The sequence below is a fragment of the Rhynchophorus ferrugineus genome, unplaced genomic scaffold (assembly GCF_030347505.1).
Source record: "Rhynchophorus ferrugineus isolate W39M unplaced genomic scaffold, kcgeb_rfMv2 rfM1, whole genome shotgun sequence".
NCBI lineage: Eukaryota > Metazoa > Arthropoda > Insecta > Coleoptera > Curculionidae > Rhynchophorus > Rhynchophorus ferrugineus.
In genome coordinates this window covers 67816139-67960317 of record NW_027472580.1, presented here as the reverse complement: position 1 = coordinate 67960317, position 144179 = coordinate 67816139, and the positions used below count along the sequence as shown (strand labels likewise).

Genomic DNA, 144179 nt, shown 5'->3' with positions numbered 1-144179 from the left:
AATTATATATTTACAAACACACATAGTTATGATACAGTTTGTTAATCAATTTATAGCTTTCTGATAGACTATATTTTTTGTTTTGTTTTGTGGTGCGTAAATAAACAAAGATGACGTTTTTCCGACTCGCGAACAAGCGACGTATGATTGTCCATGCGCGAAACGGAAACTTCAAGTTGATTCCGCAAACATCTAACGACTGGCCTTGAGATTTATTTATGGTCATCGCAAAGGCCAGAGGTACTGGAAATTGTGAACGTTTAAAATAGAATGATACATCCGTTGGAATCATCGGTATACGCGGGATCAAAACATCTTCTCCTTTGTATTTTCCCCGTTATGATTGTTGCCTCAATGACGTTATTCATCATCTTTTTCACAGCCAGTCTTGTTCCATTGCACAGTCGAGGTTGATTAATGTAACGCTGCATGATGACAACTGATCATACTTTTAACTTCAAATTGTGAGGTGGTAATCCAGGCAATTCCAGTGAATTTAAAAACTCCGTGGGATAATTGACTACGTCGTCCTGGTTCATAACGGTGTCGGCAGATTTGAAGGAAACCAACCGTCCCGGAAGAAAATTCTGAATGGTCGCATTGAGATCTTCCACAATCTCGAATCCTCGACTTTTTTCCTCTTGACCATTTTGTAAAAGGACTACTGTATGGGTTTTATGGGTCGCAAATGAAAAGATACGCCAAATTGCTTCGTTGCTACTTACATAGCGACCCATCTGGTACTGTGATATTTCGTCATTTGCATTGGTTACAGAGGAGATGACCATATCGCTACCTTTGTTAACATATTTACATATGTACTTTATCGACTTCCCAGAGTTACAATATTCCACATTGATGTGAGCCTCAAAAGCTTGAGTGTGGCACGATCCAACGATTGTCTACATCAACATTTTGTCCTCTTACCTTCACAACTACCGATCGTCCAATGTCCGCAACTGATCGCCTACGATACAATGGATATCCATCATTTCCCGTTATGGTTTCAGCAATCAGGTCTCTTGGGTATCGCTTGGAATACTGGCCGTCAACTATGCAGGATGAATTGTAGTTGAAAACTCCGCAAGGTCCATGTATCATGTGTTTGGTAACAATTGCATGCAATTTTGGGTCAACTGTAGGAAAGTAGACATGAAATTGTCCTGTGTAATATGTGTAGCGCCAAATGATGTCATCTGGAAAACAGCCGTTATATTTCTGAATATTGGCCAAGAAGTTCTTAGGATCATTTCCAATCCCAGAAACTAAAGAGCGTAAAAGATCTGGTGGTGGGAACCATTGTGGTAATTTTACTTTGCCTCCAGCACAACATAATTCAGTAGATTAACCACTGTATTTTAACGCCTTGCAATATTTACAAATTATTGTCATTTTCCCAATTGTTACCGATTTGTCGGCACAATAATCTATTACGGCATCATAGTGAAATGCAGCTCGTTCCAGGACCACAGGAGAACTGTGTCTGCGGAATCGCTCAATTTCATTATGTCGTGCTCGCTGTTGTTGTGTTTGATGTGCACGAACTGATTGCATTCTAAGCATATCTAGCAATAGGACTATCTTGATCTGTCTCTCCCTGGTCATCAGTGCGGTTAGCACGTGAGGTAGCTCTTCCCACATTTTATTAACTTCGACGACCTAAGTCAGGTCATCTTCTCCTCGGCATCGTAAATTGTAATTAATTAAAGTAAGAAACGTTCTCGCACACTCGCAGTAAAGTGTCACTATCACAAAAAATCAACAAAAAAAATAGTACATAATTTGAAATGCCACTATCACAAAGGATCACCGAAGTTAAGAAAGCTCTCGTGCACGTAGATTGTCGAATTCGATCTTCGACATCAAAGAAAAAACAACAATTTTGTTTTTATTTAATTTCGAGCATTTTCATACTTATTCACATTTTAAACCTTCCCTGGGCTTCCACAAATAATTCAAGACCAAAATTATCCAAATCGGTCCAGCCGTTCTCGAGTTTTAGCGAGACTAACGAATCAATTTTATACGTATATAGATGTAATTAAAAATCATTTCACACATTCAAATGCCAAACAATCATTTCAATTTAATTGCATATTTAATTAATAAATCTTACATCATTACAGGGTAAGGGTGAAATGTACACTTATTGGTTGTTAGATGAAGATCCGAGTAGACGACTAACCCGACTAAAGGAAGAACTGGTCGGTTCTACCCTGTTTAATAGTATAAGTTCAGAACGTAAGTTTTTGCACCATATTCATATATTTTCCAAAGTTTGGTTTAACGCGACAGGTATATGTGAAACTCCAGATCTCCTACAACGACCAGACAAGTATTCTAACAAGGAATCAATGGTATTTAATAATTCAAGACACAGATATTCCCCGGCGTCCATATCAAGACTGCATCAAAGAGCTAAAAGAGCTTATTGTAGTGATGTAAGTAAAGTTGTTTGTAATTAACAATGTAAATTAGTCGAAAAGAAAATTATTTGGCATGTGCTTTCAAAACTTTTTTGTAATTATTGATTCTTAAGAGTTTTTGTAACTATTGATTATATTCACACTTCCATCAAAAGTACACTGGCGGGACGCGGCACTTCTTTTATCTGTTCCATAATCGGTATATCTTTAAGTTTCCTCAAAATTGTATTGCTAAGCTAGACTGTGGTACCAATATAAACGATAGATAGGGTAGAACTTTTCTGTTAAGTGGAATTTGTGGCAATAGTAGAGGCCTCTTATCAGATTATTTTTTTAAATAACTTTTTTGAGTTTGCCGGCTTGATTGGCGCAATGATCAAGACTACAGGACGGTGCTGTTTCGAAAGTCGTGTGTTCTAAATCCTCCAGGCTATAGTTGTAAATTGATGTTTGTAATTGTCTATAAATGTGATTGCCCATAAGGCAAGAGCGCAAAATCCGAGAAGGAAAATAATCCTAGTCACATCAGCAACCAGGTGAATAAGACGAGATGTCTTCTAGATGATCTCAAAATTATTTACTAATGAGTCGATAGGCTTAATGCCGAGTATCGTGGTTTTTTTTTTTCACTCGCTATACAGTAGATCCTGTCCTAGTAATCCCCAGCTGGTTAAGAAGAGGCTCAAGAAGGCTCAAACGAAACTTGTAGTTTTAAGTATGCTTTACATGTATTATACAATATTTGACTGAAGCATATCTGCATATCGATAGATCTGCTCCTAATTTTCCATCTTTATCATATCAGTATAACTATCTGTTCAGAACAGTCGTATATTATCATTGTATGGTAATTGTACCACAAATGTCACATATTTATATTTCATTTATTTTATTTTAATTATCATTTTAACTCATTCAAAATTACTTTCCTACAATAGGAAACGTACACAATAACTTCTATACTAACTAAAAGTAATAATGTGACGTATGTGATATCTATATATGATACTGAACATTAAATAATAATTAAGTATAGAATATTAAAATTTAATTAAAATGCCTGTTTTAATATCTTCAAAATACAAGCGCATTCGCCATTCCATAATTTTAATTTATTTCTCTTTTAAGGAGACTGTACAGCACGGTTGCCGACGCTACGGGTCCGCAATCAATCAAAGAAGAGTGAGGCCTTCAATTCATAATGCATTGCAAGATAATCCCCGGTCAGCCCCCACCATTACATTTACCTCAAATAATGAGTTTTCTTATAAATTCTAAACAATATAAACTTATATCAGTATTATGTCAATTGTTTTATGTCAAGAGTTGTAAACATTAACAATACACGCCTGCGAAAAAGTAATAACATGGACATAACGCACTTAATCACCTAAATTTCGAATTAAAACGTTAATTACTTTATTTTGGAATGAATGAATTTTAGCCGAATGGTTGAAAAAATGTTAGCTCTATTACAATCTTATTACATCCCAAAACCCTTGAAACTTCAGTATTAGTTATGCTATTTTTTTAATTTTAGATTATTAGTTACATTTGAATATTTTTCTGTTTTATTTCAAATAATATTTATACTATATTTATATTAATTGAAGTAAAATGGGAAATGATATTTTAAAATATTGGATATAGGAATAAACTTCGTCTATTTTAGACTTGGGACTCACCCGATCGCTCATATTTGAATTATTGAATCTCGCATTAGACTGTATTTATCTTCAAGCATATCATCAATCAAGTTTTTCTTGTCAGATTTTAAAGATACTCGTGATAGAAAATGCATTTTGATTCAACAAAATAAGAAATCAAGCGAAGAAAAATATTTTTTAGAATATGAAGTTCCATCATTTAATATAATCAATCTATATTATTTGCATTTAACAACAATTCAATTGATTTTACAAAAAGTACTGACTCAATACAAGTAATTCCTCCCTGTTCGGCTTTTGAACAATGATATTGGTAACCATTTAATACAATGATAATATAATAATAATTAATTTTCAAGGTTTGTGCGCTTAGATTAATACCTCATTGTGAATGACAATAGTTGATTAAATTGAATTTAAGCAACATTCAAATATGGGATTTCTTCAAAACAAATGGCGATATTAAAGCTTGAAAACATGGTTCTACATTATCATTATCAGGACGGTATATGGTTTCTTTTGCCAACGCACTATTTCTATATCTGATTTACTTGACAATCGTTCAACTTGGCATAGCTGATCATATACGGAACGACTAATATCTAATACTTGTCCATTTTGCCACTGTTATCTATAATCAGTTAACTATATACTTTACATAGGAGAACACAATAGGATAAATTGGAAAACAAACAAATCATATCTAATAAATTTGTTAAAATCTAGAATTTTGTCACATAACAGAACAAGGATTATTTGATTTGGATTATGACTTCAATTGTTTCAAAATCTTCGCCAGATAATTGCCTTTTCAACAAAGTCAATTAATGCAGTAATCATTTTTATATTATTTTTATATATAATTAATAACACGTTTATTATAGTTATATGCTAAGAAATATTTAACTGTCTCCTTTTAAGATTTTGATGGCTTTTTAATTTCTCTATCATCAATATCAGAAGGAATCGCCATATTAAAATTGGTGAAAATATTTATGTCATACGAAAAATATGAATACAACTTTATACAAGAAATCTGTAACAATACTAATGTGAAGGGGAGTTTGGTTATATTTAAAATGATTAAACTAGGAAATGAAAAACGATTACGTATAGTTTGCCAAAAATCTTCAAATAAAGTATTATTACGTTGGTGAGATCTTAGGTACTAAGATATATGGCAACTTATTTCGATATCCAATAATTTAATAACTTATAAAAAGTCTTAATATTATCTGCAAGCTACCTGAATTTTATTATAATTTTTTTTTCATTTTTTAATTCATGTTTTTTAGATTAGTTTAAACTAATTAATTTAAACCAATGAAAATAGATTATATAAATTAGATAAATTAAACAATATGTTACAATGAGAATGAATAATTTTATATATTTTTATTAAAATAACCCTTAATATCCCGTTAAAATGCTGGATCAAGAATAGGAAGTTATATAGTTGGCAAAACAAAAGTATCAATTTACATAAATTAGTATCCGTAAATAACTTACTTTCAATTCCGATATAACAAAGCCGAAAACAGAATTTCTCTTTTGTTAAATTTACGACGATAAGGTCAAGATATAAAACGTTGGCAACTGTGTTATAAACGAATTGAATTAGTGATGCATGAAGTCAAATGAGAAATATTTTTGATCTCACAGAATAACGTTTGCATACTTTGTATTGTATGCAATTTAAACATAAATATATCTCTTGTATAAATGTTTTCTAGCTGTAAAGAATAAATATTTCGTATATGTTATCTTTTTAATCTTTTTATTCCTTTATCTTATCCTCGTCTTATCCTATAAGTTTTCATTCGATTTTAACGTTACTCTAACATTCATTTAATTTAGAAGAGTATAAATAGAATTATATATTTGGCTAATATATATTTGACAAAATAAAGTTATATATTACTTAGAACTAATTCGTAGCCTTTGAATTACATCATGCTGATGGCAAAAAATATTCTTGTTCATAAATGGTTGTTCTTTTCAACAAACTATTCCCCGTAAACGAGCTGTTTCAGTACATTTCATTTAATTATTAATCAAATAAACAGTGCTTCCATATGAACTGAAGTTAAAGACATTGAGGTCAAGGTATTTTTAGTTTGTGATTTACTTCACTACTGCTTCGACGACCAAAAATAAGGGATATTTTCAGCACTGATGAAAAATGGATCTAAGCAACAGTTTTAAGTATCGAAGAAAAAACACGAAATTAATGGATCTATGATCATACTGTATATTTCTAAAATAAGAAATATGTCTAGTTTGCACTCTAAATCAAAATAAAACCAATTTAAAAAGTAATAGTAGTAGTTAAAAATAGAATAATTTTTTAAGTAATAGCACATATTATGATTACGAACATTTTACAAATACTATATTTATTGAAACTAACGCCATATTTCTTGATGTGGGCATGTCTGTGCTCGAGTTTCGAATATTCCGATTAAAAATAAATTAACACAAAATATATAAAGTAAAAATATGTTTACAAAAAAAACAATTGAATCGACTTCAAAAAATAAATAAAGATCTCACTAAAGAGTAAAAAATTAGAAAATTTAGACTTTTAACACAAAAAAAAACGGTCCAAAATAAAATATGTACGTAATAATCGCTGTTATAACTAAACAAAAACTGAATAAAAATAAGTTTTAAGTCGATACCGTGCCCAAACGGTTATATTAAATTAGATTTGTTTTGTTCCTAATTTAATTTTGTGTTTATGACATAAAATTATATCATTATTTTTGTATCTTTTGAGGGCTCCTCGGAAATGCACTCTTTCGAATAAAAAATGAATACTGAAAATCGGCAAACAATTGGCGAACATACTTTTAAAAAAATATACAGCCGAATATAGAACCTCAACTATGAAAATTTATCAAAAATGGTCTTCAAAAAAAACCACAATTTTATTATATAAGCAATATAATAACCAAGAAATAAGATCGGTATAATAAACACTAAGACAATTAATCACTTAAATAATTATTCGCCAATTATAAAGGTGGTTTATATTATTTATGAGCGGTTGAATTGCTATTGGAATATTGGTACGAGATGACTTAGCTGACTATTCAAACTTACTGAATATTAAAACTGATAATGGTTTGGCTCGCAGGCCTTTTATATGTGGGTTTGTTTACCTTTACAATATCTATTTGGAATTACATCAGGGCAATGCAATATCTATTTGAGGCTGCATTGATGTTTACTGACTGGACTCCTCCTCCTTTTTTTGATGTCGGTTAAATGAAGTCAGTTAGAAAATGAACAGACTACACATTACGTCTTGATGGAAATTTGCTTTGACAATACATACAAGGATAATCTTAATACATATAAAACTGCAGAAATTAGGATTATTTCATTAATTCATGTTATTATGCGAGGCTTGGTTATGAAAATTAAACTGCTTACACATGACCGATTCGTACTTAAACTCCTTTGAACTTGAGTGTCCACAGTGAGCAAATAAATATATAATGTTAATAATAAAAATTATTAACATTCAAGCCCGACGACGTTGATAACTGCACTGCCATAAGGTGGGTAACGTTATTCTACGTTATGTACCCCCGTAACGTTATGGTACCACCATTATTAGCCGGAAGATTCCACCAAATTGACCTCAAAGAAATTGGTCATATCAGTTGATTATATAGTCAGTCTATTATAAACCCTATTTGCACTTATGGGATTACATTAAAAAACCAAACCAACTACTAATCCAGCCATGATAAAACAAGGTTTTTTGATTAATTGCCAATGGTAATCACTAGGTAATTAACGAAGAACAATCATAAAATTAGAAGATTGAAGCGAACCAGACTACTTGTACAGTGTTTAATTGTTTAATTTTAACTATAGTAGTTTAGTTTTATGTAGTCTAATTTAAATTTGATTTTGTTCTGCTTGTATATTAATGCAAGTACAATAGGACAATAGTAATAAATTAATTTTGTAAATTAAGATTGTTCTAAGAATATCTAAAATATAGTCTGGCCTAAATGACTACAACTTTACGTCTTGATGGAAACTTGCTTTGATAATACATACAAGGATAATCTTAATACATATAAAACTGCAGAAATTAGGATTATTTCATTAATTCATTTTGTTATGCGAGGCTTGTTATGAAAATTAAACTACTTGAACATAACCGATTCGTACTTAAATTCCTTTCAACTTGACATGTCCACTGTGGGCAAATAAATAGCGACCTTGACTTTGTACATTTTTTTGACAGTTTATTATATTCATATACTTCTATTGTGAATGCTAATTTATCTATAAGTCATACGAACAAGAAATAAATAAATAAAACACTAAAACTAGTGGCTTTTCGATTGGAACCACGTTTATTCACTAAAATCATCCAATGTTTTACAACCATTACAAATTGGATTTTCAGGACGCGAGCTGTCATACTTCAGATGTCCTAATCAATGGATTAAGTCCCTACTTTTTCATACATTCTTCACTACATAGTATAAAACAAAGTCGCCTTTTCTGTCCCTATATCCCTATGTGCGCTTAAATCTTTAAAACTACGCAACGGATTTTGATGCGGTTTTTTTCAGTAGATAGAGTGATTCAAGAGGAAGGTTTATATGTATAATACATGCATAATATACTAAGGCAACATTGCTAATTTTAGAGGTTTCTAACGTGATGTCGTAAATTAACCTATTTTTTTAGGCTTATTTAGCAATTAGCAAAAACGCTGCCTAACCCTACGAGTTAGATCAAATTAATGTACTACAGTATTGTACACCATAAAAAGGTCTACAAAAAAAGTCCGCGATGGTATATGTTTATCTTTTAGGGATAACCCTAAAAATAGTGTGAGAAAATGGCTTATTTACGAAGCTATTTTAAGCAATACGGCATTAATCCTTATCGAATTAAGTACCTTAAATACAGTGTGCAATTAATATAGATCAATATAATTCCTTACAGCATGTAAATTAAACAAATATTTTCGGAGATATTACAAATTTAAAATTTGGGTTTAAAAATGTGTAATGTAGTAAAAATTGTATGAATTTAGATATTCCAAAGATAGCAGGAAATCTTCATAGTAAGTATAGGGGAAGAGGAATTGTTTTACTCCAAATTTAATGCGTGCAGGCCAAGGGCAGTAATGAATGAACCAAAAATACTGGATCGATTTTAATCATGTTTTCATTGAGTGACATAGGCATATATATTTTATGCCCGTGCAAAGTCGGAGCGGGCCGCTATGTTTTTATATTCAACGTTCATATTTTTTCTGTAGTGTATTTAATTTAGTATCAGCATTGCACCCGTGCGAAGCCGGGGCGGGTCGCTAGTGAATAATAAAAGGACCAGGGGGATGATGTGCCAGATAGGATAGTTCTTATAGCATTTGTATTTGTTATGATTGTTTTGGTGTTTATGTGTTAAACCCCAAAACCTTCTAAATGATTTTTCCCAAAGTACATTTATGAAGTATCTACTCCACTTTATTCAACTGAACATTGTAGATACTATTTTCGCACCTTTCCAATTTATGGAGCAACGTACTAGATATGGAAAACGTGTGAACGTCGTTTTTATTGATTTTGAAACTCTTTTAGACTTTTTGCACTGGATTTCATTTTGGGCAGCTTTGGAAGCTGAACATGTTTCCTTAAAAATTGTTAAACTTCTTCAGATTTAAGTGGTTGGATTAGCTGTCCGCGCTTATGTTTCTCTCGAAGATCGTATTAGAAATTCGATTTATTTGTTTAAGATGCAAAATTCACACACATTGCTGCGAGTTCACAAATTCATAGGCATATCTATTGAATGAAAGGTAAACAAATTCCTCACATACTTCTGTTTTGAGATTGACACTTGGGTGGAAGACGAAAAAGTAATGGGAAAAATAAGAAACTGACACTGATCGATCACCAGCTGTGGCGAGATTTAGTGAAGAATATTTGTCCAACTTGCGCCGGTCCGTCTCAGTATTAAGATCGGAAACAAATTCGTTAGTTTGAAGCTTGAAATCTGTTGATGCAACTCAAGAACTGTTGGAAACTCAAATACTAAATGCCACAAAGACTTTGTAATTATCAATCCATGATGAGCGACAACATGTGACATGCCTCGAAAGTGTGGATTATTTAATTCATTAATATTAAATAGACGAATAATATTACAGTGGTTAATAATTAACAAAATTTAACCAAATCGACTTAAGGATGCTTGTATACGGTTTACACGTTGGAGGAGTTATTTCAGAAATGTAAATATTGAAATATCAGTAGACCGATCATTAGTCTTCAAATGTATTATTCACGACATCATTCATCCTAGAAACGCTTTTATTCAGAAGAACAATATATTTCTCAAGGCCTCTAAGAATCGCTTCATTTACGATTGTTTTTATAACGAACGTATGAATAAAATTTCAACATGATGAATATATGTATGTAAGAGCGGACTTCCCATTAAATATTTTCATGTAGGCTTTCATTTTTTCTACTACTTAAATCAAGTGCATCAATTGTTATAAATAATGATTTGCCATGCCAATTTCGTTCAATTTCAATTACCAGTTCCAGATCTTTAATATTTATTTTTATGAAAATATAAGTAAATAAACAATCTGTAAAATTATTCTATTAATAACAATTTATTTGCAAGGCAGCTTGGTCATTCAGCATAGATGAAATTCTTCTGTAATATCAATATTTTTTTTCTTATATTCTAATTGGACTTGAAGAAGAACATTATCGAAATACCATTTATAGATGTTTCTCAAAAGAAAATTGTTAAGTTTATCGTATAGGCGCAACGAATCCGAATTGTGCTATGGGTAAGTTAACGGGTATCTTAGCTCTTAGAAGTAAGTATCTGCTAAAATCGCTACAAGAACGTCGCATTAAGTTATTTAATAATGATTCGAAAATGCTTAAAAATTTTAGGACAAAAGATTATGATCAAAGCATTATATCTAACATAATTATTTCGATGCAGATAAATTACATTTGAAAAAACGACAATTTTGTGTTTTATTTAAACATAACCATTAAGTTAAAATACAGTAACTATAATATAATTAATCTTTTAATTTTATCACGCAGGTTTATTTGCTTTGCTTATTAACAAGTCCGCTTTAAATTTAAGATTGATCGTTTAAATGAGTGTATTCATCTAATTTATTACAATGTGTGTAATCACAAAAAAACTCCTAGCATATGGTTACTCATATCATTTGAAATTTTAAATAATTTTTTAGAAAGGAGATCACAGGTTCGGTGACTTACGGAAAATATAATATTTTGAAAGTGCGTCTCATTAGATGAATGTAGGACAACACACACATATTCATGCCTATAAACTTAAGAATACATTTATGCCGAAATTTTTTTTTAAATTTATGTTATTATAGTATATCAATTAATATATTAATTACTAATATGTTTCTGGTATGTTAATATATTTTATAGAGACTGGTCTTTAGGGTACATTTGTACTGAACCTATTTAACGTGGGATCCTAACCACGGTTATTGGCATTAAGTCTACCTGATAGCAAATTAGCAACCTAGGAGTTATCATCTTCTCCATTTCCGCATGGAAATTATTTAACAAGAACAAATTATTAACATTCCAGCCCGACGACGTTGATAACTGCACTGCCATAAGGGTGATAACGTTATTATACGTTATTTACCCCCGTAACGTTATCTTACTAGCCTTATTAGCCGGAAGATACCACCAACTTGACCTCAAAGAAATTGGTCATATCAGTTGATTATATAGTCAATCTATTATAAACCCTATTTACACTTACCGGGTTGCATTAAAAAACCAAACCAACTAGTAATCCAACCATGCCAAAACAAACTTTTTCGATTAATTGACAATGGTCATCACCAGGTAACTAACAAAGAACAATCATAAAATCAGAAGATTGAAGCGAACCAGACCTCTTGTACAGAACTAGTTTTATGTAGTCTAATTTAAACTTGATTTCGTTCTGCTTGTATGTTGATGCAAGTACAATAGGACAACAGTAATAAATTAATTTTCTAAATTAAGATTGTTCTAAGAATGTATAATGTATATTCTAGCCTAAATCTAGGTGGTGGAATGCATGATGTATACCCCGTCGCGGAAACTTGCCATGGAGCGACAAGTTCGACCGACTTATGTAGGACTGCCCCTGGGCTTACTAATACAATAAATCGAAACCGCCTCACAGCTGATTCCTGTAGATCGCTACTACTACTGCATTAGATTTGGCAACGGGCAAACGGACAGCCGTTATTAGGCACCATGACCCGACGAAAAACAGATAGTGACACTAACTATTGAAACACAAACAAAGTCGAGCTAACACACGACTGGGTGCTGTCGTATGGAGGCAAAAAGTTAGGACAGAAAAAAGGGGAGATTAGCAGTGACGCGGTACTAAGCAACCAGCTAGCTAACAAGCGCGTTTTCAGAAGAACTCGAGCTGACTTGTTGTTTGTAGAATGAAAAAGATACGAAGTGCTTGATTTCTGGAATTTTCATTTCCCTATGAATTCAATTATTTCTACCAAACTATGGAGCCTTTAACATTCTCCTAAGGAGTTTATTTTGAAAAACTTGAAACCGTTTTACCTAGTTGGGTGTAACAAACTTGAAGTAGACATTGGATCTGTAGGATCTGTAAACAGGATTAACATATTGTAAAATAAACATTTGACGGAGATGGGAAGGCGGCTAGAAGGGCGGACCAGAGGATATAGCAGGTTTACTATCGCTGAACCTTTCTGGATTTGGAAATGCCAACGAAACCATCGGTCGAAATGCAGACTAGGTACGTGACGTTGTCCAGCCATCGAATTGTTGCAATGTCGATCTTGAGTTGCGAGACGCGCAGTGCGTAAATTTTCTGGTGGAAAATGATGGACTGAGTTTTCAGGGGGTTGTTTTAAAACCTCCAAAATTTGAACCAATTGGCCGCATGATTGAGATGCTTCTCTAAACGTCCTTGAATGGTATCCTTGTGTCTGGAGGCCGTGAAGAAAGCAGCGTCGTAAGCGTAAAATGCGACGTAAATGTGCTCTGTCTCGGCAGATATGAAATAAAGAGGTTAAATAAGGCTGGGGCCAGCGGGAAATCTTGACGTACGCCAGCTATAATTATTTTTCGACTGGAAATATCTGTCCGATAGATAAGAATTGCTGGTTAGGTATTCTGGGAGACCTAACCGTACGCATTTTGTGATCAAACTGTCGTGCCAGACCTTGTCGAAAGCTTTAGTTAGGTCCAGGAGGACTGCTACGAGATTTTTACGTTAGTCAAGAGCGTGATGGATCTGTGCAACCAAACGGATGGCCTGATGGACGGATGAATGGTGAGCGCTAAACCAGAACTGTTCGTCAGAGATTATGTTAATAAAAGAGTTGAGAGGAGGTAACATGATGGTCAAGATTTTTTCAATCTATATAAAATTTGGTTGTAGCAATAATACTGCTATAGACTGTTATAGGTGATATAGATATTGAGAATAAGTATCTCACTCAGTATATATTGAGAATAAGGTGACATAGAGAATAAGTATCTCACTTTCAATTCAAAAAAGCTTTAATCCGATGTAATCCATTTTAAACTAGTTTAGGCTATCCTAGAACTAGTCTGGCGTATACGTTTTTCTTACTAAATAGTTTGTATAACAACTATATACGTAAAAGTTAAATTAGCTAATGCGGTTAGCAATAAATAAAAATAATGATGGTTTTCGCTCATGTAACTGTGCTTTGAAAGGCTTTGTCTAGATCTGGTCCACAGTGTCGACTGTTGTCGAGAATGATGGATGATTTCCCGAAAGGGTACTAATGATACTGCCTCTAAAACCATCTATACCATTACATATGTTAACTTCTGAAAATACGGAAAACCTTACGGATACATTTTCAGTACAATTAATTGCAGGACTTGCTTTGAAAATTGAACCACTACGGAAAAAAATTGCGTTCTTGCCCCAATATAAATATGTGCCAGGCGTTTATGCATATACAGTATTTTTGTAACAAAGGAGATATTTGTGTTAAAAGGTGTAGGATCCATATAATCAGACTAGACCCCTCACATTTCACAAACTAATTGCGTAAATTGCGGGGAACTTCATCCATAAAGACTTTTCCTAGGTTTAATATCCTACCTAATTTAAAAAACAATATCGAGACAACACTAAATTAATTACAAACAGCTGTCAATAGCAGTGTAGGAATGTTCGTCTGGTTGGTCGGTCGGTCGGAATGTGTGGCTGTCGATGCAATTGTTCGTCCGAACACTCACTATTTTGTGGAAAGAATTCGCACGAGAACTGAAAACACTGGTTGAATAAATACTTGTTTATTTCGATTTAATTTGATACATGTGGTTGACGGGAGAATTAACAGGATATTAGATTAGGTAGCGCTGTGGAAGTGTACAGTTACAAGGGGGTAGAAAAAAGAAAAGGGAGCGGGACGTGGTCGTGGTGGTCTTTTATAGCCGAGAACCGCATGGTACCAATCCACCAGCCTTGTTAACCTTTGACTTTGATGTAGGTGAATGCGTGGTGGCCTAAAGGGTTGTAGCGGTCGCTACAGCAGTGTGAGTGGACTAAAAAAGGCCGAATTAAATTGAATACCACGGAGTCTACAATGTATTTCACATGCAAAATATGGACTACCAACTTGTTGTAATTGGTTCTAGAACAATTCTGTATGCAAACAGCTAATTAATTGGACATGACACTGGATGACAATCTCAAATGGAGAAACCATGCTAAAAAGACGAGCAGAACTTAGCAAAAGGCTGAAAAAATATGGTGGTTATTTATACGATAATCCTGATTAGCACTCCCCAACAAATTATTATTATGCAAGGAAATATTGATGCCAGTATGGACCTATGATGTGCATTTATAGTGTAGCACAAATATATCGAATATTCAAATGATTCAAACTTAACAAAACAAAATATACCCAGCATTGCTAAAGCCCTATGGGACGTTATAACTCAGAATATCTACAAAGATCTGTGACTAGGACGAAGTACAAATATACATATATATGTGATAAATATTGATTAAGATTAACAAAGAAAATTGAAAAAGAAAGGATTAAAATTTTGAAAATAACACCTACAGAGCGACCAAAGTGAAACTTTCTTAATATTACATTATTTATTTAAATTAAAATAATTCAGGCATTATATCCGGGAATATATCTGACATTATACAAATTAAAAAAAAACCATTTGGAAAATTTCAGAATAAATATATTGGAACATTTAAGAAAAGCACTTCTTTTTGCTAACAGCTAAACAGCTGACCGACTATTTAAAAGCTAGGTAAAAATTACTTAATAAACTCATCCCAATTAATACTGTATATCAATCAACGAAAATGAAACGAAATTATTTGAAATTAAATTGGCTTTTTACATATGTTTAGTGGCGATGATCATGTGAAGAGGCGGCAGGTTAAATTGCAAATTCCGACTCTAAAAATTGGTTTCAAAGGATGACATATGCTATACGTTTAATGCGTTTACGGGGAAAAGTATTAAGCGAGATTGAACTCGACTGATAGAACGATACACTGTAAATAAAATCGTAAGGATACTACATGTTGACTAGTAAAAAATCTAGTTATATATGTTAACATTTCAAAACAGGTCATCCGAATAAACAATGAGTTAACTCAGATTTAATGAGATTTATCTTCAAAACTAGTAAAGGCGAATTCCTGAAACTTCGATAAATATGCGCAATTTGCCAATAAAGCTTTATTATTTACCACTGTAATGTACTGTGTGCTATAATAACAATTTTAAATGTTTCTACCAATTGCTCTCTGGCGAATTTAATAAGTTATGGAAAAGGTGGTAATTGTACCGAAATTGAAGTTGAATAGAGACGAGAATTGGACAGTTGAGTAGGAACATAATTTACTCCATTGCACTAGATATAACTCGAAAAAATCTCAAAAGGAAATGCTTAGGAAAAGCAATGTAGACACCTCATTTTTTGTAACAATTATAAAATTGTAAATTGTGATATAAGACAGTCGTAAATTACTAAAAATAATTAAGATTTTCGCATTATAATCTCGTAGATTCCAATTTGTTTAAGCTAATATTAACGTATACACTAGCACTATGCTCTTCTTTTACACCACACTACGTTAGAAAGCTTAATATTTCTTCAAAATATATTACCAATTTATTCTTCTAAATTTAGTTACCAGTTTTTCTTTTTTCTTCTTTACATGAGCCTTACAGGAGACAACATTCAAAAACAAGATTAGTGTTCTAAACTGAATGTATTACACTTGAAGGAACGTATTTTCAGGAATTTTTCTGAATACTTGTTTTAGTGGTTAGGTCCAAGTTTTAGTAAGTGATATGGTTCCACTTTCATATCATGCTCGCTATCTAACAACTTCGTTGTTGTTACAGTTGCTACATATAGTATGTATACTATGCTAATTCTCTAAAAGGGACTATATTACTTTAGTTGTTCTGTTTTTTATCCTAAAATGCTCCATTTCCATATTTCCAAATACATTGACAATTTGTGAGAATATACTATATAGAAGAGTATTTTTAAAACAAGAAAAATAATTCTTTAAGACAACTTAGTATCTCAAGTAAGTATATTCAGAATGTATAAAATACTTTTCAAATAATTTTTTATAATATATTATTATAATTATAATATACTACGTTTTAGTACTACTTGTAGTCTATAAAAAACAATAGTTATTAATTTTTTGATGATGAGGTAAACACAAGTCGTTTTTAAGAGCATTAACATTCAATAACTAAAATCCAAAAATAAAATATAAAAATTATTGAGTCAACAGGGAGTACTATACCAATGTATACTATTTATTTTATAAATATGTTTTAATATATACAATTATTTTCTAATATAGGTTGAAAAATTATGGCTTTTGTTATACAGTTTAAATATAAATTGCTTTTAAAACAAACTTCATTAATTTTTAATTTACCTTAAACATACAATCATATATAATTAGCAGCAGTTCCTTAGCTTAATGGAACGAATAAAATATACAAGCAATGTTTTGTTTCACCGGGCAAGTATTACATGTTCAAACAGCCTGAATGAAGAGTGGTATAGGAAGATGGCATATCTTTCCATCCTCTCGCATCTGAAATAAAATAATAGGTAGTCGGTCGGAAGAAACAGTCTTAATAGGAAGAAACACAGTTCTACAGGTGAAATGAAGAAAATTTACGCTGTTTTGGTACGTACATTTTTATATAATTTTCGGATCATTACTTTAAAGATATTAACGTGCTATTACAAAGCTGTATATAAATTATGTTATACAAAATCAACTTATGAAATGTTAATTTACTGGTAATGACCTATGTTTGTAATCTGATGTTTTTATGGTAATTGAAAAGTGGTTATTTCAAAATAGTCTTATTGTTGTGGGCTTGTATGTAATAGATATACATTATATACACATCCATAATTTTTAACCTCAAATAATAGCCACTAGTCAAATTGAAATTATTAACACTAAGCTAATTAAGTTTATCATATTTTAACTGTTATACCTTAACATTACAAATTTGACATAGATTAATATTAATTACAAATTATTAGTTAATCTCAAAATTTTACAATAAAAATATATTGGGATTTATTATGGGACTATTAAGAATAACATTTACAACAAATTTTAATCCAAAAATTGTTAATCTTTATTTATATATTGATCTAATTATTTCGAAAACAATAAAAATATATGAATCTGATTCTAAAAATCTGATGTAATGTTTTAATGGTGCGGTAACAAAGCAAAGCAATCTATTAAGCAAGTGATTGTAATGAATGATATTCATTATTTTCACATCGAATAAATATTTAAATATTCTATTGAAGTTCTCTTGCGAAGCATATCTCGATAGTGACCAAATGTTAAGTAATCAAAGTAAGTAATAAATGTAAGTAGTCAAATATATTTAAGGAAATTTAAATTCAAAGTATTATTTTTTAAACAAAATCAATGTCATCCATATCACTATTGTCATTACTTACTGCCCATTTTTTATTTAATCATTGTTCAATAGAGTTGTCTTTAGTTACCGTAATTATATATACACTTTGGTTTTTACAACCTAACCTATTGCCAAAAGATTTGAATAGTATAAGGGCTTAGGTGACAACGCTTTTGAAAACAAATGATCATATTCTTTATAAAAACACTTTAAACAATATTTAAAACAATTGCGAAACTATTTAAAGAAAAACAACTTTAAACAACCTTTGAATTCAAAAAGTTAGGAAATAGTTTTTATCAAAATATTTTCTTCTAAACAAGTTCTCAATCGATATATTAGTAATAGCTTTTACAAAATCATATTACACAACCTAATCCATTTCTGATAACTGAAAAGAACCATATTTCGCCATTAAAATTATAAGCAATCAAACTGGTTCAAGGTTTAAGACAGTTTGGGAAAATGTAGAACTATTTAACTCATAAATTACATTTGCCTGTGAATATGAGGCAATATAATTTATTAATATATTGAATATATTCAGCCTAATTTTAGATAATTAATTATTATAATTAGATGGAACCAAGTGAAAATTATATGACCGCATCACTAAATATTGCTAGTAATTTATATATTATATAACTATAGAGGTTTTAAAATTTGATAAATGGAAACAGTTTTTTTTAACTTAAAAGCTGCTAAATCAGATGTTTATTTTTATTATATTACCTTCGTGAAAACTGAGAATATTTACTTAACTTACTCAACAATTTTATGATTTTATGTAACAATTTAAAATTTTTATGAAGCTATTCGTTTTATGCTCTTAATCTTCTACATAAGAAAGTGTCTATCACAACTGCCAATCTGTTATTTTTCAATGACGTAACGAAACAGTATGGTGTTATTAACATTTTAGACAACGACGAGTTTTTATAAAATTTTCCAAAAAAATTGCTATCAATATGTAAATATATATTATTCTAATTTACATTATAGTTTTTATATACAAATTCTTCTACTAATTTATGTTGCTAATAAATTAATTATCAGTTCATTATAATAAAAATAAGGATTATTGACTTGTAGATAATTTTATTCAATTGAATATTCAAATAAAACACTCAAATTACCACACAAACTTTCCATTTCTTTTGATGAAAACTCTTTATCATATTCAGTTCACAACAAAAATAAACAATAAAACATATTACTAATAAAACTATGTTGTTCTTAGTTATTATATTGATATTTATATTATGAATGTTACTTTAAATGTTACAAACAATTTAAATATAGATCTTTAGATTAATCTAATTAAATTTTCATTCAAGCTTCTGACGAAAGAGGAAATATTTAGTTCGCTTTGTGGAATAAAACATAGTTGGCTAACGTGTTTTATGAGAACATTTAAGACCATGGGAATACAACTGAATGAAAATCACTGATCCGATAACAATATACCTTCTCTTTCGCAACGTTAGAACACATTAAAGGTTTTTTTATTCGTATACTGTAATTTTGAGTTTGACGAACTAGTGGTGAATCAAACTACGTTTATTAAAAATAGAATTAAATAAACAAAACGCAACGCCGGTTCCCCAATAAGTGCCCATGTGTACGTGCACTCCCAAATTTAATGCCTATACTTTTTTTTTGATAATTCTTTTTATTAATGAACTTCAAAAAGGGAGGAGGTTCAATTATGAACCGATTTTCAAAATTCTTTTCTCATTCTAAAGAGTGCACTTCCGAGGTGGTCCCGTTGGAACCAAGTCAGGATCTATGGGGGGGAAGAGGAGAAATCGAGGGAAAACTTCAAATTTCAAAGGCACGTAAAATATTTTCATATATTTTTATCTAAAACAATCAGATTGATGTATAATGTTATTGCTGAACTGATTTGACAAATAATCGGAAGTAGTTCAGTGTAAAAGTCAGTCAGTTTGCTTTTTAAGCACTAACCATATCATATGAGACGTCGTAGAAACACTATAGGCAACTGTTTCTATGGTGTAACGGTTAGAGAATTGAACTCACGCGCAGAGGTCGTAGATTCGATGCCCAACAGGGCGGTTGCGGCTTTTTTGTTCTAATTTGATTCGAACATTTGTCAAATTATCTAGACTAGGTAACCGACCCCAGGACCTGGAACATACCTTTTTTTCAATCAATGTTTCTTTATTCCTATTTTTCCTATTACGAGTTGTACTTTTACTTGGTCTATCCATTGTAATACTTAATAATTTAATGTATTTATCTATTTACAATATTATTTTAACTACCACCAAGTGATCAGTTTGAAGTCGGTCCTGAGCCTAAATAATGCAAAAATAGTAATATATTTTTGTGACATATAAACAAAATTAAATTACGAATAAAACAAATCTAATTTGTTGCTCGGCATTGACTTCGAAGTGATCAGTTGGTAGTACTTAAAATAATATTGTAAATACATAAATAGGTTTAGGTAGGTAACAGGTCAATTGGAAAGTCCCCGGTTTACCATCGTATACACATTTTTTGGCAAAATTAGTTTCACCTTTAAGGGTGATACACTGATTATAGCCACCCTCCAACTTCTCGATACCATTTTTGTAGTGCGTGTGTGTGTGATCTGGAAAACACGATGGATAGATGGATTTTTGCCATCGTTTTCACTGACTTACGACACGGTGCATTGTCTTGGTGAAGCAGAACTTACTTTTTCTTCAAATCCGGCTGTTTTACGGCGATTTCGTCCTTCAAACGATCCAATAATATACGCTATGTAATAGTTGCTGTTGATCGTCCTTCTATTTTCAAGGTAGTCAATGAAAATTATTCCATGCGCATCCTAAAATACAGACGCCATAACCTTGCCAGCCCACTGTTGAGTTTTCCCACGTTTTGGATCGGGTTCATCGTGTGCAATGCACTCGGATGACTGTCGATCGGATTTCGGAGTTAAATGATGGAGCCATGTTTCATCTATTGTCATATATCGACGCAAAAACTCGGGTTTATTACGCTTGATCATCTTCAAACACTGCTCCGAATCATCAACTCGTCGTTGTTTTGGTCAAAAGTGAGCTCGCGCGGCACCCACTTTGTACAGAGCTTTCTCATACCCAAATATTCATGAATGATATGATGTACACGTTCAGTTGATATCTTGAGAGTGTCTGCTATTTCATTTAATTGCAATTGACGGTCATTCAAAAGCATTTTGTGGATTTTTTTTGTTTTCGTCGGTAACAACCTCTTTTGGGCATCCACTGCGTTCACCGTCTTCGGTGCTCATTTCACCACGTCTAAACTTAGCATACCAACCCTTGATTGTTAATTTTCCTGGGGCAGTATCCGGAAAGTTGGCATCAAGACAAGTTTTTGCTTCAACTGTATTTTTTTCCTTCAACAAGCAATATTTTATTAACACACGAAATTCCTTTTTATCCATTTTTTTCGCAATAACAAAAGCTGCATCAATCAAAATGCTTAATGCTTATGCTATAATTCACAAACTAATGGTCCAACAGCTGCCAAATTTATAGACGCCTCACCTTAGGGTTAACTAAAAAACATATGGATTTAATTCTAGTAGCGCGATCTATGTTTCAGGCCGGGGACTTTTCAATTGACAAAATTTGATTGATTGACCTAATTAAGTTAAATTTATTATTATGTGCATATTTTATTTTAAAACTTTTTTTTTGTGTTAAATATCTAAATTTGAAGATTTTTTTCCTTTTACGTGAGTTCCCTATTTATTTTATGAAATGGGTTCAGTTTTTTTGTTAAGAATATTTTATTTAAAAAAGATTCATCATAGATTAATGCACAAAAACTTTGAGGAAATGCTTATCTGATGGAATGCTCAAAGCTATCAATTATTTTGTAAACAAAACTCCATATCCTCAAATCGCAAGACCCTGATTATGCGTAACGTGTGAAACCCAGCCGTTCGCTTTGCTCTGCGCTTGTCGCGTGAATCTTTCACTACACATCCGAAAATTAGATCTGGTTGGTCAATCCTCCGACGCCGGCACACCGTGTTTACCGAGGCAGTCATATGTTAATGCTGGCCCGAGGGCACATTAAATATGTAGCTTGCGGATGTAATAATCTGTGTCGAAACGGGAATTTTGATAAAATGACGGACAATTTTTTTACCTAACGTTGTGCACCACCAAAGTATTGAACCACGCACCGCCGTTGGCGAAACGACAACTATATAAAATAGAATGAGAAGAATTAAAATTTAATTCCGTTAATAACCATATACTAAAAATTCTTCTCCTTTCCATTATATTAAATTTATTATCTGCTTTCATGTATTTTAATCAGGAAAATCTATTAGTGAAAATGCGGAGTATCAATGCAAACCTCACCCAATCGTTAATTTTGATAGTTTTGATATTTATCTACATAAAATGACAATCTCCTATTTAGCGTTATCGTGTTATTCATGTGTACAAACACTAATCACTAAACTCCAATTTATATTTTCGTCATTTACTACTTTTGTTGTTTAATTTGAATAAATCTGCTGCTAAAGCCCAAATCATCGGAGGATTAAATAAATCCAAAGACAATGAATTTCAAGACTTATTCGACGAAAACCCAGCTGAAACTATCACATAACTTTCAAGCATTATTTCCAGACATTTAAATGCGATGGCATAGTTTAACGTACTACTACTAATGATCGTCAGTAACTATGTTATCAAAAAGGTAGGAAATATTTATATAAAATAAGGGAAAACATTTTGATTGATATATATTTCTCCCAGTAAATTCCTTTTTAATGTGAAAAATGATGAGGAATACCTGATGAGCAAGTACCTGAACGATATTAGCTTTTAAAAAAATTACTGAAGATTATGTATATATGAATGTTGGGTGTACATATAAATTACTATCATCTGGCAAAGAGGCTTGACTAATAATATATATTGAAATAGTCTGCTGTAGAACACCATATCGTAAAATTGGACACTTATTACCTTTGAAATATCTCTGATTTTAAGTCAACATTTTTTTTAATGCTTTTAATTTTTATTTTTAATCATTTTGTTGTAAAAATGATAAAATATGATGCCTACAGTTAATAAGCATCTTTAGGTTGTATTTTTATATTAAGTAATATTGGGTGTTATCAAAAACTAAGTGAATTAGTTGCTTGCTTGAAAGTTGAAAACTAATAAAACTATAATAAGGATATAGCTATTATCATCTAAGGAGCCTTTCATATCATATAAAGATGCCAAAAAATGAAATGGGTTAATATCAGGTGTATCGTTAATTATTTTTTGGTTTTTGCCATAGATTTCATTAACTATAAGTATGAAATGTCATGATTCGATACATATGCCATTATATTATACTGACTTTAACCTCACAACTGCAAAAGTTACGTTCCGTTAAAATAACGACGTTATAGATTTTTTTTTATTTTATAGATAGATTTTTTTAATATAGAGTTTAGTGCCTGAAAACATGTACTTGCGGCACTCCGTATTTTTCTTGTTTTATTAAAAGGAAAAAACCCTCGAAGTCATTGTTTATTGGCAGAAACAGCAATTATAAGAACATGTGAAACCTTGTTCAAATCAAACGTGGCAATTTCATTACATTATACTGTTTATATTATAAATTAATTATATTATTAGGTTACAAATTAATTATTTGGTACTTGCATGTACTTGCATCACATGCAAAGATCTACTAAAACTTAATTCAACTGGTAAGCGGTTAGAAAGATTTTTGAGAGTTTGAGCTTGATTGATATTTAATATTGACTGCTGACCTAAAAACTGAGCAGCAACGTTTTATATTTTTGTTTTTTGTTTAACAGAAATAGTGAATGTCGTAAATAGTTATTTAGATCAATACTTTACATTTTCATAAATATATAGCGCTGATTAAAGTACAATTAAAGCCTAAGATTTGAAAAGCTCTAGAAATAGTCCTATATTCTCCAGCCTTCCTCTGATTTTTTATAAATCAATGTATCTTTGTCCTCCAAATAAACTTAAGCTTCTTCATTGTCAACAATTTATTCACGGTTCGTGTTGTCTTGCGGTTAGTGAAAGTGTTTTTTTTTATTTCAGTATTATCCGTAAACAGTAATTGTTTATATACTACATATATTAATTGCAGATATAACATTTATTTTCACTAAACCATTTTTGTTTGGAAAACGAAATAATTGTTTTATGATTATAAAAGTTTGCCTTATTTTAATATTGTTTTTTTGTTTAATGCAAACGTTTCAATAAATTCACATAAAATTATTTCTTAATAATTTTGTCTATTTAAAGTCAAGTGACTAAAATCTAAAAACTATGGTGAAACCATGAATTTGTTTGTTAATAAAGCTATCTTTTGCGCAATTTTGTACATTTTTATTCCCTGATTACCATTTAGCGTGATCAAATATCCTAAACTTTAAATATGAGTATTTTTTCTATCAAGAAACGAGGTTACAATTTGGTAAACTATCTTATGGTTCATAGTTTCAATGAATTAATGTGAACGTTTCCTACGATCGACCACATTATGAAATTATTGGTATTTTTTTTATCCAAAGTACATGTACAACAAAGTACAACTATTTAATATTTAATGACGCATAATATAATAATGATATGATATTGGGTATAGAGTTTGAATTTTGACCAGTTCCATTAAAATTTTTATTTTGTTTACTTTTTCAAAAGTATTTTTTGAAGGAGTCATATTTACTAAACACTACCATCTTTATATTCTGAAAGTTAGGTTTTAATTTATGCGCTCTTTAAATACATACATTTGGTACAAAAATAATATCTACTAATGTAAGAAAGTATTACTATTTTTTGTACTGCTATTGTAAGAAAGATAAACAACACCCTATAGGCTTTCCAGGATAAAAAGCTTACAAAATTTTCATCGAGTTGTTCAGTCTCCTAAATCCCTTTAAACTTTTGTCTGGCCATTTTTTCTCACATGCCTGATTTCATCTGAAATGGTGACTAAACTAATAACTGAGTAGTTAACTGAGTTTCAGTTAACTGGGTTTCTGTGTCAGAACATGTAACCGAATCAGTCTATAAAATTCGATTCGAGGTTTGCTAAATGCGTGCATAATACTTTAAAGCATTAGTGATAATAATTAAAGGTTATAAATCGCCAAATTTTGTAAACTTAATAGATCAAAAATTTAAAATAACTAATTATGCAACTTATTATGCACGTCATCATTATTTAATACTATATAGATAACTGTTTATACTACAAAAATATTATTGGCTGTTTAACGAGTATTTGTCTAAGAAAAATATTTAAATATAGACATAAATCATCATCTGTCGACCAGCCTATTACCAAAGAAGAAATTTATTATTGACTTAACAAGTTGCGAAATAAACCAGTCACATAAGTTAAATAAATCTTAAACTCATTGCTTAATCGATTTCAAGTAAGTTAATCATTTATTTAAATAATTACATACAGTGCAACATGTGCACATAATAAGATAACTATGTTTCATTTATAGTGAATTAAGATTACTAATTAATTGTTAAAGAACTAATAAAGTGTTAAATCAAAGAAAGTAGTGCCTTTTTAGCAAAAATGGAATTTATAAAATTATATTAGTTATTATAATGCATAATAGGCGTCCTGAACGTTTTTGTGCTCAAAAAATATATTGCCAAATATAGTTGCATGATTAAGATGGAAGCTCCATAAATATATTTAGTTTTTCATCTAAAGGGAAAAGCACAAAAGAAGAATTATATGATTATCAAAAGGTAAAGTTATTTCCTTTCTTGACACTATACTGAAAAACCGCAGGCAAAGCATTTTTAACTTGCTATTTGACATTATTTTTGTTACTAACGATTTTATTAATAATTTAGCCGACACCTTTTTACTTTTTATAACTAAGTTTATTGAGAAACATATTCGGCTTTTCGCAAACCTGGAATTACAAATTACATCTTATAAATATAACAGGTCAATTGAAAAGTCCCCGGCCTACCATAGTAAACCACATTTTTTGGCAAAATTAGTTTTTTTTATTCAACATAACTCCTTCAAGTGTGATATTCTGATTATAGGGACCCTCCAACATTTCCAAATCATTTTTGTAGTACGATTTGTGCTTTGCTTCAAAATAGGCTTCAGTTCCGGCGATCACCTCTTCATTCGACGAAAATTTCTTCCCAGCTAGCATTCTTTTGAGATTTGAGAACAGGTCGCTGGGGGACAGATCTGGAGAATACGGTAGATGAGGAAGCAATTCGAATCCTAATTCATGGATTTTTGCCATTCTTTTCACTGACTTGTGACGCAGTGTATTGTCTTGGTGAAGCAGCACTTTCTTTTTCTTCAAATTAGGCTATTTTTCGGCGATTTCGTCCTCAAATGGTCCAATAACGCTATGTAATAGTCCTTGATGGTCCTTCTTTCTCAATGTAGTCAATGAAAATTATTCCATGCATATCCTAAAATACAGGCGCCATAAACTTGCCAGCCGACTGTTGCGTTTTCCCATACTTTGGAGCGGTTTCATCGTGCTCAATCCACTCAGATGGCTCTCGATTAGACTTCAGTGTGAAATGATGGAGCCATGTTTCATCCATTGTCACATATCGATGAAAACATTCTGGTTTATTACGCTTGATCATCTTCAAACACACAGAATCATCAACTTGTCGTTGTTTTTGGTCAAAAGCGAGGTCGCGCTGCACCCACTTTGCACAGAGCTTTCTCATACCCAAATATTCGTGAATGATATGATGTACAAGTTCAGTTGATATCTTTAGAGTGTCTGCTATTTCATTCAATATCAATATACGGTCATTCAAAATCATTTTTTTGGATTTTTAAATGTTTTCGTCGGTAACAACCTCTTTTGGGCGTCCATTGCGTTCACCGTCTTGTGGTGCTCATTTCACCAGGTCTAAACTTAACATACCAATCCTTGATGGTTGATTTTCCTGGTGTTCGGAAACTTGGCATCAAGCCAAGTTTTTGTTTCAACTCTATTTTTTCCTTTCAAAAAGACATATTTTATCAACACGCGAAATTCCTTTTTATCCATTTTTTCACAATGACAATACTTGCTTCACTCAAAATGTTATAATTCACAAACTAATAATCCGACAGCTGTCAAATTTATACACGCATATTTTGAGGGTTAAGACTAACTAAAAAACATATGGATTTAATTCCAGTAGCGCCATCTATGTGTCAGCCCGAAGACTTTTCAATTCACCTGTTAATACTCAATACACATTAACATGAGTAATAACAAAATATAATATAAATGGCCTATAAGTTAATTTTTAAGGATTTACAACAGCTGGAGTTACTGTGAAGTCTCACTGACGGGCTTCACATTTTCAGTACATGTCATTTCTTCGAAGTTTGAAAAAACACTTTGTTAATCCGTTGAAAATATCTTAATTTGTACTTTTTATTTTTTTTTGATACAAACGGTTCATTAAATTCACATAATATATTTACTTATAAATATATATCTTTATAATATAAATCTTTAATTAAAAAAAACGGGACTGAAAGTCATCGAATATTGTGTTAAGCTTATGTGTTAAGACAACTATGCTCCATAGATTTCAACATGTGAATACTGGTTTCGACGTTTAAAAGTAGTGATTTTAGCACCGAAAATAAAGAGCGTTCAGGGCAGCCAAAAAAAAATGAAGGCATTACTCGATGATGATAAAAAGATGTTGAAAAGGCAAGAAGAATGTGCAGAATTTTTAGGAGTAACACAATTAAAAAATTTACAATCACTTGAAGGACATGGGAATGATCCAGAAGCTTGGATATTTTGTGCCGTATGAACAGAAACCAGAGACACTGAAAGGTGTTTGGTTATGTGGGAACTGCTGCTTCAACGGCAATATCAGATATTTTTTTGCATCGTATTGTTAGTGGTGATGAATAGTGGATCCATTAGAATAATCCAAATCTTTCTACCTAAATCTTTCTAGTTTCCAATCTTTTAGCTAAAAATTGCTGGAAAATGAGCGATAAATACAACAATGTTATTCTTCAGCGTGACAACGTTCGACCACGTGTTGCAAAACCGATGAGAACATACTAGGACATATTAAAATGGAAAGAGCTACGTCACCTCCTGTATTTTCCAGACCTTACTCCTCCTGATTACTTCTTGCCCCCATGAGTCGTGACCTGTCTAAGCAGCGCTTCACTTCTTATAAAGTTACCAAAAAATGTGTCTATTCGTATATATCGCTCGTTGGAGATGTCGGAGCTATGGATGGGTTATACCTCGAATAAAATTTTACCGATTTACAATAAAGCTCAAATATCCTTTACAACTAATTTATTGGCCAATAATTAACTTCTATAAATATTCACATATTGATCATTTTTTATATCATGTTGTTATTATTGTTTACAATAAACTTAATTATAACTTAATCTTTATCGATCTCGTTTATTATAGTGAGGAGAAATCCGATAATAATTTATCAAGCATTCTACAACCCTATCCGAATGTTATTAAATGAATAATTAAAGTCCTAATAATTTTTATGAAATGGCTTTTGTGTAGGGTTTCACAATATTAACGGGTCGATGTTGAAATTGAATGAAACAAACTGGATGTGAAGTATTAACTAAATTATTTTTTATTTGAAAGGTCTATGTGTATAGAGTATAATGTCGTTCAAATGTTTGTCGTAGCTTCTCACGACGGTAAATACAGCTCAATTTTAGCGATGGTGACTGTAAAGTTTAGACTCTAAATAATCCCTTTAGAAAGGTTTAAATCTGTCAAATCTCACGATCTTGGCGGCTAATTCAACTGCCCATCCATGCCATCTTTATGTCCGCTATGTGGTACAGGTGGTGGTGTATATGTCGTCTTCAATGACAGCAATGTTCTCAGTCAATGTAGTTTTTGTTTAATATACGAGTGTTGAATGATTGTTCCTCAAACCCGAGTCAATGAGAAGAAGGCATGCAACATTTGCGCTGACGAACACGTATTTTAATACTCAGGTGTTATCATGTGGACGTGCTGCTCAATCAGGTAACTTGCCATAGCTATTTGGCAACAGTTAATATGAAATGGCAGATTAAGCAGCCAGATTAACTATAACAGGCTGTCAACATCGACCCCTAATAAACCCTATACATCATTAAGTCTTTCATTCTTTTATTACACATATATAGTCCTTTCAATAAAATAGTGAACTCACGTTATTTAAATTTATGTCGCAATGTTCGCGCATCACCTTTTTATTTTAGTTAATTTTGGCTTTTCCATAACAACATTCTAATTTAAATAAAGTAATAAAACAAAAATAATGCTACCAAATATAATATATTCTAACATTATAGTACATTTAACGCATATATTATCGGAAGACTCAAACTAGAGTTACTTATATAGCCACAATAGTTTGTAGGTTAGAGTTGTTATATTATATTTACACTTTAGACTTCGACATTTTCAATTAAAGCAATCATAAATATTAAACAGCAACCTGCAATTAAAGAAAATAAGCAATGCGCGAAAGCCAGTTTATAATCTGCAATTATTATCTCTAATGTTTTGAAAAATATTGCAGACATTTTATAATCGGGCGAATTTTATAGGCTGATTCGGTTACATGTTCTGACGTTTCAGACAGCATTATATCTTTTCAACTAGAATAAAATTAGAAGAAAAAATAGCGTCTGATTTTAAGAATTTACAATCTGAGATAGGAAATACATTCGACATCATAATATTTACCGTAAGTACATTGTTATTTTGAATATACTACAGCTATTAATTAATCTATAAATGTAAAATTGATATCAGTACACTATACAGTCAATGACTACCACTGTCAAAAATATTGTATTTTACCTTTCACGAATTAATATCTACAGAATATTACTTCTTTGCGTCTTTGTCCAATGATTATTCAGAATATTGATTATTCAATGATTATTCAAAATAAATTCACGTCTCTGCACTAATTTCAACATTTACACCAACCCGGACAAAAAAAGTTCATCCTTTAAACACGTATATCTTCAAAATGTATATAGAATCCTCTCTAATAATTCGATATTAGTCTTGTATACCGTCTAATTTATTGTAAGACCGCTGTATCCTTTTATACACTCATATCACACTTGTGAACAGATTAACAAACGGCTTTTGTGTTGCTATAGATAATGTCTCTAACTTCACTGCATTTGTATCTAACTTCATAATGCTTTTACCTAACTTGACACTGTATGTATTTTGTTATTCATCGCCAGTTTATGATATTAGCCTGACATACCTACTACATCTATATATTTTGTTAAATAATAATTAAATGAACTTGTATTCTAAGAAAACCAAAGTGAAGAATGTGAATATTTTTGAACAATTCTTCGTAACTTTCTTTCCGATATTTAATTTGCTTTTTCCAGAGAATATAGAATATATTTTATAATTTTGTATATCTTATAAAAATCACAGAACAAACATGTTTGAAAGTTTAAATGAAATAAAGAAAAATAACTAGTTCACTTTTATTGCCTCTACATTTTTAAACAATCTCCATTATATATAAAGAAAGGGTCATTATTATGGAGTGCATCTAAATTAAACAAGTAAGAAAATTGAACAAAATTCAACTTGCGGAGATGGCACAAATTGTGGGGATAACTTTACGTTACTTTACGAAAATAAAATGATTACACTTCATTTTTGAGATAGGACAATTTTCGATATAAAGCATTGACACTATATATTCAAGGACGAATCAAGAAGAAAAGCGTTAAAAAGAAATTGACCGAAAATTAATATAATATTTGTTGTAACCACTGGCTGAGATATGTGAAATAGTATATTTTAATAATGGTGAAAAAAAGTAATGTTTCCGCCCGGGATCGAACCGGGGACCTTCCGCGTGTTAGGCGGATGTGATAACCACTACACCACGGAAACTTGATATAAATTTTTGCTGCTGTTTTTTACTCACGGTACTTTTAATAATTCTACAACGTAACATTGTTTTGTTTCTTTAAGATCCAATCAGATAGTAATAATTAAAACAGTGAATCTAATCATTCTAGCGAACATATATTTACAACAAAAATATACATTAAATTATTTCCAATATAAAACATATTAAATTGATACAGAATATGGATTTAAATCACTTTTATTTTCTTTAAAACAAATAATATGATCACCTGATAATTTTAAAACTTAATGTTTGCTATACTTGAAAACAATTACGGGAAAATAATAAGCAAGAAAATTTAGTTTTCATGTTTTCCAATTCCGTTTAAACACAAGCCCCTCTTACTTTAGTGTCTTGAGTATTCAAAACAATGTTTAATCATTTGGTGTTCAAAATTTTATTCACATAGATAGGGTGCATTTTCATATAAAAAGATGTTAGGTTAAAAATCCAGTTTGGATATCTACGTTTTGAAGATGGGATTGATTGCCCACCAGGGGACTAAAATGTGTCAGAGCTTTCAAAATAATACATATTTATAAGAACCATATATGATTGTATTGTAACAGTAACGATTGATTTTCTAAATTTTGGTAAATCCCTACTTATCATACTTATTCCTTACTTAACATTATTTTTATATGATCAATCAATGATGTTATTGGCAGTGTTGGTGATTGCTAATTGATGTGTAAAATATTAAATTAAATACATACTAGTGATTTAAATAAATATATATGCCTACATATTATTTTTCGTCTTTTAATATTCACATTTTTGTACTTTACGAAAGTATTTTCAAAAAAAAGTAATGTTTCCGCCCGGGATCGAACCGGGGACCTTCCGCGTGTTAGGCGGATGTGATAACCACTACACCACGGAAACTTTAGTAAATTATTTAATAGATCATACACCTCTATAGGTATCTTTAAAAAAGTTTATTATTCCATTAAATAATAAAATATTATATTTATTCATTTTCGAAAATTATTCTCACGTTTTGTTGTTATTCTTAGAAAGAATCGGACATATGTGTTTGATAATACTAATTAAAATAAAATATATCACAATTTCTATTTCACTTTCTATCATCCAATTATTCATAAATTAGATGTCGTTAATATACTGATGATTTCTTTATAGCTTTTTGGTATCTAACCGTCGTCCTCCATCAACAATATGTCGCGATCATTTTGTGTATTCTCAAAGAATGGACGACAAAAAGAAAGTTTTCGTGCTGGTTTTGCTTACAATTACGGCTTATCGCCAATATTTATTCGATCTGTGCGATGGTATAACTATTAGATTTTACTTTCACTCCATGAGATATTCGCTTACACCTTATTTGGGTATATAACTGTATTTAAATAAGGAAAATTAATAGGTTCATTTTTATATCTAAATTTCGATTGCAAAGACTATATAACGATAAAGCATTACATCAATATAACCATTACATTGACATAAATATAATTAATATGTCGTTACAGTTGGCTAACTAAACAATGAAGTGTCAAGGTTACTTGTAAACCTAAACCCATATAAAAAAAGATGTCAATCAGACTATCAGAAAAGCCATTAAATGGTTATATAAAATAATAATAATAATAATATCTGTACTATATTATAAACATAAATATATTTTAAATTAATCTAAGAAAAAGGTATGAAATATAGAAGAGCATTGGACTTAATGTGCATGGGAGTAAGTTAATATTATTATCCTCACTACTTATTAAATCACATATTATTCAAAATAAAAAATTATTTTTATTACGACTTTATTCACTTTAGTGAAATCTTCTTTCTAAGGCTTAAGAGCAAACAATAATAACCGAAAAATAGACAATTCTGAGAGATGTGTTTATTGTCATTATATCTAATAATGTTGCGTAAAATTGACAATTGAAAGTTTAACGTATTTTCTTTTATTATTTTTAACTGTCCATGCACGTTTTTATTTTTGCCAAAAACCTATTTATTTTAACTTAACTGATAATTGACTTTCCTTTTAACATATTATTAACAAATAATTTTCTAAATTCAATTCATCCAAAGCTCTTCACTTAAAAAGCTAACCAATTTACTCAGGACTTACTCAAGAGTAATAACTAAAAGAAATAACTAATTAAATCATTTTAAATATATTTTCTACATTAATTTAACAATTTTGTTAACAATCTTGTTTAATTTTCTTTCTTATCAATCTAGTTTCTCATACTATTTAAAATGATTTTGATTTTATCTATTTTGTAATATTGTATGTTATCCTCTTATTTCTTAACGATGCATTTTTATTTAACATTTTATTTAGAAAACAGAAAACTTGTTGTGTTGTTTTATTCACTGCCATTACAAGTGCCATTTATCGATTACATCAGTGGCATTTCTCTGGGATTATATATACACAGTTAATGCTTTGATAACATTTTAAATACTATACAAAATAGACGGTATTAATAAAGATCGGAATAAGATTAACCCAGTTAATAGTTCAATACCTGTTGAATTTTTTTCTGTATGCTTCAGCATCGATTTGAATTTCAGCAAAGGTTTGGCGAAGCAGTGTTCGGTATCAATCACTGTCAGTGTTTCTCTAACATGTTACTATTTCAAATAGTAACTCGTATACTAATATTGGTTTGTATTTAACCAGTTTTGATTCTAACCTTAATATAGATCTCTTTAACACATTTTTTTAGAAATTCGTTTTTACTAGTAAATATCAATATTCCTAATCTCAGATTCCTTCAGTTTCGTATAGCTCATTAACTTATATGTAATGTATATTGTAACTTCTAATATTATACAACATATGTTTCTCGACTTTATGGATCTGAATCTTCTAGCCAATACCCATCAAGTGTTCAGCCAAAGATCACACATCCCTGATAGTATTTTATCCGTGTACCTATCTTTCCAGTTTCTCCTACGTTTCCTACGCTCATAGGGGCCCTGTTAGCTTTGGGAGTGTAATTTTATCATCATTCACTGGTTATATTTCATCAAAATCTAAAATGTTATATATAATTCAACATAATATAAATTTATTTCAACACATAGCTTTATAAAAAAAAATTGGGGTGCTTAAGATAACTGGACTGCCCAGCTACTGTTGAAATAGTCGCAGTTCGTATTTAATTGGGACATTGCTGTCATTTTACGATTGTTTATAATTGTGATGGTCCAAATACAATAACAATGTAAAATCGACCAATATACAACCATCGTCAGTAACCAGGCGGGGTAAGGCAGAATACCGTCTTGAATGGTAGTGATTTAAGTCCATTTCACGTCAAACCCCTGATGTTAAAGGTACCACTCTCAAATACAATAAAAAGATAATCGAGTTCTATTTCAGGTATGAAATATAGACAACAAATTAACACACGAAATATGATTGAAAACATTATAATGCAAACACACTAGTAGGTATATTGCCTTTAATAAAATATATGTATTTGACACTTGAACATTTTTAGCTTTTGTCAAAAATTAATCGTTGTTCGGAGGCCACATAATTGATTGAAAATAACAATTTTTAGTTAAAAATGAGCTTTTCTATTGCGCATATATATAACACATTCTAATGCAATTACTTGGGTAAATTATATTTGTATACCGCATAATTTAGAGTACAATAGTACTACCCAACTTAAAAAAGATGATGAAGAATAATTTCTATACGCATACTATCTTGTAATTAAGTTATAATGCATTCAACGTTTATTTTTATCCATTCTTGGTTTTAATACACATTGTATTACATTTTGTATGTATACACAATGATACGAGTCATGTCGTGTCGTCTTATTTGCTATTGGGATTCGGCGCGATTAAAATTACGGTTTATTTAATGTAGTTCAGATAATATAAATTTATTGCAATGATAACTAAAATATATATAACTGAAACATCATTCATCAACACGACTCATTAACATAGAAAGGCGGAGCATATAAATCCGTGAATAATTTCTTTTTGTGTGGGTTTGATATTCAAGTTTGAGGAAAAATCGGCTTAAATAATTTTTACATGTTGCGTAGAAAAATAAAAAGTAATGTTTCCGCCCGGGATCGAACCGGGGACCTTCCGCGTGTTAGGCGGATGTGATAACCACTACACCACGGAAACTTGATTTTACTTTGCACTAAGACATTTCAAATAAAAGTAATAATCTACATTAAAAACCTATTTATGTTTATTGGTTGGCGTTCTATATATATTAAGACCAAAATAAATCTCTGGTTCGATAATCCTGCCGTAATTTATTTTACAGCATTATATTTAAATTGAACTCTAGTTTATATATAAGGTGGAGCAAAAATCCTGCTACCATTGACGCAATTTCCGCTGAGTGGCAATAATGGAACGATTATTTTCAATAAATATTTTCACTATTTTTGCTCGTTCTTGTAGCGTATATTTATCCATAATAAAATTTGGACGTCTACACAACAAAATAGTTAAAGCGAAACTGAGCTAAACATCTAGCGGGACTTTTCCCTCACCTTAGTGTTAAATCAAAATGGTAGCGAGACTTTTGCCCCACTCTATTTTACAAATAATATTGATATGTGTATAGAAATATTAGTATAGTGTCTCCTTGCCCTTGTCCGTGAAATATTTCCATCCCAAGGTGAAGGTCAGGGTATCCTTATATAGTCGAAAACAGTATTCAAATCCAATGGCAGACTGCGAAAAACTTATCTATACAACAGCGATTCGATTTGGAATTTACCTGCTCTTTTCCGATTGTTCATTAGCACACTCTGAAAACTTATTCGAATACTTTTATGGCACTTGATAGAGGACTTTTTCCTCAGTCATTTTTAAAATCCTTACTGTTTCTTAATAACTATTTTTGCCACAAGTGCCTCTAGGGATTTTGCTATGCTTTCATGATTTTATTGTTTTTTTTTTAAATTTGACCATGGCCAGGAAGAATTCCTACATCGTTCGAGACATCGTTGTATAAGAATTTATGACGCTTTTATTGCCGAGGCTGTATTTTTGGAAACGTGATTGAATAAACCGAAACTTTATCATACAGACCGTTATTCGAATGCGGTGACCAGCTAAAACTCGAGCAGGCTTGAAAATTTAGACATGTGGACTATCCAAATAGTCAATTAACATTTACACTAAATAGAAAAAAATAAGGCGTGAAATAACAGTTACGAATTTATGGAAACTGACAGAGGATGACTGCGGAAAAGTACAAAAACTACAACTATTGAACGATCTGACCAATGAGCTTGATTAAAAAAGGGGACAGAAATGGTTAAAGAATCCATGATAACTCACAAAGTCACAAATTACTCGCTTGTGGTGGGAAGTTTCCTCATACGTAGCAATCTCATAAAACAGTTCCATTCGCCCACTATTTGTTCCGATCAATGCAGTAAACTTGGACGAATAAACAGTTCAAGACGCTGAACTATGTGCGTGAATTAATCGATCTGTTTAATGCGTCAGAGCCTGCGAACTTCTTCACTGAATCGTATATTGTCTAGAAGATATCGTAAAATTGTAAAAAAACTTTGGGCAATATTTCCAAGACTAACTTTGTAACGACTAACGTTATTGTTATATGAACAGTATATAAAAACCATCTGAAAATGCTGTTAATCATTGTTTAAATAAAGTTTATTATTATTTACAAATCACTTAAAATTGACCTGTAATATATGTGATGCTACATCACTGTACTGATACTAGGTGTCTCCCGTCCTTGTAGTGAAGGACGAATCTTGATTTATTCGATTTCAGTTTTTACTGTGTAATCCTTAACATATTTCTAGAGAACTCCGAACTTCAGTATAGTTGTTCCCGCGAAATTCTAATTATTTAATGTCAACGCTAAAGATATTCTACAAAACTCTATACAAATACACTTCTAGAACTTTTTAGCCTTTTTCTTCAAAGAGAATCACCTTTTACATTTGAACTCAAAGGGAGCTAAATCTACCAAACTGAATGGATTTTTTGCATCATTTGAGATAGAACTTGTCTTTATATATTAGATACTTAAAAAAATGTTAATTGTTTTCAAAATCCATTTTCTTCCTAAATATAGGCCGGACGATCTGATAACATAATTAATTAATTAATTAATTAAAAACAGTTACTATAATTAAAATTTTTAAACGGTATGTATGTATAAGGAAATATTGGTATGACGCTGCTTATGGTGTACGAAAGTGAAAGTTATTTACGTTCTATACCGTATAGGAATAGTTCAGCAAAGAAAAAATAATTAAAGAAAACTGACCTAAAATTTAACCTCTTGCTTGAAAATGCTTGTTCCGTATCATATTGTATTACATACACTCGATGCGTAATATATTTATGTGAAAACGTAATAAATGTAATCATTTTAAAACGTTACAACACAGTCAATGAAAGTATGTTAAAAATATATGAAGAGATTTAATGGTCTATTATTTTTAAATATCTTATTTTATGAAAGTTTTACTTTTAATACCAATACTTATTTAATATCAAGTTTAATATTAAGATGTTAAATTTGTTTAATTATTGTTGTGATTAACTATATTCCTTACAATAAAACAGCCAAGGCACATAATATATGACGTCGAATAAAGACGCAGTTTGTAAAAATCTAAATTCGTTTTAAACTTGGAGCGGATTTTTCCTTCTCATTTTGTTAGTTAAGTCTCCTAGTTAAAAAAATACAGAATGTTGTATGATGCGTCGGAACATGTTATTTAGTCAGTCTATAAAATTTCATTTGTATTGATACTGATCAAGTTTATTGTCAAACGTCTACAAAATTGATGCGGTAACATTAGGACGTGCTACCGTCATAACTTTTGATGAAATGCGGTAGCTGTTTTATTTGTTTTATAGACTACATAAACTAGTACAACAAATACCTTGCAACTTCGCAATATTAAGTTTGGGAAAAATGTATTTCCGATTTTTTCTAGGGCTTTAAAACCGCATATATTCAATAATACTTATTCAATGAAATAATAATTTAGCATTTTAGGGTGAATTACATGACTCAGTGAATGCAGGTAAAAATAAATGAAAATGAAATGAGAAACAGTAGTGTTTACATGACATCAAAAAAATCCAAAATACAGATGTATCAACAAAAAAGTATGCTGTATACAAAGAGCTTTGAAACATATGGATATGATAAAACAAAACTGCTTTATAAAGTTGAACTAAAGGAATATTGTGACGTGTGAATATTATGCTACGGTTGTCCGCTGGTGATATCTTTCGGCCGTACAGATACGACTGCTTCATCGTTGCTTTGGCACTTGAATGTGGTCTATCGATGACGCTGAAAACAAACTAATTTTTAAACAGGGCTCCCGTAATCGACGCTGTGGGGAATTCGGTAGTTCAACGTTCGGCAGCTTATTTTCTTCAACGACGAGACGTTGGCAATTCTGGTATCGCGGTGAACATATGAAGAGGCTACTGTGACTGCAATCGGTACCTAGCTTCTGGGCTGCTGGGGCTGCTCTGTGACTAATCTGTAGCCACATACGGTAATACTAATACGGTAATATAATACGGTAATAGAGAGAAAACAAATAACGACGGTATCCGATCGAAGCTGCTCAAAGCCTTCCAAATCAAAATGTCTGCCAATATGACTGAGACTGCGAGCGAGAGAAGACATTCTGATTTAAACACAGCGCCGAAAGAAATGTCTAGTCGAGAGGCCGTTGATTAGATAGTGATGTCAAAAGCTCTAAGAGTTCAAAAGATTGCCAAAGAAAAAAATTTTGACAAATTTAAAAAAAAATTAAATGAAAATAATGAAATGGATTTTAAAGTTAATTTTTCCAGCATTAAAATAAAATTTAATGATGAATATATATTTTAAAAAACGTAATGTTAAAGGAACAAAAGTAAAATGGCAAAAGAAATTATTAAAATTATTCAAAATTTTGCATAAAAAAGGATAACGGTCACGTAAGATGAAATGAATCAGTGGAGTTTACATGGTGTGACCGAATTTTTTAAGTTATATTAAAAAGTGGAAAATACAAATAGATAAAAAAGGTTTGGCAGCGATGTTACCTGAAGACGAGACTTGGGCAGTCGATGGTGGCACGTATGAACTGAACGATGGCCAGTCACCGAATGAATGAAAGTACCCTTCAATAATTTCCCAGATAAACGTCTCGGGGTTGTCAAATATTCGTTATCGTGTACTAGTTGGTGCTACTGGCACCCCGCCCGTGTTCAACATCTGAGATTATATTTCTGGGTATTTTGTAGCCCGTTATTCCATGATGTAATAATCGACATACCGCAAGGTTGCGGATCATTGAAACCTTTGAAAAAATTGCTTTGGACCAAAAAGGGAATACACATTTTAAGCTCATCAAAAGTTGGGCAGTGTTTATGGTGATGAGTCCTTAAATGAACACCACTGTCAGAGTTGGTTTACTATTTTTATTATGTTGATGTTATTGACTTTAAGGACATCGGTCTATAACAACCATACCATCAAATTCTGAAGTTGAAGTCCTTAATGTCAATTGAATTTTGTATGATTGTAGATTCAAACACCAACGTAAAATTCGTCAAGTCAAAATTTGCGAGTATTGCTAGGAGTTCGAGTTTGATTCGTTCCTCGAGTTCTATATATTTTCAAGCATAACCGCGATGTTCTTGGTCAATCCAACATTATTTGATGTACCAAATTATTTTCTCTGCCAAATCGGACGCGTACATTTTGGTCAGAAAATGTTACAGACTCTAGGCCAGCGCTAGCGCATATCTTTGAAATGAATATGCAATCATAAATTTTAACACAATTGACATAATTTTTAAAATAAAATAAAGTATAGTAAATTAAAACAGAGATGCCAAATGTAACAAATAGTATAATGGCTGAAAATAAATTCAGTCACTTTATGTAAAATTGTAATTGATTTATTAATTTAGATAAATACATTACAGATTAGATCAGTACTTATTTTCTATACCATTATATTTGTATGTATTTTTTATAATGACCATTATAACAACCATTTCTATCTTCAGCTTATGCATGTACCTGTAACCTTCTCGACTGTTACAATTATGCGTGTGCGTTCCACATTTACATCTAGTTGCTATTTTGATTCCGGCCTGTTGTAATTCATCTAGTTTTAATCATTAATATATAATAGCACACCAATAAAATAATAAAATCTATTTGTAATATGTTTCAATTTGTAATTAGTTTCATGCCATAAAACAGTGTTTTAATTATCGAATAACAAAACTTATTAAACATTTGTTTCGCGCATTGGATGAGTTGATATATTCTCAGGGCAATTTTAAAATACATTAAACTAGTGAAATTTTAGCCAATATGTTATATATTATTATTAAGAGATACTACTGTCAATAATGTGTTTGTTACTATATTAAACAATATTTTAAAATAATTATAATTACACTATAAACATCGTATAGAAAAAAAATATTAGGAAAATAAAATGTTACCAAAAAAAGTTCAACAAATTTTCATCTTATTCTAGGTCAACATCTGACTGATACCTGATACCAGCTATTAAATTTCACTATTTTAAAAACCGTCGTAAATCATCTACATTGAAACTTTTATTTTTAGTTCGTCGTTCTCATCTGCATTCCACACGATACTTGGGCGAAATCAAAAAAGAAAAATATAAAAGGCAAGCAGGGGTCAAGCGAGGAGATACCATCACAGCCAGCGATCATCGCCATCGAAATTGTTGATCCCAATGAAAACTCGACGAGCAGTAAAAATTCGAAACGAACAATAGAAAACTCATTGGGATATGGATATAGTAAATAACAATGTTATGCTTTATTTTATTTTACTAAATTTCTTTATTTTATTTTCAGACAGTTTTGGTGCAGGAAACAATAAGCTGCAGGTATATAAGTACTCGCAACATGATATACCGCCATTCAAGGGAGATTCCACAAAGCTGTTTGCCCCATCATCGGGTGCCGTCAATCATGATATCAGTATACAAAAGTCTCTTCAATATACCCTACCAACTATAACTCACTATGAACAAACCAATAATGTATTACAACCTGGAACGACTTTATACTCAACAGTGAACGAGAAAGGACAAATCAGTGGTCTCAGCTCCAGTTTATCAGAACCGTCCGGACCTAATAAGGGACCCATTCCTGTTATAGTATTGAGAATATATCCAGACCAATTGAAAGATTCGACATTGCAAGCCAATCTACCTGACAATCATCCATTCGCCAAAACTATAAACTCTGTCAATATCCAGTCCCTTTTATCACATTATATTAACGCTTTACAAAATCCGCAAATATTAAATCAGTACTCATCTAGTCAAAACTTTGGATATTCATCACCAAGTGCATCAGTAAATACAGCAAGGCCCACGTATTACCAAGAAACCGCATATCAAAATCCTAGCAATTATCATAACACCAACAATCAAGGAGTGCAAAGTTACCAATATTATCAACAATCTATGGTACCAAATCATGTTTCTCCTGCTCTAAATAATAGGTAAGAATGTCTGTACTCTTCCATTATAATCTACAGAAATTATTTATTGCAATAGGTATTTGCATGTGTTCTGATTATACTCTCACCCTAATAAACCATTTGTTGAACGATATTGGAGCGATATATAATAATCAAATTATTTTACAGCAATTTCTATAACTTCTTCAAATTTTTCTGGCAAAGTGGCCATGTCAAAATAACGAGCTGCAGAAGTTCATATTCGAGCTGAAAGATAATAACCGTACGTCTGTTACAACTTATTGGTTAAATAGCTTGCAATTTATTCCATTGATATCAGTGAACATCTGCAATAACAATATCATATGATTTTACCAACTCGTAGTAAGCTACACCCTCCATATACAAATCACGATCATATGCAAGAATACGGCGATTCAGTGTCGATATGGATGGTTTTCCTGGACTAACTCATGGCTGTTTGCATTTTGATTGTTGCAATAGGTGCAAGCAATGTAAAAACGACCCGAAATGACATTTTAAAATAATTCGTCTAAACGTCTGCTAATTGTCTAATAACAGGTTAATTGAAAAGTTCCCGGCCTACCATAGTAAAACGCATTTTTTTGGCAAAATTAGTTTTCTTTTATTCAATATAATTCCTTTCAAGGGTGATACACTGATTATAGCGACCCTCCCAGTTTTTAATAACATTTTTGTAGTATGATTTGTCCTTTGCTTCAAAAGAGGCCTCAGTTGTGCCGATCACCTGTTCATTCGACGAAAATTACTCCCCAGCGACCATACTTTTGAGATCTGAGAATAGGAAATAGCGGCTGGAGGCCAAATCTGGAGAAAACGGTGGATGAGGAAGCAATTCGAAGCCCAATTTACGGATCAAACCCTTTTTGCCATCGTTTTCACTGACTTGTGATACGGTGCATTGTTTTGGTGAAGCAGCACTTTCTTTTTCTTCAAATGCGGCCGTTTTTCGGCGATTTCGTGCTTCAAACGGTCTAATAACTTTATGTAATATTTGCTGTTGGTGGTCCTTCTTTTTCAAATTAACAAATGAAAATTATTCTATGGGCATCCCAAAATACAGACGCCATAACCTTACCAGCCGAATGTTGCGTTTTCCCACGCTTTGGAGTGGGTTCATCGTGTGCAGTCCACTCGGATGATTATATATTAGACTTCGGAGTGAAATGTCGGAACCATGTTTCATTTATTGTCACATATCAACGCAAAAACTCGGGTTTATTACGCTTGATCTTCAAACGCTCCTCCGAATCACCAACTCATCGTTGATTTTGGTGAAAAGTAAGCCAGGACGGTACCCACTTTGCACAGAGCTTTCTTATACCCAAATATTCGTGAATGATATGATGTACACGTTCGGTTGATTAGTTTAGAGTGTCTGCTGTTTTATTAAGTTTTAATTTACGCTCATTCAAAATCATTTTGTGTGTTTTTTTTAATGTTTTCGTCGGCAAGAAACTCTTTTGGGCATCCACTGCGTTCGCCGTCTTCGGTGCTCATTTCACTACGTCTAAACTTAGCATTCCAATCCTTGATGGTTCATTTTCTTGGGGTAGTGTCCAGAAACTCGGCATCAAGCCAAGAACTTTACTTTTTTCCTTCAAAAAGCAATATTTTTTCACCACGCCAAATTAATTTTTATCCAATTTTTTCAAAATAATAAAAGTTGCTTCACTAAAAATGCTATAATTCACAAACTACTTATCCGACAGCTGTCAAATTTATACACGTAGTGCTAAATAAAGAACATATGGATTTAATTCTAGTAGCGCCATCTATGTGTCAGGCCGGGGACATTTCAATTAACCTGTTAAACAGTTTGAAAGTTTTTTGAAAAGTTGAACTGGGTATTTGTTCAATAAGTCTTGCCTTATGGATGTTTTGATCCTTTAGGCTATTTATTTCTCATTGTCGTCAAAATCGTCAAGTCTAAAGCATTGAAACAAGACTGACAATTGTCATATGACGTAAGTTTATTGCCGTGAGTCCCTCAAAGTATTTTATGGCCTAGTAGAGTTCTTTAAAACCCAAATTAATGTCCAAAATGCAAAATATCTGATATCAAAATACACTGAATTTTATTTTTTATTTTCTCTTTTTTTTAGTATTTACTTTTTTATGTTCCCTTCTTTGATACTTCAGATATATATTCAATATTGCAAAATGAATTTATCCAGTGTGAAAACACTATCTATTTATTTATAACCTATCTATATTTATATACCTATATTTCCATAAATTTGAGAATAAGCAGAATGTGTAAAAGCATGTCTCAAACTGCACAGTAATTTTCATGTCCAAGAAGCTTATTAAAGGATTATATGGTCAGTCTGTAGAGATATCCTTGAGAATGGACAGCCTTCTCGATGCTTTTTGCGTCAACATTACTATTTCATTATTAAATAAACTGTTGATATGATCATCAAATTTTGACAAAATGATGATTTGACAATAGAAAAGTAGCTCACGACTTAGGTAGCCATCAATAGAGTTTGAGAAGTGCCTTATATAACATAAAATAATTTTTATTTATGATGTATATTTCAGAATATATTTGATGTCTAAAATACGATGCATAAGAGAGGAGAATTTTCTGAACTTTAATGTTCATCTAAGCGTGATATGAAGAACAAATTTTTAAAATAGCATCCGTGAGTTGAGCTATAGACACATATGTTTTCTTGTGCGCTTATTAATGCATCTTCTATCATCTCCTAGAAGAAATATAGAAAATATCGGAAGCTCAGCTCTAAATATTTTGCTTACACTAAAATCCGACTATGTCCATTTCAGTCTTAATATATTACGACAAATCTTAGAATTATATAATATTGCCAGAAAGTATACTTGAAAAAATTTAATATTAAAACTCCAAATTATTCCAGTACAGTCCGTGATCAATTACTATATCATTTGTAGATATTTGCCAACTCAATCCTACCAACCTGCGATAGAATCACAGGAACAACAATATTATTACCAACCACAAGCTTATATTACCAAATCGGTTCAGGAATCGTATCCTGTCCAGGAAACTATTACCCAATATTACCAACCTAACCAACAGGAAGAATATTCTCAACAATCTCAAGAACAATCACTTGCATTGCAGCAGTACTTATTGGGTAACAATGGACAATATCAACAATATTATACTAGCCAAAGTTATGAGAAAAATGAACCTCTATTAACACACGAGAATTATCCAGGAGACAAACATACGAAAGTTATATTTAAAACTAAAGAAGGTATTTTACATTTAATATAGCTTTAAATATTAACAGTCCGATATAACTAATAAAAGTGATTGATCCACCTGTGCCTTTCCACAGACTAGTGTTCCATATTTTTTCCTCACCTACATAAGTTAAATTTTAATTAATATATTATTAATGTACCAATTTTATTCTAATATATACATAGTTGCAACTGTAAACTAAATTACTACAATCTAAATTGATCTAAATTATCAGTAACATTTTTTATTTCTATTTTTTACACATTATCGTGTTCAATTTAACTATCTAAAACTTAATTTACGCTCTTTTAAACTATAGTAGGCTTTTTTTTTCTTCCGAAACAAAATTATTTTTAACATTAACTTAGAATTAACATAGCATAACACAGCATTTTTATTTTGAATCTTCGGTTGCTGAATACCTTGTTTAAACTTCCATTTTAAATACCAGTTCTAATAGAAATAATGCTTAACTGTTCTTTCCTTGGTTATTCAAAAAATAACTAAAGTAGAATAACAAATTAACCTTCAAAAGGTAGGATCTGTAGGGTAGACTATTAACTGTTCACAGCGGAGGTCCCTCAATAAGTGCACATCTGCACGTGCACCCCCAAATTCAAAGGCTCCTCTTGAAAAGAAAACCAATTAAATTGTGACCTGTCATTACTTTAATAATTCTTTTCATTTAAAAAACAATTCATCATGGACTTGAAATTTATACAGAAAAACTTTGACGAATTTCTTTTCTCACGATAAATGGAAAGCTTAAACCTATCAATTATTTCATAAACAAAAACTCAAATCGCAAGACGCTGATTATGCGTATCGTGATAAATCCAACCGTTCACTTTGTTCTGCGCTCGTCTTCGGTCACTACACATCGGAATATTAGATCTGATTGGTACACCCTCCGCTGCCCGCACCCCGTGTTAACTGTGGTAAATGAAGCTTTATACTAGCCCCTGTGTACATCAAAACAGTGCACTTGTAGGGTCGAGGTAATAATCTGTATCGAAACGAGAATTTTGATTAAAAAAAGGACAATTTTTTACCTAATCTTGTGCACCCCCAAAGTATTGAACCACGCGACGCCGCTGACTGTTCAGCTGATTTGTTATAACGTACCGGTCATATATGGAGAAATTTTAAAGATTTACGTATTCTTATTGATTCAAAACTTCCTTTGATGTATGTTCTTTATATATTTTAATAAAATTTACCACAATTATGAGTAAGTGTTTAAGAAACTGAGAAATAAAATACGTTTGCTGTTTTATTCAAGCATAACTGAAGAAAATAATTGGAATATTTTTAAATTTAAATATTGAAAAAAAAGTTTGAAATGTTGGTAGCGTATAAATCATTTAAACTCTAGCTAATTATTAACACTATATGTAATTCGGGATTGAGTAAAATTACCAAAGGAACTGAACTTCAATAAATATGTTCTTTGTAGCAAATATAGCAAGTCAACAGAGGAGGAGCAACGTTTCCTCACTGATAATCAAATAATATTCAACAACACTATTTTTTTTGCTATTGAGTTATATACTCTCGTCTTTTGTCAAATATTTTTTAATACACCTAGTGTCACCTATATGTAAAATATTAAGGATTGCAATTGTAACCGAAAAGAACGATAATCATCCTTGGCACAAGGGAGATTTGAAGGTCGTTTCAATTAATCCTTCCATAACATGAAGGATAATAAATTCTAAATTATATTCTAATTTTAAAATGAGTCTTCAAATGCCTCGAATATCATAGTATTGTAGTAAAATGAATTTAATTCAAGTATCATAAAATAATTTTAGTTAATTTTTAGTTTGAAACACTTTTAAAATAATATTTTTCTTGTTTTTTAACAATTTACAAAAATATCATATTCCCATTCTCAAGCCTCTAAAGTTAATTCCATTCACACAAGAATTCATAATTTTGAAATACTTTAAAACATGAAAAATACTTTATACATCCCCCAGAACCGTTGAAGAGCACCTTCTGGATTAGGTGGAACTTCCGAGGAGCTACACACTAAAATCCACTTGATCGACTTGACCTCCCCAAAACGCCTTAATTGATATTGATATGAATTAAAAAGGTGGAATTGTGGGTTAGAAGTAACTTAAAAATAATAATTTACTAGCTCAAGCTACCTAAACAATAGAGTGGGAAAGCCATAATCAGAAAAAAAAGAACAGGACGTGTGTATCTAGAAGCTCCGAAAAACCAAGGTGCGTTCAGAATTGACGCGCACCCTTTTGAATTGGAATACTTGCTAAAATTTTATTTAAGTTTATTTAAACGATAGTTGTGTTTCATAAAGGCAGCCTTATCTAATAAACAATTTAGATTATGTTGTTTCCATCGTGATTGGAAGTAAGAGTAAACAAGTAATCGTAAATTTATTGTAAGATCATCTTCTAAGAAGTGCAGCAGTATCGTATGCCAAAGTATCTGAATTTGTTTGGATATTTCAACATGATAATGACGACCAGCTATATTTTTGCAATAGCCAAAGTATAAAATAATATTTACACTTGAGAAAATTATCTTACTGGGATAGCCCAGATGTAAATTTAAATGAAAATGCACGGGATTCATTTTAACGCTATTTGGACAAAATGGAACTAGTAAATTTATCAATTAATTAAGTCACAAAAATTAAGGTTTCACAGTAAAGTATTAAGACAATAAGCAGTTTTTATGTTCTCAATTTCAATAGGTTTTAGTTTCACTTATTCATATAGTCACCAAAACACTTGTATTTATCTGCAAGGGAGTCTATCCTTTTATGACCGGCGGATAAATGGACTTTGAAATAACTAAAAATTTGTTTTAGGTGGTATAAAGACTACACAAAGTGAAAATACTCAATCAGATGCAGTAAAAACGATCAACATCCGAATACCTGAAAACGTAGCGAAAATCGAAGTTCAGGAAACAGAACGCCCTTATTATACATACGATAATACTCAAGCCGAGGAAAGTAAACCAAGTGAAGGACTGAAAAGTTATTATTATTTACCGCCGACCCTTCAAAACGCATTTGGTCCTGATGCCCAAAACTACGAAGAAATGATCAAATATTACACAAGACGAGGAATTCTTTCAAGTCAACTTCTGCAAAATGATGAGCAAGAGCATCAAAGTCAACCGTACGCTCAGGAATCGAAAATATCAAAAGCGAAATCAACCGCTGACTCCAGTACGAACGATATGATCACAGCTTATGAAGAGACATTCCCTACAAGTACAGCAGCACCTACAAAGAAAAGGGTTAAAAGCAAAAAAAGGATATATCACTAAAGAACTGAACCACAAAGTATTCACTCCCATATTTTCATACGTATCTATTTATAGTCACTTAATGTATTTATTAACCTACTTTATGTATTATAAATAATATAGTTTAAAATATATACATATTTGTTACAGTTATCTTTTTATACCTTACCTCTATTTACCACTTTTAGTTTTTAATCAGCATATTTTAAAAAAAATTTATCTACCATATAAGGAAATAAAAAACAATTATATTCTGCTCTAATATATTTTGTTATAATTTTATGAATAACTAAGCTAATTAAATATCAGTGCATCAGATTATTTTTCAGTTTACAATTTATGTATTACTTATTACTACATATTTATTGTGAATGTATCTATGGAATAAATATATATGAAATTATGTATTAGTGTTAATAAATATCATTATGTAAGAATAGGTTGCCTTCAGTATCTGTAAATAAAATTTATTTTATATTTTAATTTTTTATTTAAAAATGTTATTATGTATTTTAAATGTATTTTATCTCAAGTTAAATAAATTAATTTAATTAATCTAAAATACATAAAAACTTTGACATATTTGAAGCGGATTATTGATTGATTACTGAAGAATGGTAAATATTACGAAGAAGATTAAGAAGATAAGATAAAAAGAAGAAAAAGAGGAAGAAGATAAAACATTGAGGAAAGCCGCCAGTACCAATGTGCCGTGAAATGAAAATTGTAATTTTAAATTGATTTATTTTTATAATAATTATACTAATTAGATTCAATTATAAATACGTTATACTTTTACTAAGTAGGCTTTTTTATTTACAATAATAAACTGTTATAGAATATATAACAAACCATATACAATAAACGATTATATCGCAAGTCAGATGTTAATAGGAATGATTGATTAAATAAACCTACCAGAATAGAAGTTTCCAGTTTCAAGAAATTCCAGTTTCAAGAAAATTGACAAACGAATACTAGATCATGTTCAAATGAAGGTCAGAGAAATAGGAAACATAGTAGAATATAAATAAGTCACAATAATATTCAATACATTATTTGGAAAAATAATGAAAATGTTCTTGTCTGGTCTGATATTCACAAATAAAGCGAGTATTTAATAGGTAACCGTTAAAATGAATAATTTAAAAACTGCATACCTTTCAATTTCCTAACAATATGAATAATACCAGCACCAGTCTTTAAAATAATCTTTAAGAAAAATAAATAACTGTTTGATTTAACCAAAAAACTATGCTCAAGAGATTATCAAGAGATTTGTGCAGTTGAAACATTTATCACAGTAGTGACCGAATCCGAACCGAATCGAATGACAATTGTCAATAGCGGCTATATCGGAACTTGCATGTATAAAACTATAGAATGTAGAGAGCTATCAGACTACTCGATTCACCAAGTATTTGTGTGGTCTAGCATCATTCAATACGACACCTTTCCTAATTATCAACTCTGGTCGTTTGTCAACGCCTACTTTAATCGCATTCATCGGAGAAGCAAAATATAACGAAAACCACCTCAGAATCTATATTTCCAAAATGCAATAACTTCTGAATACTCTATAGACTGTTGCTTTTAAAATGCGCCATAGCATGGATAAGTGTGATATACGACTTTAAAACAATTTATTTAAAAGAACTTATTTTATTCCATTGAGACGTTAAGCAGTTTTATTGAAATTCAAGTTTAAACTATTATATATCTCTGGAAGTTTAGCATGTAGTTGAATAAAACTATTCTCATACAATATATCATAGATCTCATAGAAGAATCTGACAGAGAAGATAGGTAAATAATATAAATACCTGACATATGCACAATACATATATAAAGCCACCATACATACTCGACCGTTTACAGGAAACAACAAATATACTTCCAATCATAAAATGTATTTGTTTTATGATTCTTTCAACACTTCTTTCGCAGCTTAGCGAAAACTTCCGTTATAACGGGTTCTGCAATCGCAATCGCATATTCACTCACCATACGTTTTTGGCGAAACAGCATTAGTAATTAAAAAAGTTAAAGTGAGTGGTGAGCTGCGCTGTGACTTTTAGCACATATTGTTTAGCCACAATCCTTTTTAATGTTCGTCGGCTTCTGTCAGTTAACTTAGAGTCTCCACACTTTTCCTCTTCCCCAGTAATGTTTTAACGATACATTATTAACAAATATCTTCGAATTTGGCACATGCGCACTATCCTGCATAGAAAACCATAAAAAAGAATAAACTATATCGCCTTCCTTTTCTAATTTTCTAATCTTTATTTTATTTATTATTTTTCTTCTATTTTGCTTTCTTTTCTTTTCTTTTATTTTACTTCTTTATATTATTTTTCTTAATATTTATTTTCTTTTCTTTCTTTAATTTCTAATTCCAAAACAACTACAAAAATCTAGCATATTTAGATATTGCGTTACGTTAATAATTCTATGGTAATAATTATTAAATTTTGGTGTTATTCTTGGTGGTTTAACATATATTGGTTTTAAAATATGGAAGAACAACGGTAAATGCAGAATATAGCTTCAATTTTATTTATAGTGCGAATGTTAGCTGCCAAATTTATAACACTTAATTTTCAACGACATCGAATAGGTATTAACATTTGCCAACATTCAATGATAACTAGAACAGGGAAGAAAATGATTCTTGTTGTCTTGGAAGTAGTCAAGTATTAATGAGGTTTGTCCATCAAGAATAGTAGCAAAAATGGTAGTAACTGAGAATAATTAGACTTTTATTTTAAACATAATATATGTTAGTAATGATTTTGAATTTTATTTAAATGTTGCTATAATCTGTTGAGAGTGAAAGTCGAAAAATGCGAAATTCAGAGAATCAGAGAAGAAGAAATTAGACAGCAATTTGCTAAGATATAGGAACTCTGTAGAGTGATACTATGAAATAATTAATTTCCTCACTAAAGTAGACTTGGATCAAATAAACAAAATATAAAACTAAAATGACATCCAAATGATCTAATCACAAGGAAAATACAAAGCATTTTTATATAAGAGTATATGTAAATAAATTATTGTTTTGTAAAAATAATGATGTGTTGACTGGGATTTCATTCAGCTTAAAAGTACTATCATTCATTCTTTTTATGTTAATTAGTGTACAATACGTTAATCAAAAGCTCGAAGTAGTCGATTCATTAATAGGGTTTGTGGATCAAGAATAGTAGCAAACATTGCAGTAGCGTTCGTAGTTGATCATATTTAGAAATTTTAGGAGAATTTCACCGCTTTCATATATAGTGGTATCCTACTTTTTCATTTGGCTTTAACTATATTGCCTAGTTTTAATCTAAACGATTTTGGTCTTTATTATGTTAATGTTTATTTATATAGTTCTTAGAGTTCACGTTAATTGTTCAAATATGTAAATTAATTTAAATATGATGTTTTTATAAAAATAGAAAGGCATATAAGAATAGTTTTTACTATTTCATTTTATTCAATAATTTTTTAAATAAAGTGTGTTATTTCGAAAAGTTTTCAATGTTTATTTCCCTCCTTATATATAGTTTCACCATTAAATAAAAAAGTAGTAAGTAAATGAAGCTGTGTATACGCATGCGCTAAACTTTAATTATTCTCTGTTTGGAAAATAAACGAAGCCCAGTAAGCGCATGTGCCAAATCCGGAGATATTTGTTGAGTAATGTATCCTTAATGTTTTACCAGGACTTGTATATGATGTTACGTTAACGCTATACAATACACCTGTCATCACTAAAGACACTAGAGCTAAACAAGATTCCAACGATTTACCCTCTTTTGAAGTCTGTCAGTAGCTAAACAAAGCGCATAACTGAATGAACTGAATTGAAAACACTGAATGACACTTATATAACCTACAAGACTTAGAATATAAACCGAGCAGAACATACTCGCATTATTCACATGGAGTCAGAGCTTCCAACATGTAATATATGCTATAATACATAGTCTTCATATTATTTAATCTATCATCTGTATATCCTAATGTTTCACTTTGTTATAAAGGATACAACAATTTGGGTTATTAATAATTAAACAAATTACAAAAACTAAAAGTATAATGATTTTTTTTCATTTTACAACTATATCTTGATACTGTTTAGATAAGTAGATACTTACAGATATAAAAGTCTCAAGGGACATAACGCCAAATGGTCCAATCAGGAAACGTAGAGGTTTTTGCGAACGGACTATAAAGATCAACATCATTCTCTTTAGTTTTTCATTTTGTTCATACCAGCGTGAATTCCATATATCTAAAGCTAAATGTTGGCTCTAGGAAAATTACATAATAACAACTTGCAGTTAAAGCCTAACCGTAATTCTTGCCTGATACATAACTTCATTCGCGTTGAAGTAATAAATTACCAATCTAATGAGCATAGTTAACAAAAATTCACCCACAAATATCACGTTTTGTACATTAATTTCCATCTGAAATAAAAAGAGGTGTATTAAAATAAGATTATTAATATACTTAAAACATTATACGTACAACAAGCAATTGTAATGTAATCGTGGCCAATTGAACAGAGCATTGTAAAAAGTCGAATAACATTACATACTTCATTCCTTCATTAAACGTATCTATATAACTACAATGAAAAAGAAACATATAGCTACATTTTCTCCCTCATTTGCTTGGCATTGTTTTGGTAGTTTTTATATATAAAATATAATTTTTAAATACAGAAGATTACATTTAATTTTAATTTAAATTTTAGTTTTAATATAAAAAGAAAATTATAGTATTTATATATGTATGTAGCTATAAATAAATGTAGAACATACGAAGAGCTCAAAGCCAAAATACTCCAATAAATAAGGCTATGTATTTATTGTAAAAATAAATGAGACACTACCTCTCTACTAATTATCATAGTGTCACCAGGTTTACAACGGAGATGATGTTTATAAGAGGAGTAACAAAAGTATAGTTCACTAATATTGCAATAAGAATAATTAGAGGAAGCTATCCTGGAAGACTGAAATCTGAATTCAAATTTAATCTGAAAGAATTGGTAGCATGACCAAGTAATGCGTATGTAAGTGACCATTAAGTACCAGCTGGTTCCCTTAGTTTCGACTGAATTTGAAGGATGGTCTTAATTATGTCGACTGGGATCTATCATCTATTAAAAGATCTATCATAGCAGCTTATTAATATAGAACTGACACTACAGAAAACCTACTCGAATGTCTAGCGAAGCCAAATCTTTCAGGCCACTTCTGCGAAACAACACACCTTAAATAATTTATTCAAAATGTTCTTCTATATCGAACATAGTGCATACAGGAAAAACAGCAACAGCAAAAAATTAAATTCACTTTCGATGGTTATTTGAAATCAATGACTATATAATAGAATAACAGCCAACAGTCTAAAAGGGTGCAAAACAACATAGCAAAATCTTAGGCTGCCAATATCGTCTCGCCTTAACCAAAAATCCCTGTAATGAAAAAGTCCAGTGCAGGACATAAATCACGAAATGATTATTAACTGCATAGATAGGAGTAATTTACATTAAATAGTTTTTGAACCAGGCATTTCGAAATTATTTTGCAGTAGAATGATAGGAAATGCCCGTAATCACACCATATGCTAACACAAATCACTAAAAATATAGATGTATTTCTGAAGGTTGATTTTGGATCCATGATAAATATTAATTTGTCTATAAATCAAGATCGTGGTTGAAAACCGGAAAAACTCCACAAGTGATCCAAAACAGTAACAAATGTTTGATGGGATTGGAAAGCAATAGCTAATTATGAGTTATCTTTAATTTAACCTTGTACAGTTAATAAATAATGTGATTAAAGCATGCCATTAAAAATATAGTCAGAATTATTTAATAATTTGTCTTCCATTACAACAGCACTAGACAATGCTAACATATACATTCAGTACCGCCAAAAATATAGTTAGATTAGCTGGGAAGTTTTATTGCGGTCTTTACTTAATGGCATGTCGAATTTTATATCTTACAATAGCGGCATATAAATTACCCAAAAATATTGATTCAGATTTTAAATACTTGCGAAGTGTCAGTGGCATTGGCGAACCAACGAAAATTAAGATCTGACAATCGCGAGACGTTAATATAATTAAAAGATTTTTTGATGAGTCAGTCCAGTACAGACGTCGACTGCTCAAACGTCTCTCAGGTAACCATTTCCCGACCTCTCTTAATCTTAACGGTCACATTTAGTTCAGTTCGGTTCAACAGAATTTTGATTGTACCAGCAAAGTGTTATCTATCAAAACGGCACGGTATATCATTGACCATGTTAAAATGTATCCGAATAATTTTGCTTTCGGTAATATAAAATTAGGAAAATTACTTTTTTCTGTGTAAAACCTATTACATTAAGTTAGTAGTTACTACTTAACTAAGTTATTATATTAGTTAAATTGAGTTATTGATACTTTATTTAACATACTTAAAGGGATTCCGTTTAGCTAAAATATACAGAGTTTTATTTGTTAACTTGTTGGTATTTTCAAGGAAGTTCCATTTTGCATCTTGCATAGATCTTTTGTCTCAATTGTGTGGCCTGGCAAAAACTTGATGAAGACAATTTGTACCCTAATATTCAGTTGAGCGCTTCTTACGTTCATTGTTCAAAATACGGACTTGAATTAAGATTTTACTATTATAAAAAATATTGAGTACAAATTGTCATCTCATTAGCATTAGATCGTATAAATAATGTAAACCTATCTAACTTGAAGCGTGAGATACAATTTATTAAAGTCTTCTATTGGAATAGCAATGGATTACAGTATGAGCGTAATAATATATAAACTATAACTATAAATAAATATATGAGAATAATCTAAATAAAATAAAATAGCACAACATAAATTAAGTTATGCAATTATCAATTTAATAAAATTAATATAATTACCTAATAACCTTCTTATGCTCCTTAACTAAAGTAACGAATTCCAACTGTATATTTTTATTGTCTTCTTCCTTATTGCCCGTCTCTCTATATGTAGGAAATTGCCTCAGTTTATAACCTAAAATTTTCACTTGACTTAATGCAAAAACGATCAAGCTGAACGTTAATATATCCGAATTTATGACGTAAGAACTTCCTAATGTTCCATCGAAGACATTCCAGCAATAAGCCAGCTAAAACATAAAAATAGCAGTAATCATTTAGACAAAATTATGAATTATGTTATAATTTACATTCTTCAATTCTATGAGTTAGAAACTAGACTTGCAGAAATTGATAAACCCAACGTAAACCACTAGGTTACCGACATTATTAGCAGAAAATATTTTAGTATACACCAACAAGAATTCATTATATTGAGGTATTTGTAAAGGCACGATAAACATTGCTAAATATTACATAACAATGTTTAAAAATAGGTTACATAATTGATAAAAATAGGTAAAAATCTAAAATATAATGGAAATATACTATATTTAAAGATGTAATATAAAAAAATACAATCAATTAGATATATTGTTTGGATAAATCAGATTCATATCTTATGTTCCATAACTGAGTTAATATCCTCATGACTGACGGCATATTGTACAGATAAATAGCGGCAATCAAGAGGAAATATATGAGATAGCGAACGTTAAGCTAAAATTAGTACTAGACGCTGTATCAGTAAAATCAATAAGTAATCTCTAAATCTATTAAATTTTATGGGTATAATTTACTTCGTGTATCTATAGTCTGTTAATCCGTAATTGGATTTATTTGAGATTAAGCGGGATCATTCGCTGAGAAGATGATACACAGATGTTGGCTAAGGTGAACAAAACTCACGGTAGGGTGGTGCATCACCATGCTCGTTAGCTAATATTCCCAGGTGAGAAGAAGGTGAATTCCCATGCCAAGCAGACTTTGATGCCCAATGAAGAAAGAGAATAAAGTTTATAGTTAGACAATGTGAGACGCGGTGGTGGGGGTAATCGAATATGAAGAAACACTGTATTGAATCAAACGAATATATCAGAAGTAGTGTTTGTGGTTAGAAATGGTTATTTGTTGGGGTGCCATAAAAATAATTATATATCAGTTATACATTATATAACTCAGCAAACAAAATCAAAGCATGATTAAATAGTTTAGTAAAAGTACTAGTGCTGTTACTGCAAAAACGCAGATATTTGTTGCCTCCTATAAATATAAAGTTATGGCCATGGCAAAGGAAAAAAGAACGATAGTTCTTCTTGAAATAGATCTATGATCGTCTATTGATAGACGATTAGGGACATGTCCAGGGTGGAAAATTTGGAGGGAGAATGGATATGATTTGCTGATGTTGAAGACAACTGCTAGTTAGTTGGTTATCATTTATGGCTGACGTTGAGATTCTAGAAGGAAGTATATTCCTTAGTTTAGTAACACTCGCTGTGGAAGCTCCATGAAGATGAGATCATAAAATTAAGGGTAATATAATAACGTCTAAAAGAGGGTAGTGAATTGAAACCAAAGAAACATTAATCAAAACCCATCACCATAGCAATCAAAAATATTTAAATCGACCCCGTTGGGATTACAAATTTTCTATATATTGGCTGACATGTTAGAATTTTTATTTATTTAGATCCAAGAGCAGAGTGGAGTAACACTTCGTCGAAAATACTAGGAACATAAATGCAAGCTCAGGAGAATATAATTATCCGCAAACTAAGGTTAACATTAATGCATATATAAAGAGCACAGAACTTAGAATAAGCTGGTTTATCATTATAATGAATTAAGGTATTCACTGGTTGGATTTACTTTTATCTATTGGTGATAATATTGGTCTATATGAGAAATATAAATTTAAACTATTAAACAAAATAATTTAATCTAACTACTTTGATGATAGATCATTTTAACATTTATTAGAATAAAACAATAGTTTTCCATGTAGCATTGTTGAGTTATTCAGTATACAGACACGTCATTCACGAAACCCTGATAATAAATGTAAGACAATTAATTGCAAGAATTATGAGACGAAAACTCAGCTCAATATATTAAAGAACACTTAGCAGCTAGTTTGCATACGATGGGAATATCCAAAAGGGGGGAAAATGGCTACCACGGGCGTGACTGTCTATGAAAAGGGCGTTTAGACGACAAAAAGATGAAAAAAGTAATATTTTGCTCCAGCAGAGGCATTCATTGAACACCAAAGCGGAATATTCATAACCATAAAGTCTTGCCGTGCATATGGTGGCATTAGCAAGATGTAATATATTACGAGCTTCTAAAACTGAATGAAGCTGTTACTTCAGATGCAGATATCTAACGAGGTTATTTGTACAAACTGAAAGATTCACTATGATAACAAATAGAGCAGTAATAGCGAATAACAGACATAAAGTTTTCATTTTGCATGACCACATTGGCCGCATGTTGCAGGAGTTTAAGGAAATATAAAAAATAACGAAAAATAATTTAATAATAATACCTTAAATGCGTTTCTAAGGTGAAAAAATTATCAGAGAACCGCTAGTCCTTAATATTAAGATACACAGCAAATCTAGAATGAACACTTGTTAGACTTATTGGAATTATTTATTATAATTGTAAGAGATATTGACTAACTAAAAAAATTGCTAACTGCATTCCTTGCCAGAAAGAATATTCCAATACAACACTTAAAAAAATTAGATTATGGTTGTCAGCGTAACATCTAACTGATAATTAGTAGTTAATACTCACACCAGATTGTTATGGTATTATGTAGATAGGATTAGCGGGCATTGACAAAACAAAAGTAACACGACAACTAGCAGATGCATTAAGGACTGTGCTACAACGGCAGTGTATAAACATAATTTAAACTCTGTAAAATCGAAACTTGAGAACACAAATAATTTATTTATGAGTTTATTATGCATTATATATGCAAATAATAATAAAAAAACAGCAATCAAACGATATCCTTTCCTTTTAATGATGAAGCAGTGGTTAAAAGATATTATAGTAAATAAAAAATATGTGTCTAGTCTACTTTATTACTTTTTAACCAACAAAATTTTATTTTGATTATTGAATGACACAAATTTAAATAACCCTGCATTATGTATTTTATTCTAATAGAGTAAATTACCACATAAAAAAAAACGAAAAAGTACCAAAAATCTTGTAATTAACATATGCTTTATTAGTTTAAAATAAGTATACTTACCCAATAATGTTCTTGAATATCTATAGGCCACCAGGTAGACAAAGGTAATGTCCTTAAAGTAACCGTTTCGTTATTAACAATTTGTGTAGGTAATTCCATAAAAAACGGATGAATAAAATATAAAAACGATACAACCCAACCATTAAAAAGAAATAAAATGTTATAATTAACAGTATCTTTTACCGAAGACATATACATCCGACGTATTTCTGGATCCGAATTGTTTAAGATTAGTTTTTCTTCATCGATAATATTAGTAAAAAGTGTTCTAATTGCTTCAGTATTAAAGGCTTTTAAGCGAAATAAAGATACAGTATAAATTAGTGTTATGCAAAGATTACCCAGTATTTCTTCGATATATAAAGTGTCAGTGGTGAGAAGCAAGTATAGTTTAAAATATGCACGAAATATATATTCCAAATAGTAATAATAAAGTATAGCTGAACCTATCTCATATATTCTTTTAGATTTTAAGCTGTCCCAATGTATAATTGGCCAAACACCCACCATAGTGAAGAGGTACATGGATATTTTAAGTAATTTGTTATCGGGAAATTTCTAAAACAAATAAGATTAGTTTTTTAAAGTTTAAATAATCAGATTCGTTTTGAAAACCATTTTTAATATTCATATATAGAATTCTAAACAAGAACTGGAAATACATACGTATATAAATCTCTTTATATTCACCATACAATTACAGCATAATTATATTACTACACAACAAAACTTCTGTCATTACATAAAGAACAAAAAACAATCTCTAATTTTCTTCCTTTTATAAATCGAAATCAAAAACAATTTCCCATGAAAAAAATATTGTCGTTTAATTTGATTCTACTAGGAATGAAAAAAAAACAACGAATGTTAATTTCTTGATTATAGAGACTGTAAGAACCTATTACAGAAAGAAAGTTTGTCCAAGTTATTGTCTGCATAGCTCTTAAACAAGCATATAAGGAAGACGTTGGTTCAAATAAATCTTTTTATTGGTTAATTCATTAAAAAGTAATAAAATTTACGAGCTGTCGTAAAATATATAGCTACAAATAATAAATCCGTGTTTAATAAGCAACACAAAAGTAATATAAATCAGGTAATGCTCACGCTTATATGATTGTCTGGAGTAAGCAAATTGTTTTGAAGAACGGAAATGCCTAAGAGTATATGAGCACTAAAATCAAACAGTTCTCGTATTTCAGTTGTTGTAACGGCTGTTGTTTAAATTAAAGGATGTATGTTGTACGGTGTGTTTTAAATGTTTCATTTTTGTAATTTTGAAACTTTATTCAGAACATTTGCTACAGTATATTTTATTTAACCTATTTTCCATCGATAGCTATGACATTTCTTCATTTTTCAGATAGCGTTTCGATTCTATTCAGTCTCTATTGAATATGGCGGATGGGGTAGCACTCTCACTGTTTAACACTCCGAGTTAATCTAACCGGATGAAGACATGAAAGCTTCAGTCACATGCTCTTAAAATATATATTTATCTTGTTTGAACAGCTTCCACCTCACTGTCCTCAAAATTTTATCACCGGTATTAAAATGTCCACATTCAATATTTCGAAAGCGGTACTAACATATTCTTTAGTAAGGGACCGGTAGATATTAAACAGCTGTATGTTTTTCTGAAATGATGATACATCTTACGACTACGTTATTATTAAGATGGTCCGATATTATTTGATGATGGCATACGCCATCTTTTTTAAAACTCAAAACTTGTTTATATATTTTTCTTCATTTGTCCAGGATGCTGAGATACCAAGTAATAATTACTGAATATAGAAAAAAATTTAATATGTCCAAAATCACTACGCTGAACTTGAAATGACGATTTAAATTTGTGGTAAATGCCTAAAAATAATGCTTTGTCATGTATTCCCTTTGTGTCAGTTTTCTGAAAACAGTACATAAGTAAGTTTCAAAATATCATGTAGCGGGAACTGCCTTCTGTATTTTAGTTTAATGACATTTACAAGATGTTAAATTTCTCAACATTTTTTAAAAACTACTAAATATATTCATCAAAATATTTTCCATCGACAGCTTCTTCTTGTTCAGCACTTCGATTCTATTTAATCTCTACTAAATACGGCGGATGTGGTAAGATGGATCATTGAGAAATTTCTAAAGTTTCGTTTAGATATTTGTTTTTTTAGATTAGAGCTTCTGTTTAACACTCCGAGTTAATCTAACCGGATGAAGACATGGAAGCTTCAATCACATGCTCTTAAAATATCTATTTATCTTGTTCGAATAGTTTCCACCTCACCGTCCTCAAATTTTACTGCTCTGCCTTTACATTTTTTATCACTAGTATTAAAATATCCAGCTTCAATATTTCGAAAGCGGTAGTAACATTTTTTAGTAACGGACCGGTAGATATTAAACAGCCGTATGTTTCTTCAAATTTATATAAAATAGCATCGTTTCCCTGAATCTGTATTTTGTGGTTACACTGTACACGTGAAATGGTACCTATTAAATTCTGAAGGAAATGATGACACTTATTACTGAATATAAAAAAAAAATTAATATTTCCAAAATCATTATGTTAAACTTGAAATTACGATTTAAATTTGTGGAAGAGGGCTAAAAATTATGCTTTGTCATATATTCCCTTTGTGCGCTTTTCTGAAAACAGCACATAAGTAAGTTTCAAAATATCATGTAGCGGTAACTGCCTTCTGCATTTTAGTTTAATGACGTCTACAAGACGTTAAATTTCTCAATATTTAAAAACTAGTAGAATGTATTCATCCAAAATATTTTCTATAATTTCTGTAACATTTTCCATCTTTCTGACAATATAGCGATATTATTTCGAAAGAACGACGTTGGTTTGGCGGTCGCTGCCATCGTTTCATTTTCGTACTTTTTCACCATATTTAAATTTTCCAGTCAAGCTACATCGATCTGAAAAATTGCTAATCGGAATGCTATATACATGGTAAGCAGGCTGGGTTCAACAAAACTTCCCATTCGATCTGCAACAGTATATCCTTCACAACTCGTGCAACATGTCACCGAGCGATGTCATGCAACACTAGGAGTTTGGGTTTATTAGTCGCTATTTCTGAGTATGAAAACGTATATTTTTGCAACAATACGTTGTTCAATTTATTTAACTAACATCTGTAGAATCTACCTAAAGCGGCAGTTTGATCAACTGATAATTTGTGTGAAAGTTCTTTGGGAATTTAAGATTGCCCCATAATACTAGAAAATCGTCGTCTTTAACTTTTTTGGTCTACAAAAATGACAGACCCGCATCAACATAAGTTCCTACAAGTGCTTGTTTGGCTTCTGCAGCAGAAGTATATGACTCCATTCTTCAGATTGGACTGTACTGCCATCTGCTTCAATGCAATAGAAATTTCAAGATTAATAAGAATTAACCACCTACTTCTTATAGAGATAAACAATTGAGTTACTTGGTCTTTCGGCATGTAAGTATGCGCTCATAGCTGCCTTGAAATAATGATAATTTTTCTTTTCAATACAAACCTATTACATGAATTATTCCTCAAATAAGATTCCTCAATTACCCTCGCATAGAATAAAAGGCTACAACATTTAACAAACAACCGTTTATTTCGCATGATTACTTAGACCTTTGTACTCTCAATCATATAATAACTTTCGTTAGATTTAATATACTATCCAACTTAATTGAAATTAAAGTTTTGAAACGTATAAGAGTCGGTTTCTGAACTTTATGCGTTTTGAGCATATTTAAATACAACGGTTCATCTTTAAAGACGAGATCAATAGTAATAGAGAGTAAGAGAGTATGAGGCAACTTTTATATTTTATAAATTTATGAAAAATTTTAATATTAAGAACCTTGATGACAGCTATAAATCTTTCAAGTGAAGAGCAAAGAGTTGTATTCAGATGAATAGAACTCATCATAGAAATATTATTTTTAATGAGATATATTCACATAATGTGCTTTTTTATAAAATGCCCCTTCCAATAGAATGAATAACTTATTTTAACACCTTAAATCCTTGCCTTACCCCGTAGTAACAAAGAAGGTCTAGCGAAGATTCGGAGTAGTGTTTAAGATGATCAAGCGTAATAAACCCGAGTTTTTGCGCCGACATGTGACAATGGATGAAACATGGCTCCATAATTTCACTCCGAAGTCCAGTCAACAGTCATCTGAGTGGACTGCACACTATGATCCCGCTCCAAAGCGTGGGAAAACGCAATAGTCGGCTGGCAAGTTTATAGCGTCTGTATTTTGGGATGCGCATGGAGTAATGTTCATTGACTGCCTTGAAAATGGAAGGACCATCCACAGTGACTATTACATAGCGTTATTGGACCGTTTTAAGGATGAAATCGCCGAAAAACGGCCGCATTTGAAGAAAAAGAAAGTGCTGCTTCACCAAGACAATGCACCGTGTCACAAGTCAGGGAAAACGATGGCAAAAATCCATAAATTGGGCTTCGAATGAAGTGGTGATTGCCGAAACTGAGGCCTTTTTTGAAACAAAGGATAAAGTGTACTATAAAAATGGTATCGAAAAGTTGGAGGGTCGCTATAATCAGTGTATCACTCTTGAAGGGAATTATGTTGAATTTTGACAAAAAAAATTGTTTTACTATTATAGATCGGGGACTTTTCAATTGACCTATTATATAAACTAATGGGTTCCTTTCAATTGTGTTTAATCAGTTTTCTGTTTATGCTGTAATAGTAACTGAATAATACAAGAATAGTCTTAAATACTATCCGACGCAGGACAAAAACGAAACATCTTGAACAACGGTATATTTATTATTTTAAATAATTAACACTACAAAATAACTATAATATTTGTTGCAGTCTGAAATCAACCGTGCTAAAACATAACACATTAATCTATGGATAATACACTTTCAACACTCCATCTATTTCGATTTGGCAATTTAGGACCTCCCAGGTAGCTGATGGGATTATCAAACTTTCTTGCTATATCACCCACAAGCAGCGGTTTCGTATTAGTGACGATCTTCGAAGGAGTAAATATGTGGGGAGTATTATTGGATGCTCCCGATGGAGATTCATCAATTGCGTCTACTGGTGGTGGTGGTGGTGGTGCTGCTGCTGCTGGAGGTGATAATTTCTTTTCTTCGGCTAAATAATAATAAAATATAATATTTTATTGTTTGCAATTAACTCAATGAATTAATTTTTAGAGATTTGCATTGATATGGCAACTTATATTGTATCCCTTTTATGTGGAACGTGGAAAGTATAATATTAATTATTAATTTTGAAATCGCTCAAAATTAATTCGTAATGTTTATGTCAATATTTATAACTATCAAATACATGAAAACGTGAAAGTTACTCAATAAGTATATACCTAAAGGACAAAGTTACTATCTAGATCGCTTTCTGAGTTCTGAGTAAGTACTGTATAAGGAGTTTAGAATAAAACATCTGATAAACATATAGTTAGACGTTCGTTTTTGGGAGAAGACACTTTTTATTTTATATGCAATTATTTATAAATTAATTGGTGAATGAATTAATTACTAGCTTAAATACCATACGAAAGAATGTCGATTCTAAAGAAGCTTTTTACTTTAGATCTTTTAGAATTGATTAATATATCATCTATTCGTATGCTACTTTTTCATTTACACTTTCTATTAATTGGTTATTTCTGTATTCTTATTTATTATTGCTCTCTTGGTCCTTTCTCCTATTTATTATACCTTCAGTTTTTTTGCAAAAGAATTAGATTCCTAAGTGTTTTACCCTCATGTTATAATTTTCTATCTCGCCCTCTTTTTTGCGTCTTTTTTCTTCCTTACATTCCTCATCGCCTTCCCCCGTTTCCATTTCTTTCTTCCAGTAAATTTCTCCACTTATTTGTCCTTCTGTTTCTATTTTTATTTTCTATATTTTTTATAGTAAGAGTCAAACTACAATTATGCTTCTTAGAGATCCTGTGTCATCTACGTTTTACTCCTCTTTCCTACTTTATCCCTTCTTCTTTTCTTTTTATTACTTATTTAGTATATTCTATTTAATTGTACTTAGTTGAAAATAAATATTTTTATTGCTTATCTGTTCTTGGTAGTTTCCACAATATGTCTAAACACACTAATTTATTTTGCCATCAAAAGTTGCTTCACACTTTTTCATTTTAATGCCATCTCCTTTAATATATTCGATCCATTTTTCTGTTTATCCTTAGTTGGACACATAAGTAATAAATAAATTTCTGGTTTCCTTATTTCAATAATTTTTTATGTGTTATCTTTTTCCGAACTGACTCTATTTTTTCATAATTCCTAGCTCGCCTTCACTTTTTCTCAAAACCGGACTCCATTGAAACTAATGAAACTATTCAGATCTCGCGTACAGAGCAGCAAATTATCAGTTTCTAAGTTTTAATTGTAATTTAAACTTAATCTAAGGTAGTACTAAAACTGGATTCATCATTCTAAACCGAAAATGGAAAGTAAAATATGTTTTATTAAATCCATGCAAATATTTATAATCAGATCAGTTCAAATCACATCACAGTTCTAATGAAATACTGTTTCCTGTGCGAAAGAAGATACATAATGATATGATGATTTATTAACCACTTAGATGAGTCCAATCTTTCTTTGACTCTACTCTACATGGCTCGACCCAGCCCTAATACATATATGAATAAAATTGAAACTAAATAAAAAAGTTTCAATAGTTGAATGTTTTATCTACTGTTCATCTAGTGGTATATGCAATAGCATTTCAACCTATGACTATGACCTATGACTATCATCTTGATCCTAATTTAGTAATATATTTGCGTCAAGCGAACTCGAATAATATTGCCTATAACATTACATTATTCAAGTGAAAGCGGGAACTTTTGGCATCAAAATGGCACTAAAATAAATTAGAAATGAACTAAATAAGCGTCAGAATATAATATATTCTCATGAAGATTTTTCTTACCATCTTTCGTGGCAGGTTAAATTCTCCTACTATATTCCTTATATTAAGAGTGCTTAATAAGTACATAGTAAGAGTACTTAAAATGTAACGGTTATTTAATCAATTGCTTTTTAAATTTTCTATTATCATTTTTAGATGGATGACCATTTTGTCAAGCATAATTGTCCACATGAGGTTCATCGTTCAAACAAAAACGGCAATGCATTCAAAAAATGTTGGTCTATGATCCGTAAAACTTGGATCAGGTCACCACGGCAAGTGGAGACAAATCTTTGAATAAGTTATGTTATATTATGTTACATGTTATTTTATATTCCATGCAAAATTGCATACATATAAAACTTCCAATATAAATTTCAATCAATGCTTGATCGTATTTATTTATCAAGATTGTGTCCATTATATATTTCATTTACTTCAAACTTCCTCTATTTAAAAATCAAAGTCGCTAGTTTTAAGTCAAGCTAGACAGCTGGAATATATAACATTCACATCACTGTAGGCTTCCACAAATGATATTTTACAGTTTCTGGGAAGCTTTCAACATCCAACAAAGAATTTGAGATGGGTGTAAAATAATTTCAGTCTTACAAAATCTCACTTCCGGGATATGGAAACGCTCGACGGTTTTATAACTGAAAACCGCAGATTTTCATTTTCTATTGAGACTAGAATTTTATTAATAATACTAGTACTTATTGAACATAATCCAATCTTAAATAATTTTCCAATGATTCAATTATATTGAAGTTTTTATAATCTGTCTTTATACTTTGATACAATTCCAAATTATTTTAAATCTATTAATTTACCTTTGAGCTTTTTGTATGCTGTTTGTTCTTTTCTATAATTAATATTACACTAAAATTTTACTTACGCAAAACTAAAATCTCGTCCTCATTTAACGGTGGCTTCTCGTTGTTCCTCAAGAGCTAAAGGATATTAAAATCGAATATAAAACAATTAAATAACATAATCTGAGCCTACTTTTATGACATTTACAACTTACACCAATAGACTACCACAAAAGCACCTAACGATAACATAATGGGTGTTTCGGACGATCTTGTTTAAGATGGGAAGTGATTAAATGATCGATGAGTCTTTTCACAAACACTTTCTTTAAAATGTACGCGAATTCAACTAAGCACAACCATATTTAAACTACTGAATATTACTAACAATATATATAATACGAAAACAGCTGTGAATATGTTTTTAAAATGCCAGTGAGTGATGTGTTAAACACTGGTTGTTGATTCTTCTATCATATAGGGGAGTGTAGTCGCCATAGGGTGGATGTTTGGTGGGGGAATTTTTGATCCCCTACGTGATGGTGGTGTAGGTGGTCTGATTTCCTGTGAAGAAAATGCCCTGAAGTGATCGAAATTATTTGGATCGTGCATAACAGGCCATGCTCGAAAGTTACTAAAATTTGTTGTCACGTTATTTGTGTGTGTATATATAGATTGACAGAATCTATATTCTAATTCAAATTCAATATTTCCTTATCCAAATTTCCATGTCAAATATGACCAATATTTTAGGATTTCTTGAATGTTCTTTTAAATTTACTAATATTACTATTATTTTTATCTTTTTTATTTCGGATATATCGGTACATAGTATTTCTTAGTCTTTATTTTATATTGAAAATGTATATGACATTTGGTATATTTAAATTTAAGTAAAAATTTCAATAATAGTTTAATTAAAACCAATAGCAAGTATTGGTAAGACAAATAAATTACACTGAGCATATACCCAGGATAATTACATTTTGTATTGTATTAAATAACTACCGATAAAGTGAATAATCATGAAAACGTGTTGTATTTTGCTTGTTTTTCATATGAAAAATGTATCATAATTTGGTTATCTGTTTGATACTTATTTAATAAAAGTAACACAGACTTTTTAATCACATTTAATTGGCACAATTATACGTTTATCAAAACGATAATTCTTTTTCACAAACATAAGAAATGTAATCGAATATATAATAATAATAATAGCTGAGAAATAAATTAATATTTTATAATGGAATATAATGTAACAATGTAATTAAACATTTTCTTTCTCAATACGTACTTACATTTCTATGTTCATTCCAATATAGCGACAACATATTTAAATAACATTTTATATACTACCTTATTTGAACTATTGTTTCAAGTAATAGTAATAAACTGTGCATGCAAGTATGCTAAATATTTATTAGCAGTTTGATAAAACTTTTTTTTATATTGATATTAATATATCAACAATGATATATCATTTTTAGCTTATCAAATTAATATTTTGCGAATCAGAAAATCAGCATAGATTATTATGAAACCGTCTCAAAAAAATGTTATTATTCTCGTAAACATTCACACTCTGCGTGAGTTAATTAGGTTGGGATACCCAGGCATTAGTGAAATCTGTTGAGAACGTTGACCATTATCTTCTAAGATATTGAGAGGTTTCACAAATCAGCACAATGCAATTACATGCTATGATAAACTTTGTAACGCAATACTTTTTAAGCTCGCCGATGTCATTAAATTCTAAATATATATGCAGTCCAGAACCCAGATTATAATTAACACAATTCTTGAAACACAACAAAAATTACTCTCCAAAATTGTATAAATTTGTATAAAGAAAGTAATAAATTAACAACAAATAAATATTTCTAGTAAAAAATAACGTTCTTTTTAAACCAAATCGAAAGGCTTAACCAGCCCTAACTTTGAATGTTAGATGGAAACATATCATTGAATATTTTAGAATTGATTAATTTCAAAGTCAAGAAAGCTTTATGGCGTCCAAACCTGAAGAAATATAAAAAATAAATATTAATTATATCTAGACTTTTGGTACTAACACCTTGTCCCCTATGATTAATTCGACATTATAAACGGTCTTAGAATTTACTAAAATTATATTCACTGTAAAAAAACCTCTTGTACTCTTAAAATAGATAAAAAATTACAATTAATTTGTTAATGTTCTCGGATTTTAATTTGTGATGGAATTTTCATCCATGTATATTCAGAGACCTTTCAGACCTTTAGCTGTTCATAAATTAACTTATAATGATTTATTTTTTATTTTTCATCGCTGATTTATGTTAACTATTTGAGCCCTTCTTTCTCTCGCAAATGATACCTTTTAAAAGCCTAAATAAGTTAAAATAGAGTATCTTTCAGGAGTAGTTTTCTATCACTAAAATAGTCGACACGGTACAAATCCCATGTATTTCATAAAATTAATATTATCCGCTCTATAGGCAAATAAAACTTACTGAAATTGACTTTTAATAACCATTATTCCAAAAAAAACTACGCAATCTTTGTTAGAACGCTACTAATTAATTCTAACATATAGTACCACCTAATACTTCAGAAAATATATGCTGAAAAGTTGATACTTTGAAATATATTTCCAAATTATTTTAGTGACAACATCTTTTCCTTTTAATTTTGATCCAAAATATCTAAAACCATTGAAAACATTAGTATTGCTTTATTTGAATACTTTATTATTCCATAAAAATAGAAGCAAGCCTGTAAAATAACTAGTAAATATTGTAACATAACATAAATAACCAGTTATTATATTAACAAACAAGGTAACAGAAAAATGTAAACGGTTTTGTAGGAGATTAATGAAATTCTAATTGTAAATAAACAAATTGCTTATATTTCCATACAATGATACATTTATTCCAGCAAGTAGCAGTTAGTTGTAGTGATAGCACCAAAAACTAAGCTAAGTGTTCGAAGTTGATATTTTGCTTCCATGAATTTAATTATTTCAATATATGGATTATGAATTAATTTAAATTTTTGTAATCAAAGTATTACATCTGTAAACAGAATCATTTTAATGCGTAAATACCTATGCAGCCGACTTAGAGTGAGCTAATTTGAACTCTGGTAGTGGGTAAAACCCATCTTCAGTTTTCTCAAACCCCACTGAAACCAAAGTTCTGAAACCGAACTCCATTTTATATTAGTGGAAAGGATAGCCATAACTATCAACTTTACTGTAGACTTCACTGCGAATTATTTATAAGACATATTGCTCTTATTAAAAGAACTAATTGAGAGATCATGTCTGCTAACTGAATCCGACTAGTATTGAATAAGTGCTAAAGAACATTAAACAATCAAATAACATTTCTAGAATGTTTGATTCAAGCAATAGCAAGACTCATAGTAGAGTGTTACAGAGACTAAAATAAATTATATTTTATTCACTTGAGAGGCTTAACCATGCCGGAGTGATGTTGAATTTTTCGTTAATTTCTTGACGAGCTTATATCACATCAAAACATTTAAGTTAATTTTTAAGGTGAGATAATCAATGTACAATTGAGGAAAAAACGCAGGAACACAAATTATAATGATGCCTGGAAAAACTTCAGATACTCATGTGGCAAAATTAGCCTTTAGGGTGGAAAAAACAAATAACAACAAGATCATAGAAAGCGATCTGAAAAATAAAAAACTCACATTGTCTGATGCTAATATCGTTGTGGTTAATCGCCAAAAATGGCGAGATGTGACAAGAAATATTATAAAACTTGTCACACCATCATTAGCGTATTATTTTAAAAATAGTCTGTAATATAATAATCTTTGATCACCGACAATGATAATAACTAAGGTATTAAAAACACAAAGAAATATACCGGAAAACTGACCCTATATTGAGCTGTATAATTACTCAAAATAATACTTTGTTGTATCAAAATTTTTAACATGATGTCCCTATATTAAATATCTAATTACTGAAATGAAAGTGTGATTAAGTATGGACTTGTTTTGTTTCAACGAATAATGGATAAAAAGAAAGAATAAGAAAAGCATATTAAAATCAGCGACTGCGCGTGGTTCAATACTTTGTGGTTGCACAACATTGTCTAAAAGAATTGTCCGTCATTTTATCAAAATTCCCGTTTCGACACAGATCGGCTAATTTCATGTACATGAATTTCCATGTGACATGGGCCACCATAAAGCTTTAACCAAAGCGGTGAACATGGCGGGCGGAAGATTGACCAATGAGATCTAATATTCTGATGTGAAGTGAACGAAGATTCCCTCGACGACCGTAGAGCAAAGCGAACAGGTGGATATCTCACGTTACGCATAATCAGCGTCTTGCGATTTGGTGATATTCAGTTCTGTTTATGAAATAATTGATAAGTTTATGCTTTCCGCTCACCGTCAAATAAGAAATTCGTCAAAGTTTTTGTGTATTACTTTCAATACCTTTTCAAGTCTTTTGTGTATTATATAAAAAGAATTATTAAAATAATGACAAGACAGAATTTAATTAGTTTTTTTTTTCAAGAGGAGCCATTAAATTTGGGATTACACTAGATAATTCATGCAATTTGCAAATATAAAAATACAATAAATTTTTAAATTAGGTAAGATAATTTAAAGGCACATAATTTATAATTTTTTTTTTCTTTTTTGATGTAACTAAACCTTAAAGCAAGAGGAATTATTAAACCATTCATGAAAGCAAACCCAGCTTCAAGCGTGATCTAATACAAGCTGTTCTACATGCTTACCATTGATTTTCGATCAGCCAGTGTAACTTCGCTTATGGAACTTATGGGTGCCATGCTAACAAGGTTGCTAATATTACTTACTGCTTTAGCTGCATCACTATCACTACCATCATCAATTTCGTCTTCCTCTTCTTCCAACATAGGGCTTAATATTTCGGTGACTTCGTCAGGTGTATCCCATGCTAGCTCACTAGCACTATCTATAACATTCATTTCTGTGTAACAATACTATGATTTTTTAAGAAATAGTACCTCTGAAGCTAATCCTCTTTTGTCGATCTCTTCTGCTGTCAGCTCTTTTTAGTGGTGTAAGTTCTGGTGATGGTGCAACACCGTCTTCAACTGTATTACCGTTAACTCGTTCAATTCCATTGGTCTTTTCATTCGGTACTTTACCATTTTGCTGTGCTTTAATGGAATTTTTACGCTCAATATCAACAGGCTGAAATATTATATATATGTAAGTATGAATCTAGAGACTAAGGTATTTCATAAAAATCCAACATATGTCAATTAACATTATATAATATATCAAGCTTTTTGTTATATATGATTTGCAGGGGTAAATGTAGAAACAGAGTGAAACAAGTGGTGTGTAATATATTGACGGAATTAATTTTTGTTTGTAGATGCCATTTAGTATAAAATATAGCGCCTTCAAATGTTCTTGAATAGATTTCGTGGTCATTCAAAAATTTGGAATGAACTTTCAATGAATTCGAGCCATGGGCTGTACGGATTTAAAGGTCCTTTGATGAATGGCATAGATAGCTTCAGAAAACCCAACAAAAATCTTAATTTATTGCAATTAACACCACTGATCAGGATAATCTTTGATCAGCGAATAATAAGTAAGTAACAGAGGAAGAAATACGATCCATTTGATGCACACAAGCGCGGGCTCACTTCAACTCTTTGGTTTTGAAAAACAAAAAGAGATAGGCTATTTCTATAGTTTTGATTTTTGAATGTTGATACAACTTCTCATTTATTGAACAAAACGAGAAAAATGTAGGCTAATAGACCTAACAAAAGTAGAGTAAAGTACATACTAGACAACAGGGTAATACGGACATCGTCACTGATGTTAATAACACTAATAACGCTGAAGAGTAAAATTAGTTGACAAACTGACAAACTCCAGTTCTTAACATACTTTTCTATCACGGTCTACTAATATTAAATAAATACTATTATGCTCTGAAAATAAAACAGTTTATGGAATATTAAATATGCGTCATATCTGGTGAATGCGCTGGGTTTCCACTACTCTTGCAACTTATGATCGAGCGTTGTCATCCAAGAGAATTGTCATTCGACTATTACAAGCTATTGGTATAAATAATGCGACACGCATGTAATACTCAATTTAAATGAGGGTTATTGTCTTGTACGATAATATCCACGGAGATGACAGCATACATAAAATATGCTATAGCATTAGCGGTGCAGAGGAATAGTGAACGAAACCCAAGGTTAATTGACAAAGCCCGACGAACATAAAATAACATTGTAACCAGAGAACATTATACTACGACGGTAAAAGTGATAGTAGAATTTAAAACTCAGGATATTGAAGGAACGAATGAGCTCCAAACATTTAATATCCAAAAAGGGCTTCAGGTGGCAAAAGCTTTTATAACGGAAGTTAGCACTAAGCTGTGAAAGAAGTGGTGTAACGAAGTAAACCTGGAAATTTGATAATTGGAATAATGTGAAATGGCTCGATGAATAATCTGTTATATTTTTCCCTACAAATGGTCGACTATATGAAGTAGTTCCGTTAGGTCCTGTAATCGGAAATAAATCAAAAGGAAACATGACCTGAAAATGGCAGATGACATTTTGTTGAAACGTCGTGAAAACGTTCAAAGGGTCTTTCAGGAAGCAAGCTCGGATGGAAGCCCGAAATACTGCTGCAATATATCATATAATTGTTCATAACAGTAAATAACATTCAACGAGAACTCAATAACTCAATGAACTAAAATCTGTCTGAATTATGAAGTTGAAAAAAACGACTGAACGACTATAAGGTTCTAACGATTGATGAAATACTTTAATAGAAGTAAGTCAATACGGGACTACTGATCAAGAATGTATCTTTTTGGATTGTACAAAACGTAAAGAAAATTCTGTGTTGAAATAGCACTGCAACAATTATATTAAATATCGCAAAAATCATGATTTTAGAGGAATAAATAACCTTTATTTTTCACCTAAATATTATTTTGATGCAACTATACTAAATTAGATATCGACTAAATTAGATATTAGCTTAAAATTTCCGTTTACCGGTATATTATTCTCCTGCAATTTAATAGCAGCTTGTTGTTTGGACAACAATATGCTAGCATCTGTTTCGTACTCTTTCTTCTCCTTATATTTTTTGTCAGTGCGATAGACGTCATAAATTATGCATATCAACACGAGCACAAAAAATGATGCCAGAGCTATTACGATGATATGTTCGACGTTATCCTCTTCGACCGAATCAGTGGAGTATATGGAAGTATACAAGATTCTCTGGGGCGCGTCTTGGACCCATGTTTTATCTTTACCCTAAAAAAAATCTTCTTAGAAAATAAAGTAGCTAGGAAAAATAAATTTTACCTGGCTAATATTTAAGTTGGTTATACCGGCGGTTTTTTCATGAACGACGTCAAAGTCGGCACTACATTGTGCACTCCGTACTCCGTGAGAGTTAGAGACATTTACCTTTTCTGAACCTGCCTTGGTAAATAACATATATTCTTCCAATGGTTTCATTTCGTGTTCGTTTACTGTTATAAATATATCTAAAAAATAAAAATAAATATGTTATATTGGAAATGTACAATAATAAATATATGTTATAACATATAGCTGCAGAAAATTTCATTTCAAATTTTCTAAGAAAGTTAATTTCAATTTGTTGCATATTTCTAGTAATACTTATTCAATCAAGTCACATTAAAGCACATTTAAAAGATAACAATATGAAGATAACACTATGCCTTTCTTAGTTATTACTAAGCTCTACTCTCTTTTCGACTACTACTCGCTTTAACCGGCGAATATTACTATTTAAACTAAACAAGTGTTGGCCACCAAAAAGCTGAATACGTTGGTCCATGTGCATTACTAGTGGAAAGTTAAATGTACCTCTTCTTCAGAGTATTGATGAAGTCGCAAATCGTTATTGACGCGAGATAAAATGATATCAAAAAATTGTTTGCTATAAATAGAAAAGCTAATCATATAAACTGTTAGAAACAAAAAGAAAACAACAAGCCTATGAAGATTTGGAGTGTATGAACAAGTGGGAGAACGTATAGAAATATTAAGATATAAATCATGGAAATTAGCAAACAAATTGGGTAAGGTACACATAACGAAGAATGAACTAGATATAGTAAAATAAATCAGAAAATCATGAGGAAAAGGATTGTTTTAATACTAACCAAAAAAACAAAAAGAGTATTTAAAAGGATCTCAAGGAATTCAGGAATATCTGGATAAAGAAATTAGAGAAATCCGAAAATTAGCAGCTATATCTGATAGAAATAAGAGAAATAATAAATCAAGCAATAATTGGAAGGGATTGAAATTGCAAGAAACAGAAAGACAAAAATAGAGAGATAGAGCTCCAATTTCTCTCGAAGAAGATTTAAAAGATTAATAATAACAAAAGGATAAAAAGAAGGAAGGATATAAATAAAACGTATATAGGATAAAAACGTAGAAAATAAAAAACAAAACAAAAAGCGTGGATTAGGAATGAAGGTGGCATTTGTTATGTGGATATTTATTTAAAAAAAGGTGGAGCTACTAGTGGAAATTATATGCTAAATATTCATTATGAATCAAGCTACATAGTTTAGTTGATTAAGTTTTCTTGCTATCATCGCCAGAAAAAAATACAATGATTACAAAAAAATACAAAATACATTTATTATATTCTTTAAGTTTAGCGTATCAAGATGGCAAAAATTGAGACTACATCATCATTGCGACATAGACTGTTTGTTAATATACCTATACATACCACATTAGTGTTAAATTACTACTTAAAAATTACTACTTACTTGATAAGCATCCGCTAAACTTCTTAAAAGTAGCAAATCTAGGATCATTTGTTTCCTGGCCGCCAATTTGTACCTCGTTAGCCCCCAGTTCAGGTATATTAGCGAATGTCTGTGCCGGTATCTGGTTCATTTCAGTGAGTACCCTATCGACGTACAATTCAGATTCATTAAAATCTCTTTTATAATATATAGAGTGTCTGGCGCCATTAATAAAACTTTTTGCATCGAGTGTTGCCGCGAATACCTCACCCTCACGATCTTCCTGTATTATTAGATATCCCTCTAGACTAAGTCCAACCAATAAATAATAACTGCGACTAAAAAAACATGCTTCTGTTACTAAAATCAAGTACATTTGAAGAAATAGATGTGAACTTGCTTATTTTCCGTCTGCAGTAATAACAACACTGTATTTTTCTGTCTGACGTCCATGCTGGAAAATGCAAGTTGTATTTTAACATTATCTACGGTGCCATTGAGGACATATACTCTGCTTAGAATCGCTTCTCCATTAAAATCAGCACCTAATATAAATTACAGGTACCAACAAAATTTATTTTTAATTTAATTTTTCACTGGATACCTTTTTCTTCGTTGCAGAATTCACCGTAATAACTCGTGTGTTCGCAATTACATGCATGTTCTTGCTTCTCAAAGTCCTCTATACAGGTTCCACCGTTCTTGCATGGAACTTCGTCACATTTCATGTTACAATGTGCTATAACGCCTGCAAGAATCAATAATTTATTATATAAACCTATAAGGTATGTCTATTTTCATTACCTTTCTCAGTAGTATTAATTTTGGGTGGGAGATCTATGAGAATGTCACCAATTTGAAATCCTCTAAAGCATCCAACATAACCTACCAGATACAAGAAATACGAAAATTGTAACTGTCGTACTAAACAAATATATATTACTAAACAAAATCAGTTTTAACTTTCAGTTATAAGTAATTAGTAATGAGCCATTTTATATATTTGGATAAGCTCTATAATACCAAAGCATTCAAGAAGCCAGGGAAAGGAAACATACATTGCTCGAAATAGAAAAAGAGAAAACGAATTTATAGTTGTAGAAATGAATGCATATTTCAGTATAAATTTCCCTCAACAATATCTATTCGAACGATTCTAGACTTTTTTGAGTTGTATAAAAAACCACAAGGCAAAATTATCGAAATTTGACGAATAAGTTGAATGTTGGAACAATCCGTACTTTCACATAGTGATGATTTTCTGAACTGAATTAAATGGGGTAATTTATTGAATAGCTTGACATAACAGTACTTTCGACAGTAGCTAATTTATCATAATATATATCTAAGTAAGGATGTATTGAGTAAGTAGCAATGTAAATTTTATTTTATTTCTTAGTATGATATAAAAATAATGTTTGGTGACCAAAGTTCTTTCATCAAAATAAATCGTTACTATGGTTAATATATATATATATATATATATATATATATATATATATATATATATATATATATATATATGTATAAATTATATATTTATAAATATATATAATAGAGAAATTTTTTATTAATTAAGCCGGTGACTGATTGAGTAGTATTGATTGATTTATCATAAATCAATATGTATTTATATAATAACGACTACATTAATATTATAATAATTTTAGTGCCTTTAGAAATAAATGTGTCATAAGATATGTAAATACGCAATATCTATAGTTAATTATGAAGATATTAAGCAACAACTTTAAAGTGTATCAATAAAAGTATACCAGGTAATACTGTTGGGTGTTCTGAAACCTTTAATAGAGTTTCTGGATCATATCCTCCTATGTTCAGTTGAAAATACTCCGTTGGTGACGCCGGTGGCCTTTGGGGTGCCAAAACCTCTAAAATAACAAAACGCTTTAGTTTATAAAGTAAACGCATTATCACGCATTGAGATAACCTTTTTCCGAATTATTCCAAGGTTTATTTGAATATTCCTCCAGAAGTTTTACTCCAATGGGTATAGAGGCATTCTTTTCATTCACAAAAACAGTGGTAACATTTTCATCGCGCACTATGGCAATCTGGATTGATTTACTAGTATTAAGATCTTTATGGGGCACAGTAATATTATATATTTGATGTCCGTAGTTAAATAAATATTCCACTTTTGGTCCTGAAAGTATATTTATTTAACATTTTAATATTAAACTAGTGAAATAAAGATTACAGGGAATAATGATGACAGCCACTAAAAATTAGAAAATCAAAAGACGTACAACACACTTAAGTTTGTAACCAGCATTGCCGATGCCAATTTATAAAATTGGGGAGAGAAATTTTATTCCCCACAAATTCCCCTTAGAATGATTTGTAGAGATGAAGCAACTTTCAACCGTTTAAATAACATTAATTTTTTATATTTGCATAATATGGAATAAAGTGTAATATTATAAATTATAACGTTACATTTAAAAAAAATTTTTTCTTAATGGACTACACTGTTGCCCAATGTATTACTCCCTTCAAAAGAATGTTAAAATAAAATAGCTAATGGTAATGTGTGATCTCAATGTACATTAATATAAAATTATTCTCATATTTTATATGATTCTGCAATATCAGCAACAATTTTATCTTTGTTCAAATGTTCCGTATTTCTCCAGCATAATTAAATATATATTTCAATATATCTCAATATATATTTCGCCTAAGCCTAGTAATCATAAAATCTAGAAATATTTTCTACCTCTGATTTTAATTTATAAAGGAGGGAGGTTTCTGATACAGACGATATGAATTATAAATATACCACAGGAAATTGGCTGTTCATTGTTATCAATATTTCTCTGGTGGTCTTCGACGGATCGGAAAATACTTTTTCTATCGAGAATGCTTTTAATGACATGTACTGCTCTAGCTACTGATTTACAAAAACTTTTAGCGAGAACCATGGAGTTTCAGCTGATCAAAGAATCTTGTGAATTTCCATTTTAAATAACATTTGTAACTTTAAACTTTTTAAACTTTAAAATTTTAAATTTCAGTTGTCTATGTGAAGTTATATTGAATTGAGCTCCACCAAAACGCAAAAATCCTTCTACATAAATATAACTTATGTGTTCTGACCCGGAGTATTGATGTCGATCTTGTTTTTACGATGAGGTATCAAAATCTCCTTATTTCTCCACATAATGACAATCCTCAGTAAATACACAAGAAATGACAAATTTGAACAGATTTCCCGCAGATTGGGGAATTCCTCGCAAGTTGGCAATATTCTTTATAAGATTAATTGTATCTAACCACAATGACTGATAAACCGATAAGATATTTTACCGAATTCTTGAATCATCCAGTGCATACTACTCACGCCATAGAGTATTATCAGATCGAATTGGTCGGGTTATTCAAAGCCGATAAATATACTTTTAAAATATTGATGCTTGTTAATATTATTTATAAGCTAATACTACTTAAAATATATTTAAGTTACCTTCGACGATATGTAAATGAACAAAATTATTTAAGTGATCATTAGCATAGAATATCAATGACTTGTTATCATATGTTCTCAGATTTAATAATATCCTCTTCTTAAATATGTCCTTTAGAATATTTTTTTCTTCACCTGTGTCATTCGTAAAATAGTTTTTATGGACAAATGAATCACTGTGCGTAAAAGTAACAGCATTGGTGTTTATATCTGAAAAATAATCATAGAACAGATAAGAAAACTAATTTAATTGTAAAATATATTTACTTATTTCGCAGTATTGTCCAGTGTAAGCCCATGGATTTGGACAGATGCACTCAAACCTGCTCCATAGTTCTTTGCATTGAGCTCCATTTTGACAAGGGTTTGGTACACAAGAAGGTTTACAGTCTTTGATAATTTCACTTAAATGAACACTCATGTAACTATAGATATCAAGTATTTCTTCATTTACGACAAGCCCTCTGAAGCAACCAATTAATCCTTGCTGAACTGAGGACTTGGGATCGAGCAGATCACTGAAGTTACAATAGCAAAAATTACCATCGAATGTTGAATACATATAAAAAGCAAACCACAGACCTAGGTGCTCCTCCAATAAACATCGAACCTTCAAAGGGACCAAACTCCTCTTCTGGTTTTAAATCAACCATTTGGTAGTCTTCGTTGATCATGAATCTATAAATAAAAAGCGCAAACGTTTTAGTAGAAAATATAAGTTGTAAGAGCATGTTGTGTGCATACCTTACATGATATTTATTATAATCAATCCACAATTTGTGCCATTCCCCTCCATTCAGCCTACGACCTGATACGATAACAAGTTCCTTGGAAACTCCAGTGTTAAGTGTAAAATTGAATGTCAACTGAAAGTCTAACATTACACTCCTTTTTAGTTATGTTTTATGTAAATTTATTTAAGCTCAATTCGCTTTAAAAAGTAAAAGAAAAGTTGTAAACAAAGAAGAACTTAATAACGATTAATTAACTGCACAAGAGCATGTCAGAAAGGAAACATGGAACAAGTTAAAAAGAAACTAACCCAGCAAACGAGCTCGGTCGAGCTTCTAAGAAGAAATGTCAATTCACAATAGGATTTTAAACTACTAGCGACAGGAGATTGTAATCGTAAATGTCTTTATAGGCAACAGTTCAAAATCTGACAAAGAATAACCATCTCAGTCACGCCAGTAACCAGGCTGCGTAAGACCGTATATCTTCTGAGATGGTCTTTAGGTTGGTCACTGACCAGTCGGTAAGCTTAATTCTGGGGACCGTTGTTCGGAGACCACGTTAAACAATATGTCCCGTTCAGATAAACCCTCGTTACTAAAAAGGAGACTCTAAAATATATCCAGAAAAAAAAACAGGTGCAAGCATCAGGTGCTAAAACCAACATAGCTATATGGTATACGACTGTTTAGCACCCTGCGCAGCAAGATACAGAATGTTCAAACAAAACAAAAGGTACTGAATAAAACATTATAATATTCTATCACCTCCCAATATAATAGTTTTCTTATAAACGGCAAAGGCATGTTGATTTAAGGAACTGGTATAAGTGAAGTTCAACAAATACACATGAGCAACAATATTGGAGGAGCACCAATATGGAGAATAATATTATTTTGTTTCAGAAAAACCATACTCGATCATATTGAGTCAGAAAATATAGCCGTTATACCTGAAACAACTCTACATATATTATTTGACTATTTGAAGCTATTTTCCAAGCAATCAAACCGTTTGGAAGGTCCCTCTAGGCTATAGTATATAGTTAATAGAAATAGTTTCCCAAATATCGTGAATATTTTATTTTTGCTAAACATGACCATAGTGGGAAGTTAATATACTTCACGCTATCTCCTCTCACGCGCTATATATATACATAGCTTGACTATGATATTTTCGTGTTGACATTAATATATTTTATTTCTTGTGATTGTTACTGCAAATGCTTTTCATAATAGCTTAATTTGTTCATTCTCTTAGAAACGTTATTAGCTTTTATAATACAAGGCAATACTATTTTCACGGGATATTCGACCATAACAGAGATATAATCACGAAGCTAATCCAACGATTCAAAATTATTTAATTTAGGATATTTTCATCAAGCCACTCTATTACAAACGGCTCAGGGTATACAGAATTTCCTCATTTTTACATAGAGTATTGTTCTCTCTATAAAGAATTTGTTAAAGCAGGGTCATACAGCAGCCATTATTTAGTATTTATTTAATGAATAAAGTTCTCAAACAAATACGAAGACCTGATTGGATTCTTCATAACTGAAACTGGATATAAGACTTAGGATTTTATTAAAGTTGTCGGTACTTGAGCAGTTAAATTAAGGCTCGCATTTACTACACGCGTGATATAGCCACAAAGAGCAGTAAACATAGCAGGATAAAGGAATTTCTTAGAGAGGAATTTAGACATCGCTACCTCTTAGTGCCGGTCCCAAGACACCACACTACAATAGCTCGCTATAATTTCACTCAGCGAAGTTAACAATTTACTAATTTTATACATAGACATTTCACATGAACTCTATTTAAACTTAATTAAGAGTTAATTTCTGTTCAAGGCAATAAATAATATAAGTTTATATTATCTTACCGCTACTTAGAGCTACCATAAAACTGGGATAGTTAGGTCTTATTGGTGGCTGGTATAATAAAATGGCGTTTTTTCCGGTAGTCCTAAAGGAAAACGCCAGGTCTCCTTTTCTCCATCCAGGAACTTCAATATATGACTGACTAGTTGTAAAAGTAACTACATAACGTTGTGTATCTAAAACATAACACAAAATTATATTTAAAAAAATTTTCAATGCATGAAAATTAATTTATACCGAATAAATCGCATTTGTGATTTGTTTTACCGTTTTACTTAAACCTTAACAAAAATGCGTGCATGCTTATGGTCTTCGAATGTTTCGAAGCTTACGGCAACTATACTTTCTTAATTTCAACATATGAATACTGGTTTTAACATTTCAAAACTGGCGATTTTGACACTGAAGACATAGAAAGTTCCCCTTAGGCAAAAAAATTTAAAGTCGAAAATTTTTAAGCATTATTCGATGGAGAAACCATGAATGGAGATCACTATTGACTACAATTAATGCGTTTGAGCCGAGCTCTTCGCGAAAAACATGCAGCATAGCAGCAGCAGAGAAAAGTTATACAACAAAGATATACTTTAGCATGACAACGTTCGACCATATATTATAAAAAGTATGCTGCACTAATTTTTTTCAATAAAACTTCAAATTTAAATAAAATACAAAATGTGTGTCTATTAATTCTAATATACTGTTTTAATTATATGAATTATGTTATATTAACTATGTAGAATTATAGTATAAAGATAAAGGCGTTCTATTGCATATGGGTCAAAAATGCACCGCAAATACATTCATGTATTTATTAAATTGAAGATAATAGTTTAATAGCTTTAAACTTGATTTCTACGATGGCTACAGCGGTCAAGTTAATTTATGTCGTCGTTAGAGTAACCGCCTTTAAAAATATACATAACAATTTTGTGCGGCTTAGTCATCATTCACTTAAAGGAAAAGGAAATTTTACATTTATTTTAATAAGACTGCCAAACGGTCCAAAGACCTCTAGCATAGTTATATTAGTTGCTTCCAACCTATCGAAATTTGTTATATGATAATGACCAAAGCATCAGAGTTAATTAATACAATATATTCATATGTTGTACCAATGGGTATATAAATAAAAGGTACATATAAAGATTAAAGATCTTTAATATGTAATTTATAATTATAACAATTAGTATAAATAGCAGTCCTTTTGTTCGAAAATTGGGTGAAGAATAATGAAGCTAATATTAGTGGAGTAATAATCTACTGTTTCCATGAAAGAAATATATATTTTCAAATATCATTCTCATTTCAACAATGTTTATTTGAACATAAATTACCATAAATAGGTTAGTACTCATAATTTATTGAATAGAAGACCGAGAAAAATCTGCCTAATTCAAAAATTGTATATAATAACTAGGAACTAAACAAAACTCTATTAAGCGTTACTTCCTCTAGATATGTGGATGACCCCTTTGTCATTTTAAATCAAGAAATGTAAAAAATTGATGAAACTTGAATGCTCTACATCTAATTCACCTGGCAGGTTGAGAATAGCTCCAAAATTGCTTTTATTTAACTTGACAAAAGAACAATGGCCAATTGGATATCAGGTTCACAACTAACTAATGCACACGGACACACATACCCAGACTACGTCACGCCATCATCCATACCCAAAATTACCCCTCCTGGAATGTTAAATTAATAGGGCCTTTATCACATCCGAACCAAATTTGTTGATCCTTAGAAATTTAGTAATCAACTCAAATGTGAGATAAAATGTATAGAGCTTGAGAAATATAAATACAAATATTTTATCTTATTCAAATGAGCAGTAACATACAATGATCGCTTACCATCAAAATAAGATAAGACAGAAAAAGTTTTGCTTGAAAGTCAACATTGCTAGAGTACCAAAGAAACAGAACATCAAAGTTAAAATCAAACCGTATAGTTTAGCTGCTCCACAAATGTAAGGGCTAGGGACCAATAAGACTAATCCTATCCTCCTGGTTTTTAATCACTCATCGAAACATGAAAATACGGAGTCCGGATAAATAAAAATTCATATTCTGTAAATAATTTAAATATGAAAGAACATGTAAGTTTAAGGAATGATATTCTTAAAGAACATACTATAAATATAGAAATGGTGAGTATTTTAAACTACTCTGAACACCAAATGCAAGGTATCATTCAAATTGACCATTAGGCTTAGTTGGTTCATTTGGATTAATGATAGATTAAACCATCGAACAAAATTAAAATGGAACGAAAATGGAAGTGAAAATGTGGGAAGACCTTATTTCTTTTGTATTCACTTTTTTTCATGTTACCAGCAAAAAACATTTTTAATATATTTTTAAAATCCAAATATTTAGTTAATAAAAAGTGTTTAATATAAACTTTTAATCTTTGTGTTATGCAAAATTGAACAAGAATTTTTAATTTGATCTTGAATATTTGTTATTTACATAAAATTATAAAACAATTATTTAGCTAAGCATCAATATGCATCATCATCATACTTACTGGTTTCAACGCACTCCAAAGGCCCTAATGTTATTCGTCCAAGAGCGTCTTCAGGTAAATCCGGTTGTTGTAGGAAAACCATTTCCGTAATACCCAAAGTATTGGCTGCATAAACATAAATATTAAACACATTTAGGCATATATATATAGTATTAATATAGTATTTTAACATACCTGTAGTATAGTAGCCATCATCTGTATTCCATTTATCATCATTAACGTCATCACAATTACACCATTGGGACGGATTCTCACATTTTTTGCCAATCGAACAAGGACAAGTACCCCTATAATAAAAATTGGGCTTAGTACAAAATCATCATACTAAACTAGCTTACCTCTTTACATCTCCAATAAAGTCAACTGTTTGATTAGCGGATGACGTAAACCACGTCGCCGAGTGTAACTCTAGAGGAGCTTTCAAGCAGTCATATTTAATGTATTGACTGCAGTTTAACGAATGCGATACCAATTCCTGCAACATTTCCGCATTGAATTCCCGATATTTAATGCTGAAGCTGCATCAGAAAGAAAATATTATCGTTTAATAGACAATGTAGACATATAACTGTTTGTATTGCAATTGCAATGTACAAGGTGTTTGAAGAGAAAGTTTATACTTGTCTAGCTTATAATTTTGCGCATGCATGTAAGATTCTTGGGAGGTATCTTAATCAGTAGTTTGACTACAGATAATTTAGTTGCGCAAGAGTTTTGAAAAGTCTTGATTCTAGATTCAATTATTTAAGATTATCGCCACTTAAATGATGCATCAAGTACTTTCCTTATTCGAAAATTGGCCAGAAACTTTGAGAAGACTGGTGCAGCAATAGAATAAGCCAAAATTTGTAACACCAAGATGATATAGAACGACAAGTGTGATGAACATCTATCTAATTCGAACGCGCCCTTATGATTTAAATATGAAAATCAATACCGTGTTTTAAACAATGACCTAAAGCCTTTACAGAATTCAGCTGGTGCATATATTAAAGCCTCAGAATGCCAGTCACAGGCTTGACTTCATTAAAGGTAGTTGAGCGCTTTTCAGGGTTTACCAGTATACGATTCTTAAGGACATCGGACAAAGGCTCTTCATTCTTACAGGCTTCTTCCAATCAGGCTGCAATGTCGGCGAGATAATTGATACACCCTTTCTTTTTTGGAGATAAAGATTACATTTGAACTTTACATTTTGGAATTTCCGAATCGTATGTTTTAATGTTTAATAAACATTATTTCCAGAGATAGGGTTATATATGTTAAATCAGTCCATTGAATATAAACTTTCTTTTGAGACACTTTGTGTAGAAAAAACATATTTCTTACCTGAAATCTTTTTCTGATGGCGATCTTACATCCATCTGACTAGGAAGATTGTGTTCGACAATAGTTTTGGTTGATTCCTCAATGCTCTGAAACTCACATCTTACATGAGCCGGAGGAAATCGGCCGTTTCCATCTATGTCAATCAAATACACATCTGGTTTAGTATATCCTAAAAATAAATTCTATATTAATGACTAATAACAGACGATTACTAAAGCTTTGGTTTATTTTTTTAGAAAAGTTTATATCTTTTAAAAGACATAAAAAAGCTACTTCACAAAGTAAATAAATCTGGCAATTTCACGTTATCAACATAATGTTATACCTCAAATTTAATTTTCATTGCTTTACATGAATTAATCAGATGCTGCCTGTATGTGACATTGACTAGTTGCTGTTCTTTTTAATTTATATTTGTACTAATTTATAGACATTTCATCTATTGTCATATGAAAGGTTTAGTCGTTCTAAATTATTTAAAATACATGCAAAGTTTTTAGTTATCTCACGCGGTTTCACTTTACGATTTATAAAAACAATTTTGAGACTTTTTTCATGTTTCTGGAACCTATGTTCAGGTTTTACCAATGTAACAGATATGTCTATAAACAACATACACTTTTATCAAGTAATTGTTTTGCTTTAATGGTATATTTCCCTATAAAACAATGTTTACTCAGCATATTTATTTATTCGTTGATTTCATCTCTCTTGCATTGATTGGCACGTATCATTTGAAGATTAGCACTGTCCAAATATTGCATAAATATTTTTTTAGTTAAATAGGTCTCTTAATTAACCACTTCAAGGTCGGAGGTATATGGAATGAAGTGTTAAAAACATTGCTTGATTATTTTTAAGGCTACCTAAAAGAGCTAGTTCCTCGCAAGTTTTTCTATAAAGAGCAAAGTGGCAATTGGTACCGGTATAACCAGTGTTGGTACAATCACAAGTTAGCCTATCTTCCTTAACAGAACATTTTCCACCGTGCTCACATGTATTTGGTCTCAAACAGGCATCCACGAACCTAATAAAATAATTAAATTTAATTAATTTTGGCATAATTGTACCGTTAAATATATTGTTAATTGAACTCACATACAATCATCCAAAGTAACTTCACCAACAACTCTCTCAGTCTGCAAAACTCTTCTTGGTTCAAGAATGACACCGTTCACTTGTATGTCTCGCATGCATCTAAAATAACATGAGCATTACTTTATATTTTACTGACAAATACACTATATGACCATGCTTCCAAATATGATATACACAAATATATAAATAGTGGCAATTCAAAGTTGTTTGACAAATTGACAATCTAATATAGTTTCAGTACTTAAATATCTTCCAATGTTTATATAAAAAAAGTTCTATAATATATTTTCAATGTATTTTTAAATATATTACATATATTTTATTTTTTAGCTGTTAAATTAAATATATATTCAGGCTTTTACCAAATTAATATGCCAGGTGTGTTAATAATTACTATCTGGTTCCTGTAAAAGATTTCATTGCCATAAGTACGGGATGCTATGATATGTTATTTTACTCTACCAACCCCAAAACTACACAAAATACGCTACGTCAAAACAACGTATAGATGTATAAAACTTTGAATATATCGAGTTTTTTGCTTAAAAACTTGAATTTGTAACACGCAAAAGACGGCAAAAGGAGGAAAAATGAATGCCACATTGATCGAATTACAGACAAATAAAGAATCAAAATATTAGGAGTGAAATATTACTTTGAAAATTTAACATGTTCTTAATATTTTTACAGAAAATAGTAACGGGATACGAAAAATGGATTTATTTCGAAACGTCCACAATATGCTTAAAAACATAATAAGGTTATTTTTTAACATGACAATGTGCCACCTTATACAACAATACCGGTCAAATATGTTTCGAAATCATTTGGATGAGAAGTTTTATCATACCTGCCGTACTCCACTGCCACACACATCGATTTGGTCTTGCAGAGCAGCACTTTTTGAAACCGATTTTGAAGAAGTTAAAAAAGGCTTGGTGAATCATTTAGCTCAAAAAAAGAAACTGTTCTTTAAGAATGACAGCTACAAATTTCTTGAAATATCCCTTCGGCATCCATATATAGCCTAAATATATTTTAACTATCCATTATAAATAAGGTTCACTTCAGCAGAAAAATAAGAGAGTAATTACCGACTAGGGCTTTGCACGAGCATTCACAATTAAATAAGTAATTTTTATAAAAAAGATGTGAAGTAATTCCGATACCTATAGGAATTTAAATCCTTTGAAACTATATAATGCATCAAAAATAAAAAGTAATTGGAATAAAAAAAGGGAGACTTCTTCTTATTTTACAGTTATGTTTTAAATTCGACAAGTATATATACAAGCCATAAAAATGAAAACTAAATTCATAATTATTTTCGGAAATATAACTTGTAACAAGATATTATTTCGTGCAATAACACAACTAACGGCGCCAAGAAAATTAATTAATAATGACCAAATATACAATAACCTTGAAAATAATAACTGGGATTCCCTAGAAACTTTTACCTTAGGACTTACCCAACTAAACCGGCATTTGACCTCGAACCAGCGGCTATCTTGATCTTATCGCCGATGGCGAACTTCAAATCGCCAATTCTCTCGGTCTTTCCTTTCTTATCAACGCTTACGTTTATCTCTCCATTGGCATAGGTAACGTTCAGGAAATGCCAAATACCCTTTGTTTTCTTTACGCTAATCAAATTAGTCGTATTTTTCAAGCTATTAAGCAATTCGAACCGCACTTCATCGTTCACTACCCTCACTTCCCAGTAAATGCCTGTCTGGGCCTCGCTTGATGCAATAACACTCAGATTACTATTAGCCTGCAAGCAGCAATATATTAATTTTCGTTTATATACAGTTAGACTCGAAATTATATTTACCTTGAAATGAAAACTTAGACTCAAAGTATCGACATGTTCGTTATGCCACCAAATATGACTAGCGGAGAATGGAAATGTTATGGGAATAATTTTAACGTCACTCTCGTAGAATTCCGGACCAATCAATCCCAAATAATGAACTTTCGGATTGTTCTTGTTCAACTCGTAGATGATCGATATGTCGTTGTAAAACACGTACTTCAGAGAACCTACAAAGTTATTGGTCGATTTCAAACCAATTTTCTTTTGGAGTTCCGGACCGCCACCTAAAACGTCCCAAGAATAAGCTCAATAATTCACCTGGCCCGACCATCACCACCTATGTAAATCTCGGGGTCGATGTAGAGGAACGGTTTGCCGGTTATGTTGATGGTTTTGATCTCGTCGTTCAAAATCAGATGAACCTTCTCGTGCTCGTGGAAGATGGTCAGATTGTTCCACTGATGTAGCTTGAAATCGGGCGTGTTACCAAGACGTACGGTCACTTCGTTTTTACCCCCGAAATCCATGACAACATAGACGGATCTATTATATATCGATGCAGCGATATAATGATCAATAATGCCATGTTCACCTACAATTCAAAATGTCAAAAATGATTGTATTAATCAATATATAAAATATTTTTTGTTTTCAGAAATCATTGACAATAAGGTGTAAATAAATTATTAGCACAGTCGACACATTTACTAATTAATTAAATTAGTAATAAAAAAGTTAAACTAGTTCCTGAAAATAGAAACTGGCTTGAGCGCCACCGCAACAGTATAAGTTTTGAAAGTTCTATATTCACTGATTCCAATTTCATTGCCAGTTATAACTATTTACTCTATGTGTGTAATTGCTATGCTGTCCTGTAATATACACATTCATTAAATTTGCTAGTATATAGATCCAGTATGTCCGAAGATCTTTTTTGTGTATATTTTAGATTCTCATTTTTACCAACTAGGGTTGATCTGGGCTTGAACCGCGGCCACAGCATTAAGCTTACCGACAGGCAAGTGGCCTACTTGGAAATCATCACAGAATATATAAGAATTTACCCAGCCTGGTTATTGGCATGACTGAATCATTTCCCTTATCAGATTTTGGGTTTTTGCCCTTTAGACAATGAACCAAGCAAGCCGGCCTATTTATTTCTGAAATAGAAAATGAATAAAAATACAGACGGTGTCTTTACATTACTCCGGTTATTTACGTAAAGGTATTTTGCCAGTTTTCATACGTACTGTGTTCTCAAGATATACATATAAGTTTCGAGAACACTTAAAAAAAATCTTATCTGTCATTTTAGCTCTTACTTATTTTTCTAGTTCTGATTCAATTCAGCTGAGCTAAACTGATCTCCTGTACTTCATATACTTATGCAAGGCCATACGTCAATGCATTTGATTCTTATGCATGGTTATGTCTTTCTTCTAGCATTGTAGTAAGCAGTGTGTATCTTCTCTTATGGTGATGGTCTTATGATCTTTTTAGATATCTATTGCCTTCTGTACAATAATATTTTTGATACATATATTTCGATACGTAATACATTAGTATTGTTTTTGCAGTGCCATAATCTATTTAATGCGAAGAGATTATTTGTTAAATGGCGCCTCGGTTCTGTAATTCCTTTGGACTCTTGATCTTCGTCAGCCCTTTGATACTCGGTAAGCAAAATTTTCCTATTAGTTGTTTTTCCTATTTTCTACATGACCTCTTTTTATTTGTTTCTCACAAGACCTCAGACTTACTTACTGTAGACTAACCAAGATAATTTCCTTAATCAAGTCTAGTCTTTTTCCATTAGTAATAACGCCAAATGAACAGATGAATTTATCGAACAAATATATGCAATTTTTGAAAGTTTACTTACCTCCTGCTGCGTATAGAAGAGCTGAATCATCAAATCTGGTCTTAAATAGCATGGAGAATCTAGTCACAGATGAATGTATTCTGTCCTTCCAATCATAAACCCGATACGAAACATAGGATGAACCTCTTAAAGTTAGAATTGTAGCAGCTAGAAATCGCGGAAACACATTTAATTCATCCAAATATAAATCCATTTGCAATTATATGTATAGCATTATGACCATATAAAAATATATATAAATAATAGAAATCGTATTATATTATATTGTGAACAATTAAATAGTGTTTAATTACTTATGGTTATCATAATAAAAATAATATTTAATATAATAGTGTAATATTTGAATAAACTTGTAAATAAAATATATTAATTCAAATTAGTTTTTAACTTACTATATATATCACAAAATTCGCCTTCATAATTGGTCCCAAAACAATCACATGTTATTGCATAATAATGATTGACACACCTAGATCCTTTAAAGCATAAATTATCATTGCTTGCACATTTATTAATACATCCCTCTTGAACATTCTCATGCTTTGTGGCTATAAGCGGTGATATTTGCAACAAATCAGATGCTGATTTTCCAGTGCTCAACACAACATCTCTTATGCAACCGACGAATGATTCAATAATGTACTTAACGCCATGAAGGCGTTCTTCAGAGCTAAGACCTGAAAGTTAAAGAATCAACACTGCAACTCCTTCAAGTTTAAAGAACAGAACGTAATTTGTACCTCCTATTAGAATCACTGATGTAACATTGGCGGAAACTCCATAATTGTTTTCTGTATCTAAACCTTTAAGATCAGTTTCATCTCTGAGATCATCGACAGCGGCAAGTAATTTAGCTGCATGGACATCAATTCGTACCTACAAAATAGTAAAAAGTATAAAATATATATTATGTGATCATATATGATTCCGTCATTTTTAAAGTAGACTTCCTAAATTCGGCTGCTTGTATTTAATATATTTGGCAACGCAGACATTTGATATTCGATAAGTACAGAAATCAAATTTTACTTAGTTGTTCGTTAAGTTTTGTCATTTATCATGTCATATTCATTTGTCGTTAGTTGTTAAATTTACTAGAAACATATTTTAATATTAAATGTAATCCTAGATTTCAAACATGACTATTATTACTTAACATATTACGACAATTTCAACCTTCAAGGTAATGTTTATATGTATTAATTTATGAAAAATTATTCTTTCATTTTATAAATCAAGTGGTTTCTGCTCGTTACAATTATAACAAGAAGCGATGTCGACACATTTCTAGATAGTTTCAACTTTAGCTTCAGAGCATCTTATTTTAATTTGAAATAATGACACAAGTTTCATCTAGAGTGACGAAACAACGGTCAAAATTATATCATCTCAAATTTTAAACAAAATACTAAAACCACTGCTCAATAAAATTAAGTTTTAAATTATTTAAATTATATTATATTTTCTTGTAATATGTATGTTTTAAACACAAACCCAAAAGAATTGTGCTGTCAATCATATATTGTAATTACTTTTACATAAAATTTTTAAGAAATAATGTGTAATTCCAACACGAGGCTTCTGATAATCTAATAATGCAATGATCATGGAAAATCACCAAAAATTAATGAAAAAATTTACAGTATTACACGAATATATATTTTAAATGCTTCAATTATAAATAATAATATTAATAATTATTTTAAAACTAAAATGAACGGCTACATACATATTATAATTTAATATACATTAATATTTTGTTTTCCAAAACTATCCTGGTTGAATAGACATAAATAATTATTAAGAAGTGAAGTCTAGTTTAATATCATATATACTGATACTGATTTGTTGGATCGTTTACATTATATTACCAGGAGGCCATAATTGGACGTAATTACAAATTACATAATTATAATGTCGATATATTGCGTCATTGTCAATATCTGCTTTTTATTTGAAAAAGGTAATGAAATATCTTGCATTATTTTTTATTATCTATATGGTAATCAAAGAATCTTCGATTCCAGAGTGATTAAACAAAATCAAGTGAAGCAGCCACCAATCGAAATACTCAACTTGTCATTATAATAATATTCATTCATTTCGTTATCTCACAAACGGTCATAAGTGCAACCATGTAACTTTCTTCAGATTGGCGATATTTCAGATAGTCCACTTTTGTAAGCAAAAACAACCCTGAATAAGTTTTGAGAAACGTATCCCAACAGTTCCTTTATTGTAATACAAAATAAATATATTGAATGTTCAAAATCGACATAATAAAAAAGCCGTATTGACAGCAAGGATGGTAATAGCATTGCAAAGAAATTGTACATCAAGAGCTTGCTCGATATTGTCTATTGTCTTGTCACATTCATCTAGCTCTCTATTGTCAACAACTAACACAATTAAAGCAGACTACATACATTTTTAGTCGTTCACAGAAAATTGAGTGAAATTAGCTCGGAAGTTTTGAGGCATCCACTGCATAGCTCAAATCTTACCAAGTTCTTCAGTGACGATTTACCAGATCCATGTATCTAAGTACCTCACTTATTCCACCTTCCAGTGTAACATAAACACACGGGCTTGTATTTTGAACAACCAATCTGAACTTTCAGTAGCGTGATAAACTACAACATTTATATATAATAGATATAATAGATATAATACACATTTCACTCATAATCGTCTTCCGGTTCAAAATAGACACATCGCCTTGGTTTTTGAAAACCAGAACTGTATAAGGCGCGCGATATAACATGTATATGAGCATGAAGGTTGGGTATTTCTAGAAGAGTACAAGAATCATGAGGGTATTTCTTCCCATAGAACAGTGTGGCATAGCGGTCCACGACTGACAAGTACGGTTCGTCAGGTGGGGAAATTGAATCGATGGCTAGGCCTTATCTGCTTATTTATCGTATCCGCACCATAAACCATAATTGCTCTACTGTTATTACTTAATTTCTTTATAAAATACCACATACCCATTCTCACATACATGTGGCGTGTCCAATAAAGCAGGCGACTCACGCCATAAACGACGTCAAATATAATTCCAATTGTAATTTGTAAAAATGTAAAATTCGTTTTAAACTTGAGGTGGAATTTTTCTTCACATATTATTTTAGTTAAACTAAATAGGAACGGAACATATAATTAAATTGGCCTATAAAATTCGATTTGGGTTGGAATTGGTGAGCCATGCTGTCAATGATAATAATTAAAAGTTATAAACTAGCAAAACGTTATTTTGGTGTTATGGCTATTTTCATTATATCTATTTGGCAACATTGGAACGTCCTGATGTCCTAAATTTTTATGACGTGAGTCGGTTGTTTTATTGGACGGATTATACTTGGGTTATGTGAGAGAGAAGGAAATTTTTGTTTCTCATAACTATGATGAGAAAAGTAGTTTTTCGAATCAATAATTTTTTAAAAATTTTTTATAATAAAGCAACAGTCGGAAAGTTCCAGTGATTAATTTAAATAATTTGTGAGTTTTAATATTCTAATGCTATCCAATTTGATGATATTTGATGAATACTGCCAATTTTCTCAAAGAACATTTCTATTTCCTATGTTCTACTACTTCTACCTTGAAAACTGATGGCTCAAATGTTTTTTTATCTGGTACAGAACCGTTGCCCGACTAATTGGATATCTAGGTCTCACACGCTTATATTAATTTTATTGACTTGTTTTGTTACAATACCATTTACTTTTTTGCATTTTTTACCTAATTTTGATTTCTCTAAATATCATTTTTATTTTACAGATTTGTTGTAATATAAACGAATTGACGCTGTAGAAGCAGTTAAAATAATATTGTTAACAATGAAATTTGCCATATTTTTAAAATACACAGTGTACATATTTAAATGTTTAAAACAGCAGCACTTGATGGGAATAATTATCTAATAAACAAAATGCCCACAGTTAAGTCAATTGACATACAATTGATTAATTTTTTTTGTTTCGCCTCAATTCTTGCAAAATTATCACAATTCCTGTATTCGGAACGTGACTCACTGAATCATGACTTACCGTAACAGTGTGCCATTGGTCGTTGTTGAGGCTTCGACCCACGGTCAACGCAGTAGAATGTTTCCCGTAAACATGCACCACCTTCAATTGACCTTGCTGGACAATGATGTATAAAGCATAGGGCTGTAGCTGGATGCCATTGGGTACTTTTACGTTATGGTATACTAGTAAACCGTGAGGAAGTCTCGTGCGAAACTGGAAGGATATCTGGCGGCAAAGTCTAAAATCATTAATTTCTATTAAGAACTATTCTTTAAAAATATACAAAAATACCAACAAATTACAATAACACCTTAACATTCTGAAAAATATTTAATCAAAAACAAATTAAAATATAATAGTAATAAATTATTTTATGAAAATGTAAAGTGAAATATAATATTGCTGAAAATATTTTTCATCGCTAATTGCTAGTTTTACCAATCTTTAGAGCAAGGGATGTATCCCGTTTTTAACAAATTACTGGTGTTCAAATACAATTTCCTATTTTGACTAGTCATGGGCAACAAGTAGTAGTCACTAGAATATTTAGAACCACAAAATATAGAGATATAGAATGGAACCTTAAATAGCCACACCCATAACTAAGTTCTGACATTGCTTGACCAAGATATAATTCCTAATTTGACTTTTTTTGTGTGTATATTCATACTCTTACAACTTAACCTATCGAAAAGGAAAATATAAGTTTTAAAAAGTTAAATACTGGAATCAGTAGTTGTTCAGCGTACATTACAAACTTCAAAAAGAATTAGAAGTAAGTACAAATAATAAATATTATGTTAAATAAAGGAAGTAAACTGGAAATCTTGAGAACTAAAAACTAAAACATGTTTTTCTCCTCAAATCCTTTTGAAACAGACAAATCTGTGCCTTCAACTTCACGCATATAATAACCAATATAATTCTATGCCATAAAAATGAGCTCTTTTTTTAAACCATTAGTTATGTACATCTTAAACAAGCCAATGTAATGAAAAAATAATAATTAAGAGTTGCTTATTCTGGTGAATGGAAAAAATAAATAGGATTGCGAAGTTCAAAAATGAAAAAAATACATGGGCTACATATAAGGCAACAACAATATACAATTAGAAAATAAGTTATTAGTTGTCAGATTAGATAGTGTTTTTGATGTATTTTGAAAATATTTTATAAAAATGTTAACTAGTATTTAAATAAAATATTTTAAAATGCTATTTTTTGTTTTCCCCCTGTAACAAAAATATTTTATTGAAATCCAACTTTTTAATTTCCCGCCATAATAAGTAGTCGCACTTCACTCGTCCTCAGATGGCTAAGATGCTCAAAACTTGGACAATATATAGTCATTTTCCTTTACTATTATGTCAGTACGATAACGAAGTCAAATTCACTGTAAGAATTTAACATATGCGATAACAATTATTTTGTGGATAATTGATTGTTGGAACACAAAACAAACAGACCACTGTCACCAGCATTATATTTTGCTACGAATTAATTCCGAAACCTAACACATTTATTTTTTAATTGTATTTTGTTAAGTAAACATCGTCATGTTTTATAAATAATTTAAAAATAATAAAATAAATTTACGAGTTTAAAAACTGGTTGGTAACAACAAAAGCCGAACGCCAAATTAAAACTGACGTTGGGACGCAACAAAATTTTAATTATCTATTGTTCAAAATAATTTTTTCCTTTAGGGTTTAGTTCTTAATAAATATATGTCTTTTTATGCATATACAAGCACTTCGGTGCTCTAATCTATTAGCCCATTTAGATTTTTCTTTATAATTTAGTAATATAACGTATATTTATAATAAATCGGTTCGAATTCGAATAATATGATAATTCTCAGCGAAGCAATAGTTTCTCGTCGTAGTATATTCTCAACAGCAATGACAACGAGATGCGTAAGTTAGACTAATTATAATATTTCTTCGCCATTTTTGTAAATATCTGTCTATATCTCCACTTAATGTTCTCAATTTAGTAATCATAATTTAGGCTATATTGTATTTTATTTTAATTATTTTTATATGAGTATTATTCCGTTATAATAGAAGATTAAAAGCAGTGCTAGAACCAAAAACTAAGTTTCTTTTATTAATATCTAATGCATATTATATTAATTATATTCAGTTTGAAAACAAGAATTATCAAAAAATGTTGTTAATTAAAACACTAAAATACTTAGCTTAGATAATATTTTATAGTTGCATAACTATAATAATTAAAAAATAAATTGTATAACTACACAGTTACTTCAACTTCAATACATAAAACCTATTATAATAAGTTGGGAAAGAAAGACATGGTTTTCAAGTTTTCCAAACGAATTTATTGAAAATACATTTCTAACACTAATCAGTAATGTATATGCTATTTTCAACGATAACCTAGTTCCACGTTTTTAGTAAACTCATAATTCTTTCACTGTGGAATATCGGAATATTCTCCGCGAAAATTGAACCAAGCCTCTTTAGAATTTTGCTTTTCAATATAAGGGAATTTTGCATAGACCGAAACAAATTATAGACTGGTGCAAATAATTTTTGCCTTTTTTTAATTTCCTGCTTCATTCGCATTAATTGTTGACGATTTTGTTGACTTTTTCCAATTTCACCGAATAGTTTCATTGCCCTCCTTGGTCATTGTAACTTCGTAACCCTTCTGAAATTTATCCGAACCTAAACTATGATAGTTCTTGAACATTATTGTTGTACATGACATAATGGTCTATTGAGCTTTCAGGACAAATTTAACATTGAAACTTTCGGGACGAAAACTAACAGCCTAATTATGACACTAACTCTCATTTAAATACTCATCAACATTAATATTTTCCAGTTTCCCATGAGTCAGTGCCGGTTATTGTTATTTGTTGAAGCGAAAAAACGAAATGCGGTAAAAATGAACTTTTGGAATCTCATTGTCTCAATCAATTAATCATCATTTCCAAGCCGTAATAATTTATGGGCTGAGTAAATAAATTACGCTACCTTTACAATTAGAACTTTCCATGGACTTTTCATGACTGTTTCATGAGATTGAAATAAATTGTGAGAAAAACTCATTTTCCAACCAGATAATTAAATTAACTAAATATTATACCACTAAAATTAATGCTTTTCAGACCGATTGGTATTTTAAAATGTAACTTTTAAGTAAAGTATGATATTTTTCCGTTTTTGTTGGTTTGTTATCTTTATTATTCAGAATTTTACTAAATATACCTGAATCAATTTTAATCAAATCAAAAGTTAACATATTTAATCAATTACCATATAACATACTCCATTCCCAATAAAATAAAGTAGCAATTTCAATAACTAACTTTCATCGATATCGGTAGATTTCAAATCAAGTTTAAAATATCTTTCGCAACTAAAACCTTGTTAATATATATCAATGTTGATGTTAAAATGATTAATCTGTTATTCCTTTTATAGTAAAATTAATATAGGATTATGCCCTAAGTTGCATGTGGCAATTCTGGTGACTCTGCTTTAATTGCTAAAACTATATTATTTTTATATTTTTAATTAATATTACGTGTTATTTTGTATGGTATTTATTAATTTTTTATTTATTAAGTTTTGTAATCAACCTTAATAATCAACCTTAGAATAGATTTATTGCCATTTTCAGTTAATTATCAAAAATCTAAAAATCAATAAAAATAATATTAAATTACCTTAACTGGAACGTTTGTATTATGTCACCATCGATTTGAATAAAGGTATTGGACTGGGCAAACATAAACGTATTTTCCGATCCTGTTTCTTGGAATGTTAATTTGGGTCCTCTCTTTTCCTTTGGTATCACAGAACTATTTTGACTAGCTGTAACATTTTGCTCTGAAACATTAGTAATATCCATAAACACGTTGTAGATGTTGATGTTGATATAACAATTATATTTTATAACAACATTTAATATTATTGATTTGGTTTTATATTATGAAAATGTTACTCACTCAATGGTTACTCAACTTTTAGGCGCTTGTTTGCATTTTGATCATTTTACATTGTAAAAAAGCATTTATTGAAAACAGTTGTTCAAAGAATTATGTTGATTTCGAAATTCTAGGTTATGTTAGTTTTAAAAGTTAATAATACAGTCCTCCTTGCTGATCCCAACAGCAAGACTTTATGGCTATCAATATATTTCTTCAGTGGTGATGGATGGCTCCCCTAGACTGGTTTATGACCTATTTTCTTTTTATTATTAGAAACATCTTCCTTTTTACTTGGCAGCTAGTACAACCGCAATGTTGAAGGTTTCAAAGCGTTTTTTTTTTTGGTTAATTCGTGTGGTAGGCATTCTATTTCCTTTTGAATATTTCCTATAGCTTGTACTGTTAAGCTGTCTGAAATTTCTTTGATACTTTGAGCTAAATTCTATTCAAAAAGTATTGCAATTCATTGTTTTCGATCATTGTTGGTCCACCAAGTCGTTGATTTCAATTCTCATTGACACCGAAAACACAATATTTAAATCGTTGAAATTAAAACCGGCCATTAAGATAGGATGGAGCAGCATCACTATAAATTTCTAACAAGTTCTGAATGGAGTGCGGCGGTATATTTCGTTAAATCAGACAACAAAAGTACCGTATCTCGAAAATGCCATTTTGACCTCAATGATTGGCGTTTGTTTACATTGAATAACACAATAATACTAAATAGAAAACTGTTGTTTTATAAACCGTCCAGTTTAAGAATCAAGTTAGGTGGTTTGGCTTAATTGTTTACTTTAATACCTCACATTTTCAGAAATATCGCTAATCAAAATACATGCAAGTACTTAATAAATAATGAAAATACTGAAGTAGTATAATATTTTGTTTATATTTAAGCTAAGGAATACTGGAATTCCTTTGTTATCCAAATTTATCAGTTAGTACAAGATGGTTCTGGCTTAGTTTCCCTGGATTGAAACTATAATATTGAAGCTGTCAAAATAGCAACATCCTATATGAACAAAATATTTCAGTAGATCTTCCAAAAGCTTGAAGTAGGTGTTTATGTTTCTCATAGACTAAAGGGCGTGGAGATGCGCAAGAACTTCTTTAGATTGGAAAACCTGAAGTTAGTCAAGCTGTCTTGGTCTCCATATAACCAGCATTTTAGACTCAGTTGCCTTCACATGATGAAAGTTTTACTATTTCTGCGGAGTAGCGAGAATACCAAGCGGGAATAGCTCTTATCCTTGCAAAGGGCAATATGAATTTAAATGTATTATTGAAACCTGTGGCTTTCTGGAGCCAGATGATTAAAATACATTTAATTTGGAAACTCCAACAATGAAACTGAATCATCTGAGTTTTGCTGGAGTTTTTCAGTAGCCGCCAGAACTTGTCTCCAAACGCGCTTTAACTGTGTGATTTACTTAAGCTTGAAGACGATTCTGAATAGGATTGGAACAATATTCTATGGTTTAGAAGGCGGTATCGTCTGCATAAAATACTGAATTCATGTGATTCGAAATTGGAAAATCAGCAGGTCCGGGGAGGATGGAGATTCTTGGGTAAATCCAAAAGGGATTGGTTTACGAGAGGAAATTTCAGCAAATATTTTTTTTCTGGGATAGCTTATTGTCCTGTAATGAACGAATGAGGGTTATCGGCTAATCTTAGCTTATTCCAAAATTGGCTTTTTTAATCGAAAGATGTTTTATGGAGCACTGCAGATATCTTGGAGAAACCAGGTTGTTTGGAAGTAGCCTAAACCTGATACCCCTATTGTTAATATATTAAATGATAATATATTTTGCCTAGTCTATGTTGGGGGTAGGACAGGAAAAACCCATTTCGTAAAGAGTTACTTTATGTTTCATAAGTCCCAACATATATTTAAACTTTTTCTGAAGATATTATGTCGAAATTCATGAGGAATTCTACCTTGATAGGGGGGATTAAGCTTTTGTCCACTAAGCGATTAGTGGTGCGTCAGATTTCGTAAGGGTTGGTGATTGAGGATTTAACACTGTCCCTGATAAGCAGTACTTAATTTCACAGCATATTACCGATTGTATCTGCCTCAAAGTTAAGGATACACATAATACCTAGGAACATTGGTAAAACTTTCACTAAATTTTTGCCCAAATTTCATTTATTATAAGGTTAGTGTCTTATCACGTCTACATAGTGTGGTGGTGGCATTCAGTGGCTTTCAAAAATTAGTTGTAAAAAATTTAATCCAATAAAACCAGTATTGAAAAACGCGAAGTAATTTTCATCACTATATGAGGGACGGTTCGTCTAAAATGAAAATAATCTTAGCTGATTAATGATGATAATCTTAGAAAACTTCAACACATTTGAATATCTCCAAATGTTGTTTGGAAGGAAAAAATATCTTTAGAAATGCTAATATCCATTTTATATATTGAAAAACTAAACACTTAACAAATACACAGTATAAACCGTAAATAAACATTATTATTCACGTAAAGACTAGTTTGAAGTAGTAGAGTAGATGGAAAAAGGATATGTGTTTAAAGGCTCATTGTAACCAAATTCTTGACAACCCACTCGATCATCAATAACGAGCCCAGATCAATAGGTCACAAAATGGTATATTGCGGCAAACATTTGTTCACCATACATATAGTCCATTCAAAGTTTTTTTAGTAATGCATCATGGATATTTGTGACGTCGAAATATTGCGATGTTGCCGAATTAACTCTGATTTTTAGTTCAGTTTGGCTTTGACATACATAAAATATAATCTAAACAAAATAATTGAACAAAAATGTTATCAAATATAATTTATTTTAACATTATAGCGTATCTAAAAACTACAGTTAATTATATAGCCACAATAATTTATAGCTAAGAGTTAAAATCTCTTATCACTATGGCTTTTAAGATGTACGCTAAATTATTCAAAATATTAGTTATAATTACTACAGGTTATAAACCGACAAACATTATTTTAGCCCTTTATTTTGATAAAGTTTAAGTCGCTCCGTAATATATCATATTACTTTGTTTGAAAATACCGAAAACAATAGATATTCAGAGTCACAAATTGATTGAGGCTTTAGTAGGTTATTTCGAAAAAGGACGAGATAACGGAGGCCCCCTTTTGCTGGTAAATTCTGTTAGAGAGGTAATTATTGATGATATTCAATAATAAGTCCTTACAATTTTATTTAAAATGTTTTTAACATCGCTTACAAAATGAATAATAATACGTTAAATTCACCCAACAAAATCCCTCTAAAAACAAACTGGGTGACGAATCTTGACCATCTTGATATTGGCTCTATTCGAGACCAAATGTACGAAACGTATAAGAACATTAAGTACACAAATTATTTTATCGATATAAGCATAATTTAATAATATACTTTTAGAAAAATTGTTTGTGTGAACAGTATACATAAAAGAATTAGGGACATGCAGCTTTTTGAGGGATGTAAGACATCTTTTTATACACTCTCACATGGCATAGAATTGAAATGGTGCAAAGACAACCCTCGGAGAGGTTTAATATAACTTCTAGACGTTACCTTGGAAAGAATTAAATTTTTAAAGATATAAAATAAGACTAAGTTTTGTTGATCATTATATTTATTAATAATTGCAGATATATTGCTGGTCGAGAAGGATACTCCATCAAAAACTGTTTGGATATGTGGATGGAAGCATTGTCAACCATAACACCTTGGGTTTGGATGGACTCGTTAGACATACAGAGGAAGTAATTGATAAATAGTGGAATTGTAAACATGTTTGACAGATGAGAAATTAACAGTTTAATGATTAAATTGGACAATGAGTAGGAAAGTGAAAGTGACTGAAAGAAACTTTCAGGATATGTGATAATGCTTTGCAATGCTAGAAATTCGTGAGATAGAGTGATGAGAGTAGAAACAACTAAAGGTATGCACATAATTAATAGAATTTAACTATAGAAAATGGTATTGTAGGGCGTGAAAGATTTATGTGCACATATATGGTTGTAATTGTTCAAAATTAAACATGAGCATTAGGTTACAACGTATGAGGAGAGAATGAATACTAACTGTTTTGTAAATATGGTATATGCATTAGACAGAATTCAGTGATTAATTTTAGGAAGAATGGTGTACACAAATAGTAGAAGAAGAAATAAAATATACAGTGATACCAAGATGACTTGACAAGTAAACACACCATTGAATGAAACAAGAAAAAACGAAAAAAGTAATTATGCTCTCAAATGAAAGTAAGATATGTTTCTCAGATATATAATTGTTAATTAGGTGGATTAGGATACCACTACATAAAAAAACACGCCTAGAAACTCTACCTCATGGATGGTGTGGAAAAGATTTAAATGTAAACAAAACAAATCTAACCTACAAACTATTATAGCTGTATCTTAATTGTAGTTTTAAGTCCTTCGATAATATATGTACTAGATTTACTATAATATTAAAATAAATTATATTTGATAACATTTTTGTTCAATTATTTTATTTAGATTAGATTTTTTTATGTCAAAGCCAAACTGAACTAAAACTCAAAGTTAATTCGGCAACATTGCAATATTTTGACGTCATAAATATCCACGATGCATTACAAAAAAAAAACCTTTGAATAGACAATAGACTTCAACTTCACCTTTATAAAATTAAACTCGCTCAGAAGCTTAAATTTAATGACTATTGACAACTAATCCAAGATTTTCACTGAAGCACAATTGCTGTATATGAAACGACGCATTAAGCAATTTATTGGGCGATGCTTTATCATCGACAAAAAGTTGTCCGTACTTTTTCGAAAACTATATTGACGGCGCTATCGCTTAAATGTATCCGGTTCTAAGTGAAGTTAATGAATTAATGAAAATTGAACTATTCGGATCCCTACCACCGTGAGAATCAGCGATGGGCATATGAACGACATTATATCCTTTACACAAAGAGAATTTTTAAATGTAAAAGGATTGTTAATACCACATGCACAGTTTGTTTGGTTCCATTACATCATCAAGCGTTCCTCATTGCAAAATCTCTAAATTATCACATTGAATATCTTTTATACCTTTTACTACGTGTGCAACATTAACATTTAATACTAAATATATATATATATATATATATATATATATATATATATATATATATCGAATTACGAGCTACATATAAGAATTTATTAAATATTCATTTAAAATTTAAAATAATGTTTATATTGCTCTTGTATGTTACTTAATAGCCTTATAGTATTCATATTTTGTTAAATAATGCTATGAGAATATGTTATCTTTTTATTTCCTAACTTTATTTGGCCAAAGTTTATTTCATAAATTACAATAGAAAAAAGGAAACTCTACCTGCTGATGGGAAACATCGTTCCATACACAGACTTTCATTGTCAAACCGATTGTTATCATTCCCACCACATCCTCCCCATATAAATGTCGTACATTCTTTTCGTTGATGATCGAATGCCCATTTATATATATTCCTATTACATGGTCCTTTCTCTGGTTTGCCCGTGCACTGGACTGCCGCAGTTAGATCAGGTCTTGCCACCGTAGAACATATCAAACATGATATCGTAAAAATGTACCATAACATCTGTAAAAAAATATGTATTAATATAATGAGATAAAATTAAATAAAAGCAAACAAACGTGTATTCGGTTTAATTAAACTGAATGCGTCTCACATTAGTAATTTTTTTAATAGTTTATTAAGTGATAGAAAAATCAATTCAATCTACACTTTTATTACTAAATAGCTGAAATGAACAACTAAAATAAGCCATTAAACTATGCATAAAATAATCATTTTAATTTGTTTAAAATTAAATTGTTTTATGCCAAAACTCAGAGAGAGTTGAAAATAAATAATAGTTACATGAATAACTAGATATTTCTAGATATAATTACTACTAGATTTACTTTTTCTTTAAGTTCCTAACTAATCTTAAACAATATAGCTAAAAATCGATGCCATTTTAATGTATCTTATTTTATAAAAATATATTATGAAATTAACATATCAATTTCATGTAATTAAATTTAATATTGTGTAAATTATAGGTACGATTAGTGTCGCGTGTGATTTATTTTTAAAAACACACTTCAACCGAATACTCTAGTGGCACTTAAATGTAATATAATATGACAATAATGTTTCCTTCTACTACAATTATAGTGCTTTGACTCTCTGAAGCTGTTTTCGCTGATTTTACTAGTTAAAAGATGCTATTCTAGAGGTTATTAGATGATAAGTTGTCCAGCATTATCCTATTGTTTGATCCTTCTACGTGGGCCTCTAACCTGCACACGGAAAACTATCGGGAAAATATTATAAAAGTAAATAAAGTAAGACAAGCATCACAAGTGCATAAGTCAAGCAATGGCATATCAGTATCTGATTTTTATCTATTTTTATATGTCAGTCTGTTAATTAAAAAAAAACTTGTATTCGATTATATTGTTTTTCCCCATTTAAATTTTTTTGTCTCTTTGACGGTCATTTTGCGACTATATAAAAGTACAGTGTTGATACAAAGGGGACGGGTGTTGATACAAAGGGGACGGGCACAGACATAAAGTGTATATATATAATAATTAGTTAATAGATAAATCAAATTAATAACCCAAAACCCAATTTATAAATGGACACAAATACAGGACTACAAACACAATCATAACGAAGTAGAATTTCTATCCAGACAGCATATATTGGTACCCACACCGAAGTTAGAGAGCATTTCGGGAATCAGTAAGGATTAGCCATTCTTTGATTTGATTCTTTTGAACCCTGTTCAGGGAGCTTGAAACGGAATGCCCGGTTGTCGACCACAAATGCACAATGCAAATGCCAAGCCCGCTGCGAGATTGTGAGCCATTGGTATATATGTTCTTGCGGCCAGGATGGTTCACAAATCTTGGACCTAATAAGGTAATGTCAATGTTCTCTTTTATAAAATTAATATAAATATGTGTTTATGAAGATGGTAGTGAAGTTCGAAGAGGGAAAATTGGAGTAGTGAACGAGAAGGGGATGCAACAAGCCAATTCCAGCGCTGGAAAGAACTTCAGCAATTATATGAGAGTCACGAGTGGAGTAGTTAGGGATAAGACGGTCCAGGATAGGTGGATGACTCCAAGTAAATTACAATTTTTTTTTAATTCCCATACTCCCATAAGTTCTGCTTCGATTGTTACATCCCGTCTCATATAACGCATACTATTCCGACACCCGTGCTATTCAAATATAATTAGCTCTAAGTATTATCTAAGATATCTCATCGACTCGTTGTCGAGTGTTCTGGATAATGGGATGCAGGTACCGGGGCTAGACGAAGGGTGTCAGAAGTTACACCTGGTAAACGACTTCAAGAAGGCCTGGAATTCTCGAGCATTTTTTAAGAGCCCGTAGCGCACGTATTTCATCCGGGTGAGAAGTTCCTAGGTCGAAGAGCCCTTCCTTCCTCAAAATTCTGAATAAATCGGGATACAGAAGAGGATTTCTTCTGCTTCTGAAGCTGGTTAACTTTCTCAGCCACCTCCAAGTACCTGAGCAAGGAGTTTCAGTGGTTCATTGAAAATGAGAACATGAATTAAAGAATTAGCGAGAATAAAAAGAAGTTGCCAAAGCATTAAAGAGTTGAAAAACTAAGAACAAAACATCAGAATTATAAATACAATTGCAGAATTAATCAAAGAACATGAATTAAGAAACAGTCAAGAGAGTCAAGATTTAATCAGAATTAAGAAGATAGAAAAAGTATCGAGGGTCAAGAACAGTAGAATTTTATGTCGTGTGTATAATCATCAACTGGATCCGATGGAATCCCAAACCAGACAGACGATCTAGTAAATCATTTCCATCCAATTATGAATTATAATTATAATATAAAATATATATATTTTAACTTAAATAAAAAAACTCGTCTCTGTAATACACAAAAATTTATGCAAAGAAGAGAAAGACTAAATTGTATTTTATTAACAACATTGTTTTCTCCCCTTGACAAATCAACAGCAACAGATTTCGTGAAATCATGCAACAAAAGTAATGAGTTTGGAAAATGTAACTTCGGAATTTCCATTATTAACATCTCTATATACTGAGCAAGTTAATAAACTTAAATGCGAAACTGATATTTTATGTAGAAACGTATCAAAACCATGGAACTTAGTTAGGTTCGATTTTTTAGTAACGATTGCTTAGTGTGGACTCACTGAACTACCGTCATAGAAGAAATAGAAATTTCACGGTATAGCAGATCTTGGGGAAATGTTTTGTTTAGTTCAATCAACGGTAGCGCTGCGATCGCACATTGCGATTGGCTAGTTTAAATTTCTGGGGCCGCCACTAAAATAGAAAGTGATTGGTCGATCAAATTGTGTGAAGCCAGCATTTTCTATGGGTGTCCATTCTTAAGTTTATTGTTTGAAAGTTTTGATGTTTGTTTAGGTCATGAAATCTTCGTTTTACGTTGTGCATATTTTCTGTCTTACATTAATTATTATAGAGTAATAATATAAAAATTGATGATAATGCTACACGGATGCATGGGTGAAAAATCTACTACAGAAATTAGACATCGCTTCCCAAAGAATGATTTCGCTCTTTTCCAAAAATGTTGATCAACTAAATAGTAGTAAGTTACCTGGATAAACCACAATGCAAATATATCAACGTCATCGAGTCTGTCACGGAGATTTTAGTGAAGAATTTAGAATTACCCTTTCTTCATGAACAGGTATTAGGGTAAATACATATCCAACATTGTTTTTATCAGGTACATATAAAATTATCTACTGCATGTCTGTTTATATATTGTTTGTTTATAGAAAATCAAATCGTACTTATGAATATGCTAGTCGTCATAAAATTCAATTAATCTACCAAGTTGTTTGTATGCTGTCAATGTGATGTCTCCATATAAAAAAAGTCTTGCAAGAAGGTAATAACTAAGATAACTGGATAATTAGTAGTAATAAATACTATTTTTAATTGTAAAGTATCCCTAAAATATTTGTAATACTTATATAATACATTAACTTTTTAGAACAATTAGTGTTCAATAACTTTGGAGTAGATCTATTGTATATTTAAACAGTGTCAAATTTGATTTCCTTATTAAGAAACTATTTGTTACTCTGCCATCAATTAAAAATTTAATTGCTACTTTCAGGGGATTTATTCCTTAAATAAATCTATTTTGTCTAAATTAGATTTCTTAGAGAATTTTATTGCATCCATTAGAGATCATGGACGACTATGATACATCCATCACCTAAATCTTTAAAAGAGCTCATCATCACTTCAATTTTTTCACATCATTCTCCCGGAGCAAACGGGAGATCTAGTACCACTAGAGGTTGTTAAATCACCAGTTGAGTCTATATTTTCAGTTCCAGAGATCTTTGCTCTGATCTATTTAACAAATCTTCTGAAAAAAGAAACAACATACAATATTTGTCTCTATTCTATATTAAGTAGTTCCACAGATCAGATACTCTAAAATCTAAATATCTTTAAAAAACACATACATTTTTAGTGTTTCAACTGTCCAATCTATAAAGATTTTCAAGACCAAATTTTAAAAGTTATTATGAGGTGTGATTGTATTTTTGGTTTAATGAAGTTAATATAATATTAACAGGGAATGATTTAAAGTTTAACTTTAATATATCAAAAGAAGTTAGAACTCTAATAGATTCCATAAAATTGCCTAGAATAGAGTTCATAATGGTTTTATAGTTACACTTATATAGTTTTTGTTTTTTTGTTTTTTGTTTATATACATTTATATTATTTACATTTATGTAAATTTGTATAGGATTTTATTTTAGTAAAGTAATTTAAAAAAATTAATTTTGATTTTGAATTGAAGTTTTCGAGTTATACCCATTTTCTGAAGCGTTAATTTTTTGGTCAAGCGAGTCAACATATTAAACAGGTATAATAGAGTATTAAAAGCTGCGTATAGTAAACATATTTTTAAGTCAGAAATATCTAAAATAATACACGTATTTTTATTCCTTATCTGTATGTTAAACAAACAATATACACATTTACAGCCAAATTAATATAGTACAATATATTTGGCTGTAAAAATATTATAAACATTGTTGTCTGCCTAAGTGCATAACACAACCGTAAAACAAAATTCCATGTGATTTTCAACGCCTTCGTTGATTTCACGCTAATTGGGTGTAAAACAGCATGTATATTATTTCATTAGTTGTTAAATTATATACTATTTCGTTCAAATTCATTATTCAGGCTGTCATTGTTATAGGAATGTATGGTTATAGTTAATATGGGCGAATATATAAAAATATTTAGTTCGATTATTATATTATTTGGTTTTTTAAAAACATTATTATTATAAATATATTTTAACTCACAATAGTTTATTATTCATAAGATTTATATTGTGATTACAGCATTTGTCATAAAATCATATTTCATTTTCGTAGATTTTTAAAACATAAATTATACCTAACATAATAAAATAGCATTCATTTTTCTCAGATGTTATATTTTAATAATACTGTTTTTACTGACTAGGGGTTACATGGACTAACGAGCGACTAGCCTGGTTAAATTGATGTTGTATTAATTTTATTAAATATTTTTTTATCAATGTTACATTGGAAGTAGTTTGTTTTTCGTTATGTACCTTTTCAAATCTACAATGCCAGAAACTATTTTTGAATATTGTTTTCAATTCATAGGATTATAGCTCTACGAATAGATGATGCTCCGCGAACATTTTGGACAACAAACAACACACAACAGAACAGAAATATAATCTAAAAATCTAACTAATACGCGATTTAATATACGTACTTTACTGTCATAATTCATATTTATATGATTAGCAAGTACATTGGGGTGCACTGATATTATGTTGAAGTAGTTAACACAAACATTTTGAATTATACTCCTTTTAGACTCCAAAGGGATATCACGCTGTATGACTTATTTTATGTGACTATGGAGTGTAGACACAATTATTTGTTTTCGAATTGAACATCACCAACCAATGTTTTCGAAAAAAAAAAAAATTAACGTATGTTTACTGATATGAAAATGATGAAAAAATGTTATACTTTACCAATAAAAAACACTAATATAATTTTAAACCCCCATAGATAAATGTCTAAGTTAGTGTTAAAACTAATATAATAATTATTGTATAAATAATTGAACTGAAATAATTATAGTGTAATGAATTGCATATTGAACATATAATATTATATCCCTAGCTGGTACTGTTGACTTATTGTTGTGTACTAGGCCATTAAAATTAATTATTCTATTATGATGTAGCGTCCATAACTTTTGGCAATATACTTGACCTTGATATATATCATACTTAATATAATAAATGTGTACATCATAACGGAATAAATACAGGTCACCTACAAGAACTGAAATACTTGAAATTATTTTACAAAAAAAAAAGAAACAACATAGATTACAGTACATTTATATGGAAGCTAAAAGGTTCATCGATAAAAAAGTATTAATTAGGATCACTGAGGAACAATTTCTGAAAATATTTTTCATTTTACAATTTAGAGCTTCAATATTCCAAAATATTATTCAATTTAATAAATTTAAAAGGAAGAAAGAACCAGCAATACTGTAACAATATAAACAGAATTGCTTCGAAAATTAGGTAAGTGAATTCAGTCCGGAAGCAGATAAATATTACTTGTTATGGAAAGCAATTCGAAGACCCACACGACCAATAAGGTTACTAAATCATAGCAACGTGCAAGTAATACAACGACTGAACTGAACAACATGCAGGAAATCAGAAGATTGAAGCAAACCAAACCACACGAACTTGTATAGTGTATAAGTGTTATTCTTTATTTTAGCTTGAATAGTTTAATTTTCTTCGTTTTTTCAGAGAAACTAGCAAAGAAATTGCAATGCCAGCATATATATAGTTTACTATAAAATTAACATTATGTTAAATAACCTAGATCAACCAGGATAAGTTTTGATTAATAGTAAGTTAATTTTGCCTTTATATTATTATTTTATAGAGAAACGTAGTAGCAAATAAAATACATGTTGATTAACTCAACCAATAGGTAAAGTAATTATAAGACTCTATACTAGACAGATAGACTAGATAGTTTCAATAGAATCAAAATTTAAGTCCCTTAATATTTAAATACCTATTGCTACCAGAACCAACAAAACAGAATCAAGTTGTTTTATAATATAGTCGATAAATGGCAACTACTAACAACCATTTTGGACAAAAAGTGACAAACATTGATAAGCTACAACACGACATATTTTTAAGATGCCTATAACCATTATCTCTTGGATACGCTTATTTGGCGGAAAGTGATATTATTTAGCTTTTTGTTCTATGTTTATGTTCGGTATCATTTATGGAGGTGGATATTGTATTTTAGTCCTATAAATTCAAAAATCGAATTTAAAGGTATTTTATTGAAAATAATGCCATATTAGGTTTCAAGGTTAATTTTTCAGTTCAGTGTTCTATTGAGGCAATTATTTTTATAAATAAAGACCATGTATATGCTATATCGAAGATGTAACATTAAAACAACTTTTTAATATAGTATCTGTCTTAATATCTTTATTTTATAACCACTCCTCGTATGTTTTTTATGATTAGCGATAAAAACAATTTAGAAATTAAATGGTCGGCATATTTTATAATAATTATCACCAACAATTTTTCTGCGTAATTGTGTGGTAATTGATTATAAATCATAAATTGTTTGGAAATTTTTTCAACAATTAAAATGTTCGACATTATTTTTGCAAATATATATTTCATATCTGAATATTTTAGAAAATATAGCTAGCTATAATAGTTAGATTGTTTAAGCTTATTTATTTTCTATTTATTTATATTGAATACCTGAAAGCGTGATGCTCATTTAAATCATTCGAATCTTTAAAGTTTTTTATGTGTAAATAAAAAGGTATGTTTATTAATAAGTAAACGGGTAACTACAAAAGTGTTGTAAACAAAATGCTATGATGTGACATAGTCTGAAGGTTCTACGTCATCCTATATCTACCTTTACCTTTCAGAATATTACCTAACATCTTCCCTGGCCAGCACAGCAGCCATCCTCAACATAATAGGCTAATTGACCACTTTTTGAAAAATGACCTTACGATAAATCTACGTATTTACTTTGCCTGGTACAAAACTTATTTTTAGAAAAAAAAATAGAAAAATGGAAAAACGAAAAACGGGAAAGAAACAAAGATATTCAATTTTGAATGAAATATGTTTTAAATATTGTAATTTTAACTGGCCACCAAAACGCTGTAACTCTGCTTTTAACATAGTTGTTTTGGTCTCATTAGTCGGTTAGTATGGTTATAGATCTCATTTGTTCATTATTTTAACAATATTGTGGTATAATTAAACATTACAATGTACATCTTTGACGTGATGATCCCAATGTAATTATACATCGGTAAAAATTCCAAACGAGGCAGAAAAAAGGCAGAGAAAAATTGTAATATATTGCAACGCGTGAACCAGTAGGTATAGTTTGAATATCAATAATTTATCCGGAACAATAAGAGCATTCTAATGAAAGTATTCACTATTTCAAGTACCTTTAATTATATCTAAAGAGCAATTAACGTAATACCGAGGTAAATAACACTGCTGATAATATTTGAGGTTTGGCTCAGCTGTCTTGTTTATTGTGTAGATGATACTCTAATAAATTCTTTTTTCATTTACCAAGTAATATCGAAAATTATATTTAATAAAATGTAATAGTGTTCGTAAAAACGTCGTACAAGTGTGCATGAAGTATATGTTTGTACAAGATTTTAATTTCAACTAGACAGAATAAAATAGGTTTCTAACAGCACATACTAAACATTCACTGCTGTTCACTACTGAATGACCATACAACTTCTCTACTTTCGCACAGGGTTGTTACAAGATTAAGAAAGTGAAACACCCATCATTAAATGTATATAATATAACTTGTTTCTATATCGTAACATATTTACTCTCAACTAAATAAAATAAAGTAGCCCTTCTGGTGTATTCTGGTAAGTAGCGCTGTGAAATACATTTGCATCTGTATCTTCAAATTACTATCTATAGGTTGCAGTAGGTTTGCCATCGATAAAATTTTGATTTGATTTGGAAAAGGGCACTTGTTTGTAATAATACTATTAGCACCGTTCCCAACCAGCGATTGCACTATTATCGGGTACTCTTTAGAGTTATTACCTTATGATCTTCATTATTCTATCACATTTCATAGTTAGTCTGCCTGGAATACTAAAGAATTTAAATTCCATAGAGGTTCTATTATTCTTTTGAAAACTATTATTTCAGTTACAGTCACTAACGACGAATAGATTCTGGCCAAATTTAGGTTAATTCCCTTGAAAAATCCAAGTTCATTTCTTTTGTTTATCTTTTCTTACCATTGGTAACACAAAACCAATTTTTATCTGTGAAATAAAAACATTTACATTAATGTGTCGTAGCGCTTCTATATCGTATTTAACTTAACCTTAAAACAAATGTATCTCTAAAAATGTCTCTATATTATTACTATAAATCAATATTTTTGTGATCCTTAATTTCAAATATCTAGCCTATAGAACCCAATATAGATGTTGAGAACACAGTGAGAAGTAATTTCAACATTGAGATTTTAATCATTGAAACAATTAGCGGATGATTTGGAGCAAAAATAAGAAAACATTCCTTTGAAAACTATTTGGACACTCTTTGTATCTGTTTGAAAAGCAAATGGTGGCTAACACCTTATTAATAAATTAGTATTGCGCATGTCTGACTATTATTATTATGACCATCCCCTGTCTTTAAAGCCTAAAATCATCATTTCATCATTTTCACCGAATCACTATAATGGAAATAATTACTATTTTGTATTAGTATGGGATATTATTTCATAACGGAACATCATTTATCTATGTTTCCAATGGCAACATTAGATTAATGATTTATAAATTTCCTAATGATTATTTATTTGCATTCACAACATCAAATGTAAACAAACATGCACGTTGTCGGCTTGGTTGGCGCAGTGGTAAAGCTGACAGAACGGTTCTCCTACTGTTGCGACAGGGTTGGGTTCGAATTCTGCTGGGGCATGATCGTAAATTTATGTTTGTTGTACAAATTAAAATTTGTAACTGTCCTTAGGCAATAGTGCAAAATCCGACAAGGAAATTGACACATGTCGTGCCAGTAACCAGGCTGGGTAAGACCGAACGTCTTCTCGGATGATTTCTAAGTTGGTCACTCCCTAGTAAATAGGCTTAAAGCCGAGGACCGTGGTTTGTAGCTCACGTGAAAGTGTAAGGTCCAGTCCAGACAAATCCTCGTTGGTAAAAAGGAGACTTCAAAACATTTTTTTAAAAATGCACGTTCAGTAAGCATATTTTATTATATATAGGACTATCATCTATATGCGTAGCTTATAAAGGAAACGATATTAATATATTTATTTAGTCCAATATTGTTTATTATTTAAACTATTGAAAATTTTCAGCTGATATATTTTCAATATAATATAATAATATATAATATATAAATAAACATATTCAACGCAAGTATAGTTATTAAAGTGTTGTCCGGTTAAAATACTTTTTTAAAACTATTTATTATTTATTAAATTTTTATTTTAAAAATCTCAATCAATATCTTACAGAAAAAAACTCACTCGACTGTTTTGTTTTGTTTAAACTATTGTGTTGTTTATTTATTAACACCTGAGAAAAATTGTCTTAAGCTAGAAATTAAAACTAAAGGGGGAATCGTTATAAAATATATTCAGAAACCGGTTCAAACTAACTACGTACATTCAAATGTTTACGAATAAAAATCTTATTATGACCTTCGATTACTTTTTTCAATATCTTCATTACGGTTGTTAGCACCTTATTTTTAATATACACCTTATATTCACTTATTAATAACAGAAAATATCGCAAAGTAAGAATAAATATTAACCTGTTACTTAACTTGTCATTGCGGTTCTAACGAGATATCGATTTAAACAAATATCATTCAAAATAAATGTTGTAAATGTAAATATTTGAAATGGTCAATTTAGAACCAGGTATAAAAAATACAGCTCAATTGTGAAATATCGATCCTAATTTTCTAATTATGTATACTCTTAATTTTGTTTCCAGAGTGAATAATAGTACTCATCGCTATGCTTTTGTTGATAAAACTTCATTGATTCATATTTTGGATTACTGCTCTAAGCTTTCGAGTTTTATGGTTTAACATAGTCTTTTCAGTAGGATCTCTAAAGTGTTTATTTTAATTTTTAATAGTACTCGTATCTTTGCTGGATAGCTTACACCTCAAATCAAGTGCCTACTTTAATGTTTTTATATCCTACCCTTAAAGGCCTTAATTCCTTAATAATTATTAGGAATAAACCTCAATAAACTTCTTCTAATTGCTCTGTCGTCTTGAGACTGGTGTTCAAGTTAATGTTGCGCTGTATGTCAATAGGAATTGAGGCCAAAGGTATCTTCTATTTATATGGATTTTGGCATGATACTTTACTTGTGTTTAAAAAATCTGTTATATCAGAAATGTTGATAATCTAAATCAATATTTTTCCCTAGTTGGTTGAGTAAAGTTGATTTTTTTTGCTGAGATTATTTTAACTCTTCTTACTTTGTTTTCTTTATTCCAACTAAAACAAATGAATATTCTTATTATTATTATTATCTTCCCTTAGATGTAATTATTCGTTTAGGTTTGTTCCTTTCTGTTACAATTGCAATGTACTTGTATATGTTTTGTGCTTTTTTGTAGGAAATATTGTTATATTTTATTCTGAGTGTTTAGGAATACTTCAAGGCTGTATATTTTTTAGAAGCTGTAATGTAGTCTACTAGACAGCGGAGGTAAGTATGCATGGTTTTTCATCTGTACTGATTTCTAAGGCACTTATCATATCCAGTGTCTGTTTATTATTAATGTAACTATATATTATTTTATTAGGATTTTAAATATCTATGTAATCATCGATCTCGCGAACCGAATAACGTGCACTTGTTCTTACTTGATGCATATTTAATCTATAAAAATCAACCGTCTGTCAATCCAGTATCAACAGCATTATAGATGTGTTGCTGAGTGATATTCTATCTGAATTTAATTGACTAACCCAAAAGTATGCCACTTTATTATATTACATTGCTAAGATATAAATCCTTTTCGATTTTTTTTTGATTTTTCCCTATATCTAGTTAAATAGAAGCAAATTGTTGATTATTTATTGTCATTATAATAGCGTCATCCATTTATAATAGAAATATATTAAAATATGATTACAATTACGTTACATTCCCTACAAACAAGTCAATCAGAGAAGCTTCACTCAGAAAAGTTATTAAATAAAACTAACCAAAGTTAAAATCCAGTATATTAAAACTTTTCTCATATAGTACCACGATAAATTCGATTCATTAGTTTGTTTACATTACATTCTGTATACTTTTCGAGGAATATTGTAAAAATGTTATCAATATATAGCCAGACTTATATAAATGTATCTTGTAAACGATGTAAAATTATTGTATCCCGCTATATTTAATATGGTTCATAAACATATTAAAGAATTTCGTTAATAATTTTATCAGTTTTTCTAAACTAATATTGTATTGAAGTCAGTGGATAAACAACATTAAGATTCGTATATATGAAATATTATTAAACGTAGTAGTTGGTCCGAGAACCTTATTAGTAATTCACTTTAAGCTGGATCTATTTATAATGTTATTAAAATATTTTATTGTTAATTTACTATCAAGTTATTCACAAGATATATATGTATACATGTGAATTGCTCATATCAGGTACGTGTCTTTAGGGACAGGCATACATATACCACAAATCTCAGCTACCAGTTACTCCTGAGTAACACCATGTTGGAGCAATTAGATTGGTAAATGATTGGAGAGCAATTAGTACTATAAAATGTACAAAAGGTTAGAAGGGCCTTTTTGTAACATTTATGAAAAAATAATTGCTGCTAAACATACCGTTTCACTAGCAATTCTATCGATTTAAGAAACAATTTATTTAACAAAACTATCATCATACATGTGCAAGTGCTGTTCTTAATAGGTAAAGAATAAAATAAAATAAAAAAATACAAAAGTTTTACATTTTCTCTTTTGTATCTGGAATACATTTAGTAGTTAAAATAGTAATAAAATAATCATATAACTATATTATTACTGAAGTGTTACTGCAGACCTACTATATATAATCATTCAAATTAAAAGAAACACAGTTTAATTATTAAGCATTTTCCGTTCAATTTTAAATATTTTTGGGTTACGGTGAATATAAAATTAAAATATTTTACTAATAATTCATACCAGGGTTCTTTTACTGTCCTTTAACTATTTGTATGACCCCGTACCTGACCTTGTTAAAGGTAACGGGACCATCCATGATGTTATAGAGGTTACCTACCCAATGAGGGAAGGGTAGTATATACTAACAATGTAGAGTATAAGAACAGAAATAAAGATGTAAAATATGATAATATAAGTTTAATGAACTGAAACTGAAAAATGGAAATTTTTGGTAGATATATATGGTAACTACAATCACGTATACATTTGTCGTAAGTAAAATGATACAATTGTAACAATAACTATTTTTTTTATTAATATTAATTACTAATTTTCAGGTTTAAAATTGCTTTCCGCATATGGTGGCAATTTTTTAAGTTTCTTAGCCTTGAGAGAAGAGAATCAGTTTTAAAGGCTTGTTCAACCAGATATATCATTGTCTTTACATACTTCAAAAAATGATATCTAAATGCTTATATAATACAACAGGTCAATTGAAAAGTCCCCGGCCTACAATAAAAAAACACATTTTTTTGGCAAAATTCCAAAAACGCTACTTCGGAGTGAAATGATGGAGCCATGTTTCTTCCATTAATTTATTACGCTTGATCATCTTCAAACATTTCCCGGAATCATCAACTAGTCGTTATTTTTGGTCAAAAGTGAGCTCGCGCGGTACCCGCTTTGCACAGAGCTTTCTCATATCCAAATATCGTGAATGATATGATGTACACGTTCATTTGACATCTTTAGAGTGTCTGCCATTTCACTTAATTTCAGTTTATGGGCATTCAAAATCGACCGACTTCGTTTCATTTTCATTTCGTGTTCATTTCACCACGTCTAAACTTAGCATGCAAATCTTTGATGGTTGATTTTCTAGGGGCAGTGTCCAGAAACTCGGCATCAAGCCAAATTTTTGCTTCAACTGTATTTTTTCCCTTCAAAAAGCAATATTTTATCAACACGCGAAATTCTGCTATAATTTACAAACAAATGGTCCGACAGCTGTCAAAAGCTATACACGTATCTTTTGAGGGTTAGGGCTAACTAAAAAACATATGGGTTTAGTTCTTGTAGCGCGATCTATGTGTCAGGACGGGGACTTTTCAATTGACCTGTTAGTTTATTAAAAAAGTAATGTATAAAGTATGTTTTTACTAACAAAGAACAGTGATATCAAAGATTTTCCTTAGTGAAAAAAACTAATAAGTAAATTAAGAGAAAGTTTTATTTTATGATTAAGATGTATTATATTTTTGTTTATATTTTATAAGGAAATTTATAACAATTATTACCTGTTTTGACTGATATACCTTTTATGGGTAGAAGAATTTTTTTTAATGTTTAATAACAATCGAAATATTTTGTTCGTATTTCCAAAACATATTTTGCTAACTTTAAATCCGTTATTGGCTTTTTAGATACATTAAGGACAGAAAATTATATTATGGCTTAATATATTTTATAACCTAATGAAGACATACTGCCAAAAACCATTTAGATGCGTAAAATGCCCAGGAGAACATGCGTCTGTACTATACGTCTGTGTACATGTAGTCTGTACTCAAGTTCGTGACGATAATGTTAAATGAGTCACCAAGCAAACTATAAGAATTATGTAATCCGCAACTAACTACAGCAGAAACTATATTTCTATAAAACAAGTGATTAGACAAAATAAAATGATACTACAAACAAAATAAATAGTCATAGACAGAGATAAATCATATCAATAAAATCCAATTGTGGCTAAAAACATGGTGCATTAAACCAAATGAATCCATATCTACCCAGGTAATTTTTGGACTCTTAATCAAACACACACATCATTAATATAACATTTAAACAGATGTTTATATTGAAAAAAATACATATTTGCTAAACGGAAACATATTGCCCTTAAACTATTCCAAATTTATAGGCTCAAGTCCAAATCATCATCAGATAATAAGATATTGCTGTACTAAGACGTGTTTAGTCATATGATTTCCAACTATGGGGCGCTGCTAGCAATTTTAATATTGCCACAATAAAATATTGCGAATAAAGAGATCAATTAGTGCTATATATAATGCATTAAAATTATATAGAGCTAGAACATTATAAATAAAATTGTAATGCCACATAATGATTCAAGAGCATTTTTTTATTGCATTAAATTATTTTGATCGCTTCAAACGTTAATCGGCGAATTTAATGTTAAAAAAATATTGCGGATCCTAAAAGATCAAAAACGCCGAATATCCTGAACTGAACTGAAACAAATAAACAAGCAAACACAATTGACGGATTTTACAATAAAGAAAAGTTTGGAAATATATTATGAAACAAAATCACATAGAATCTCTTGAATTAAACGTCCCATATTAACCGTATATTATATATTATATGAAACCCTATGATATCTTCATTATATAGTTGGCACCGTAGAAAGAAATGGCTTGAGAAATAACGAAAACAAGTACATTGCTATTATAAATCTCAACAAGATTCAGTTGGAGCCAATGCAGCAGTACATGTGCTTGAAATCAGTAATACAGGAAAAAAGTAATTAGCGGAATTGGCCAAGCTGCTGCAAGATGTGACAATCAGCGATCGCTTGACACACAAATTCAGAGAGCTAGATTGCAATGGATGGCCATATCTCTCGAATGAAAGGTAAACGAATTACTCACAGATTTCTTTAATGATATCGACCTTTTGGTTAACCAAATCCAAAATGATAAATAGAAGACTGACATTGTCAGGAGACAGTGCCCCGAATAATTGCGGCCGATCGCCAACAGTGGTGGAATTTAGTAAATAATATTCGGCACCAATAGCAGCGTAATTCTTGAGAAGCAGACTTTCTCCCCGAGCGCTGTGTATACAGTGATGATGATAATGGAATCGTATGATCTCCTATCATATGAAGTTAAAAATGGATCTAAAGATAACTGTGATTAAACTTGAAAAACATACTACTGCATAAACTAAGTTTGTTTACAGTTCATGCTCAGTTCTTGATAAAATGATTGATACGTATTTTACTCTTAAGAATAATGCCACGGTATATACGTGATATTTACACAGGAGGTATATATTTTACGATAGTCCCGAGCGTAAATTGTAGATAAATTCTAAGCAACTGTAAGGTAGATCCTAGACGACTCTTTTGTTATAAATGCGGTATGAAGATACGGCAAATAATTGAGCATAACTGGATTAAAAATGACAATTTACAAGACAAAGAAGCAGGCAAATCAACTCGACTGCATAACAACGCTTGGTTAAACGTTGCTTACGTGACTCAAAAAAATCTCTTAAACTAACGAGTATACAAATATACACACGACATATTCACCAGATTCGATCCCAACTGATTATTATGTCTTCTAGTACAAGTCACGATATTATGATAATATTAATTTTTATTAGGTACTTATTCCGTCACAATTATTTTACTTTATATAAAATTTAACATTTATCAATAGTAAGTTAACAAAAAAATATTTAGCACAAAATAAAACAAAAAAGGATTCCACGAATATTAAAGTCCTATATAATAAATTATAGCAAGTATAACATTGTTTCTTATTCCCATATAATGAATAGGGACGCACAAATTCTTAATTCAAACATAACAACTAGTAATATACATTTTTTGTTAACTTAAAACATCAGTAAATATTAATAAAGCACACAAAATCATTTGAGTATACCGTTATCGCATATGTAAATAATTTTTACAATATTCTACACAAATAACGGATCTAGAAGTCAAAATGATAATTGGTAGGAAGGTTGTTAATTCATTAAATATGTACGAATCATTTTACCTTGAAACATGTTAGTGTACCATGTTAGAGACTATTATATTGATTTTAGTGATTAATAAAAAAGTACTATCACGAATAATGCAGTAAAATCTTTGAATTTACATTTTAAATTATCAATTTATATATATGTTATATTAAAAGTATTTATGTAAAACATGTCTTGAAAGATTTTTATAAGAATATATTTTGCATGGGAAAAAGTTCGTAGCCTTTTTCATTTTCGCCTTTTTATATTTCAACTGTTTCTTTGGGTTATTAGTTATTTTCCTAGACACTTTCAGAGTAGTTTAACTCCATACGGAGATTCAGCAAATCGCCAATTACTTTTTCTTGAACATAAAATAGTTTAAAGTTAAATCTATTTGTTTTAATTACTACTTATACAGTATATACTGCCGATATAATTTACTCTTATATGGAGCCACCATAATGGCCATAATGGTTAAAGCGGCTGGCGGTATGAGCATATTTATAAATTTATGTTTATACTTGTCTTCAGTAGTATTTGTCAATCATACCGGTAACTAGACTGGGTAAAATTGGATGTCTTCCGGAATCATCCCTAAAGTTGGTCGTTCTCCAGTTCTCTAGGCTTAGTGCAGAGAACCGTTCGAAGTCCATGTTAAACTATAAATATTGAAAAATAAATATCGAAAAGACTGGCGTGATTAATATCTATGGGATATATTTTAAGATTTTTTATGAAATTATTGATGTATTTCTCACGTAATACATTATGAAAAAGCTAAGTGCCGACTTAATTTTTCTGTTCATAGATATAGCCGAATAAAAGCAGATCCGTATATTTTTGTTATAACGTGCTTGCAATCTAACTATCTTTATCTTTTATTACAGCTTCACAGCCCATTGGTTTTAATAGGATTTTTTCAATTTTTCATCAAAATGTTGGTATTTCTTTAGGAGGCGTATTAGTGAAAATACATTAATTTGTTAATAAAAATGGCCTTACTTTTTTTTATAATGATCAATCTACTTTTGCATGTGTTTAAAACAATCTTCCAATATTTTTTCTCGAAAGAAATCTCAAAAGAAAAGCTCGATGCATATACCGAACTCTTTCCACTCCAGTCCGTGGAGGTGGAGGTTTCTACTCCCATTCCATTAATTTTGAAAATACCAATTTTATCAATAAGAATAACATTTATTAATATGAACAAATTGATGTTATTTTAAAAAATGTATGTGACATCCAATTAATTTGTTGAGTACCGATATTATGCCAGGCGGTATTATTTATAATTTAATAAAAAATCCACAAAATTAATTTATGTAACATGTATAAACCATAAAATAGTAAGTATACACCGGCTTCTGATTCTCCACTTTCGAATAACGCTTGTTTCGTGTTAACAGTTCGAAACCTACTCCTGATAAGATATGGAACATATAAAATCGCCTATTCCATTATGCGATAAGTAACTAATAACATAATTTACTACTTTGGCATCAAAAAATAAAGATGCTGATGAAATAAAGATGATGATTAATAACCATACTAGCAAGCATTATCCATAAGGGTAGATAATATGTTTTTGTTTTATTTTTAGTCAATTCAATAGATAGCTTGATTGTCTTTATAAAATGCAGTTAAAAGATATATAAATATATATAAATTAATACTATTGAGGAATATGATCTATAGTGGCTCCAGTTTTTTATTACGAGAGATTTGTATCCGAGTTCATCAAAGTTCTATAATTTGTAAATTTATAGTATATTGGCAAAGGTTTTCATAGTGAAATACAACTATTAATTCATTACCAGTATTATGGATCACAACTTGGAAAGAAAGAAACTCCATAACAAACTCTAATATAATCCCTAATAGCATGCCCAAAATGGCTTGGAGTTTTACACAAAATTAAAGGACACTTAGTGCTAATATATTTTCAAAAATGCCTATCTAGCTCTCAATAAGATTAAAAATATATATAAAACATTTTTGTCCTGAATTATATGTTATAAATTGCAGGATATGTTATAGTTTATATATAAGTAATTGCAACATGTCAACATTATAAAATATAACGATAGAATAATTTAACACAATCATAAAACTTAATTTAAAAAGTATCTTAAAAATATTATCTACTATCACAATAGTAATAAATATCAATGAACCAAATATTACGTAACATTATCGCGTACGTCTTATATAACACATCTATAATAGTTTACATATCTAACGAATATAAAAGCCAAATCGATAATTTGTCACAAGGTTGTCGATACATGAAATATTTATGGATAATTACAATAGTCACAAAGCGATCATAAAAAATAAAATAACATTATTTCAGTTAGATATTGTTAATACATAAATAAAGGATATAGTTTTATTTATTGTACCACAAAATTGTTTATCTCGAAAAAATTTCCATCAATAAAAAAATGTATTTTACTCTAAAAATGATAATGCTTTATAAATATAATAGATATCTTGATAAATATCTTTAAAATAAATACGTACGTAAATCATACATAATTCATTACACTATTGTAATGAAATTACTTCAAAGATTTTATAACAATATCTAAGTTAATGGGTGATCAACAAATTAAATAATAGCAATAAGCTCAGCTTACTGGTGTTATGGTAACTTGTATACTATTTGTCATCCGATTTATTCGCCAGATATAGAACTTTTAGCTCCCTTCAATAGAACAAAATATTTCGTAAAAATTATTTTAAATTGAACAAAAAGGGTAATCGCTGCATTGGAGAGATGTTTTCTCTCTAGGAATATCACCATAGTGATGGTATCCATAAATTAAATTATCGATGGAATGAGTGTATTGAACTTGAAGAATTTTCATTAAGTGATGTTGGCTGAATAATGGACATTAGCGATTTTAAATGAGAATAAATATTTAAACTAATAAAATAAATTATCATTTACTAGCGACCCGCCCCGGCTTCGCACGGGTGCCATGCTGATACTAAATTAAATACACTACAGAAAAAATATGAACGTTGTATATAAAAACATAGCGGCCCGCTGCGACTTTGCACGGGCATAAAATATATATGCCTATGTCACTCAATGAAAACATGATTAAAATCGATCCAGTATTTTTGGTTCATTCATTACTGCCCTTGGCCTGCACGCATTAAATTTGGAGTAAAACAATTCCTCTTCCCCTATACTTACTATGAAGATTTCCTGCTATCTTTGGAATATCTAAATTCATACAATTTTTATTACATTACACATTTTTAAACGCAAATTTTAAATTTGTAATATCTCCGAAAATATTTGTTTAATTTACATGCTGTAAGGAACCATATTGATCTATATTAATTGCACACTGTATTTAAGGTACTTAATTCGATAAGGATTAATGCCGTATTGCTTAAAATAGCTTCGTAAATAAGCCATTTTCTCACGAAAAAAGTAAACAATAAAAATGGTTAATGTGGGTTATCCCTAAAAGATAAACATATACCATCGTAGACTTTTTTGTAGACCTTTTTATGGTGTACAATACTGTAGTACATTAATTTGATCTAACTCGTAGGGTTAGGCAGCGTTTTTGCTAATTGCTAAATAAGCCTAAAAAAATAGGTTAATTTACGACATCACGTTAGAAACCTCTAAAATTAGCAATATTGCCTTAGTATATTATGCATGTATTATACATATAAACCTTCCTCTTGAATCACTCTATCTATTGAAAAAAACCGCATCAAAATCCGTTGCGTAGTTTTAAAGATTTAAGCGCACATAGGGATATAGGGACAGAAAAGGCGACTTTGTTTTATACTATGTAGTGATATTTTCTCGTATCAATGATAAGTACCTTGGGATAAATGTTGACGCAAAACTTTGTTGAAAGGAGTATATCATACTATAAAGGAAAGAACTCATACATACTTAAAATACAAAAAGATATATTTATTATTTGGAAAAAAATATGAATTATGGGTACATAATAAGTCGCTGATGTACAGATATTAAAACTTCTTCTTCTTCTGCGAAAAGGAATATAAACATAAAATAATTATTTCAGAATAAGGTCCTGAGAAGTACTGTAGATGCTTCAAGATACTGCAAGAACAATTACTTACAAGGAGGCGGATTCCAACTATCGTAGAGAGAATTAAGAGATTCACAACACATAAGGAAAGACTCTACTCCCATGTAAACACCTGTGTGTTCTGCAAGTTTGAATAACATTGAACTAAGACTCAGACTCAAGAGAACCAAATCATGAGATCATAAAGAACACTAAATGGTAAATACATTAAAAAGTGCTACTAACTATTATTTAAAAAAAAAATTTCGTGCCATTTTTCAAATAGATCATATGATAATGAAATTACCATCTATTTATATTTTTTATATATTTGAGCAGAAATTCAGGTACTCATCGCAACGTCTCAAACTATTGTAGCATTGCTTTATTGACAGAGTATTCAGTCATAGCTCGGTAAAATTATTCCACGAAACAGTTAATATTACCTAGCAATAATTGAAATATATTGCGGAAACAGTAAATAAACTACAATTCGAGAGGAAAAACTAAAAAGAGAACTACTAAAAAGCTCATAACTTGGAATACATTTCGAGTCCACATAGCCACATAACACAACAAAAACATGAAGAATCAATTATTCATCCATGGCATTTGAACAAAACTTCTGAAATAGTTCTATAACTCGTCAAGTACACTATATCAGAAACTATTAGGTTATGGTAAAATTTAAAAACTAGTCTGCATAAATACCAGAGCTTAGAAGAATATTGGAAATAATTAAGAGTGTTTTAAGCATGAATAAATGCAATTATTTCTAAAGCATTTTTAGAAAATACCTATTTTGAACTGTAGGTATACTTTTCGCACTCACAGGCAAGTGGCTACCATCAAGCCAAGAGAATTCAATTTTCCTTAGTGACTTATTCAAGGAATTAGTATTGGAGTTACCGCATAATGTTTTATGTAACGAATGACAAATATTAGGCTAATTCATTTCAACATGGTGTCTGAATAGGGAAGTTTAGCAAAGTTCAAAGTTCAAGTTGCAAAATCAAAAGTTATGGATTAACTAATATATTCGCACAAAGAAAAATATGTAATTTTCATTTTATTTGGAAGTACATAACTGTAAAAAAATCACTATCTAAAACGCTGAGAATTTCATTTTTGAAAACTGTGAGGTGGCTCAAATACTTTCGTAATAGCACTCTCAATTCTATTAACCTTAAAATAATTATACACGGTTTCGGATGTGAGCAACCAAAAGCTGTTTATAAGGTACATTGAGGCACCGAATCCATGTCAACAGTCCGTTTTTTAGTTTCTGTATATTCAATAAATTCATTAATGTACTATTTTTGGTAACTAACGGCCATTTGTTGAATAAAAAAGTATAAATCAGGAATTAACATAGGTTAAACTGAGTCATTTATGCTGTTTGAGATCTGTTTCGCGCGTTAAGGTTCAATAGTAATCGCTCATCATACCTTCGTCGCAAAATCCTTGATATCGCATTTTGATTTTCATTATACGTGGTGTAGCCTCTATCCTTTCTCGTCACTCGAGTTTTTCAAATAACTTTGGGAGGCATTCGAGCTCCAATATTGTAATTTTGCAACGACTTGTTGATTACGTTTTTGCGGCGATTTGTGGTTACCGAGAAAGTTGTGAATAAAACTTTTGAACGATGCCCATACTGCTGCTTCATTAGGCGTTAAACATGTTTGGCGATAGCCATTAGTTTTCGAAGATCAGGTCCGATAAACATTCCCTAATAAATTAAATGCTTTCTGTCATAACGAAACGGCTTTCACTGCTCGCCGGCGATGAAGATAAAGTTCTTAAAGCAAATTTTGCCCTTGTACCAGGACATGTTGGCAATTAATTACTATCCGTACGTGGAACTGCAATCGCCGCAGATCATACGTCATTATATATTAGTTTTTGATATACTCTTGTTTAAAAACGAGGGTTTATCTGGACTAGACCGAATGTTTAATGTGGCCTCCGAACCACGGCCCACGGTCTACCGACTGGTCAGTGACCTACTTAGAAATCATCCCAGAACATATCCGATATTACCCAGCCTGGTTACTGGCGTGACTGGGATGGTTATTCCCCGTCAGAGTTTGTAATGTTGCCTATAAAGACATTTATAATTACAATCGTAATCATAAAGTACATCCATGCCTCAGCAGGAACAGTAGGAGAGCCGTCCGGTCTCCTTAACCACTGCGCCACTAAGCCAGCGTAAGGATATTTATATTGTGCTATATTTTGCTTTTATATTCTATATGATTTTTCCGTTCTCGCCATAACGCTGGTAAACAAAAAATGAAAAGTATACATTTTCATCAACTGGCCGTTTATATAGTTTTGGTCTGTACGCGTTACAAAAATACTTTGAATCCACTGTGCAGAATTGTCTCTATATTTTTACGCATTCTGATGCACAATCGTAGCAGTAAAACAAGTTCCAAACTATGCTTAAGGCAAAGTTGTCAGCTGAGAGCTGTTATAAGAGCGTGGTGTTGTCACCATGCGCTAACTCGAAAGCTAGAACCAAGCTTGACACGATTTATTGATATTCTCATCTGCTGAGATGTATAATTATTCGTAGTGTATGGCGATAATGCAACTCCGAAATTATGAAGCTCATTTGTTTTATCATAGCTTGCCACAAGCCTGAAAAATACCTGAGTATTTTAGTCAATTCCTTGGATATCCCATGTTTATGAGAAAAATAAATGGTAAGAAGTTCTGTAATTAGATTGATTTTAAAACTCATAACGTCATTCGATTTTATTTTTTACTTGATGCCATTTTATGGTAGCATAAATAACATAATTGTGCTCAGGTTGAAAAAGATAGAATAAATCAACAACATACTATTTATTTAAGGATCCATCCAAAGAGTTCACTGATTTTAAATAATAATTTGGGAATTGATTGTAATATTAAACAAGCAAATGATTTTGAGCTCGACCAATTCAACATATTATTTCAGCCCTAAATACCACTCTCTTGCACTGTATTAATGATTCCGAGCCATATTAATTATTTTTAGAGTATATACGCAAAGTGTATTATGAAGAATCCTCTCGAATCTGAACATCAGCTTTGTTAACAAATTTGAGTCATTGAATCGTTCATTAAATATTTTTGTATCGACGTGACATTTAGATACTACCAAAAATATAAAAACATACAGCAGCTTACAATAGACAATAAAGGATTATGAAATAAAGCCATATCCATTTGCAGTGCGGTTAGGTATATAAGGTATATAGATAAGATTTTATAATAAAAAGTTATAATTTAAAAATAAACTTATCAAGTCCCGCGCTTCTGATACGCGACGTATACAAGTTGAAACAATGTCAACAATTGTCGTCATACACGTTAAACAAGATATAATTGTAACATGTTTGACATCACGTAATACAATCGCATCGCATGCAAAAAATCGTTCACTATTAAATAATTAATAATATTGTTGAAATACAACAATACGCCTGAGAACTTGTAAAAAATAAGTATATCAAATTAAATTATGTAACAGTAACTCTTGTGCGTCCATCCACATATTCAAACCTCTTCTTATTTGAACCAAGATTATTTATTAGCTGCAATTATATTTTCAGGTTAAAAGTAATTCCGAATTTAAATAAATATAAATACTAGTACTAATAGTGAACTATTGATTGCCCAGTGGTCGAATTTCGACCACAATTTATTAAGTTTATGAGGTTTCTCACATAATAGAGTAAAGATACAGACAGAAATATATATGATATATAATGTTAATGAAAGTAATATAGGTCCGTATATTAAAACATATGCAACCTATTCAAGGAACTACCAGTCACTAATGTTTTAAAATGAATTTGATTAAATCTAATTTATACTAAAATTCAATAATCAACAAAGTAATAAGTTTAAATTACTACTAAATTGATATTTCGATTTTAGCATGTGCGTTAAAACAATAACGAAAAGAATAAAATGTTATATAGATATTTTATTGCATTAATCCTTAACATTTATCAAGGCTTTAAAAGGTTTACAAAATTACTGTTAACAATTCATAATTTCTTCTAATATATACTTAATTTAATTTTCATTTATATATTCATATACTATTTATCTTTTATCCATATTTCTCACCTAAAATATATACTGAAAACAATTTTTAAACAATTAATACATCAAGCTTATTAAAAGAGTTATTTATGTACCTAAATTTTTAGATAAAGTTACATCGCTATTTCCTTATTTATTTCACTCTATGGTTTTTAAAACAGTACCTGTAATTGTTTTCCTATCAGTAGATGTACTTATTTCAAGCTATCATTCCATGTACTTTGTGTAGATCTGGAATCTAACCCTTACAGGTAGCTCTTCTTTAATTTACCTTCTATGGTTTTCGTTAATTTTAATCTCGTAGTACTTCCTACTTTGTCTTATATATGTCCCAATATCAACAAATGAGGAATTGAAATTCCATGAAGCTATTTATAATTGTTTATATTATTTGCAATGTTCATTTTAACTCTTTTCCGTTTCGCTAAGCCGACTAATATGTAGAAGGTATTCATGGAAATGAAACGATAATTTCCGGAAACAAGATGTGAAAAAACATATAGTTGAAAAAATTTATAATTTCTGGTATAATTTGCAGTTCTTGTCCTTTAATTGACGGATCCTATCACTTGTAATTTTCCAGAAAGCTGACAAAATTCTTCGATAGATATTTATTGTTTAAATTATTTAGACTTTAACACCTCATCTCTTGATTCAGAATAATGATAACAAACCAAATTATCATCGCCTTTGATGAAATGGTGCATAGTTTGCCTTGAATAATTTACAATGTGGCATTTGTTGAATTTGTTTTTAAATTGTTAGCGTAGGCAATACTCATTGTGCAGAAAGGCAGAAAGGCGTAGTTTATCTTTCAAATTTTCATATTAAATTTAATTTATTCGCACAATTTTGGTTATATTCTTGAGGCAAATGAAATATTAAAAGATGTTGTTGGAAAGCAGATGAACTTACTTTTTTATGTACTTACTGAACATCTTAGTAATTAACTTTAGTAACCTTTAGTTAAGAAAAACAGATGACTTTGGTAAAAAAGTGAATTATCTATAGTGAAAATTATAACCATAATATCTGACGGAAAACATTGTAAAACAAGTGTGATAACGGTTTAGTGAATTGATAAGTAAATGTATTTTGCTTGCATATTTTTAATAAGAGAAAGTTTGCCATGCTCTCACTTTCAGTAAAACACAGATTCGCTTTGTGACTGTTGTTTTCAATGTCTAAAAAAATTTAATAGCAATATACCAAATATTTATACGTGAAATTAAAAACCTATGTACGTAGTCATCAAATCAACATAATAAAAAATATCATCATTATAATTAAAAATGGTCACGATGTATTTCATTCATATTATTACTTCAGCGGGATTGCTTCAAAAAAAAATCCTGTCACCTCTAAACATTATAGCCATAACTTTGAATACATAACGATAACAAATAAATATATAAATCTGAACACACATAACTAATGTTATTTTATCAAAGTATATTTTCCAAACGAAAGTTTCATGTCATTTATTTCACTCTCTTCATTTCATCTATCACTTAACCGTCAAAATCGATCATTTTTAAACCCTTTTTAAATGTTTCTAAGAGTTAGAATTGAAACATTGTTAGATAATTTAAATGCGTTTGACTAGATAATATTGTTTCGTATTGTGTCCACCATAATAAATAAATACCTTCATTTCTTCGATGAGCCTTCAAAAGGAATTATACTAACTGTACTACATAATCCAAGTCAAATAACCTGATATTAAATTAATAGTATGATTAATTAGTAGGCCCACCTCGAAATAAAATATTTTTGACAAAAAAATTGAACCGACCTCAAAAAATAAATAAGGAACTCACTAAAAATTTAAAAATAATCAAACTTAGACTTTTAACACAAAAAAATTTTTAAAATAAAATATATACATAATAATCGTTGTAATAACTAAATAAATATAAACAGAAACCTTATTTAAACTATCTACCATAAGTGTATTATATTCTACTATATATAAACAATTTAGCTTATACCTAAACCTATTTATCTATTTACAATATTATTTTAACTACTACCAACTGATCAGTTTGAAGTCGGTGTCGGACCCATACTGTTATATTAATGTATATTTGTTTTGTTGATAATTTAATTTTTTGTATATGTCACAGAATTATATTATAATTTTTTGTTTTGCTCGGCACTGACTTCAAACTGATCAGCTACTGAGCAAGCTAAATTGTGTGTAAATACGAGTAGTTATATAGTATATAAAATACGTGTAGTGGATAGGTTAAATAAGGTATTTGTTTATTTTTATTTAGTTATTAAGACGATTATTATGTACATATTTTATTTAATTTTTTTTTGTATTAAAAATATATATTTGATTATTTTTTAAATTTTAGTGAGTTCTTTATTTATTTTTTGAGAGCCGGTTCAATTTTTTTGCTAAAAATATTTTATTTTTCTCTTTTTAGCATTAGATATTAAGTCAATAACTTACGCAGTTATTTTATTTAATATTACAATGGGTAGGCCAAGTAAAGTTGCAGCCCGTAGGAGAAAAATAGGAGTAAAGAAACAATGATTGAAATTAAGGTGCGCTTCAAGCCCCATGGTCTACCTAGCCTAGGTGATTTGACAAATATTCTAACTGAACAACAACAAAATGTTATTGTCCATGCGGGGAATCGAACCCGCGACCTCCGTTTGCGAGCTAAACGCTATAACCGTTACATAACATAACCATTACTCGAAGCAGTTGTCTACAATATTTTTTACGGGATCTTATATGCTATAGATAGTGATTAAAAAGCAAACTGAATGGCTTTTGGACTGAACGAGTAACGATTTTCCATCACATCAGATCAGCAATAACGTTATACACAAATATCTGATTATTTTAGATAAAAAATATGTGAAAACTTTGTATGTGCCGTTGAGATTTGAGTGTTTCCTTCGATTTCCCCCTTTCCCTCAACAGATCCTGATTTGGTTTCAACGAGACCACATAGGAAGTGCACTCTTTCGAATAAAAAATTAATTCTGAAAATCGGCGCACAATTTACAGAGAAATCGGCGAACATTCATTTAAATAATATATATGTTATATACAACATAGAACATGCCGAACATAGGACCTCCTCCGTTTTCGAAGAGTATATTTTAAAAATCATCGTGGTCCGGAGATTCGGCTACTTTCGGATCTATTCGTATATTCGTCGGTGCAAGCCGAAATGCCAAACTTACAGCTACGTTATTGGTCTATGGATGTATTTTATTTTAGGAAAATAATATATTTCACAAGATTTTCTGACATTAACTTTTATATTTTGTTTTGAAAAAAAAGCTAATACGTTTTTTAATATTTAGTACAATATATAGTCTTGCCCTTAGATTTAGCAACACTGCATGGTATTGCAAGCTTAGGTTAAAAGTAATTCCGAATTTAAATAAATATAAATGCTAGTACTAATAGTGAACTATTAATTGCCCAGTGGTGGTCAAAAGAAACGGCGATGTACCGTATTTCTTTGATTAAACGTTGGAAATGTATTTGTCTATCTATTAAATCGTTTGATATGGCATTTTTAAAGTTATATTGTGATGTTCCTTTTTACTCAAAAAGAAGGCCTTTTAGTTTAACATTTCAGCGTTTTAACAGAATTACAAATATGGAGTGTCAAAGATAGGTTTAGTTTCAGTTATTACAAATAGGATAGGTAATTAAATGACTTAAATTTTGCAGTGAAAGTAAATTAATATGTCAACTTTGTAATATGACATACTTGGTAGCAAGAGGAAGAAAAATTTTACTATGAGCGTGCTGCAAAACTAAAGTCGATAACAAGAAGGATCATCTGCCTTCTCTGTGTCTCCAATTTAATGATTTTAGTATCCATAAATACTGAATTTCGGCAGCATCTTTGTCGGATCCATAATATAGATGTTAAATAATCTAATCTATATTTTAAGAATTTGTAAGGATTTGAAAGTTGGAAGCCACATGACGATAAAAAAATATTTCGTAAAGAATTTGTTAGAAAACAAGAAGTTAAGAAGCTTATATACCACTATATAAGGATTTATCATCAAGGTAGTATTTTCCACAAAACTACTGATATGATTATTATCTTACGAATGAATTTTAGGTAGGGTACGATATGTCAGGAAGGGTTACAGGCAAAAAATGAATTTGAGTCTGTCTATATAAGTTTTTTTGTTAAGAATGTTATAAGACTCAATATTGAAGCAAATATAAGTAGCCAATATGAATCACAGAATAATATTTGACAATTGAATTTTGACAAGGTAATAGGGAATTATATATTTAAGTAATTTCAATTAATAGTCCAGTTTATAGGCTTTGCAGAAGTGCAGGAAAATATTGCATACCATTAATCCTGAAAAGGTAGCTATTTAAAAAAGGATTGTATTTGCTACAGCTGTACGATTTGTTGATAAGAAAAAGTAGCTAAGCAGCCCTAAGCAAAAATAAAACAAAAGAGTTGTTAAAAATTACCAAAAAAGGTATTAAAATTAAACACCAAATATTAACATTATTGAGTTTTTAGATACTTGAGTTCTTGATTCCATTAATTATTATGGTGCTTTTTAAACGATAAGCCCTTTTTCTATGAAATATATTAGCTTTGCCTTTATTTATAAATTTTCAATTGCAACTTTTATTGAAATGCAATTAATTAGTTATTAGTGTGAGAGGTATAAAGGACTGTATCTCCAAGAAAGTTGTTATAAAATTTTATTTATATATAATAAATTTGTAGTATTGTATATACAAAAATATGTGGTAATTTAGTCAATAATTTATGACATAGTTAAGGTTCATTGTTTTACATCCTCTAATTTATATTTTAAAATTAATATTAAATTTTAAAATATATAAATGATTATAATATAAAACTTTGCTATAATGCTGCACTTTTCTTTTTACCTCCTCTGTTTCGTTAAAATTAATATCATGTTCTTACTGTTTTTTTAAGTCATTTTTACTATATATACATATGTATGGTATATATAGCTTAATATAAAACTTATGAACATTACATTTTATTTTAATAATTAATACAGAGTATATTTTACGCCTCGAAGACTAACACTATGCCGATATCAGAAGTTTGGTTATAGATAAGACACAGTCCTACTCATGACGTCCCAAGCAATTCTGAGAATATTCAAATTAACACAGGGGACGCGCTCGCCAACGCGGTACAGTCAGACCCCGATGATTTTTAATGTATACTTTTTCGAAGTCGGTTAAACATACAGCTTATTAAAGTTATAACTAACAAGAACTTTAAGACGTGCTTAAATTATAATTATATTCAAACATAAATACGTTTAAAAGTTGCGTATTCTTTCTTACTAACGATATATATTAAATACAAACATTTTTATGTTAATTCCTATATATTATATTACGAATGTGTAAATATTTATGCAGTTAAATGTAAATAAGTAATGGCACAAGTAGTAAACATTGTTTCTGCTTTTTAATAACAAATAACTATGTAAATTTGCATATCTATATGTAAATAAACATACCAGAAAGACTTTAACCCTTGAATTAAGTAATACTTTTAAAACCTTATTAAAATTAATTAAAAGTTTTTTAGATATGTAAGAAATATTTTTTTCTGAAAAAATATCGAAAAATATTAGCTAACAAAAATAGGGATAAAAAAACATGTACGGTTATTTTTATTTTAGTTTTTTTAAATATCGATATGGCGATATTTTTGTTTGTATCCCTAGTTCAGATTATTACGAACTTATTAACGTTCTACATTTTCTATCAATGACCTCGGTAGCCCGCATTTGGTTTTTCAGTGCTACTGTTGGTAATGCTTGTTTGATGGGAACTATTCGATGTCTTGGAGTTTTAATTAAGTTCCGTTTTTATTACTTCGACAATTCACCAAGTCTCCCGAATTGTAAAATAAGAAGGTAATAGTCGCCTAAATCATTTCAGATTAGTTACTGGCGTAATGTAGGCATAGATTAAATGAAATATCAATTAGTGAACTTCTTGACCAACAATGATTTACAGACTAGGCTGGTCCTAATCAATCAATAAATTAAGTAATAATTGCTTAACGTGAACCACGGCCTTTGTTATTCCTACATCCGTTATCATCCAACCTGGTTACCAACGTAGCTCAAATAACTATTCCTTATCGGTTTTAATAATTTTGCCTTTACAAATATAAAATGCACCCATATACATTAAACCGCCTAATTGATATGCCATCGGTTGCTTAAAAACATGACAATGTGTTTATGTTAGGCTCTAAGATGTAATGAGTATATACGCGTAAGGCCTTCATTTACATTGGAGCAGAACCAACGAAATTGCCTGTTCGGTCGTTTCATAAAACGCCTGTTCATCCTTTCGTCATTCTCTCTTATATATTTCATAAGTGGCAGAGTCCATGGGATTCCGAGGAAGTAATTAGGCAGTTAGTATTTACAGTACTCAACTGGAATAAACTTATTTATCTAGAAAAGAAACATATCAGCAAGAAAATAAGACAGGTGGGCATTGGCTGTTATTCCTAGTAGTCTTTGGCATAGTTGAGTGGAGTCTTGGGTAAAAGTACCTGCAATTAAAGCTGTAAGGTAGTATAAAAATGGAGTAAAGTTGATCACGATCCGCCAGCTATAAATTATTACAATTAGGAAACATCCTTCTAGTTCTTAGACTCATAGCACAAGCATCGCAATTCAAAGCATTAGCCCACCAAAGGTAAACTGAAGTTTCTGTGAAATCAGATAAAAACAAATAATACTGGAGTTTGGCTAGAAGCTTGCACTTTAAGATGGGCGGCAACCAAAGGTGGATGTTCAGTTGCGCAGCCTTAGACTATTGGAATTTGGCATCACCAAAAGCGAAAACTATTCCCTTCAAGAAGTTTAACAGTTTACTAGTCCCGAAGTTAACTATGAAGAAAGAAGCAACTGGGTAAGCACAAATCATTTTATTCTTTTGTTTAAAGTTCATATTCCTGTGTAGATGATGGCATTCTACGAGTAAGTGAACGACTTCGAGATTCAAATTACAATTTCAACAAAAACCACTCAATCTTATTATCCTCCAAACATTGGATAGCTAAGTTAATTCGCCAGTATGAAGATAAATGTCTATTACATGCACAACCACAGCTCTCATTAGCCTCAATTAAGGAAAAATATTGGTGTCTAGGCGGGTAAAATATCACAAAGGCTGTGGTTAGAAATAGTGTAAGATGAGGCGGTTCCAAGCTCGTACTGTTTAGTCAATAATTTATACAAAACTCTTGCAATATCTGTTGATAATTTTAATATTGTGGAAGTAGATTACATTGTAGTACAGGGGTTCCCTTATTATAAAAAACCGAAGAGGTCGTGGTGTAAAGTTACTCAAATAGTATGGTTGCGTATTTGTTTTTTTTTTTCATCACTAAAACTTTGAATTTAGAAATCGTATCTGATTTGAGTACTGAGGCCGTTGAAATGACCTTTTTAATATAATGTATTCAGAAGGAATGAATAGCGTTGCAAATGAAAACAAATTAGATATGCCACCTGATAGTTAACACATATAATATTCGTCAATGTGGCATTTGGGAGGAATAAACAATGTCAATCCGTTAATTCACTGACGGCTGACGAATGAGTAAGGCAAAGGAGTTCTATCGTGACTGATATGGGCCTGGTTGCCCAAAAAAACACGCCGGTATGTTTAGTTAGACCAGAATAACATATGTGCTGAATGAGCTGTCTAGACATAGACAGGGCTTAGTTTTTATTAAAAAAAAACGTATGAGCAGCTAGTATTGTCCCATAAGTCATCCCTTTTCCTTTAAGATAAATTAACTTTAAAACAAAATAAAAACTCTTGTTTTTAAACCTCTGTTTATTACAGTAGTAGGAGAAATGTTCTGTCGCATTGACTACTGCGGCATTATCAATTATGTACATTTTTGAATGAATTTAAATGTATTCGTACAGAAATACCAATGAAATAGGTAAAAGGAGATATATATTTCTCTAATATATGTAAATTATATTTATAATATTCCTATTTTGAGTAGAATATATTTTTTAGCATAGCATTATTTTACACAAACTAGTTCTTCTGTTATATTAATATATTAAAGTCCAACCGTCATATTGTATCATTTTTTAACTAAATAGAGAGCCAAATGTTAAACAATATTATATTAAATCAAATATATCCTTCTGTAATCTTTTAAAATCATGTTTTGTCCTGCTGACACAATTTCGCTACTACATATGGATTATATTCAATAAAACGAGTTTATGGTAGATTATTCAGTTATTAAAACCAGTCTTTGGATTTCTGATGTATTCACCTGGTGAAAACATGCAAGCAACATACAGGGTTTGTTTCAAAAATGTTGGAATTATTTTTTCAGAGCTCTAGAAGAAGCACCCTGTGTCAAATAATAGAAAAAGGTAAGGTCATCTGCAAAGGAAGTAAATTCAACTACACAACCGTCTCCAAATAACGGAGGAGCAAATCTAGCATTAGCTCATTAGCATTAGGAGAGCGGTTATTTATCTGGGAAACGTAGAAGACAATGACCGTCCATAGAAAACCTCACTAAAATGAGGGAAGTTTTAAGTTCTGATCGTTTCCTGATATTTAGATCGGGAATTCTCCATCGCATATGGCCCTCGTCATCAGCGAGCTCTCTTATCAGCCTTACAGTTATAACTTGGTACCTAAGACGGATGGCAACTATATATCTGCCTAAGAGTTGAGTAAAATTCAATTGAAATTGAATGAAAAAAGAGTGAATAATATTTAGCCAGGGTTTAGACAGGGTTTGATCAGGTTCAGCTTTAGCTATTCATACATCATTAAAGGCCAACATGCAATAAATGCATAGCAAAATAATCTCGAATATTTAATGACAAATTTGAATATAAACACAAGCAACTGATCCTATTTTCTCCCATTATATTTTTGCAGATAAAAGTTTCATGGTTTAAAATGACAAAGACAATAAAGGAATAACTAGCATAGAAAAAACTAATAACGAGCCAACAAAATGTACACCAAGACAAAGAGTATAAAACTGTTAAAGTATTTAATATAAATAAATTATTAAATAAATATAATAGAATATAAAATGTTTAATTTAATATAATTATTAATACTTGTTTAGGTTATTAGATTCAGGGATTAATTATAATTATTTTTGCTTAAACATGGTCTTATGAACAAAAATTGATAGTATTGTTAAATACATAATTTTCTTGTATTTATTTCATATTTGTTAAGAAAACAGCAGCTATAGATGATGACAATGAAACAACATTAATTACGTTTATCAGCTTTTTGAAAATACATACTGCATTAATTGGAACAAGTAACAAACAGCTCCAAATATCGACGATGGTGACCCACTTACCATTTGTATATGAACTATATTTTTAGTTTATAGAACTTTAGTATATCGTCAAAGATTTTCTGGTCAACAACTAAACCAGTATGGGGAGTTTTAGAATAAAGTGTTATAAGCATATTTTACAGAAGCTGCTAAGATACTCTGGATAGTTTAGATCCAATCCTCCAATATTAAAATAAAATGTGTATGTTGAAAGTGTCAATTCCTATTATATATAAGCTGGATCTCATAAGCTTAAAATATTAATTCTTAAAAAATTTAAAAAAACAATATAAAATATGTTAATTTTATTTATTTATATGTTGGTTACTTCATAAGTTCACTAATTTTACAAAAATTTCACTAATATTTTTATCATCGTAAAAAAGTTATAGTTTGAAGATATATTTAACATGGAGTGTAAATAAATTAAATCCCGTTCAGAATGACGGTATAAAATAGATTATTAAAATCACAGTCCGTATGGGTATTTCCGAAATACAATAAAAAGCCATTAAATAGGAAGGAACGTACTGGATTTTAATAGCGTCAGAAAAACCACTATGATTTATGTACCAATACTTATGGATTTTTTAAATATTTTCCCATAAAAATTTTAATAATTATAATAAAATTATTTCAATAAACAATGAAACATCTAATATTATGGATATACCATATAGCATAGAGTAAATATATAAATTTAATTTACATGGTTTTGGGTATTTTTTCACTTCATATAGTTAGATACTCTCACTGTTATTTTTAAAATGTCGTAAAAAACGTAAATTGTAAGTAATTATTAAAATTATGTATAAATTCCAACAAAGAAATAGTGGGAAACGACTAACATTTAATAGACTATATCGATATATATTGATTACGATAAAATATATCGTCTATCCGTTATAAAAATCGAGATATATGAATGAAAATATTAATTATAAAACGAAATATGAGACAATCTTGTTATTGTTAGATGACATTCATACATTTAGCATCATGGATCATCAAGTCATCATCATCAATATCTTCAATGTTAGTGTATGGAATTTAATTAATTGACAAATAAAAATATTTTTGGTTATTTCTCTCCCTCTAGCATTTAAATATATATATATATATATATATATATATATATATATATATATATATATATATATATATATATATATATATATATATATATATATATCTTATATAGGGCAGTTAATATGACTCTCGTGACGTTAAGATATTGGTTAATATAGTTGGTTTACAATATTATGGTCTCGTTTACATTAGATTAGGATAGATCCAGCAATGCAGATCCATTCGCTCAATCAATTCGTCACTTCTTTCGGTTAAAATAAATTTGATTTAACGTAAATTATAAATTTTTGTGCTTTCAAATAGATATTTCTGAATATTTCAATTACTTGTGTTATAATTAATATTTCGACCATATTTTATCTGAAATTTGTGAACTGTGAAAGCCATTATTTTTCAACACTTTTTAAATATTACTAAGCAACCTAGATGTGTATCCGTATGTTTCCTCATTTATAGAATAATAGTAATAACCTACGATCCTTATTTTCACTAAGCCTGAACTATCAGCTGTCCTGTTACATTTTATCAACCAAACGGCGAAAAATTCACATCTCAAGCAACTTTTAAGACATTCTTTATAAATTCACGAGTATTTAAAAATGCGGTGAATTGTTAAATTATCAAAGACATTTCTTGTTCTCGATTATCATCGTGATCTACTGAAACTTGTTCAGTATTCAACTAAATCATTTTCATTTATTTCACTTCTTAGTTAACAGAGAGTTCTATAATGTGATGCTAATTTATAACTATATAGTATGGCATCTCGTTCTTCGGAACCAACTAAGATATAAAATACACTAAATGAAACGACTTAGGAATCTTATAATTCAAATGTCCACAAAAATAAAGCGGTAAGTGGAGGAATCGCAGACTTAAGAATCATATTATGTATGCTCTATTAAACTAAAAAAAACTATAAACTAAATCTTAATGAATTAAACGGTGGTTTAGCAATGCATTTTAATATATTTAACAATTTCATGTAATTCTTGGATAAACTATATATTTAGATAATAGTATAATAAAAGTACACATAAACACATTCAAATAAACAGCTTAAACGCGAGAATTTATAAAGATATATATTTGAATATGTAATATAAATTACCTTGTATACCTGAACTAAGTTTACACTACACTAAGCTAATAATATACAAATTATATATATATAAATAACCTTTAACAATTTCCTTGTAAAACCAAGGAAAACGATTTTTATGAAATCGTTAATTACAAGCGACATATTGGGGATTTTCTTTTATTCGACCAAAAAATCATCATCCGTGGGCTGAAATAAACGCGATGTAAATGTGTTATACCTATAGAACAATTGGCCTGGCTGTTCGAACGGAATTAGTATGTTTAGGCTGTCTGTAAAGTGTAATGAGTGAAACACTTCACATAATGAAGTGTGTCGTTTATAGGATTAAACGAGGTTTGGATTGGCATTGTTATATTGATGAGTCAACAGGTAGGCACTTCTTTCCGCTATAACATAATACTTTTTAATATATTACAAATTTATTTTACACCCTACATGGGACGGTATATTTCAAAATGTTAAAATAACTGAATTATTAAGTTATTCGATTAATATTTCAATTAATTTTCAAGAAAATTTCATATATAACTATAGACAATAGCAAATTTAATTTTAGAAATGTTGACCCTTCTCTTATAAGAATTTAGACAACAGACGACACGAATATCGTCACAAAATATATTTTTGTCAAGTACTAAGTCTGGCAAATATACAAAAAGAGAAAAGCATGTTCTTCACATGCTTCATTGTACTGTGAGTAGACGTTTCTTTTTAAATTACTCGATTTATAGTGGAGAGCTCATAATATAATATCCCCTTCATATCCCACCAGAAGCACAGGAAAACCTTATTTAGGTATTTTTTCCAAGAAAATCTATCCACAACAAACATCTTATGTTTGTAATTCTCCTAAAAAAATATATTTCTCATCGCATGACATGACTAGCACTATAACCACGTTTGTTAATTCTTCCAATTTGGGAGCTAAAATAGCTGTTTGCTTATAATTGTTAAAAAAAATAGAGACTGTGCAATGTTGGATATTTAAAAAATTACGTATTAATTTCTATGTTTTAGAAGCATTTCTATTTGTAGGAATTAATACAGAATACAGTGACAAATGTGTTAATTATCAGTTGCCGTATACTCTAGTATTCTAAGATGCTATGTAATGTATGTCAACTTGTCATTTAAGGTCACGAAACCGAACATTCAGTCCATTCAAAAGTTTCTAAAGTTCAAATATAGGTTACGTTGTGTCGGTACGCCACTGGAATGCAATATACCCGTAGGGCGATGTTCTATTTCATGCGTTTGTTTTTAAATACCGACAAACTTTCATTTAGTTTAGAAAACAAACAGATATATTTCTTGAATTAGAATTATCTAATGTAAAGTAAAAGTGTGTTTTCACGGTTACTAATCTGCCGCACACGGCAGGGTTCTTCCGGTGAAATAATAAAGCTAATAAGTTCTCCTTTGAATTAATTCAGTTAAACAGAATCGAACAAGTTAAAATGAAAAGAATACAGGTTGATACTAAATCTTCAACATTTCAAAAGTTATAATAAACCTTTTACCTACTCTATTGGAATTAACCCTTAAAGTACCATAATAATAGTTTTACGGTTTTTTATATATCGATATATTGGTCAAAAAATATCGACTAAAAATATCGATATTTTTTAAAAAATGCGGATTTATCGATATTTTCTTGGCATCCCTAATTCAGGGGCTAGGGTCACCAAAAATGGAGTAGTAGTAGTTCAGTTGGTTAGCCCTGGACTATGGGAATATGAGAACACTATAGCTTAAAAACCACTCCATACTGTGAAGACCATGGAAATTTGGGTCCATGGAGATATCGTCATTAAGAGGATCATCAAAAAGGAACTGGCGGACGAGGATACTCTCAATACTCATAAAGAGTTTTCTAATAATTTTTTGACAAAGGCGAGATAAAACCGAGAACAAGTCTTTGGTAAATTTCTTCAGAAGGAACTATGTGTGACCGGAAGACCGCTGTGGTAACAAATTTTAATAATAATATAAGATATATATATATATATATATATATATATATATATATATATATAATATAAGAAAAAACATTAATAAGTATTCAATTAGTTTAGTAAATATATTAAGTATTATTATTTATTATTATTATTTATAACATATCACCACTTCTCATACTAGCAATAAAATGGTCAAAATTTATTTTTTAGTTTACATATATATGTAATGTATGTATATATATATATATATATATATATATATATATATATATATATATAGAAAGTTTATTTAACATTGAAATAATTCTTTTAAAACTATATGTTAATATACATAAGACTAGTACATTTTGTACGATACGCATGTGACCTATTCTATGTCGTTTTACACTTACGTGACATGGGTATTAGCAAAATTGAAAGCGTGCAAATTGAAGCTAATTTAATTTCCACATCTGATGTTGGTGTCTCATTCGGGTACGTTAGTGCTCTGCTTACTTTTTAATATTAAAATACTGCATTGCTTATCGAATATTAAATCGTAGTTTGAATTGAAATATTTTTGTTGATTTTCATTACCGTTATATTAAATGCTTCTACAATATACATATTACGTGACTTCTACGTAAACTTTCGTAGTATATTAAAATTGATACTTTTTTGAAAATTTAACAGATTAATAATATATAATAATATATTATAATTAATATAAAATATTACAGATTGATATTGAATAGTAGTATAATGTATATTTAAATAAATTTATTGAGAAATTATAGATTATTAATATGCATTGCATATTAATAATAATAAATACAAAACAAATATGAACAAAACTTACACGGTGATATATTTTATTATATTAAATAATAAATTCATTAATATAATAACTGAAACAAGAAAAATACATTTTGTAACTATATTAACCAATGCATATTCACCTAACAAAGCAAAGCTGGATAAGAGTGGTGGGCGTTATTTGGCTCAAGAGGATATACCAAATAATATTATTAATGCCCCGTAGTATTTTAGAAATAAGAAAAGGAAAAATTCTAAAATGTCCATATAAAAACTGCCAAATGCGAACTGCCCTCAACTGAAAGCTGCTTTCGGTTTAGGACAAGAAAATTTTGAGATTTCTTGCTATATTGTAATGCCTTTATAAAAAGTTCTTTATGTATAATATGTAATAAAATTTTATATTAAACAACATATAAAATTTTTACCAGTCTCAAAAATATATTATTCACCAAAATTCTATAATTAATTTATCAAACCTTGCTTTAGATGCCACTCCATTTAGAAAAAAAATTAAATTAAGATTTTTTTTAAACATAAATAATGTATAGTAATTAATTAGATTAGTAAGTACTTAATTGATTACTACATTTCAATATGTCATATTAGCGCTCTGTTACTTCAAATAATCATAAAATATTAAATTTAGTATAAACAAAACAAAAATCTAATAGACTTTCTTTATTATAAATATAAAATAAAATAATATATTTTCATATAATACACTAAAATAATGTGCCAAAACATTATCAACAACTGAGTTTGTGACCATAGAGTAATTTTCTTGGCATCTTCTATTAGACTATCCTTTTAAACTAAATCGTCGCAAAAGTTGCAAAAACTCACTATCAACGTCCACGCTAGTATCTATCCTATTAAAATAATTAAATACGCATATCACTAGGTCATCAAATTGTAAGAGAAACTATTTTTTCTAAAGATTTTTTACAGCTGAATTAGGTCAGTATAGAACTACTCGTTAATTGAATAAATAGTTAATATTTACTGGCACCCCTAAAACGCTTTAATTAATAAATGACTGAAATGACATCAAGTAATAATTTATTAACTTATTCACAATAAATCATTTTATTTGAAATACAATACCAGATCGCAGTTGCTTAAACAATATCACCGCATTCAAAATAATCTAGCTCTTAACGATATTTATATATATGAATCAATGTTAAGATATGTACAGGAAGAGGACGATTGTGTAGAGGATATATGTGTAATAACTTACTTTAATATAGGGCAATGCCATAAACAATAGTTACTTGATTCAACACTAAATCCACGAATGAAAACTGAACAAACACTATAACAAAAAAATATTTGATACAACAATCACATCAACAGCAACTGTTATTTGGCCAACTGCAATGACGGTCCGCTAGTTACGTTAATTTATCGACAGTGTTACGCAGCATCTTCACTCGTCAAGATGCAAACTGAGACTGTTTCGTTCATTGTCAATAATTATTTAATATCGCTATCTACTTTGTTCCGAGACAAGCGACTCAAGTGGATTAGTGATATACATGGGCGGCAGCTAACATCGTCGAAAAAACCTGTTGTTTATAACTTTCAACAAGTATATTTTCACGTAATTATGCAACCTAACCAGATTGACGAAAAAATGTATCCACCCTTGACTGATAATCAGTTAGTATACTACTTTAAATCGTTGTTTGACGTCAACAATAAAACAAATATATATTAAAAGGTGATTCAGAAAATATATATTTCTCGTATTTAAA

General features: G+C 30.4%; 4 protein-coding genes and 3 non-coding genes across 13 annotated transcripts in view; 2 read left to right on the top strand and 5 right to left on the bottom strand.

The window, feature by feature from the left end:
- Gyc32E (Guanylyl cyclase at 32E) overlaps positions 1-3819 on the top strand; it is a 330290-nt gene extending 326471 nt beyond the window's left edge. Inside the window, exons 22-24 of the mRNA XM_076419392.1 lie at positions 2127-2241; positions 2296-2441; positions 3555-3819. Coding sequence (XP_076275507.1) covers positions 2127-2241; positions 2296-2441; positions 3555-3704 — 411 coding nt within the window. The 3' untranslated portion in view covers positions 3705-3819. The remainder of the gene's footprint in view (positions 1-2126; positions 2242-2295; positions 2442-3554) is intronic.
- Positions 1-59041, bottom strand: part of LOC143206791 (odorant receptor 49b) — a 67075-nt gene extending 8034 nt beyond the window's left edge. The window contains exons 1-7 of one of the 4 annotated variants that reach the window (XM_076419530.1): positions 58984-59041; positions 58369-58926; positions 55116-55345; positions 52699-52798; positions 52533-52637; positions 52323-52478; positions 48484-48628 (exon numbers count right to left, since the gene is read on the bottom strand). In XM_076419530.1, coding sequence (XP_076275645.1) covers positions 48575-48628; positions 52323-52478; positions 52533-52637; positions 52699-52798; positions 55116-55345; positions 58369-58926; positions 58984-58986 — 1206 coding nt within the window. In that variant the 5' untranslated portion in view covers positions 58987-59041 and the 3' untranslated portion in view covers positions 48484-48574. Of the gene's footprint in view, positions 1-48483; positions 48629-52322; positions 52479-52520; positions 52638-52698; positions 52799-55115; positions 55346-58368; positions 58939-58983 lie in introns of those variants that run through there. The other 3 variants (XM_076419545.1, XM_076419538.1, XM_076419548.1) reach the window with 3 other exon arrangements.
- LOC143199381 (uncharacterized) lies at positions 17321-48323 on the top strand. Its single transcript, XM_076409168.1, has 5 exons — positions 17321-17383; positions 40737-40935; positions 40994-41648; positions 44568-44896; positions 47729-48323. The coding sequence occupies exons 1-5, from the start codon at positions 17360-17362 to the stop codon at positions 48193-48195; spliced, it is 1674 nt and encodes a 557-aa protein (XP_076265283.1). The 5' UTR covers positions 17321-17359; the 3' UTR covers positions 48196-48323.
- TRNAV-AAC (transfer RNA valine (anticodon AAC)) lies at positions 31032-31104 on the bottom strand. The gene has a single exon. It is a non-coding gene; the product is annotated as a tRNA-Val (tRNA).
- Positions 31936-32008, bottom strand: TRNAV-AAC (transfer RNA valine (anticodon AAC)). Its single transcript has one exon. It is a non-coding gene; the product is annotated as a tRNA-Val (tRNA).
- On the bottom strand, positions 35185-35257 carry TRNAV-AAC (transfer RNA valine (anticodon AAC)). The gene has a single exon. It is a non-coding gene; the product is annotated as a tRNA-Val (tRNA).
- Positions 59042-63150: 4109 nt separating the features above from the next.
- axo (axotactin) lies at positions 63151-143880 on the bottom strand. Of its 4 annotated transcripts, none has more exons than XR_013008502.1 (34): positions 143663-143880; positions 103088-103334; positions 97455-97617; positions 93773-93992; positions 90461-90596; positions 90113-90397; positions 89721-89867; positions 88176-88430; positions 87857-88122; positions 87492-87796; positions 86020-86118; positions 85788-85948; positions 84922-85090; positions 83931-84110; positions 83767-83879; positions 83593-83697; positions 81060-81233; positions 79182-79311; positions 79020-79115; positions 78705-78955; positions 78438-78647; positions 76902-77117; positions 76726-76842; positions 75755-75835; positions 75555-75698; positions 75351-75495; positions 74972-75288; positions 73518-73702; positions 73200-73466; positions 71157-71346; positions 70905-71104; positions 66515-66690; positions 66210-66264; positions 63446-63508 (listed from the first exon to the last, which is right to left on the bottom strand). XR_013008502.1 is itself a non-coding variant. In XM_076419358.1 (33 exons), exons 1-33 carry the CDS (start codon positions 143681-143683, stop codon positions 63249-63251), a joined length of 5910 nt encoding a protein of 1969 aa, XP_076275473.1. In that variant the 5' UTR covers positions 143684-143880; the 3' UTR covers positions 63151-63248. The 4 variants fall into 4 exon arrangements, 2 of the variants coding, with proteins under 2 accessions (XP_076275473.1, XP_076275482.1); XR_013008505.1 differs by having other exon boundaries at positions 63447-63508; positions 70986-71104; XM_076419358.1 differs by lacking the exon at positions 66515-66690 and having other exon boundaries at positions 63151-63508.
- Positions 143881-144179: the final 299 nt, after the last annotated feature.

Coding starts and splice junctions, on each gene's coding strand:
- LOC143199381 (XM_076409168.1), top strand. CDS start 17,360: ATGAAGAAAATTTACGCTGTTTTG. Junction 17,384..40,736: donor AGAAAATTTACGCTGTTTTG/GTACGTACATTT, acceptor TTTTATTTTTAG/TTCGTCGTTCTCATCTGCAT. Junction 40,936..40,993: donor CTCATTGGGATATGGATATA/GTAAATAACAAT, acceptor TTTTATTTTCAG/ACAGTTTTGGTGCAGGAAAC.
- axo (XM_076419358.1), bottom strand. CDS start 143,683: ATGGCATTGCCCTATATTAAA. Junction 86,119..87,491: donor TCAAATGCCGGTTTAGTTGG/GTAAGTCCTAAG, acceptor ATGTTATTTTAG/ATGCATGCGAGACATACAAG. Junction 75,699..75,754: donor AATTAATACTACTGAGAAAG/GTAATGAAAATA, acceptor TGATTCTTGCAG/GCGTTATAGCACATTGTAAC.